This window comes from Haliotis cracherodii, unplaced genomic scaffold (assembly GCF_022045235.1).
Source record: "Haliotis cracherodii isolate W230 unplaced genomic scaffold, xgHalCrac1.p SCAF_16, whole genome shotgun sequence".
NCBI lineage: Eukaryota > Metazoa > Mollusca > Gastropoda > Lepetellida > Haliotidae > Haliotis > Haliotis cracherodii.
The window spans coordinates 24734926-24862144 of NW_027266271.1; the positions used below are offsets into that span (position 1 = coordinate 24734926).

The 127219-nt window shown below is 40.8% G+C and overlaps 5 protein-coding genes across 9 annotated transcripts; 3 read left to right on the forward strand and 2 right to left on the reverse strand.

The window, feature by feature from the left end:
• The first annotated feature begins 768 nt into the window (after positions 1-768).
• Positions 769-11944, forward strand: LOC139463994 (solute carrier family 49 member 4 homolog). The gene is made up of 11 exons (XM_071245477.1): positions 769-1252; positions 1930-2020; positions 3335-3498; positions 4002-4062; positions 4686-4753; positions 5085-5135; positions 6692-6821; positions 7833-8009; positions 8178-8296; positions 10469-10651; positions 11371-11944. The coding sequence occupies exons 1-11, from the start codon at positions 769-771 to the stop codon at positions 11505-11507; spliced, it is 1665 nt and encodes a 554-aa protein (XP_071101578.1). The 3' UTR covers positions 11508-11944.
• A 4830-nt stretch (positions 11945-16774) lies between these two features.
• Positions 16775-32192, reverse strand: LOC139463992 (serine/threonine-protein kinase Wnk-like). Its single transcript, XM_071245474.1, has 5 exons — positions 32096-32192; positions 27736-27999; positions 26269-26369; positions 20397-20498; positions 16775-18247 (listed from the first exon to the last, which is right to left on the reverse strand). The coding sequence occupies exons 1-5, from the start codon at positions 32190-32192 to the stop codon at positions 18119-18121; spliced, it is 693 nt and encodes a 230-aa protein (XP_071101575.1). The 3' UTR covers positions 16775-18118.
• A 2138-nt stretch (positions 32193-34330) lies between these two features.
• On the forward strand, positions 34331-60666 carry LOC139463984 (cullin-1-like). The gene is made up of 20 exons (XM_071245459.1): positions 34331-34458; positions 38755-39034; positions 42021-42198; positions 43649-43816; positions 45155-45296; positions 45538-45701; positions 46292-46454; positions 47917-48047; positions 49279-49386; positions 49678-49784; positions 50702-50750; positions 51522-51653; positions 52536-52653; positions 54011-54087; positions 55453-55584; positions 55775-55867; positions 56443-56558; positions 57153-57258; positions 58389-58502; positions 58804-60666. The coding sequence occupies exons 2-20, from the start codon at positions 38898-38900 to the stop codon at positions 58882-58884; spliced, it is 2316 nt and encodes a 771-aa protein (XP_071101560.1). The 5' UTR covers positions 34331-34458; positions 38755-38897; the 3' UTR covers positions 58885-60666.
• A 1778-nt stretch (positions 60667-62444) lies between these two features.
• On the reverse strand, positions 62445-86141 carry LOC139463990 (peptide methionine sulfoxide reductase MsrA 2-like). Of its 5 annotated transcripts, none has more exons than XM_071245472.1 (7): positions 86028-86141; positions 82390-82487; positions 76605-76738; positions 75134-75229; positions 72983-73047; positions 71571-71699; positions 62445-64389 (listed from the first exon to the last, which is right to left on the reverse strand). In XM_071245472.1, the coding sequence occupies exons 3-7, from the start codon at positions 76732-76734 to the stop codon at positions 64063-64065; spliced, it is 747 nt and encodes a 248-aa protein (XP_071101573.1). In that variant the 5' UTR covers positions 76735-76738; positions 82390-82487; positions 86028-86141; the 3' UTR covers positions 62445-64062. The 5 variants fall into 5 exon arrangements, with proteins under 5 accessions (XP_071101573.1, XP_071101572.1, XP_071101571.1 ...); XM_071245471.1 differs by having other exon boundaries at positions 85978-86046; XM_071245470.1 differs by lacking the exon at positions 82390-82487.
• A 48-nt stretch (positions 86142-86189) lies between these two features.
• On the forward strand, positions 86190-119678 carry LOC139463993 (vacuolar protein sorting-associated protein 16 homolog). Its single transcript, XM_071245475.1, has 23 exons — positions 86190-86245; positions 86829-86917; positions 88493-88593; positions 89311-89439; positions 89833-89977; positions 90482-90600; positions 91136-91255; positions 92510-92565; positions 92954-93028; positions 94783-94877; positions 96431-96507; positions 97162-97287; positions 98266-98393; positions 99537-99681; positions 109969-110103; positions 111102-111210; positions 111929-112029; positions 112812-112916; positions 113450-113527; positions 115907-116076; positions 116592-116688; positions 117443-117546; positions 118906-119678. The coding sequence occupies exons 1-23, from the start codon at positions 86202-86204 to the stop codon at positions 119045-119047; spliced, it is 2490 nt and encodes an 829-aa protein (XP_071101576.1). The 5' UTR covers positions 86190-86201; the 3' UTR covers positions 119048-119678.
• Positions 119679-127219: the final 7541 nt, after the last annotated feature.

A 127219-nucleotide genomic window follows, 5' to 3' on the forward strand; every position in this document is an offset into this window, starting at 1 on the left:
TCAATTGCTTTGATCGATGCCCAGACAACAAACAAACAAAACTTCGTACACGATAACTTGTCTCAGTAGCGGTTAAATTGCTCCATATGCATTCTGAGTGGTGTTCGGAAGACTTGAATCAATAAAAAAAAAAACTGTCAGTTTTGCCCGAGCCGAGTTTCCTCTTAAACTCATCCTAATCCTACTGCACATATACCATGCCATATACAAACCACTGAAGATATAGGTTTGTGATATCACCTGATCAGTGTAACGCAGACAGTAAAACGTCACTGACCTACGTCAAGACTATGTTATCATGACATACCGTATATCTTCGAATAAAGAAAGGATTTTCCCTGTCGTGGAAACCGGATTCTACCTTTATTCTATTCTGTGCAAGTCTTTATCATCTTATACAAAAACTCACAATGTGACTTTGGGGCGATAGTCCAAGTGTACTTGCCTAAACGGTTGTCACTTCTACCCTGGTTAGATTACCTCCATCAGGAGAGTTTCTAAAGATAAAAATGGTGGCACCGTCATATTTTACAGCTGGAATATTGCTAACTGCGTCGTGAAACAACAAACAAACAAACAAAACAAATAAATCATATGTGTTCACACAATCCTGTTGACAATGTCACCAAATGCCACCATGCCAGGCCACACTTAAACCCTGTAATGTAAGTATTATTTATAGCAAGGAAACAAAATTAATTAATAAAAACGTTTTTTGTTTAATACAGGATATTTAAATATTATTCTCCATCATAAATACAATACATCATGGACGAAAAAACAAGGCTTTTATCGGATACGACGGGCAGCCCATGTGACGGATCCGGCGAGAAAGAAGCTCCACCCGAGAGGGTGTATACCCCGCAATATTTATCCATAAACGCTGCAGACCCCAAACTCAGGGGTAGCGATGACTCCTGGGTAGACCTAGCGTCCGACAGTACAAGAATAGCTACCCCAACTTTCGAAGACAGTCTTCTAGCCCCAGTCAACAGCCACCCGAAGTCTCCACCAGTTGCCCAGGAGGTTGAGGTGAAGGTCAAATTATATAAACGACGGTGGTACATTTTGGTCATATTCTCGTTATTCGCGGCCACAGAGAATTTTGTATGGAACACCTTCGGGCCCATCTCTGCTGCCAGTGAAGATGCTTTCGGATGGGATGACGGAACCATAACTACGCTGACCAACTGGGGACCTATATCTTTCATGGTGGCAGCCGTGTTCTTCTCTTGGGTCATTGATGTGAAGGGTAAGGCTGTGTTGTTCTGTTAGATGTATTATCGTTTGAACTTACCCTGTTACCATGCCAACTTCATCAACTTAGGTATCAACATTGTCACCATCCGCATCATCTTCGTAAACAGTTTCCTCGGGTTTAATAATCTTCGATGTTATCCCTAAACCAGCTTCATCACCATTGACATCATCGTGAATGGTGTTGTCATATTGTCCTCGTCCTCGTTGTCACAACTATACTACGCAAAATATTAAGGACCACCCGATTAATACGGCTGTAGTTAATCTGTCATGACAGATAATTGAATGAGTATGGTTTTACGCCGCTTGTAGCAATATTACAGCAATATCACGGGGGAAACCATATATGGGTTTCACACATTGTAACCAAGTAACGCTTTAACCACTAGGCTACCCTACCACCCCTAGGTGGTCCTTAACGTCTTCTGAATAGTATATTACCAGCTCCGACACCGAAACATCCAAAGTGTAACGACAGGCACTATGCTTCTTACTTGTAGTTAAGCAATCTTACCTCAACAAAGCCCAACAGATCGAGAAATGCATGATCCGTCAAGTATACAGCACTGGTATGTAAGTAAACTCCGAATTCCAGGACATTGTTGTCTTTATGGCGAGACAAGGCATCCAAAGGTGACTACTTTTGTAACTGCATATTCGCATTTTCAGGGATGAGGCCTGCCGTTGTGACCAGTATGATGCTGATAACAGCGGGATGTGGCATACGGTGTATCTCTTCCACGCCACCTCTCGTAACATGGTGAGTACTGGAGACTCTCGTAACATGGTGAGTACTGGAGACTCTCGTAACATGGTGAGTACTGGAGACTCTCGTAATATGGTGAGCACTGGAGACTCTCGTAACATGGTGAGTACTGGAGACTCCCGTAACATGGTGAGTATTGGAGTCTCTCGTAACATGGTGAGTACTGGAGACTCTCGTAACATGGTGAGTACTGGAGTCTCGTAACATGGTGAGTACTGGAGACTCTCGTAACATGGTGAGTACTGGAGTCTCGTAACATGGTGAGTACTGGAGTCTCTCGTAACATGGTGAGTACTGGAGACTCTCGTAACATGGTGAGTACTGGAGTCTCTCGTAACATGGTGAGTACTGGAGTCTCTCGTAACATGGTGAGTACTGGAGACTCTCGTAACATGGTGAGTACTGGAGTCTCTCGTAACATGGTGAGTACTGGAGACTCTCGTAATACGGTGAGTACTGGAGTCTCTCGTAACATTGTGAGTACTGGAGACTCTCGTAACATGGTGAGTATTGGAGACTCTCGTAACATGGTGAGTACTGGAGTCTCTCGTAACATAGCCAAAAAAGTCCAGTTTCCTCCCTTGCCGAACTAGACTGGAATTATGGAGTTATATTTTTGCTGGACTAATAATACTCCAATCAAAATCGCGTAACGAAATCGCCATCCGGTTCGTTACCTGCCGTGTGGATTTCGGTCGATTGCAGGATTTGCAAAGCGTGTGTACAGCCAACTCGGCGTGAACAGATATTTCAAAAATCTTTTCATGTTTTTAATCAAGGTGCTCACCTGATTTGATGCACCTCGCGAAGCAAGGCCCGTTTTATCACAATATAGATTGATTATCAATCAATCGTCTTGACTGCGCGCCGCAATTTTGTTTAACGCAAAGGCAAGTGACATGAATGGTGGAATCTGATTGGTCAATAGAATGGACATAACTCTCAATTGCCACTGTTGGCGCTACGATCGAGCCAAGAAATTCCATCCTAGTTCAGCAAGGGTGGAAAGTGGACTTCCGTAGTCGGTCAACTCCCTTGCCTCGCGAAGATGCGTAACATGGTAAGAACAGGTAACTGGAGTGGAAGCGATCGCCTGTTTACTCAGATAATGAATGTTGTTTAATGCCGTGCAATATTTCAGCTACACGACATCCATGTGTAAATACTCAAGACTAGGCCCGACCAACAAGAGATTGACGTCAAGAGCAACGATGCCTTACGACATATGCAGACTCTAATTGCACATAAGTCACAAGAAGCTTTCGTATTGCCATGTTGATGAAGATGCCTACATTTGATTTTTCCAAGGATCAACCACATCGGGGGTGCCTTGAATGGGTTGGCCGGGCCAGTGGCCATGTTTGGTAATCCCGTTCTCTCCAGCATCTGGTTCGGCCCTCACGAGAGGACAACAAGCACGGCTCTCACCATCGTCATCACCAACCTAGGACTGGCCTTAAGTTTTGTCATAGGTAAGTCCAAGCCTGCATCTGTTAAAAACTAACGAATAATATCTGAGTGAGTGAGTGAGTGAGCGAGTGCGTGAGTGCCTGCCTGTCTGCCTGCCTGCCTGCTTGCGTGCGTGCCTGCGTGCTACCCTAACGACGCTCAGAAACTATGAGATGTAGGGGTACTGACTTGGAATGGTGTAGTTTCTCGTTATAGATACGTTTATATTGTGGGAAATGTAAATATGAGTAGCATTGCAAGACGGTACAATCTTCTAAGAAGTTCTGAACACATGGAGCTGGTTTACTGTGGTTGGTTGTAGGACGCCATCGAACTATACCCAAAGGTTAGGAGACGTAACGTATCACGTGACCTAACTATGTCGTAGTGGATCTCCGTCTGTGCACAATATACCACTGATATACATGTACGATCTACAGTTACATCAACGTAGAAAATAAATATAATGCGAGCTATACTTCGTTTGAGGCTTCCTTTAATGGGCCATGCACATGTTTTCTTCTAGGGCCAATGGTAGTCCCGGACCGTACCAACCCAAACTGCACCAATGTACGAGACAACCAAAGGTGAGTGTTTTCATATTTATGTGCAACTAATCTACTCCATGAAACGCTACAAGATTGCTGAAGCCTTAAGCAACAGTCATTCAAATAATGATTTTTATTTTTGATAATTTTAGATATTGAGGTTGTTAAACTTTTACGGGAGACCAAAGTCAACACAAAGCATCAGTGCATGAACAAAAAACGACAGGAACATCATCGATAGGTAACCAGCAATAAGGAAGTGGTGCAACACCGTCTTGAATAATATTTTGTGTTGTATGACGGCGTCTGAACTTAATACGAATCAGGCGATTATCACTTACGAGAAACCCACGATCACTTGACTGGTGCTGACCGATAGAGGGTTATAATTTGGAGCAAATATGGTATTCGAATCCACGATGAGTCCTGGCACGACTAAGGGACGCAACTCTGCAAAAAGACACGGCGCCTTACACCACAATGATGTTTATTGTAATATTGCAGGGTTGTTCGTCGTATTAAGCGTCTTACTCAAATATACACCCTAAGTTCAAATTCTAGACCAAACTCTTATTAATTCGAACATAACCGGAAATAGCATGTCAACAAATCCATTGTGAAGTCCCGTTGTCCTAATGATGACTATTCTTATACTTTGCCAGCGTCCACATCGAGGCATATACTTCCCAACTCCCAGACACCGACTGTACTCTGTACTTCAATACATCAGGTGAGTGTCTTCACGACATATACTTCCCAACTCCCAGACACCGACTGTACTCTTTACTTCAATACATCAAGTGAGTGTCTTCACGTCATATACTTCCCAACTCCCAGACACCGACTGTTATCTGTACTTCAATACATCAGGTGAGTGTCTTCACGACATTTTCTTCCCAACTTGTGGAGACTGAGTTTTAATCTGAACAATCTGAGTTTTAATACCTTACTTTCAATGAGTTTTTTTTTAGTTAAATATTAACCTAGGATTTAATTGACCAATGACTAAAACGACATTATTTATGAATATTTGTTTACATAATTGTATTCTCGCCCTTTAGGGACAAGGATAGCAGAAGAACGGAAGGACATTATGTTGTTGCAGTATAGTGGTAAGAATCATCATTTAGCAAACATGGTTTTGTTATTCTAGTCTTTGTTGGGTCATATGTTACTTGTGGATTTATGTTTAATAGTTTACTACTCAAAACATGCTATGGATAACCACTTGATCACTTACATCACTTTGTAATACGTCAAATTGTGTGCATCTGTTGACATAGCCAGAGACATATTGCCTGAAGACATGTTTAATGAAGCAATGTCCGTTGTCATGTGCCAAACACTGCCAATATGCAACATGCGACCAATAATCAGTCAGATCACCCGTCAAAATCAGCGTATTCTTCCTGCGGTTATGAGAAACCTGTCTTTCCCGCTAAGTGGTGGAGCGCTGTCGACCACCTGCTGATCCAAACGTCTGGTATCGATTCCATGCCCTGCTGATCATACTTTGGCTGACACCAAAAACGTTTGCAAAAAGAAGTTGCAGTTTCAAGCATGCGTATACATCTGCCTAATTCTTCGGTGGTCAAACGACGTCCCTGACGCTGATGGGGCATAACTATTTTCTGTTGTGGCAGTCCTCAGTAGCAAATATTGTGCTCTCTGATAATGATGTGTAATGATTCTATCACGATACATCCAAACACACATTTTCAAAAACCTATGCACATCGCTCCTATGACTGCATGCCTCTGTCCGTTCATCCTAACATTGAGATCCTGTAGGGGTTACGTTGTGTACCGGGATATTTCATTCTTTATTTGTTGGATGATTTTTTATACCACCAAAACGTGATCCTTAGCAAATACTGAGTAGCATATTTACATTTTTCAAGAGCAATGCTACTTTATATAATAAACATTTCTCAAACAGCCTTTAATTGTACTGATACTGCGTCACAATGTGTGACCTTGCTGTGTATCAACCACGTATGTATGGCCCATTGTATATTTTAAAGCCTGTGGCATAGCTAAAAAACATTTTTTTATGGACAACAACTTTTTTATAATAGTGTAATTGCGTTTCGTTCTAGCTCCTTACATCCTTGTCAAGCAAGGGTGTTATTCAGAATTGTTATTTGATCTACCTTGTCATCCATCAACTTCTAATAAAATGCCTGTCAAACAATTGTGGCGTAAATGTCATATTCCTGCATGGGACCTAAATTTACATTTACATACGCTTTCACTCTACTGGCGCCAAAAGGACCATCTGACAACGGCATGTACTACGCTTTCACTCTGTTGACGTCAATGAGGACCATCCGACAACGGCATGTACTACGCTTTCACTCTGTTGGCGCCAATATTACCATCCGACAACGGCAATTAGTGCATCTTCACTCAGTTGGCGCCGATAAGGACCATCCGACAACGGCAATTACTGCATCTTCACTCTGTTGGCGCCGATAAGGACCATCCGACAACGGCATGTACTACGCTTCCACTCTATTGGCGACGATAAGGGCCATCTGACAACGGCAATTAATTCATGTTCTTTCTATGGCGCCGATAAGGACCATCCGACAAAGGCAATTACTTCATGTTCACTCTATTGGCGCCGATAAGGACAACGTGACAAAGGCAATTACTACATGTTTCAGTTTGTGGGTGGTCCGTGTTCCTCTTCCTGGTCATCCTGTTGTACTTCCCCAGCAGACCTCCCCTGCCCCCTTGTGTCTCAGCATCACAGAAGAGGGAGAACTTCCTGGTGGGACTCAAAACTCTCTTCAGGTGACCTTTGTTCGTGTGAACGCACTGTAAAGCACATTACATTGTTACAATGAGAAAATCGGGGGCACAGGTGGCCCAGTCGTCTAAGGCGCCGCGATTCGCTGTGCGTCCCTCAGGCACGCCAGAAACCTATGATTGTGGGTTCGAATCCCGGTTCGCCCCGATTATGTTTCTAGGTTTGTCAGCCCCATACCCGTGCTCGTGGGTTTCACCCAAGTGGTAAACGTCTGAAACCTGCATCACTTCGCGATTTCCTCCCACATTAAGCTGACACGCCGAGATATGACTGGAATACTGTTAAAAGCGGCGTTAAACCCAACTCACTCACTCACAATCAGAAAATCCGATTGTATTTGTTCCAAGACAACCCTACCAAGAAATGCTATGCTTGAGCTATAAAATAACTGTTTTTCCTTAAGAATACAAATATTAATAATTAAAATATGTGGATATCGAACTTTGACTTCATAAACACTTTTGACAGAATGTATCGTTAAACCTCAGCGGTACTCTGTGGACGGGGATGGTCTACGTAACGGTAGGGCGATGGGGAAACAAATTGGTTAAAGTGTTCCCTCGCCACGCCGAAAGCAAGGGAACAATGGCTACACATAGCAGATGCTTCGTGGCGACATCCTGAAAGGAGAGGGGTCACGGGTGGCCCAGTCGTCTAAGGCGCCGCGATTCGCTGTGCAAAGTTGCGTCCCTTGGGCACGCCAGAAACCTATGATTGTGTGTTCGAATCCCGGTTCGCCCCGATTATGCTTCTAGGTTTGTCAGCACCATACCTGTGCTCGTGGGTTTCACCGAAGTGGTAAACGTCTGAGACCTGCATCATTTCGGGCTTTCCTCCCACATTAAGCTGACACGCCGTGATGTAACTGGAATAATCTTAAAAGCGGCGTTAAACCCAACTCACTCACTCACTCACTCACTCACTCACTCACACTGAAAGGAGACGACATTTTCCGATAGCTACCACAATGTAACCATGTACTATGTCTCTTTCAGGCGTGGTCAGTTCTGGCTCCTGACTCTCATATATGGCCTCACCCTGGGAGTGGCCGATTGCTGGACTGGACTGGTGGACGTCATCCTCAAGCCGTACGGAGTCTCTGAGAAGGAGGCCGGCTGGATGGGGTTCTACGGCAACGTGGGTCAGATGGGTTTGTCGTTAATAGTTGCAAGGTAAACATGATACGCAATTGTTAGAAAAAACACATTCTAATTGTTTCATAGGACATTTGATAATAAGTAATTTCATTGAAATGGAAGATTTCTACAGGGAGAGCTGGATAGTCGTATGAAGTGCCCCGAAAATACCTTTCCCCCCTGACATGGTTTTTAATATTTCAGATTTGCAGACAAATTTTCCCGCCATTTTAAGCTGTTGATATTCATCCTGTATCTACTGGGGGCTGGGAACGTGGCGTGTTTCGCCCTCGTCTGCGTGGGGGTTCTGCCCTCTTCTCTAGGTACTGGTGTAGTACGATTTGGTAAAAACACACATTGAATGAACACCGGGAAATCCACCTTCTTTACTGTTCAAAGATCGGTACGGTACGCTCATAAGGATATCCGTTTTCTTCTTGGCATTGAAAGTTGTTTAATATCTTTGAGACGGCGAATGCTTTTGATTCATGTTTTCGCGAACAGCTGTCATCATCACGGTTGGACGGTGATTCATAAACGCATGCTTAAAAATATCCAAATCGTACATCGTAAAAAATGTGGTTAGAATATAAAAAACATGCAGATCTAAACACGTTTAGAGTCGAAACAAATCATATGAACTATCGACTCAGAGCCTAAACACCACACAAACGTTGTTAAGAGTTTAGACACGTTAAGAATTTAAAGAGTGAGTGAGTGAGTTTGATTTTACGCCGCTTTTAGCAATATTCCAGCAATATCACGGCGGGGGACACCAGAAATGGGCTTCACACATTGTACCCATGTCGGGAATCGAACCCGGGTCTTCGGCGTGACGGGCGAACGCTTAAACCACTGGGCTACCCGACCGCCCAGAATTTAAAGATGTTTGATTGGTTGGTTGGTTGGTTGGTTGGTTTGTTGTTTAACGCCGCACTCAGCAATATTCCAGCTATATGACGGCGGTCTGTAAATAATCGAGCCTGGACCAGACAATCCAGTGATTGATATCATGAGCATCAATCCATGCATTTGGGATCGATGACATGCATCAACCAAGTCAGCGAGCCTGATCACCCGATCCCGTTAGTCGCCTTTTACGACAAACAAAGTTACCTTTTACGGCAAGCATGGGTTGCTGAAGACCTATTGTACCCCGGAATCTTCACGGGTCTAAAGATGTTTGAATAAAGAGCATATCAATGGGCATAAAGTCAAATATGGATAGGATGTATAATGTATGTTGAAATCAGATTCACGGGCACTTGCATAATACAGATGACACCAGAACTTACCACGAACAATATTTAAATAATAATGTGAAATAAACCAAGCTAAGATAATGGTGACTAGAAAAATTAACATTTGTGATGTCAACAATTTCCTTAGCACAGATGGTAGCGTGAAGTCCTGCTAATTAAGAGGTTGCAGATTCGTATCCCGCCGAGCTTTTAAAAGCGCTGTGTTCATAAATGTGAGTGAGTATGGTTTAACGCCGCTTTTAGCAATATTCCAGCAATATCACCGCGGGGGACACCAGATATGGGCTTCACACATTGTATCCATGTCGGGAATCGAACCCGGGTCTTCGGCGTGAAGAGCGATCGCTTTAACCACTAGGCTACCCGACCGCCCCTGTTCATAAATATGTTGCTGCTGTATGACTTATAGTATTTCTATCATACAGAAAACGGAAGCTGACAATGAAGGAATATCTCCATCCTTCTATAATCCCATTCAGCGCTGAACAAAACCCGATCTAATCATCATGCGAAAACTTGCAACCAACTCAGACTCGGGGTATAGGAAAGCAAGATTCTGGTTACAATATTACACGTACCACAGTTAGTAACGATTCCTCTTGGTCAGTTCGTAGTTTAGAGGGATGGTGGGATAGCCTAGTGGTTCAAGCGTTCACTCGTCTCGCCGTAGACTGTGTTCGATTCCCAACATAGATACAGTGTATGAAGCCCAGCATCGAAAGCTTGGAACTATTTCAAGAGAGTGTACACTACATATACAAACAGATACATTTTCGAATATCTTCAGTTATTATTTTCAGGCGTTCAGGGTTTATTTAAGAATTGACATCAATCAAAGACTTATATCCTTGCTTCAAAAACTTCCGTCTCGTGGATTTACGCAAAGTGTACACACCCATAATTACGTTTATAACTCCATAAACGTAAAAAATATATTTAAGTCAATTCTTATAAATAAATCAACAATAAAGTCACAGACAGCTTATTCAATCATTGATACACAAAAATGTTGACAACAATAAGAACTCAGTCACATGGTACAGCGCCATATTTATGCAACACAAGCTCCGCCCATTCTATTATCATCCAATCAGTAAGCAGTAGTCCGTTAGTGGGCGTGGCCTTTTTCGGTTTATGGAAACAGAAACGCAAAAACAATATGCTTCGTTAGCCATTCATATGCCATGGAATCTATTGCAATTTATTTATTTGTAAATGTTTCCGTTTTCGCAGTTGTCCTCTACGTCACTTTCATTTCGGCAACCACCATCCTGTTTTGTGCTGAGCCCCTTATTTATGAACTGACGTGTGAGCTGACGTTCCCTATCGGCGAGGGAACAACCAACTCCATTCTGACACTTGTCAACAATATATTCGGCTTCGTCTTTCTCCTAATTCCTACATTACCAAATATTGGTAGGTATTTCATTACTCCTCTTGTCTGTTCAAACGTTCTGAAAATGCTTTGGATTAAAACTATGACCTTTACATTCCATACATATCAATCTCATCAAAATCAGATCCAAATTCTCGCTATCGCTAAACAAAATTCTGAGGACATCCTATTACGGGTCACGTCAGAATGACCTTTCTACCGACCAATCAGACCGTCGCCTACCAGATCGGAAAGTGACAGTCGGAATGTGTTTTCTGATCATGCAACCTCTAACTGGTTTACACGGGGTAATCCGAACGACAGTGGCTGTGCGACTGAATCCGTCAAAGTCATCATCGGTCTCTCGTTTCAATGGGATAAACATTTGAACCGGAAGACAACTTTCCATAGCCCGTGTGAATTACTGTCATACAATCTCGGCCATCTATGAAACATTAAACAATTTTCTTTTGTACAGTTTTCAAATTTTGAATCAATATTTTTCAAAGCGTAGTCTGGAATGGAAATCGGCAGTTTGAACTAGTACCGTAAAGCTCGAGAAACTAGCTTTCCGATTGGCTAAATGTCGAATTCTTGTCATTTCATTGGTCGGTCAGTTTCTTGCGAAAGGTCGTTATGACGAGAACTAATATCTGATTTTGATGAGATTGCATTCCTATGAAATGTGACCCGAGCAGACTAGTATACAATCTGCTTGAAAAGATACAGACTGAATACTGGTTCACTGTTTAAATTACAGGGAGCCAGTCCTGGATGAACTGGGCCATGTTGGGATCTATAGTCGTGTCAATCCCTCCCATTGTGCTACTCAAGGACAAGTACTTGAGGCTTGAAGTTGATGAGCACGCCGAGACGAAGGTGACAAGGCAACAGTGATTGAACCATGGCCGGTGGCGTATCACCACATGAACAACCGTATTTTCTGTATGGATACTATCCTGGAAATGGATACCCGAGATGTATGCCATTCGTTGAGTTCAACACCTTTGCATGAACTGCAACTTCGTACCTAGGATTTGTTGTCCTTCACAACATTCCGCAAACGTACTCATCGTTGTATAGTCATAAAATTGGCGTTCCCTCTTAGATGATGTGTTAAAGAATGGTCAAATCGTCAGTGTGATAGCTACATATATGTCCGCATCTCTGACACACGAAAAAGAAGACAATCAAAACAATTACAGACAGACTGATAACACATCAAAGCATGAATGAGTGAGTGGGTACAGAAAAAGATAGGTGACTAGGAGACATTAATCAAAGATTTTGTACCCACGCGATCTCTTATTCTTAAACACATTTAATATAACCACTAAAATCACGGTCTATTGTCCTGGTTTGGGACTGGTGATTCATACAGTGACTTCAGTTCTGATTTTTTGACAAATCTGACATTAGTAACAACTTCACTCAAATTCAAGAGAATTGTCACTATTTAACATTAATTAATAGCTCAATGAACACCACATAAGGCATTGTATTAGGGAGATTTCTGAATGAAAACATCACATAAAAGGAAAAAAATGAGGCTGAGTCAATGGTTGCAGCGACACGTGAAGATCCGGATTAGGTCTTCAACCCATTCTTGTCGTTAAAGGAGACTATTGGGACCAGGTGGTCAGACTTGCTGGCTTAGTTGGTTGATACATGTCCTCGTATCCCAAATGCGTGGATCGATGCTCATGATGTCAATCACTGGATTGTGTGGTCCAGACTCGATTATTTACAGACCGCCGTCATATAACTGCAATATTGCTGAATGCGGCGTTAAACAACAAACAATGGTTGCAGAAAGTGCACCCCCTGTCCTCCTTAAACAACTGGATTATGAATGAAAATAAACAGCACGTATACATGGTCCATCTGAATCAGTTTGTAAAGTATATGGGGAGTGCTCAACGTGTAGTCGAATGTAGCAATGTCTTGGTGTCATCACGGATTGTCAGTGATCCATTCATCTAATTGTCACCGTTATTTTGCCTATCACGCCATTGTAATCTTCTTCGGGAGATAATCGAGACTGGTTCTTCTTTGGCTTTGACGTTATATATTTACTTTGTTATTTTATTAAATTGTAACTTTAACTTTTACCTTCCCGAAGAGAATGGAGTTTGGGGAGATTACTGTCATCATCAAACAAATCTCCTGTTAATCTTTTGGTTCAATCTACTTTGTGTACGTTGTGTGTAATGCAGAAACGGGTCATTTACGAACTGTTTAAACTAGGAAATTAAAGGTTGGGGTATGATTCCTATCCACATTGTGTATATATATATATATATCTTAAACATAACATAAAAACACCAAGGACATAGTATGTTCGTCTTCTACTGATGTAGTGTCAACTTCAACAGGCACCTGACAAGGCATGGGGCTGTCCATGTAGCTAAACAGGGTGTTCATATTTCAGAATGTGTATGTGCGAAGACTATTTCCGTTTGGAGCACTTCGGGCACATTCTTTCTTCCAGTTCGGGTTCTTCCCGTGAGGAACCAGGTTAGAATAGGTCAACAGCAATCCATGCGTCGTCTTTCTTGGCATGTTTAACTATTGCGAGTCTGTAGGAGTTGTCCCTCAGTACCAAGACAACAGGTCGCTGTGCAGACTTGCTTCCCTTGGACACGTCAGAAAGCTATGAACCTAATTTCGAATCACTGTTCGTCCCGATTATATGTATAGGAGAAACCATTACCAGCGATTGTAAACCCTGACATGAGGTGACATACCGAGGTGACATACCGAGGGTTCAACTTATAAACCGACTCATCGCATAGACAACGTTTTTAATTAAATAACTGTAATAAAAACTCTCAAATGTATAACCTGTATCGGAGATGAAATATCTCCTGCAGCCGTGAAATGAAACCGGTGACCTCAGCACATGGGTTTCGCAACGGTGCGAAATCTGCACGTGCGTCTCGCAATGGCACGAAATCTGCACGTGCGTCTCGTAGACTATTCGTAGTTTTTGTTCTATCAAGGGTTTACAATGATTGTAAGCCCTCCTGCGAGGTGTTACAATCGTTGTAATACCTCCTGCGAGGTGTTACAATGGTTGCAATTCCTCGTACGAGGTGTTACCACAATTTCAAAAACTCCATATCAGCCAGTAGGTTTATAATCTAGGTATTCCCGTGCTCGTGGGTTTAACCTAAATGGTAAACGCTTTAGACCTGCACCCCCTTGGGCTTTCCTCCCACATTAAGCTGACACACCGCGATATAACTGGAATACTCAACCAACCCTACTCACTCACTCACTCCTACTTGTGTATGTACAAATGAAGAGGGAGAATATGTGACTGTTTGTAAACAACATACCGGTATATTGACCGCTATACATGTTGATAGAATGAAATGTATGTTAGCTAACACGCGCCGTTTTTAATCACTGTTCAGTTGTGAGGTAGGTACAAGGTGGCACGGGAAATAGACGCGTACCAAATTTATGAAACCCACGAGCAATAACGTTGGTCATAATAGTTCAAGTGAGTGAATTGGTATGTTTCTGTGCCGCTTTTAGCATTATTAAAGCAATATTACCGCGGAGGACACCAGAAATCGGCTCCACACTTTGTACCCATATGGGGGAATCGAATCCGGGACTTCGATGTGACGAGCGAACGCTTTATCCACTAGGCTACCCCTCCTTCCCCGATAGTTCAAGTTACATCACTCAAGACTGAATGTGTTTGACATTTCAAAATTTGACGCTTCAGTGACAAAAAGTATCTCCGATGCAATTCCCAGTTTCGACTTCTCCCACATGTTCCCGTGTTTATTACGGGGAACAGTTGCCTTGTTCACCAGTGGGACAGGATACGCTCATCTTTTCGCGAACACCTGGTATCATCACTATTTGATAATGACTCAAAAACACATGCTCATGATATAGTCGGAATCGTACAATCGCCTCTGCTTTTGACAGAATTGGAAAAGGTTTTGTCGATCTTATTTGACACTTTCTTGAAAGGTCGATTTATCTCTATGGGCCATTATTTCTGTCAATCTTTATTGATTCTGCTTATCGTATAGTTGAGTTTTACTTAATTTCATTCATTATTTGTGTATAAACTAGCGACGTGTCGAACTGGGGTAATCGTCGCTGGTCACGTGAAAGGTTTTCAAATGAGTCCCTGTTCACTTTGCACTTCGTTGATAAGCGTGGTTGTCTCTGGAGACGTCGAAATGAACGTCAGTGTCAACTTTAGACCTCATGACAGATTTTGTGGTGGGTCGGTTATGGTGTGGGTTGGACTCACTATGACATGACCTACCCCTACTCCATATTGTGCAAAGAAGGGTCAATGGGCAGTACTGTCGGGACAACACACTGACACATTTGGTTGTCCCGTTTGTAAGGCGTGTGGGTCGACGTTTTGTCTCAGAGGACCGTAATGCCCGCGCTCACCGTCCACAAGTCGTCAATGCTCACCACCAGTAGTACAAAATCCATAGAATGCCATGGCCAGCAATGAGCCATGACCTTTTCCCCCACTGAGCACGTCTGGGACATGATAGAGAGTCGTGTGCTTCAACGTCATAGGCTGCCGACCACGTTTGCTGAACGTGGCCAGTCGCTGCAAGGGGAGTTGGAGACTCATACGGTGTGCGCGTCGTCGAGTGAATGAAAGTTGAGTGAGTATGGTTTTACGCCGCTGTTAGCGATATTCCAGCAAAATCAAGGCGGGGGACGAATGAATGTTGACAAATCGTGGCGGTATTACCCGCTACTGATAATAAACCCATTTCGTCCTTCAAGATCGATGGCGTCCATAACATCTATTATCCTACTTCACTACCCGCTGTAATGTATTTCCCCTTCGTTCATTATTATCGTTCAGCTATTACCAGAAACTAATCTCTTACAATTTTGGAAAAAGTAAATAATTTCCGAGTGTTACTACTTTTGTTTGAAGAGTATGTATAACACAAAGCCCAACGACAATTATCTTAGAATCTCAAGGTGTAAGCACTATTGGTGGCTGAGAGTGTGGGTGACATGTCCCTACTGTGACATTGTCTTGAGATTAGTCCCAAGAAAAACGCACACACAGGTTCTTATTTTAACTGTGTCAATGTTCACCAAGCTTAGAAGGCAGCTATGTTCGTTCACATTTCCCAAAGAATTGGATCCCATGATCCAGTCCAGGGTTCATACAGGTTAGCCTGACAAATTTTCTGGATATCATTCCAGTTTTGTATATCACATAAAAGAAGTCTTAAAAATCACAACAAAAATTAAATCAATTAATTCAAACTTTCTTTCACTTTGGTCAAAGCATTTATTTGCCAGTCACAGGTATATCAACAAAAATAATTACAGGTATAAACATTTTTCATGACATCACAATTTTCTATTTTACAAAACTATTCCAGGCCTGGGAACTCACATTCCTTGTATGAACCCTGCAGTCCTATGCGCCAATTGGAGAGGACTAAATAGTCAGGCTTGTTGACTTGGCTGAATTTGTGGATTTCTGCTCATGATTTCAAACACTGGTTAGTCTGGTCCAAACTTGATAACTTTGAAGGCTGCTGTGAAAAAGCTGGAATACTGCCGACTAGCATTAAACAACATTCACTCACTTCGGCTTAACCATGGTAAACATGTATACTCTAAATATTAGTTCCATTCATGCAGCTGAGAGTTGGTGCAGCCGTGAAAATTATCTCAGTGATGAAGGCCTAAGATTATTACCACTATGGGGTTTGAACTAGCAATGAACCGTGCATGCCCATTGGGCCCCCAGCTGTTTAGAATTGAATCATCAATAACCATAATAACTGCAAACTAGCTGCCTGCTTTTTTTCTGTGCCTAGGTCAACATTGATGTTTGGAGGTTAAAAGTTAGCTAAAAAAATCATATGTTCAGCATGTTGAACATCATCTTATGCCTCCATTTTTAATTCCAAAATGTGTATCTAAATAATTTGAGTCAAGTGAACTAACCCATTAACAATTATGACAAGACTGTCAGACTAGTACCATTATGAAACCATTTCTCACAATGGGCAAGGCTGATAACATGTTTCTCTAGTTTAGTACACAGTATTTTGAATACAGCACCTAGAACTTAGCAGTTTGTGGGTTGTATACTACATGGAAACATACCTAATATGATATGTACACGAGAAGTGAAACAGGTTTGAAATATATAGATTTATTTTCATTAAACATGTGAAATACAAAATCTTCGGACAAAAGTCCAGAAAAAAAAACAGCATATCACCCAATCATTGGAACCACCATCTTTATACAAATAATTTTGGCAGCTCACTACTAAAAATTGGCCGAAAAAGTACACTGAAATGCCTTTATGAATTTACAAATCTGAATCAGATCACCAAAGTACATTGCTTCCCTCTTCTCTATAAAGAGCATGTAAAAAATAACCTACATGTATTAACAAGAATTGTTTTTATTTCTGTTAATTTGAATCAATTTCCAAGACAATCAATGAAATAGTTGGGTTTTTTAAAAGTCAAGGAAAGCAATTTTTAGATGTTTCATATCAGCCACATTGCAGACCTGTATAATGTATAAGACCAACAGGTGAGAGCAATGCCATTTCAATCAAGATAATCAATCACACTTGGTGTACCTTACACAGAGAGCATTCTCATGCAGCCCAGATAAAGAGGTGGAGTTTCAGCGACTTAAGGATATGGACTCAAAAACACATATTACACAACCATGCACATTTACAGTAAATATTAAACAATGCCAACTTATTACAGTTATTTCTAGAAAATTTATACAACACCATAATTCAAAACACAATAATTCCTTAAATAATCATTCTCACTTTCAAATAGTACCGCAAACATTCTATTCAGTAAACCTAAGGATCTGTTTTCGACAGATGCATACTTTTTAGTGATTTCTATGTCATGATTCTTCATTTCTGTTTTCAGCTTGCAATATTAGCACTATTTTTGTAGAGGGAAGCAATGTTACTGAACTAAATTACTGAGTTTCTGCTTCATTAACTGAGCTCCAAATATGCTGCAAGCATCCTTCAAAGGCCAACAACAGAGGTAAATGGATAATGTATCCCATAAATCAACAAATAATGTTGTCCTCCAAGAACAATGAACAGGGAATATCTAGAATTTGTGTATACACCTGGGCTGCTGTAACGCAGTCATTTCATCTAATGTCTACAGTTTCCGTTAAATTATACAGAGGACTGGCACAAGATGCCATAAACACAAAGATAAAACCCTTCAAAGAAAAAGATTGACTGAAATATGAAAAGAAATTCTCGTCCCAACTTCGTGTTCTTTTATGCTCAAAATTCATTACAACTGATGCCAGTCCTATTTCATTGGTTGTCTTATAAACCTTTGTAATGACTATAATTTTGCAGATAGCTAGAACCAAACCCATCTTTATGTGTGAGTATCACAGACACCTTTTCTATGGGTTCATGTCTGTCATTCCTTTCCACTTGATTGGCAAGAAATTCAAGCCAATCCTTTTGTTCACCACAATGTAGCTCCTCCTCCGGAACCTCCTGTGAACCAATTAGAACTCTGTTGGGTACCCACAACGGACTGCCCCTGCATCTGAGCGATCTGCGCAGCATTAGGGGCCATACCAGGAGGAGGTGGCTGAAAAAGCAATATCTGTCGGTCAGACAAGAAAAAGGGATTTTCTGTGAAGTCATATAAGTGAGTTTGGTTTAAGCCACATTCAACAGCATTTCAGTTATATCACTGGGTGTCAGTTTGATGTGTGAGGAAAGCCCGAAGAAATGCCAGTCTCAGAAAATTAACACTTTGGTGAAATCCACAAGCATGGTAGTACATGAGAAATTGTGCTGACAAACCAAGTAACAAAAATTAATAGATTTCTGGCATACCTAAGGGACACAACTCTGCTCTTAAAATATAGCACATTAGATGACCAGGCCACCCATGGCCTGTAAAGTCATTCAGGGTTAGAATTTATTTTATTTAGGCACAAGCAAAGTTTTGCTTGTGGTTTTAAAAGTCACAAGCAAAATAAAAAATCAACAAGCTATTATTTTGTGACCTAAGTCAGCCAATCAAATTACATCTATGGTATGTTGAATTTCAGAATTTGACGAAAGACTTTTGTTAAATCGTGTTATTCTGAACGTTTTAAGCAGGAAATTGTAATCTATATTAAAAATATGGAACTTCATGGATGTATCGTGCCAGGTTACGAGCTGTGACAAAGATTTTTCATGCTTATATTTTTGCATTAAACATCGTGTTTCGAACCGAGGAAATTGGGACGATGAAAGCTGAGATGTCATTTGACTTACATTACGCACGATTGCACGAAAAGATGGAAATAATAACTTAAGTGTAAGTTTGACAACTTTAAGATATATTTTTTCATATTTTATCTATTACTTTGTATGATATATTTAAAGATTTGCTTGAAAAGTCTTTACACTGCTCTTTGACGTGTTCTATGTGGACCCGTTGTCGAAGAGTGTTTGAGATTTTATTTCAATAACATTGCGGGAAATAGTGAATATTTTTTTTAATTCATCGATAAGAAATGATAAATTGAAATGGAATACGTATTTCAGACATTGTGAAATGTGATAGATTTAATAAATGAATAATTGGCAGGTAGGTTAATAAAATGATATACTATTTTGACATGACATTTCAACGTCTCTCTTGTACATGGTGTATGTTCAACATGTTCAAACAACACACAATTCTTGAAGTTTCGTACCCAACCCAAAATTTCTCATGTTTCTTGATTTTTATGAACCAGAAAGACAGGATATTAAACAAGCACACAGCAAACTGTAATGTTATTAATTGTGGGTATGGTGATCCTTCCAATAGAACTATTGAATATAAAAGGCTGCAATGCACATGAAACACTGTATTGTGTTTGGACGGCATACTATTATCATAAATAGCTTAGTAACAACTTCTCCCTCTGCCTGATTTGATAACTTCCTTCCCTGACTGACTTTAATGTTTACAGACTGGAAATATTTTATGTATACTTAAAGATTTCATACAATGACTATTGACCACCCTCTACGAGGGCTCCAGATAATTGTATAAGCCATTGAGTATTTACTTACATGTTGTCATTTACATTGGGTATTTGATAGTATTCTTTGGGTATTCAATATGTTTTACTCCCTTGGATCCAGTCTAATGGGTATTTTCAAACAAATGATTAGACATTTTTAAAAATAGTTATGCTTAATAGGCTGTTTTAGGTAACCTCTAATTGTCTTCTGTTCATGTGCTGCCCCAAGTGTGTCCAGGGTCACATAAGCTCACTACAGAGATACATGTGTCACTTGCAGTAAGCAATACAATTATGCATTAATCACTGCAGTGGAGTTTATGTATAGCTGATGCCTGCATTTGATCAGTAAGTAAAGATAAATAAAGATATTGAGGTACACAAGCAGAAAAGTCTACATTGGGTAGTGACGCACCTTGTTATGCTGACGAGTTTTATAATTTTTACAAGCATATTTTGTCCAAAAGCAACAAAATTAATTGGGATGTGGTGATCTATTTTGCGCAGTTTACGCAAATAAACAGTTCATTTGGAGCTTAATACTCCACACAACTGAAAATAAGATACAACTCATACTGGTGCTGCGAGTACGGTTTTACGCCGCTTTTAGCAATATTCCAGCAATATCACGGCGGAGGACACCAGAAATGCATTTTGCAGGAAGGTACAGTGATATCGCAGTCTAGATTAATCTCTACACAATCTCTATGATTCCGACTGACTACTTACTGGGATTCGTGGCTGAGATATCCCATCAAATCTTGCTCCAGCATCAAAAGCTCCTCCAACAACAACTGTCCCTGGCTGCTGAACCATCATTTGTTGAGCCACCTACAAAACAAGCATCAGTGATAAGCACCTAGATAACCTAGATAACGCCACTAACAAGAATTATTTCTTTTGTAAGTGTGCTACAGGGAACTCATAAACATGTTCAGGTTTGCCCTTTTGAATGAAAATGTGTTAACTTTTGGATCCATCATCAAACTCAGGGAACTCCTTTGACCAACATGACCAAGGCTAGATAACTGCTTGAAAGTCTGTCACCTTTCCTTTTGGTGAAAATGATAATACCCTTTGTCTGATTACCCATATCTATCTTGTGATTTATACCATGTATTAAGACTGTTCATATGTTTGTTTCTGGTTTCATGTAATAAGCACTGTCCTGGGTATTGCTGCTACAAATATGATACCCTCAGACACAGGGAACATAATATATACCCGTTCCTTTGGCATCAAAACACAAGTAATTTCAAACCTTGAACCAGGATCAGCTTGAAAGTAATTTGGCATGTTCGATATACATTCAGTGCTCAGATACCAGGGTTCAAAATTTCTTGAATTAGAGTGCCAATGGCCATACTACTTTAAATACAGTAAGGTTTATATTTCTTGTCAAGAATTTGGTACAATGACCATTATTGTGCATCCCTCGAGATGCAAATATATTCTTTTCTGCGTCCATTCTAAACATTTGTGCGTACTGGACGCACATTTCTGCGTCTCATAAAACCCGGCATTATACATTTCTTCATTCTTATTCATTCCTATGTGGAAATGGGCTTGAACAACTTACAGGTGGGGTCAAGTCGTGTAGGTCGCTAAGCACAGGATTAAGTGCATGACCAATTTGTTTGGGTGGTGACCATTGTGATGCTGGGATGTGTTCGGAGTAATTTTGTTTAGAGACTGAAAACTCAGACTTTTACAATAAATTGTTTATTCAAACACTTATCCTTTCTCACACTGTGCATTTCTTATTCTTCTTTCGAACATGCCTGAACAAAAGTTTCCTGCTTCTAAAAAACTTCACCCAAACACACCTTTGCATCACCATGGTCACCTCCCAACAATCTGGGTCATGCATGCTTTTCATGCATATACCGTGTGAGATGGGATAAGTATATAAATATACAATTTATTGTAAATTTTTCAAATTTATTAACTTATCCTATCTCAAACTATGCATTTATTCCACAGTTGGATGGTGAGGTGCAAATCTCTAGCCTATAAAGGCAACAACCATAGCATATACATGAGGAAGCAGGAGCAAAACAGTGATACAGAACAATATAACACAGAAATACACTGTCTTCTGACATAAAATGAAAAAAATTTTGGACAGGGAAGAAACGCACCCAAAAAAGTGTTGTGACCCTGATAAGTGAAACAAATGAAATACCTGAGATCAGGAACAACCAGCAAAATGTGCTCATATGTAAAGAAGCAAATTGTAAAGCCACATGATACAATGTACGACTTATTCAGAGATGGACTCCAAATCAAAGAATAATGCCAAGGTTTATTGCATATAGAGAGATGTTGTACAAGGAACTGAATCGGGTACACGTCTCACTCTTATCTGCGTAGATATGTCCTGTAGAGTTACTGTGTGAGAACCAATGGGCCAAATTGATGCAGACCTTGGACGTCAATCAAAGAGATGTCTTGGAGGTAGTGGGATTGGAAAACCATGTTGGACTTCCAGAAACACCCTTCCATAATTGCAGCCAAAGTGCAATTATTGTGTGAAGCTATAGTGGAGGTGCAGGCAGGCCAGCAGAAGTATAAGCCTGGAGGACAACCGACAAAATCCCAAAACAAATTGTGGTACAGAAGACTTCATTACAGGTGCAGTAGAAAGCGGAATATAGAGCCTCTTGGAGGAATGTCGAGGCGGTTTCGTCACATCAAAGTAGAACAGAAGCACATGTACAGGACACAAGGATACATCTTCAAGATCCTCAGGGTTTAAGATGGACGTCTAAAGCTAGATAGTAAATAACTGACAGGTTGTCCAAGAAGTTGATTTTTGGTAATGAAGTCCCATCACAAGCCCAGAAAAACTTTCCCATGCGAAACAAACTCGGTTGACGTGAGGCATGAATCTCACTCACTCGAGCAGTCGCAAGAACCAAAAGAAAGACTGTTCTAAACATGATACATTCAAAGTCCTTCTTGGCAAGTGGCTCTTAAGTTAAATGGCAAAATATGACACTGAGATCCCAGGTCGGTGGTTGGAAACAAGATGACTGGTCCGCCAACTTGTAAGACTGAAAAAGGGATTGCAGTTGCACAAGAGTAGTGACCTTCACACCCGTTGTAGTAGCGACAACGGAACTGATCACAGCAAGATACGTAGATGAGGTAGAACCCTTAATCCTTTGTGACTACTGAAGATGGAGGTATTCGGCAATTTGTTGTGGTTGTCTGGATCATCAGACTGAAAGCATGAAAAAGTGTTGCCCAGTGTGACACTGCCAAGTTCACTGCTTTGAATAAGTTGTTGATGTGAAGATGGCTTTCGTCGGCAGATCACTGCCCTGCCTCCTGTAGCTTCTGACAAGGAGCTCCCCAACCCACAGTTGCTCTGTTGCCATTGACGCAGATAGCCAATGGAACAAGGTGTTGAATCTTCACCCAACAATCTTGGTGAACAAACATCTTGCCTAGACGTGTGTTGAACAGGGCCCACGATAAACTGAAAATGTTGAGTAGGAACCATCTCGAATATTTTTGGCATTGACCAGCCAGACGAGTTGATGAAGGTGATGCTGCGTGAAGTTGAGATGTAGTAGAAGGATGCCTGGGTCTTCACTGGCCTGAATGAAGTCGCCAATTCTGATTCTAAGATGATGCCTCGAACATGGAAGGAATTTGACGATGAGCTTGGTGAGATGGATAAATAGCCATTAGGACAAAAAAAGGGAGCACCTTCTATTGGCAGGGGCATAGTAATTGTACATAGTAACATGATTGACGTCATCCAGAAATGTGGAGGTATATCTAGGGATAACATGTTGAAAGTTGCCATGTTGAAAACGAGATGAGTTGATGGCTGTCTTTCTCTGGGACCATGAAGATTAGTAAGTAAAAACCCATTTGTGTTGTGGGATCTGTGCCCAGGCACTCTGCAAGTAGCGTACCTATGGTATCTGTGAGAACGGAAAGCTGCATGTCTGGATACAGGTGCTGAGGAGGCTTGTAAGTCGTAGGAGGAGTTGCCATGAGGGATAGATGATAGGTGGTAACACAAATGGGTCGTCCAGGATGGTCCAATTCTTCCAAATTCTTGCAAATAGACCAAATCTTCTGCCTACAGGCGATGTGACTACAGGAACAGCTGAGGGTGGAAGAGCCCAGTCGGTCTGAAAAGGAGTCAAGACACTTAGAGTTCGTATCCCCGTTCTCCTGGATTTGCTACTTATAATATCCCGGAGATCCGACTAAGTGCGAGTGAAGGCAGGTCATCTATAGTCTTTCCATTGTTGCTCTTCAAGCTGGTTACATTGTAAATGAAGCAGATCAACCATCACCTGGAGGGATGTGTCATGCTGGACACCTTGTGCAACGTCTTGAATGCATCCAGCAGAAAGTGAAGGAGTTGACCAAGTTGGTACAGGCGACTTTTGAAGGGGTCAAAGCTGAAGGACATCTAGCTGTCTTAAGGTAGTAATCGACACCGCGCGGTGAGCAAATAAGATCCAAAATGGCCGTAACCTTATCCTGAATAAGACCAGCAGCCTCTCGAATGCAAGTCTCCTTGGATAAGATGTATGATCCAAATGATGAGTAGATGACCAGATCCCTGATATCTGAATCCTAGAAGAATAATGCTCAGTGAGAGCACACCCAAGAACGTGACCCTGCATGAGTCTTGATCGACAGAGGGGATTGATGAGTTTGAGCAGCAATCCTGTGATAACCGATCCCCAGGAGGGAGATCTGTAGAACATCAAACAGGGGATCTCGAACGTTGGGAGGTAGACTGGGAGTGACAACCTGCCAGAACAGACAAAATTGTAGTAAAAGCGACTATGGAGGGTTCAGTTGAAGCTGCAGCATTAGATATGCCTTCAGGCGGCAAAAAATTATGTTGTTATCGGCGACAGTAAAAGAGGGTGATGAAGGAGAAAGACAGTCTACGACAGGCCTTGTGTTAGCAAGTCGGAGCACGACCGACTGAAAAGAAGAAAAGGGGGTTGTTGGATCCAATACCACTGAGAGAATTTCTGTCCATCCAAAGCAGAAGGTTGAATTGCCGTAGACGTCAACAGTAGAATCTCCAGAAGGGGCTGAACATTAGAGATGGTAACATCTTCCATGAGAAAGCTGTCACATGCGCCGTCGTCACTGACAGACAAGACAGAAAGCGAGATGGTTAACGATTTGCCAATCCCAGGAGTTGTAGGTAGCTTAGTCGCTTTCTTTTTCAAAGGGATTTTCATCACGTTGGGCGATTTTTAAGGTTCCTTGGATTGAGAAAGCCGGCCTTGTTCCCTACCTTGGCACTTGTGTAGATAAATGCTGAATGTCGCGTCAGATAGGTTGACACACTGTAAACAACGTTTAGCTGAACTGCTGCAATCCGAGAACCTACAATTCAAGCACGCAGGTCTGTGCATGTTGAAAACGACCAAAAAAAGGAAATCTTCAAGTCTTCATAGACGGATATAGGTAGAAGAGAGAGAGAAGAAATTTGATTTCTCTAGCGGAACACATCACCAAACTGTGGCGATTAGAAAGCCATGTGTTCTGTCTTGTAGGTCATTCGGCATGAAAAACTTGCATGACCCCAAATGTTGGGAGGTGACATTGTGATGCTAAGGTAACGTGTTCGGGTGAATTGTTTTTTAGTAGCTGGAACCCTTTGTTTAAGCATGTTTCCACTTAGGATCGACAGAAGAATGAGAAATGCATAGTCTGAGATAAGATAAACACAAAAATTTAAAAAATGTACCTTTCAAGAATGTTTCTTATATGAAGCCAGTGATAAATATACTTTCACAAAAAAAACCATCAAACTGGACAAATACCTGGCAACTGAGCATATGAACATGCGTAATGTACAGCATGATTCACACTACCACAGGATGCAGAAACTGAAAATGGTATTATCAATCTCAATGAGAAGGACAAGGGCAAACTTTCTTAATTACAACTGCTTTCATATTCCTAATAATGAAATGAGATACACTGATTTTGATGATGGACAAAATGGACTCTTCTTGTTGGCACTCTCATATAAGAAACTGGATCCAGAATACAACCCAAAACTAAGAACTTGCAGGCTCAGAGTATCAGTACATATTTAAGTCTGGAATTCATGATGGTCAAATGGGATGATGAATACATGAATAGATTCAACGAATGAATACATACGACTAAAGAGAGAAATTAATTGTTATTTTCACTGGTCCACCAATCAGCTACGAAGTTGCCACATATCTAATGGTAAAACGTAAAAGTCTCAAGTCCTTCCTTAATTCTACTAGTATCTGACTAACAAACTTCTGTCAGTTTCGAATCCTTAAAAGCAAGACTAAAATATTTGCAAAGTTCTTGAATTTACCTATCAGCAGTGACAAGTGCTTTGAATTAATTTGTCATCCTTAAAATTGCTAGCTATTTAGGATTCTACCTTAAAAACAAAGGACTAACAAAGTTGAAAACATCAATACCTGCAATATGTACTGTGCATAATTAACTGTTTCTAAGAAGTTGTACACAAGTCTCATTTTGATTGGAAAATAGAGGATGTAAGTCAGTCTGTGCAAGTATAAAAAGAGGTAGTGTAGCATGGCACTGTTTCCCTTACCGGAGAATAGGGGGGAGGAGGTCCGTGGGGAGAAACTCCCTGGGTCTGGTGGATCACTGGCATGTACTGCTGGCGGGGGTAGGCAGACGAGGAAGCAGGTACTGAAACACAATTCAAACGACAGACCAGTTAAACATGTTATAAGGTTTTACTGCTTGTTTGTTGTTAAAAGCCTCAGCAGCATATTCCTGCTAAATGACAGCAGCCTTTAAATAATCGAATCTAAAGTACTCACGGAAATGAAAAATAACTGTTTTTCTCAATTTAAAAATCGATACAAAGTGTTACATAGCTGTAAATACGAAATGCCAAAACAACTCGAAAAGCACTAGTCTGGATTTGCTAGTTTGATCTCAGTGAACAATACAAAATGTACTTTACAGGAGGTAATTTGTCGGCACTTTCAACATTCAAAAATAAAACTAAGTCCAAATTGACATAGCAGAAACAGACTATAGGCATTATGCACCTGTTCTCACCTGTCGTCAAGGTGTCATAGGTCACCTTGATCTACTTACACCTGGTTATGCCCTCATTCAAAATAGTCTGTTTTATTCACATTTATACACACTTTCACGTGTAAAAAGGCATAAAACATTTGATCCGCTGTATTTGTGCCACGGCCCAATTAGTACTAATTTAGTTGTTTGAATATTTACATATTTTGTATATTAACTGCATTTATTTAAGATCTGAGGTCGAAAAAACAGGGTTTTTTTCATTTCCGCGAGTACTTTAGTGGTCGATATTATGAGTAATGATCCATATTGTCAGGTACAAGGACACGCTATCGCCCAAGTCACAAAGTCTGACCACCCAATCCATTTGGTCACCTCCAGACAGCAACCCAGCATCTCATGGGACACATGGTTTATTACCATATAGTTTGCAGTTTAGTTGGTTTGTCATGTGAAGTGAAGAGCAAATTATCAAGATGTAACCATGACAGCCGATTATGAAATGAAGTTGATGTTAAAATGTGTTGTATCATATTCAATACTTGTTATGCTTGACAGTGACAAGATTGTCGGTGCTACAGAAGCAGCAGATTACACAATCTACGTCATTTATAGACTGTTCCAAACTGCAGACTCATTCAGATTGTGACAATATATAAAATATTCGGTCTCATAAACATAACTGCAACTGATGATTAATAACATTGAATAAGGATAACCAATACCGGTTTGCACATTTATTAACTGGTTACAAATTGTATTCAAATAGTAGCTGGTTATCCAAATAATTGTGACAGGCTGATGGTTTATCCAGCGATAGAAACTAACAGTATTAGCATGATAAGTCCACTAGTCCTTAAAAATATAAGAGCAAAATCCTTAAAAGGCTAATTTCTACGAGTTCTTATGCTACCTTACCTATTCGACAGTTTGGCCAGGACTATAGGACTAGTGCCAATTTCCAACGCTGTTATCCCCTCAACCAAAGTTATTATACATCAATACTCACCATACCCATGCTGCATGGGTTGCATTTGAGCGTATGCCTGCATGTACTGCTGTTGGACGTATTGAGATTGGGCTTGGTATGCCTGGGCCTGTGCCTGCATGGAGGCAAGGTAGGCAGAGTCATGCTGTGAGGCAGACGCAGGATAGGCAGCAGCGCTCGACTGGGCTGAAGCGCTGTACGGTGGGGGCTGAGATCCATACTGCTGCTGGAGAGGAGCACCGTAGGCATACTGTGGGGGAGGCATGCCTTGGGCTTTGCTGGGATCTGGAATTCAACAAAAGACATGATTCCTTTATTGTACAGTGTCATATCAGTATTTAACATTAGGCATCAACGTCAAGGGCCTGTGTGATAACTCCAATGTTAATTTGGGGGATACATAGATCCAAATACTATAGCAGACAGAAAAGGCTTCCATATAAGTATTATCCACTGATCTCTGACCAAGTTATGACCCAAGGGTTCACAGTTAGTTACAGCTATAGAAGACAACAACGTGCTCATGATATGAGCATGAAATACATCAACCAGGTGCAAACTATTCAGCACATGTAACTTAGTGCAAGATGAGTTACACAGTAAATGATGATTAATATGATGGTAGCAAAATCGATGTAAAAAGAGTGATCGACTTTGATAACAGTGCACAAAGAAGTTCATCCTATTCCACACCACTGGCACATTCAATTTTCATACAGTGCATATTGAAATTATGGAGGGGCCACAATGTGAAATCCATAGTACATAGATACATAGATAAGTATCTGTAAATCGTATTTTGGGAATATCCGTCTGCAGACGACAAATTTGATAATGCATTTCTTATACTTGTAATGAATATAAGAATTGAGTGTAATACCAGAGAAAATAGAAAATGTAATTTGAGTAACTGAAACGGTGCTGCATCATCGTGTGGCACGTTCTGTTTAGCCGATGGTCATAATTGGTATAGTTGGAAGATGGGAAACTTCTATTTCCACTGTTATGATTCCCTATCATTGGGTAATATCAGAATTCTACTGATTGTTTTTCCACTGACAGAAATAAGAGCATTTGCTCATAGTTTCACAAACAGTAGGCCAGGGTATTTTCATTCCTTTCAAAGAAATGAAAGGCAACTGAAGAACAAGATGAATCAGACAACGCTAAGGAAATGCCAGCTGATATTTTGCAAAAGTTGAAACTAAGTTGGTACCTCTAGTGCCTCGATGAAATTGGCTTGAACTTTACCTGTAGCTTAGATTGTCAGACAGATATTATTAGCAATGGCCATACGATTTTCTGATTGGCCCAGATTGTGGGGGTTTAGTGCTCATGGTGTCCACCTATTTCAGCTTGTTTGTTTGTTTTAACACAACACTCAGCAATATTCAAGCTACATGACAGCAGTCTGTAAATAATCAAGTGATTGTTATCATGAGCATCAATCCACGCAATTGGGACACGATGACATGCATCAACCATGTCAGCGGGCCTGACCACCCAAACTCATAAGTCGCCTCTAATGACAAGCATGGGTTGCTGAAGACCTATTCTAACCCGGATCTTCATGGGGCCCACCTTTTTTCAAGTCCACAAGAAACTTTGAAAGAAATATGAAAACTTCAAAATAGAGGGGATCGTTGAGGTCCCGTGGAGTTTGGACCACAGGAACCCCTAAATCATTAACTTCTAACACTAGGGTAATGACAAGGACCTCTTGACTTTCATGCCTCTGCCTGACAAACCAGTGGATGATATTATGAACAATGTTCAACATTGTCAGAGTACAACACACAATAAACCAGTCACCAGACTGACCACCTGATCCATTGCAGCATAGGTTGCCAGAGTCAAATTCTAACCTGGAATTCTAATGTGTGAATCTTTGGTGACATTATTCAAAAGAAATTAGTTCTGCACTCTATCCATGTGATTGGATATATCCTTCTGAATCATCAAAAGTGGATAGGTGAGTTTGTGACAGGAATCAGAAATCTGTAGTGTGAGTTGACATATCATAGTCCTGCTGCCTATTTGGGATGTGATGACATACCTATACATTTAACGCAAAGGCAAGATATCACATGTATCATGCAAATCAGGATACTTATTATGCACTGTTTTGGTGTGGAATTCTACAGGTTCCATGTTGCCAAGCTCACACAAATTGATTGCCTTCACCCAGTATGTGTTTCACTCACTGTTATGAGGTGAATTGAGACACTCCTCTGCCTTGTAATGTTAAATTATGATAATATGACATATATATTAGAATATACAGCAGTAGGGCTGTTGTCTCTCAACTCACTCAAAAAACTTGAATTCCTGTGGTCTGGGAACCCACATAATCTTAAGTCACCATTGTTACTGATGTGGTTGCTACATATACATTTCACACATCATACAAATCAGACCATAGTAATTTCTGCTTATAAAATCATCTCATTAATCATAAAATAACAATAATGATAATTGTATCACTGTTTGAAAAGAGTAAAATTTCAACCCAGGCCACAATGAAGTAATTATTAGATTCACATCCCACTCGCCTCACAAGGAAACAGACTACATCAGTAAACTTAATAATAATAGTGGACATTTAATTTTACCATGTTTACTGTACAATATCCACCCACAAGCGCCTACTCATAGCACTACAGAAAACAAGAAAGCATAGCTAGGGAGTAAGAACAGATGGGAAGTAGTGACACCTGAAGAGATGGGTTTTCAGGACAGATTGGAAGAGGCCAGGGAGGGGGAATGCTTGATGTCGCCAGAAAGAGAATTCTAAAGTGTAGCTGCTGCATAGGGAATGTTCCATGACCATAGGATTTGATTTCTTTCTTGCCAGCAGGTGGTGATGCTCTGACCAAGGGTATGTGGAAAGAATGAGCTCCATGACATAGTCGGAAGCAATTCCAGTCTGTCACAAAGTCACAGAATGTTGTATTCTATACTAGTCTTTACAGGTAACCAATGTAAGGCTTTCAGAACCGGAGTCATATGTTGATGTTTAGATGTTAAACATATAATATGGGCTCTATTGTTCTGAATTTTTTGCAGTCTGTGGACCTGTTCTTGGGTAAGACCAAACAAGAAACTTGAGAAAACAAGACTTTGAAAGAGTGTGGGGCTGCATCTAATTCTGTCTATGACGGATGTTACCAATTGAGGGGAGCATGAAATAGCAGTTTCTGGAAAGGTTATCAGTCTGTCATGTCTGGCTATAGATACACCCCAAAATTGTATTTGCCTCTTTTGTCACACGTCTGCTAAGAACTTGTCGACGATTTATGATAACAGCATTTGGAGTAGCTGAAAATGATGAAATATGACTTGTTCTGAATGCAACTTGTGAAAAGAACAACTGCAACAGATCGGCTGAAATGTCTGTCCGCATGTGTGTGGCTGTCAAAAGATCTTAACAAGTCTCTGTCTATTAAAATGTTGTTATCAGTTTTGTGTTCTGATGTAAGCTCTTCAAAAATCTGCTGCCTTCAAAATTGTTGATTGGCTGTTATATTCATGTAAAGATGGTGTACGGTAATTCATGAGACATAAGTGAATTTAGCTGCATGTTCGGTTCCAAATTCAATTTAGTTGGGTTAAATCTACAGGTAACCTACCTCTACATTGAAAACACAGTATGTTCATCTCCTAACTGTCACATGTGACAGTGAACATAACATTAAACAAAACCAGTTATTTCCAGATAGAACCTGATAATCACACGAGGGAAATGCACAGTAAAAATCTTTGGAATGGATAACCAACATTAGCAAACCAGTCTAATAGATAAGTCAAGTCATAACATGATGTAGTGTGACAGTCTGTGATAATCGTCACTGAACTTCTAAAATATACAGGCTACAGATATATCTAAAAATCATCTCCATAACTTGAATAATGTATTCATTTAGAGAATGTGAGAAGAAATTCAAGTTCTTTTTGCCATATCCATAGATTTACTGGAACAAAGTTGAAAAAACAAAATACAATATGGTGCATACACACAACCCACTACATGTATTTATCGCCTTTGTTGACCATCAGACCTATGTGTAGATCGAAAATAATGCGTTTTCACCACAAAGGTATATGACCATTAATCGACGTAAATCTACATGTGCTGGGATCTTCAGAGTAGAAAATATACGAACTGTACATTAAACTATATTTATAAGTGATATAGAGGTTAATTCGTTCTTGTTTTTCCCAATCACTGGAATTCCATGTTGGTGTTTTACTGTTGTAAAATTGTTCGCATTCTTTGAATGAACGATTCTTCCAAATAGCTATCTTTTTGTCCAACAGAAATGGATCACCGAGTGTTGAAGGATACGATACAACTATGTGCATATCTGTGCTTTTGATTTACCTTGTTTAGACATAGCGATGGCTGTTTCAATTTCGCAATCTGAATCTATTTTGTGTTCGATCGCTGTGTACTTTCTGTTTTCTGAAGGCCTAGTCATGTGACCAAAAGGAAGTACCAGTCGATAAAATTTTACCCCTCTTTATCCGTTGAGAAATGGAATATGTGCAACATTTTGGTTTCTACATATATGCTACAACCATTTTGATATACGAAGCAACTTCCGTTTACTTGTATACAACATTTTGTCTTTGTTTTAATCAGTTTTAAAGTTTCTCGGCTATTTTTAGTAACAGATGCACTTATAGTATTTGCTGACAACTAGTCAACAGTTAGTACCATGCATGCCCATATATGGCTTAAAGGCTCTCAAACGGTTGTCCGTGAAAATGCGTCATGGTGATAAAGTGTTTAGTTCATGTCATATTTCTATCAGTGATAACTGACGAATGCAAATGTCAGCCATAACATAATCAAGAATGTTCTGGTCAAATATACAATTCATTAATATTTTTGTAAGCTGATGTGCATATTCAAAGAAAGAAACATATCTCAGTATCTGTTTATAATGTCAATCATTCCTTGCATCGTGTACATCAACATTAATAAGTAACATATATAACTGTAAAATCAGGATAGTGTACCGTTATTTTGGTAGGGGAGTATTTTGCATAGTGTACTGTTAATTGTAAGGTTGGGGTGTGGGATATATTCTGTAAAATATCCTTTACACCTGGTACATAAAGTACGCCAAAAAATCTTCTGTTTATTTTATTCCACAGATCCTCGAGCATGGTTATCCCTGGCTCGCAGAGGTTATAATAGGAACCACGTCAACCACGTTACAACACGCATTCACTATCATCATTCCCTTTTTGGGGAATGTCAAAAGGTACGCCCCATCTGGTCAAAGGGAAATGAACATTCGCATTTCAAAAGAAAACGTTTTACTCGAGTATTACTTAAAAACAAAAACAACAACCACGTAAACACCATAATCTTGGCACTGGAAAAACTCATATTTGACACAAGAATTGAACACAAAATGCCAACTTTTCAGGATATCCAATGGGAGCTTACTCAGTACTACTCACTAATAAATTTATTGCAAATGTAAATTATTGTACGGGATATTTCAACAGATACTAGTCAAGCAGTCATTTACTCTTCTCTTACAGTTCAATTACTATTTGTGTAATATGCGTAACTGTAAAATGAAAATGAAACATAAATAAAAAGTTACAAAATAAATATATCCTCTATTATCCAGTATATTATTTGTCCATTCTGTGTCGATAGATATCTTGGACCCATTCGCCAGCATAGTTTCGTTTAGTGCCCGATTCGAATGGCACTTTAAAAAAAAAAAAAAAAGCTGTCCAATCCAAACACGGGCGCAAGATATTCTGAGCTAAGTTGGAAACTGGAGCTGTGCATATGACGTCACTTTCGATACGGAGCTATGTTGGTGAATGGGCCAGTAGTGTTTGTCGAAATAGAACAATGGGTAATCTAGGATGAACAATACTGATAGGGTTAAAATATGTCTATATGTGTTGAAGAAAGCAGGCAGAATAAGATATAACAACATGTCGGTTTACAAACAATACCCATATATTTGTTTCAATATATTTAATTTCCCACACTCTCGTTCTTAAACAAATGACCATGTGAGACGCTATCTGTAATTTGTACCAGAAGCACTGATAGTCATATTCAGTGGTGCTGGTATAAATTAAATATAAGGTCTCGCATGATCGTATTTTAGAACGGAGAGTGTAAACGGTTCAGGGGTTCTAATCATAAAGTTATATATGCATATAGAGGTTTCTGCACACATAAGGGCGGATCCAGCATCTTTTTAAAAAAAGGAGGAGTCCAAAATATGAAAAAAATCCTCTTTCAGATAGATTTACTACCTATATAACCAAAGGCGTATATATATACCATATATCTGATATTGATCTTTAAACTATATTACAGTTAAATAAAAAAATGTTTATCTCCTAATCTGACAATATCGCACTATACTAAAGATAAGTTGATACGATCGAGTTGCGTGGATGCATTTTTGTCAGTCATTCCACCCTTCTCGTAAGTACTGCAACAACTTTTGCTATAATATTTTAACCGCAAACCGCTCAATGTCACGACGAAGTTAGAACATTATTTTTTGAGATGCAGTTACAGATTTATCGATTAGTATTACATTGTTGCGCCCCCTAGTGAGCCAATGCGGGTCTCGAAGGGCAGATAATCGACAGATTTGTGATCATTTTTTCCGTGGATTGCGTGTCCAAATTATTTGGGACTTATTTTGTCGTTCTTTGCCGAACTATCCTGTCTAGTTTCGGCAGAATATTTTAGTAAGTATCCATGGACGTGTGTGTTGTAGAATCTTCCCTGTGCATAGCAGTTTTGCCAACTATAGACACGTTTTCCTGTAGTAGAAATTCGCATGACTTTGCATGACCGCCATATTGGTAAACAGAGTGAGCAAGAAATAAGAAAACAAACACAAAGAACTCATTAAGCTCCTTCGATGATTGATTATAACATGTTGAAATTATATGTTGAAAGGATAATTTAGTCTTAGGCATGATGTGGCACACTCCGAACATCGTTATTTGAAGTGAAAATGAATTGTCAAAATGTGAGGACCGTGCATTCCTTTATATGCTTTTGTGAAACTCGCTGATTCGAACGTGTTGTGTCATATTTTGCAATTGTAACACATTCACAAAGTTTGAACATCAACTGTCAATGTTATTAACCTATTTACTGTTTTTGATAATTTCTTTGGTAATCTCTGCACTTAACAACATGGTAAGTTAAGAGTAGGACATTAAATATCAGCGGTAGAAACTAACATTTTTATTCCACTACTCCTTAAGATGATAACATATCGCAAACCCCTTAACAATTTCTACTAGTCCTTATGATACCTTAGGTATTGGGCACTTTGGCAAGGACTACAGGACTGGTGCCAATTTATAATGTTGAATGTGATTTGCTGTTTTACTAATATTATGCGTGCCAAATGCCATATGTATGGCCATGGGAACAACACTTATACAGATATAGGCTGTCTTGTTATTTCAGTGTTGTCTAAATTAACAGTTGATTTGTTGTGTATCATTTACATGGGGTTCGAAGACCCATAGGGTGCTACTGAAGCAAACCTTGAGGACCCCCTTAATTTCGAACACTCTAACTGAATAACCTCTCTGTCGCGTCAGAAAATAAGCCTGAAGTGAATGCAAATTTAGTATGTTCACTATTTTTATGTAAGAGTTTGATTATTATCTTTAAGATAATGTTCATCTTTAGGATAATGTTGGTACCCGAATTATGACAACGATCCTTTGACTAACTTTAAACACTGAGTAGGGTTGTCACTGAATGCTATTGACTTTAGTCAATAGGTTGTCAAATGTGTCAGATCTATCACCTGCTTTGGTTTCTCTTGAACATGAAACATTTGGCCTGAATTAATTTCTTTTAAACCATTTGGTGACCACTTAAATTCTCAGGACAATGTCAACTTTTTTAATAATTTGTGTCACTATATATCCTGATCTATCACATGAATAGAAGGTTTCTGGACTTAAGGAACCTTTCTTCAGAATCAAAGCAATTTGTTTGTATATTAAAATGTGCTTGTTGACAAGAATGAAAACAACATTCAAAGTGATATCATTTATCATGTATGGAAGATTTGAATCATTGTGTGCCACTCATTTCAACAGCTTATCAAGAGACATAGAAACACCTGATCTGCCAAACAGTGTACAATTTGGATTGTTTTGTAAATCCCAAATTTGCAATTATTACAGAGAGAAGAACAGTGTTTGAAATTAAGCATAAAAGTCAAATGATATTTTCCCTTATGTAAATGTTGCAGATTTAGGAGACCCCTGGATGTTAATACTACTAGAGCTGCATACCTTAATATTGGAGCACAGGACCCTTCTATAATTCTAAGCACTGGTACAGAGCTATGTAGCCAACAACACTACTTTTGCTACAATTAAAGGAGCAGTCAAACTGCTCTTGCTACTACTAGCCAGATGACACTGCCTGCTTGGGCTCACTGAGACACATGTACACGTGTATATCACTGGTTGATTGATGCATAAATTCATCTATGAAGGTTTCAATTTACAAAGGATGCTTATTAATGAAATTCTTGAACATAAAGATAAAAAGAATGGTGGAGGCTTATCAGATGCCATTGTATGGAAATACCCCAGATAGTAATAGTTTTATTAACAAATATCCTACAGTGAGCATGGTGAGATCATGTTCGTATTTCTGATTGTGTGGATGATAACAGACTGATTTGGATCTATGATGTTATCTATCTTGACTTTCGACTCAAACTATTAAAATTTAACTTTCCATTTGACAGCTATGACACATGTATAAGGCCACAGCATGAAAACCCGGATTTCCACTGGGAGGTTATTATAAACTTCTATCTCTGTATCAGATTCAAACTGAATGAAAATCAACTGCCAAACTGTATACAGCAAATACGATACATATATTTGTTCCAGAAATGACCATTTCAGGCAACTACATTGTATATTCTGCAACAATCTCCACGTCCTCATTGTCATCCATGCTTTCATGGTGTAACCCTATACCTGTGTATTTGACGTCATTCACCTATGCTCAGTTTTGTGACTTTATTACAAGTAGAATTAGCGGTAGCACCACAGAGTCCCTTCGATTTCCTGACAGACAATGCACAATAAATATGTCATCTGTCTAGACATGCGACCGCCTCTGTGGTCTAGTGGTTGAGCATCCACCTGGAGAACGGAAGGTCCGGGGTTCGATCCCCAGTCGCGTCATACCAAAAGATGTTAAAAGATGGTACTTGTTGTTACCCTGTCTGACCAGGGGCTAAAACAAGCACTGGTCGGCTCGGAGTCAGTGTACTGTGTCTGAGTGGGGTATTCATGTTAAACTACGGCATGGTATCTCAGTGTGCTAGCACTGTAAATCGGCATCAGTCCAGACTAGTACAAGCAGGCACACACACACATACATGCACAACGCTATATTAGTGCAATAATCTTGGACGCAACGTTAAACCCCATTTCACCACACCTCTCCTCACCTCTGTCGAGACATTATAACAAGTGTTTATCCCTACCTCTGATGTCTGAGATTATTCAGATGATGGTGTCCAGGATATAGGAATCAGTGGTTTCCATTTAGTCTTGTCTGGATTAATTAATATTCCATGATATTTTTCCATCTACTAATCCAGGTCTGATGTACTTAATATATTACATATTAATATTATTTATGTACTATGCACATGGCAGCACAGTATGTGAGGAAAGATAAGCTGAGTTGCGAAAAAACGTAATCAGAAAGACCTACCAAAGACACATTGATTGATCATTGTTATCTTACTCAGTAGATTGGTCAAACGTATGCAGTTTTACTAGACCAGGGATACACACATCTCTTGGTGTGAAGTATCTTTGAAATTTGTTTAAACAGGGTTCAAAGGATTAGCTGATAGTACATTGATTCAACATGTTCAATGGATCGATGGATTTGTTGAACAGACATAGACATTATGAAAATAATTGCCACATGTGCTATCTCATTTGGCCAAACAGACTTGACACCTATCCACCAACAATTTATAGTTGAATTTTCTCTATGCCATACAGACACAACTAAGTCATTGTTTCCACACATCCTTTCATTTACAGACGTGCAACAGACGAGGTTATAAATAAAGTGAAGGTGACATCATTAGTTTGAGTTTCAAGTCAAAATAGTAAAAATGAAAATCACAGATTGCCTATCAACTTGCATATCCAAACTTCTTCAATATTACTGTTACGACCCCAAGAAGATGCCCACATTTGTCATGAATTCCATGACAAAGTTTATTTTATTATTTGTTCAGCAGTTATTCCCAAGTTATTTCGCCAATTCATTCTTCTTGCTCGCACCCCGCATTGCATGAAAACGCCAGTAGTGGTCATGCTATATCATGTTTATAACAGGTTGGATGCACACTGCTCAAAAATGATAAACCCAGTCAGTAAAATGCAATTCACATGATCCACTTCCAGCTGACATCACCATTAAAACTAAACAAATGAAAAAAAGCCAGTTTATCCTGAAAACGTAAGCCAAGTGATCTTTTAAATAACACAAAGTAATGTCTGAATAACAGTTTGTGTGTTGTGATAGTAACTTGTACTTCCAGAAGTGACAGCCTACATGCTCTATCCACTAGCAGTGTTTCCCAGGGATTTATCTACGATTCAAGGACAATTTTGAAAAAGTCAATTTGTTCAAAATTGTGTTTTTAAAAAAATGTTAAGAGGTATATGAACATTGAATTATGTCTCTCCCTTCTTCTCTCTCCCCCCTCCCCTTCCAACCCTAAGGGATTTTGAGGAGACACTGTTTTTGGCCTGGTTCTTGTTGGTGTTGGCATTGGCGTCATTAAACAACAAACCTGTTTCATCTGCTTCACACATGCAAGAAAATCAACCGATCCGAAACCCTGGTTTATCAACTGTTATCATCATTAGTACAGAAGAATCATTGCCTTAATTAGGAATGTATAATTGAGATTAAATTGTTGAGGTCCTTTAAGTTCTATACTTTTTCAATTTCAGATGCACTCAAAGGATGGAAAACAAAGGATGACAGAGAGATAACTTCATCAGTTAAACTTAGAACTACAGCCCTCTGCTGTAGCATTGTGATATCTACAAATAGCAAAACTTCAGCTTAACGCCGTAAACATTTTGCCAGTGCCATGGCAGGGAAGGGACAGAATCCTCATGGTCTCAAGCAGATTGAGTTGGATCAAATCTGGGATGATCTCAAGTCGGGGATCAAGTCTGTTTACAAACGACAGAGCATGTCCAAGCACAGATACATGGAACTCTATACGTATCCTTTTACATGTTCAATATGGGTAACACTGGTATCGACAGTGTCCGAAATTAAAATGAAATTTAAGGTGTCTTTGCCATACCCTGTTTCAAGCTGTCTACTGATCTGTTGATATTTTGCTACAAAAGTGCCTTAGGATGTCAACCTGTCTGTTGAGAGGATTTAACTTTTTGTGAGATAGGTATTTTTAAAATCTTTTCAATTTAACCAAACAGTCCAAATAAAGCATGGCCTTAGAGGGCATTTTATTGCACATGAAATCGTAACGTGCCACATTCACACATTGCTATAAGGAACACTCACTATATTATGTTTTACATGTTTGAGACAAGTAGGCGGTGCCCAGAATTTAGGCAAGCATGTTTGGGTTGTTACAGGTAGAGAGGGTGTACGTATGTTGTTCACATGTTGTCAAGACGATAAAAGTGACTACACTCCCGTGGACACACGTGTTGCTCATAACAAGTAGATACCAGAATTCTCTCAAAGTCGTTTGATAGAAGTTATTTACAAACAAATAAACATGTCAAAGCGAGGTAAGCATGGCCAAATCATACATGCTCAGGCTTGGGAATTGGCCTTTAATGTCATACATTACATGGAGAAAGAACGTAAAAATAACCTCAAGCATTGTCAAGAGAAAGCATTGCCACTGGTCTGTCTGCATCAGAGCAGAGGGTATCGCTCGTAACAGGACACGTACATATCCATCATACTACTTGTTGCGGACCACCTACTACTCCTTTCTTCACAGTGGTACACGCCAGCAGGCAGACCTCATACATAGTCATACAGGGTTAATAGTCAGGTCACATCTTAACTTATCCTGGCTTACCAGTAATATTATTTATCTTAATAAATTAGTTAAACATATCCATAAAATGTGCATCTGCAAGGAAAGATTATATTTTCTCCATGTTATTGTGCACAGTTTTAAGGAAATGGCATAACATCACAAGTACGTTTTTCAGCGAACATGCATCAACATTCCATTGATGGCATGATACTGTGCTAGCATGTCACATAACATGGTTATGATACAGTAACTTTTATTGTTTGAAGGATGTGTTTATGTGGGATTGAATCATTTTTTACATAATTGATGCATTTAGAAAATTGCATGGTTAATCATATGCAATAATCAAATTTTTTTTGTGCATAACAAACTCAGTTCAAATGTCATTTGCTTGCGATATTCCGATCAGATGTGAGGCAAACTTCAGGCAGAAAAGTAAACAGATGGAATTCAGAACAAGGCTTTCTAAAACTCTTTGTATGTACATGATAAAACAATCCCATTGGCTTGATGGTGTGTCCTAATGATCAATGTACACAGCTTCCTGCAGTTAAGTGGATCACAAAAATGTAGCAGGAAGTAATTCTGAGTTCCTTTTTCGATCACCATACAGTGGAAATCATTTTGATATGTAGATTTTGACGTTGTTGGATGGCATAGTTAGCTGCTGTTAGTGGTTACATTTACTTTGTAGAGTAATGTTAATAGTAGGAGCAGTAGGTAAGTTGAAGTCATTGGGTACCTCATTGTAGGTTGCAAGTAATAGAGTGGAGAGGAAATATTTGTGTGAGTTAAGTACTGATAGTTTTGACAGAAGATGATTGAATGTTTAAATAAATTTTGCCTTGCAACATTGTTCATGCCAAGCCCCATATTTCTCCAGGGCTGTGGGGGCGGTCAGGTAGCCTAGTGGGTAAAGCGCTCGATCGCCACGCCGAAGACCTGGGTTTGAATCCCGACATAGATACAATGTGTGAAGCCCATTTCTGGTGTGGCATGTCGTGATATTGCTGGAATATTGCTAAGAGCGGCGTAAAACCAAACTCACTCACTCACTCACTCACTCCAGGGCTGTGGTAGAGATCATGATTTTGTCATGTTTATGGGGATATTTTTGTTTAAGAATGAGCACACAATGTCATATTTCACATGTAAAGATTTTCATGATCGATAACCTTTTTTGGTTCAGGATGTAATTACAACATGTAAATGACGATTTGACTGTCTCAGCTTCATATTTGCGATAGACTGATGTCATTAAAGAACTCCCAATATTATTACAGAAGTTAGATTTTCCGAGTGAAAGCAAAACCAAACAAGCAGACGTCCTTGACATCAGGCTCCAGTTTCCAGCAGACATAGGGCTGTAATGATTCACTGAAGGTCATTCATGTCGTGTTTCAACCGACACCACGTTATGGCATTAGATCCTTCCCTTGGGGTAACGAATACTTATACCTGTGTTGATGCTGAGGTTTATTGATGGTTTTACAATAGTTTTGTTGGGGCAAGCTTGTCAAGTGTTATGAGTGTAATAAAATAGGTTTGGTGATAATTCTGAAATAATCTGAAATAAGTGTAACATCAGCAAGTTTAAGAACCTTGCCTATCATGATTATAACTAATGTAAGGAGGTTGCTAGGTGACATGGTCATGGGTTTCCAAGCTGTGTTCTCCTCCATAAGGTTCACTGTGTTGCTTAGTATATTTTTTTTTCTAATGAGAACCACTTGCCAAAATTCTTGGGCAGTACATATCCCCGGAACCGTATGATGATAAGAGCCAGCTAATATAGTCATTGTGGTTAAAAATTGTATGTTGTATAATAGAACTTTGGCATAAAACAACATTCAATCTTTGTTAAATACTATACCAATAACACATCAGATGCTGTCTGTTAGTTTAGTTCTGCATTCTACCTTTGGATAAGGATTATACAGTAAACTACGTTTATAATGAACACACTTGTAACAAACTGATTGATATTACAAACTTACTTTTTGGTCCCGGCAATTTGTGTATATATGTTGTATATATATGCTTACAACAAACTAAAATTACTGGTCCCATTGAGTTCGTTATAACCATAGATGACTGTATTTTTGGCTAAAATTCGCCATATTGCTTTAGCTAGAAAATTGGAGCTAGAAGCAAGGACTCCTCGTGAATTTCCTTAGCTATTTGAAGGCATGTTTATAACTACTGCACCAGTGTCCATGGCCAGGGGTCAGGCTCACAGACACAGTCACGGGGGCCTGGGGGCCGCAAGATTAAACAACCCACCAGTGGGGCACAGTTTGTCGGACATGAACTGTACAAGAGAATCAAGGAGTTCCTCAAGAACTATCTGGTCAACTTGTTGAAGGTAACCAACTGAACAGTTTATGCTTGTTGTAAATAACATCTAATGTGCCAATTACTTTTGACCGACCGAGACATTGGAGCTAGTGAAGAAACATTGCCCCTAGGCCTAGAGTTTCCGACTCTGAAATGATGCATCATTCAGGGACATTGTTGCATATGTCTCAAGTTAAACCCAGGTTGCATATATTTTATGGTACATGTAATATGGTTTCAGAACCATTGCATTGTTCTGTGGCATGCTTACACACATAAAGTTTGCATTAATTTACAACTATTCAATTTCAATGATGTGTTGAGCATGTTTACTGAGTGGTGCAGCAAATGCTGAAAGTTGCCAAGAATATATTTTGCCTGTTTGATAACAGTCATGTGAAAAAACATTACTAGACCAATAGTGCTACCACAGAAGCTGCTCCACATGTCTGACAGGCTATTTTTTGTTCTAGACTCATCCTTCAGGCTAATGTCGCAAACTGATCATGCCACTTCCTTTTCAGATTCTTTGATGTAATGATGACCAATAATTAGCATCCTTGTGAAACAAAATTGGGACTTTTTTAATAGGTTTTGGTTAAGATTAGTCATTAGTCAAGGTCAGCGTTCAAATTTTTGGGAAACTTGGTCGTATCATTGTCAGTTTCTGAGACATACTTAACTCTATTTACATTATAAGTTAGTAAAACAAATCCCACCACATTACATGCCTATTGCATTTGTTGAAGGTCAAGGTCACATCTTAACAAAGCGTGCAATGTTGTCATTCTTCGTCTTGACTAAGGAGCAAAGATTGTTGACAGTAAAGGATATCCTGCAATGGATGTATTTCACAGGGAATTCTTTTGTCACATGCCATGAGAAGGTCAAGGTCATGAGAGCATGAATGCATTGGTGAAAATTTACTTTCTCAAGTGTATTATTGCATTTAGCATTAAAGTTAGTACATACTTTCTTTAGAATGGGGCCCTGTTTCAGAATGATTTTGGTCAAAATAAGTTGGCAGTCAATGTCAGCATTCAGGTTTTTTAAAGCATGGTTATAGCATTGTTAGTTTTTGAGGCGTGACATTTTATGTTTCCATGTGTCTTTCCAAATGCTACCATATGAAATGATTGTGAACTGTCTATCATTCTTGAGGTTATGAAACATGGTTGCATGATTCGTTGGAAGTTACTATTCTGCTTTTACTTTTACAATTCTGGAAGTAATGTCTCGGACTGGGCATACAAGTCATAAGTTTTGAGGAATTGGTGGTGTTTTTGCAAGTAGTTACAAACAGCTCCAGTTTACCAAGAGGCATGAGCAAGCTGAGTTCCACTCAGTGAAATCTGTTTTGACCCATCTCTTTCTTTCAGTGATATACTTACACAAGGATTTTTCATGGATTCTTTGGATTGATGTGTGTGATGATTGTATGAGAACAGATGCAAATAAAATCATGCCTTTACTCACAGGATGGTCAAGACCTTCTAGACGAGCAGGTTCTGCAATTTTATACCAGACAGTGGGAAGATTACCAGTTCTCCAGCAAAGTGCTTGATGGCATCTGTGCCTATCTCAACCGACATTGGGTGCGGCGAGAATGTGATGAGGGAACCAAGGGCATTTATTACATTTATTCTGTATGTATTTATTTAATAAGCTTATACAGTCAAGTCCTGTTAATCTGACATGGTTGGTTGCGTATGATTATGTCGGATTAATGAGTTTGTTGGATTTACACAAATTGAGTAGTATCAACGTTTATGGTTGAAAAAAGGACAACTACATGATTGATAACGATACAAACACATTGTAATAAAACAAGGAAATAGGAAATATTCATTGTTACATTTATATTACATTGTCAGCGGATCATGTTTTCTAAGCATGCAACCTCTGTAGCTTAACACAAAACTACTGTTACATGCTGAATGACTAATTCAACATATTTTTAAAAGCGTAGTATGGAATGGAATTCGCCAGTTTGAAAATAATGCCGCAATGCTCAAGAAAGGTGCTTTCTTAGTGGCTAATGTTGACTTCCTGTTAGTCATTTCATTGGTCGGTCAAAGTTCGAGTAGGTCATTCTGACGCGACCTGTAATGGGGTATCCTCGGTGAAAGTGAGAATTTGTTTCTGATTTTAATGATATTGAAGTAATCTAAGCATGTCATCCTCTGTTTTGTATATTTAAAGCATTAATTGTTTATTGTTAAGCAAGTTTATCTCTGTGGCTGTTGTAATATGCAGCTATTCGCCGACTCGTCTCACATCAAAACAAGGCTGTGTACTAGTGGTCAGATGAAAACGGAGCACACTGATCACTGTCGGATTAACGAGACTGATTAATGAGTGATTTCAGTAATTTGTTGCAAATTAGGTGTGTTGGAGTCAGATTGCGAGACTGTCGGATTAACAGGTCTAAATAACACTGATTTAATCAGCATGATCAGTTCCCATCATTAGTGTCAGATAAAGCCGATTGTCGGAATAACGAGTGTCGGATAAACAAGACTTGACAGTATTTTATGTATTTTTTTGCTTATGTGGATTTTACCATCTTTGCATTCAGCCTAAGATTTAGTTTAAGTGACAGTCTTGGCAGTTGCAATTGTGATATTCCAGGAATATTGCTAAAAGCTATATGAAATCATACTCACTTGTAATCTATTGACCATTTTGCCTGATGTTGTGAAACACAATCCACAGTACTGGCTGCTTGAAAGTCTGTCCTTGTCAAAAGTTGCCAATCACAAGTTTTAGGGAATAAAGAGCATCTCTTTTTCTTTTTCTGTTATTTCAAACTTGAATTAGGGTTGTTTAGTTATGTATTACTAATGGGCAGAATTTATGTGAACATGCACTGGACAGGTAAACTTTGTATTGCACCTGTTCTTGGTGGAATTGACCTGTCACAGACAGTGGGACAGGCTATTATTTGAAAATGTTATTTTGATATGGACATCGTTATGTTTCAGCTTGCTTTGATCACATGGAGAGACAACCTCTTCAAGCCTCTGAACAAACAGGTGACCAATGCTGTCCTTAAGCTGATTGAGAAAGAGAGAAACGGGGAAACCATCAATACCAGACTTGTCAGTGGTGTCATAAACTGCTATGGTGAGATATTGATTTGTACAAGTTACTTAATACAAAACGTCCCCAGTAATTGATGCTTGTGCATGATGATGTCATTGTTCTCATGGTTTGTGATGTGATGTAATAAAGCCAGCATGGAGCAAAGGTACTAGATACTTTATGGATGTAAGAGAGTATTGAATTTATTTTCTGCTGAGATTGGCTTGAAGCAAAGGTCTTAGCTACTGTTATGGTTGTAAGAGAGTCCTGGATTTATTTTCAGTTGAGCTTGGTCTAAATGAGGACGAACCAAGTGCTAAAGGACCTACATTAACAGTGTACAAAGAGAACTTTGAGAACCCATTCCTGGAAGATACAGAGAGATTCTACACAAGAGAGAGCACAGAGTTCCTTCGACAAAACCCTGTCACAGAATACATGAAAAAGGTATGACATTCTTTTTAAATTCAGGGCAAGTGTACAGTGTTAATATGATGTGCATTGCACAGTTGCTGTGTTTATACTATGGTTAATCATCAGTACTGTTCCTGGTGAATCGTCTTGATTAACAGATATCAAGATTAATTATTTGTTATAACATGGTTGTTCTATGTTGTCTATCCCAACAGTGGGGGCTCATATGGCTGTAATTTACACTGCAGAGTTGGGCACACTAGAGTTCGATTCCCGGTTCGCCCTGATTATGTCTCTAACTTTGTGAGCACCACATCTGTGCTCATGGGTTTGTCCAAAGTGGTTAACGTCTAAGGCCTACACCCACATCAGGCTGACATGACTTGATACATGTATAACCGAAATACTGTCCAAAGCAGCCTATATTAAAATTCACATTGCCAATAGCATTCTGTGTTTGGACTAACAAGCTATCTCTGATTATCATGACCTATGAAGTCCTCATTATTCATTGTTCCTGAAACAGTACATGTTATATAGAGAGAAAGACATAGTGAAAAGTGAGAGTATTCGGTAGACCCAACATGTGAGACAGCTGTGAATGTCTGTTGTTTTTTTGGCAGGCTGAGACACGGTTGTTGGAGGAACAGAAGCGGGTGCAATTGTACCTCCATGAGAGTACACAGGACGTGTTAGCCAGGGTGTGTGAGAAGGTCCTCATTGAGAAACATCTGGAAATATTCCATTATGAGTTCCAGAATCTGTTGGATACCGATAAGAATGATGGTAAGTGAAGTCTTGCTTAACAATTTGAGATAAAATCTGTGCACACAACATGCTCACATCATGCACACAGCCATTGACTTCAGGGGAGAGGGACTGGACAAACTTTGAGATTTCTAGAATTTTGTGATAGAGACAAATCGTAACACAATTACAGCACACCTGAACACTTGATGAGTGATGACATTCAAACAGGACAACTGTGGACATATCTCTAATATGAAGACATTGCACAGCTTAAATCTTGACTCGTCCTTGACCAAACAGTTCTCCATCACTGGTTAGACCATACGTGGGTTCTTCACACTGTGTCACAGTTAACAAAGTTGTTGACAGGCTCTGAGACGTACCTCCTGAAGGTGGTTCGGTGATGTCTGCTCATATCGTCTTCGCAATACTGGAATTAATGCTGTTTACCTTGCCGCAAATGTGATAACCCTTGTAACACTACCGGCCTGATCTGAGGTGGTCATATGATGTTGTAGGTACCGTATTCGACGTAATAAGCGCCCTGCTCTAATAAGCGCCCACGGCGATATTTGCTAATATATTGGTTAATGAACAATCTCAGTTAGCATCCCTTCCAATTGATTAATGTACACAAGACTTATTTATTTGTGTATAATACGCACTCGTATGTCATATGCACCCTTAATTATGGGCAATTAAATCCTGGAAAAATATATCTGTCGTATATAAACATTTCAGGCTGTCAGCATAAACCACGAAATTTACGATCTTTCAACTCAAAATAATATCCTAATAAGAGCTCCCTATTTCTAATTTTGAGAGCGCCCTGGGCGCTTATTACGTCGAATACGGTACTTCTAGTCAACCGAAATCTAGAGATGGTGCCCAGAAACACCTTGAATAGTCTGGCTTCAAGCAACTGCGATTCTCCTGCTTCCAGTCGTCCTACAACATTGTTCCTCTGCACTTTCTGTTACCCAAAGCATGACTTGCAGCCGATCAGCTGCTGTCAGACAACATTTAGGCAATTGAGACGCAACCCCCGACCCCACCCCACCCCACCCCAACCCACCCCACACCACACCACACCACACCACACCACACCACACCACAAACCCCCCATACGCACACTGTTATAGGCCTACTCATGATGTTTCACTCAAAACAAACATGTGCATCGGTCCTGTAGTTCCACTTCTTGTATTGTTACGTTTGAGTTATGCATTTGGTTGTTGCTCTGCTTTGAGGGTTCCAACAATAACAACATGATGATGAATTTGGTACCATGCTTCATGCATCACATATTGGTTGTATGCTGATGTCTTCATATATATCAATATCACCACATTTTTTAGGAGTATGTGTTGGTCGACTTCCTACTTTCACTGTCCACTGACAGCTTTTCAGGTAGTTTTTGTATAATGGTTTGAGTAAAGATGGTAATCTGTATTCGATCAAAGACAACCTGGCTTCAAATTAGATTTTACTTTTTCAGATTTAGGTCGAATGTACACATTGGTATCACGTATACAAGATGGATTGGGTGAGCTGAAGTCCCTCCTCGAGACACATATCTACAACCAAGGACAGGCTGCTATAGAAAGATGTGGAGAGTCTGCATTAAACGTGAGTCAGTGTTAAAATGTAAAGAAGAGGGTATCCATGTGTTGTAGCAAGATCTCCACTTCTGCTCTTGAACCACATTGAGGAATCTAGGTCACCGGTTTCCCATGGTTAACAGCTGAAATAGTGATTTGTTTGTTAAAATGCCTACTGAATATAAGTAGTACTTCTAACACTAAGGGGCGGTCAGGTAGCCTAGTGGTTAAAGCGTTCGATTGTCACGCTGAAAACCCAGGTTCGATTCCCGACATGGGTACAAAGTGTGAAGCCCATTTCTGGTCTCCCCCGCCGTTATATTGCTGGAATATTGCTAAAAGCGGTGTTAAAACAAACTCACTCACTCACACACTCTTACATTAAGGATCAGTGATTTTGCTGTAGACAGATGGCAGTGGGACATTTTCATGATTTCATGATCTTTTGATGGGGCATACTTCTATGTCATTACCAAATTGAGAAAAATGTTTTAGGATATTTTGGATGACAATCAGTCAATGTCCTAGAAATTGATCCGATCTCAACGCCTGAAGGATGACCACCTCACTATTTCCCATGTTGGATTCCTTGTTAGAATAGGTCCCAAGCAAGCTGTGCTTGATGTTAGAGGCAACTTAGTTAATCAGGTGGTCATGCTTGGTGACTTTGTTGATGGCACACGAGAACAAGAACTGTGATAGCACAGATCCTTGCTCATATCATCAATCATTTTATTATCTGGTCCAGACTTGGTTATTTACCGGCCATCATCGTTTTGTTGGAGCTTTGCTGATGTGGTGTTGCACAACTAACACATGCATTGCACCAAAAAGTGTTTCTTTGAACCTGAAGACAGAAAGCATTTTTCATGCCATCGACCACTTGTTTGTATTACCCTGTCCCAGTCTTACAGGATGACATGATATAGTAGTGATTGCTAACACCACTTTATCACTGCAAATTGCTGGATGCATGTGGCTACACATCTTCTAGTCTCTATGATAATTAGGTGTTTCCTGTACCTGCCAGGCACCTCCATATGATCATTTCCCAACCCCATTATTTACACACACACTTTCATGTGTTTTCATGTAGCTCATGAATGAGAGCATATAATCCCATCTGAAATGACAGCGTGTCATTATGGCTGACTCCTGATGGAAACCATCAACTTAGGTAATTGTTGATCCCCTTCTCAAGTCAGGATGTGGCTGCTGCTACAACCCTCACTCACCCATTACATGTATGTATTTTGCAGGATCCCAAAACTTATGTACAGACAATACTTGATGTCCACAAGAAATATCATGCTCTGGTCATGACAGCTTTCCACAATGATGCTGGCTTTGTGGCAGCATTAGATAAGGTAGGTGTTGACCAGTAGCTTGAAGGAGAGTATGTCAATATAAGCGTGATCAGATAAATAGTTGTATTGCTTATGGTGTCTCATTTTGTTAATGATGGTAAGTAAATGGAAATTGACAATTGTGTAATTATGTTAATGTAGACATAGGTTATTAAATATGTTTCACTATACTTCTGTCGATCTCTCTGGAACTGTCAAATATGAAGTGTGCTCTTTAAGGAATATCAATGTAATGCTAAACTCTGAAGTATATGTCAAATTGAGGATGATGTTGTATACTTGATGCTACAGGCATGTGGGCGGTTTATCAACAACAACTCGGTGACAAAAATGGCAAGTTCTTCAAGCAAGTCTCCTGAATTACTGGCTCGATACTGTGATCTGCTCTTAAAGAAAAGGTACGATTATCTCAAATGTCCTTTCTTCAATTCTCTAACACAGAACCCAAACTTGTGTCTCCTCCAGGGGGTGTCTCCATCATGTCACGGGGGCGGTCGGGTAGCCTAGTGGTTAAAGCATTCGCTCGTCACGCTGAAGACCCGGGTTCGAATCCCGACATGGGTACAATGTGTGAAGCCCATTTCTGGTGTCCCCCGCCGTGATATTGCTGGAATATTGCTAAAAGCGGCGTTAAACCAAACTCACCCACCTCACCCACCATCATGTCACGGATATGCTTCCCTAAAGCTCTCACTTTTTCCTCAATCACAGGTGGCAACACATAGCCTTTAGCAGCAGGCTCAATGTTGGTTCTCCTGAATTACATTTGTGATTAACCTTTCAGTGGATGGCTGCTACATACATTAACGCTTTAGTATGTTTTTTTCTTTTCAATTTTTTGTAAATTTGAATAAATAATAGGCATGTGATTGACTGTGTTGAGGCATTCAATCTATGAGGCAAGCATATAATTTCAGTAATGTCAGTTTGTTTTAATATGTTAGCTCACAAAGCACCTAGAATAACAGATTTAGAACCTTCATTGAAAACTAAGTGTGATATGAAAGTTGATCATCCAGATACTATCTTGTCTTTAGTTACTGCAAGCAATATGTCCAGTTGTACAGAAGGTAGAAAGAAATAATATCTGACTGGAGTGTTTGTCCACAATTTCAGACTTGTTATAATGCTTTATTGACACCTTATCCAAGGCAATCTTCAGTATCTACTAGTATTTTGGTTTAATATCCGGTGATCTGCTTTCCTATCTATTGAATGACAAGTGACCTAACTTTTTGTAGTGTAATGTTTGTGAAATCAATAGAATGAAGAATATTGCGTGTTATTCATTATTTCATGAATTTCATTTTTACAGCTCAAAGAACCCAGAAGAAGCTGAACTAGAAGATACACTGAACCAAGTGGTAAGATATCTTCTCTATACATCATTCACCCTCGACTTTGTCTCAATTTGATCTAGGTCACCGCGCTATATATTTTCATCCTCCTTGCTTCTGCATGGTCAGTCAATGGTCATCAGTCGATAAGTCTAGACAAGTAGCGATAGTGAGTTTCTAGAAGATTTGAACATATATGCAGCAGTCATTGGAGAAGTTGATGAGAAATTTGCAGATTTTGGTCGATTGCGAGATTTGCAAAGTTTGAGTACCTTCAATTGGGCATCACAGATATTTTCCAAAGCTTTTCGTGTGTTTAATCAAGGTGCTCAATTGTTGTGTTCCAAACAACATGCACTGGAAGTCTGTGTGGCAGGGAATGTGAAACCTTTCCTTGATGAAGTTGATCAGATTGTCTTGACTAGGAGCCGCCATTTTGATTGAAGCAAATGCAAATGATATGAGATGTGGAATCTGATTGGTCAAAAGGAAGTATATAGAAGGGACATAACTTGTAATAGCCACTGGTGGTGCTTCGATTGAGCCACGAAATTCCAGCCCAGTTCAGCAAGGCTGGAAATTAGACTTTATAGTCAGTAAACTTCTTGCCGCAGGAAGATGTTAAGGCCCAGAAATCAGATTTTGCCTGTACCAAATGCTTTGGCTGCCCATACCAAGAATATAGACATCGCCGCGCTGATAGGCTGTTTTGAAAATTAGGTAAAGAGATTGTAGTTGATCTGAAGTATTACATGAGCTTTGAACAATGAGGGTAATGAATTTGTCGTTTGCTTTCAGATGGTTGTGTTCAAATACATTGAGGACAAAGATGTATTCCAAAAGTTTTACAGCAAGATGCTTGCCAAGAGATTGGTGCAGCACATGTCAGCCAGCGATGATGCAGAGGCCAGCATGATCTCCAAGCTGAAGGTTAGCTGGTGTAATACTGGGGATACATACAGAACAGAATGACACACACACTGATAGTATTTCTACTTTGCATATTACTTTTCCCAATAATAGATTCCTTGAAATGCAGCTATCTGTTAATGTATTTTACAGAGAAACTCCTGTGGTAAATCTTGAATGTGGAAAGGCTGTATAAGTAACTGAACAGTAGAGTTGGTTTAAAAAACTCTTCATTTAATATACCTGGGCCCACTTGCACAAGGCAATCTTAGCGCTAAGATGGTTGTAACTCCCATAATTTAACATAGGCTTACGATAGTCTTAGTACTAATATCCCTTTGTGCAAGTGGGCCCTGGACAGCAATAACTTACTCCATGGGACTTAGAATGTCTTTTGCCTTCAGCAGTTGTTTATGATTCATTCTCTGTATATGTTGATAAGCATTCATAATGTAAACTTCGAGTCATGGTGTATTATGCTCACTGTAACACAATACCAACAATGGTTTCCTTGTTCTGAGACCAAGGTACCATCTGATTTGTTTAGTTTATAACTTTTGCTCGTCCCGCCAAAGACCCATGTTTGACCTCAAACTCATTTGGTTATGGCAGAGCTGTATGTTTAGTTCATTTTCCAGCAGTCTTTTCAGAGGTGTATGTAAAAGATGAAGAAAGAGCATACATCAATGTGGGACAGTATTACTTGGTCATATTACGGTTGAAGATACGTCAGTCACATTGGGGCCACATGCACAAAGCAATGTTATTACTGACACTATCACAGGGCCAGTGTTCCTTTCTTGCATTGTCAGCATAAATTCCAATTCCAAGTAATAATATTTCAGCATTGACAGCATGTGTGGTATTCCCTTAGCAATACGCTGTTCCTCATTTTGCTTCCAGCAAGCCTGTGGTTTTGAATACACTTCAAAGTTACAAAGAATGTTCCAAGATATTGGTGTCAGCAAAGATCTCAATGAAACATTCAAGAGGTCCATTCAGTCAACGGATCCTCTGGATGGTAAGTCCAAACTGTTTTTTGTAGATCCCTTTTCTGTAGACCCTCTCTCTGTCTCCTCTTCAAGTTTTCTCCAGACATTTACAGAAAAATTACAAAACTACAAATGATTATTGAGTCATAACCATTGGTAATCTGATGCTGTATGTATTTGAACGAAAGTTGAAAAACTATTTATTTTTAGTTACATCATGTAGAGTTGCAGCTACTATTTTGTGTATTTAGCTCAGACATTTAGCAACAAGTGAAATTATTTATTTACCACTACCATTTGTTGAAACTCATTGTAATACAGTCGTGCCCCGCTTATACGGACTTCAGATATCCGGAAACCTCGGTTCCCGGACGATTTTCATTCAAAACGAAATAATGAAATAATATAAATTTACCCGTATATCCGGAAATTCAGTTTCCGGAACCGGACGGTCATTTTCATACACAAAACACTGAAATGCACACAAAATTGTCTCACTTATCCGGACAATACACTTCCGCTGGTGGTAATCCTTCCGCTGATGGTAATCCTTAGACTCGTGAGAAGTCAATTAACAAAGTGACACTGAGTTACGTTTGAGACGAGCTTGTTTATTGTACATTTAATCCCCAAGCACAAGTTCGTTGCTTGTATAGAGACCTTGATTACCTATTACGAGAACACAGGCGATCTGGACAATTTGGATTTATTGTTTAAAATTCAAACCTCAAAATGTGGTAAAGTTCAAACTTCCATGACAGACTTCCAGTAAGAAGCTGGTTTCAGTTATACGGAAATTCGTTTATACGGACGAATTGTGAAGTGACGCAAGTGTCCGTATAAACGAGGCACGACTGTATTGTTCTTTCTTCAGATTGTTTTGTTGATCTGTCGTATACTTTTGACTGATAACGTGAATAAGTATAAACAGGTGTTTGGGTAGTTTAGTAGTTTGTCTATTCTCCAGTTATGTGTTCAAGAATGGACACAGTGTTTTTCAGATTAGGCATTCACCTAGTGGGGATTCTGGGTAAGAATATAGGTCCCAGCAACCTATTCATTGCCTAAGACACACTAAATGGATTGGGTGATCAGGCTCTGTGACTTCGTTGATTTTATGTCATATCGCAATTGTTTGGATTGATTCTCATGATGTCAAGCAATGGATTGTGTGGTCACGTGATAATTTGGCAGGCTGCCATCATATAGCTGCAATATTGCTGACTGAGGCAACAAATTAAACAAGCCAATGATGTCTTCTTTTTGTCTCCCATTTAAATTTTTCTGCAGTCTTACAAACAGAAACATCAAAATCAGTGCTTTCCCCACTTTTGGGGGAGTTCTTGTCCCTCCATATTACAATGTGTTTACATGTTTGCTTTGCAGTTGACTTCAGTATCCAAGTGTTGAGTTCAGGGTCGTGGCCATTCCAGCAGTCGTGTAGCTTCAACCTTCCAGTGGAGGTAGGAGCGATTATTAGATAGAGATACTGGTCTGAAAAGATATAAGAAGGAGATCATCCTACATTGGGATAACTAGTAGTGGGACGTTACATCGGTGGATCACAATGTTTTAGTCGATCACAAGAGCAAGCGCACACTAAGCAAAAAAATATGATTCTTACCTTAAATGTTTTCTCTAATAAATGTTACTTCAAACACTAATTACCAGTGAAAATGAGCAGCGAAATTGTAAATATTTTCATCCATTGTGCACTACACTGCTAATTGTAAGTCGTTAGTGGGCCAGGTATTTGGCCATCCTGTCAATGAAAAAGATTGCTTACGCACCACAGATAAGCGCACATGCAAGTATGGTGATACGTATCGGATCGTGATACATATTGGATCACACAGTTGGTGTATCGTCTCAGCCCGAGGGATAACAGGACAGATTATGTCCTGTTACCCCAGTACCCCTTGCATGTCTTATAGGCTGACGTATGGTGATTGGGTGATTAAAATGGGGTTTGTGACCACTCTGTCTTTCATCACCCATGAATAGGATAAGATGACACTTTATTATCCCAGAAGGATATTTGAGTTACATCAGCACAAGGTCTCAGGTTATTTTTAAACACACATTCAAATAAATAAGAGCATCACAAACATAATTATTATTAAATATGGCACTAGCGATTAAGTGCTCAACAATTATTTATCACAAAACTGATTATGGAAGCCGGTACTAGCTGGTATGGATGAATACATAGGCCGCTTTTTGGTGTAATAGTGATGTGTGTCTTCTTTCAGTCAGATAATGAAAACAGGTGATCTCGAACTTGCTGATGTCATATGAACCCCACTCTGTGCATGAATTTTGTGCAAGCCCTACCTTAGCATAATATTGAAGTAATTTGTCAAGTAGGTGGTCGCAATGGTCATGATGGCCATGGCACATGTTGCACAAGAAATACTGTCGTTGCATTCCAAATGCTGATTGGTCTGATCACTCACTGATTTTCCGGTAAACTGGAACAAGCTTGGTTATTTGGTTAAAAATACTGAAGTGGTGAAGTGGTACACCCTGAAGTGGTGATAGAGGAATTCAGTGTATACAAACCTGTTAAAGTATTGGCAGTGATGCGAAATGGCAGATAGGGGGTGGTTGTATCTTGACAGTGTGGATCAGCACCCATGTCAACAACTGGTGTGACTTACCTTGACTCAGATATTTATAGGCCACTGTGATATAGCTTGAATTATTGCTTACATGGCAAAATACAAGATTCATTCACTTTTATGAAGTTATAAATTCAGGATGATAGAATTCAGTGTTAAATTTTCTCCTCTATGTTGGTATTGATTGAGATGCTTTTGATTTTGCAGTTGGAGCGAAGTTTCCAGAGATTCACATCATTTTATAGCAGTCAACACAGTGGGAGAAAGCTAAACTGGTTATACCACATGTCTAAGGGAGAAATTGTCACAAATTGCTTCAAAAACAGATACACACTGCAGGTGAGTATTTCAGATTAGCTGCATCTCAGTTTATCAGAAATCACGGATTGTGGAAGTCCTCAATATACATGCTTCTGAAACACCCTGGTCTGCAGTTTTCTGTGAGGAGAGGTGTGGTTGAAGCATTGACTCATTACACTAAAGACCCAGGTTCTGTTCCTTACAAGACATTTTTCTTTGCCCTTTTCAGGCATCTACGTTTCAAATGGCCGTCCTGTTACAATACAACACAGAAGTATCCTACAATGTACAGCAGCTGATGGAGATTACACAGATAAAGATGGTAAGAGGGCATGTGACATTAACTTGGTCTGTCGAGATGCTGATCATTATGATTTTGGAGGAATTACCGTATATCGCTATGTTTTGACATGTTTTTCTTACCTAGAATTAGGGGGGTTTCAAGGTAGGCATCCTGAACACAGTGTTGAAGAGTTTTGATGGTTTTTTTTCACCAAACACAAAGACATTACCGTGAGCATATAACACCGGAAATACCATATCAACAGTCCATACTGAAGTACTCAAAATAATCATGTAATTACACTGTCTGTTTATAAAAAGTGTTCATTATAATTGCTGAGATCATCTGGTTGAGGCTGTATTATTTCGAACCGCTGTCATAGCTGGAATATTACTGAGTGCGGTGTTAAACAACAAACATCTGGTTTACAATGTGATGTCATTTGACTTGAAGTTAAATCATTACATTGCCTTTAGGTTCCTCTTTATGTTAGCTAAAGGCAAGGTAGTTCAATCTGATATAAGGTTCTAGTAGGCATGTGCTTCACCCAACAGAAGGTAATGTTGAAAGGTAGCACAATTTTATCTGACCAATGTCCCTTTGATATTTTGCAGGACACCTTAGTGCAAGTGTTGCAGATCCTCCTGAAATCCAAACTCTTGGTTGCGGATGATGATGAGAACAACCTCCAAGCATCATCTCATCTAGCACTCTTCCTCGGATATAAAAAGTGAGCTCCTCTCATCAGTATTACTGATTTTAATTGTCCATAATTGATGTTTTCCACTTTCAGAGTATTATTTGTAGGATAACATCCAAATTAAAGTACATATTAGGTCATGTTATGGCTATGTTCATGGTAGGTAATAGTATGTTATGTGTTGAACAGGGTGGGGCAAGTAATAATATTTATACATGCAGACTTATTTTTCAGTACATGTAACTCCATCTTGCCTGTCCAAAACTAACTCTTTACCCTGTCACCAGTGGGGATTCGGTGTTAGACTTATATCTCAAGGAACCTGCCTGCTTGTAAGAGGCAACTGAATGTTTGTCAGACTTGGTTGTTTGCCCATTATGTTAATCACTGGTTTGTCTGGCGAAGAGGCCGACGTCATGTAGCTGGAATATGACTGAATGCTGCATTAAACAACAAACAAAAAAATATCTCCTTCCTGAATTTGAACTACATGTATTATGACTGCGCTGTTAATTGTACATGAACAATGAACTACGTGATTTCCCTGCTTATGCATTCCTCCACACCATATCATGTGTTGTATAGCTTGTATTATGATGCACGTGGTCTCCACTCTGTTTACAGTAAGAAACTTAGAGTGAACATCAATGTTCCCATGAAGACTGAAGTGAAGGCAGAGCAAGAATCGACACACAAACATATAGAGGAGGACAGGAAACTACTCATACAGGTACTCATTGGAAGTTTCAGGGATAGGCCTTGCCATTAGTCTGTTAGTGAAAGACAAGTGAAACAATAGAAGGACCTTTTGGTATTTCCCCAAAATCTAGTTGGTTGACAATAACCACTAGCGTGAAATGAGCAGCTGAGAGTTGGATATGACCCATGATGCCTAGCCCTGATATAAGTTATGCCCACGCGGGGATTTTGATTGATATTTGCCTCCAGCAACCTATGTTGCAAGAAGAGGCGACATAGTGGATCGGGTGGTCAGACTCAGTTATTGGTCTGTCATCGTACATTGATAGATGTGGTCACTGGATGTGTGGTCCAGACTTGATTATTTACAGGTCACCACCATATAGCTGGAATATTGCTGATTGTGTTGGTAAATTGACGAGAATTATTGTTCTACTCATGAACGGCAAAGACGATAACCATTATTTTTGTTGAGGAATCATTTCAGTATTTTTAACCAAATTCTGCCTATACGATTAAGTGATATATATCATAAATTTCATTGCAAATACATGACTGGTAATTTGAACAAATTATTATTTTGATGGTTCAATAACTACTCTTGCATACAGACAGACAGATTAGATAGAAATTCTCTCATCAAGTTGGACTATAAAGTTAGTCAGATATTTTGTTCTTTAGAATTTGTTGGGGCCAGGGGCATATGTCCTCTTCTGATGACTCTTGTTTTAAATATTACTTAGTTTCGATGCCAGTTAACTCATGTATTCCTAGTTGCCTCAACTTAGGGTTGTCATCCCTGAAAAAGTGTAGTTCAATAGCAGCGGGAGTTATGCTAGCCATATTTGTACTATCTTCGGTGAGCAATGCTTGAGCCATATAGATTTAGAAAGAATTAAATATGGAATTATGTGCCCTCTTAAGATATTATCTGTTGGAACTTGATGTTCGCATTGGTTTCTGGCAGAAACAAAGGGGAGAAGAAGGGCAGAAAGTCAAGTTTGTTTAAGAATGTGTTCAATATGGATACAAAGCTATTGTTAGCAGTTAGTATCGTAGTCTGTGGGTATTATAGATTCAATCCTTTGTATGTAAAGATTTCAGAAGAGCTGCTGTTTATGGATGTGTTCTAGTTATGTATCAAATTCCTCCTTCCTCTAGGCTGCCATAGTGAGAATCATGAAGATGCGGAAAGTCCTAAAACACCAACACCTACTAGCAGAGGTCCTCAATCAACTGTCCTCTCGCTTCAAGCCCAGAGTGCCTGTTATTAAGGTAAGCACTACCAGACACTAACAACTGGCAGTCTCCATAAGGACTTAATAATCTTATAAATTATCTCTGCTGTCGACCAAGGCAAACTATTTTACAATAAGTTTGCTCAAAATATATATACATTTTTGATACTGTCATCAAAAGCGTCATGCATAAGGTACTTTATTTAATTTTTAGACAAAAATAAATAAAGTTATGTACCAATATAGCTTTTAACCTTTTAGTATTTATATGAAAAATATATGTTAATAAAGTGAAAAAAAGTATCTTACCCTATATCCATTCTTTGTTTTTGTTTCAGAAATGTATTGACATTCTGATAGAAAAAGAGTACTTAGAACGAGTTGATGGACAAAAGGACACTTACAGTTACCTTGCTTAGAACCTGTGGGTGCACTTTGCCTTGCTAGCCATATCTGTACAAGCCTGCTAACTGCTCGGGGGAAGGGGACTAAGGCTGCAGTAGCATCACTTCATCACTCAGTAAGCCTTGGATAACACCATGGTTTGGCTCCATCAGGCTCTTCGACACTGTTTTTACCCCAGATTATTAGACTTGGCATTTTTAATGACATGGTTGGAGTCAGACCAGTTGCACTCTGCTTAGAAAGAACTTACATATGCCATTCTACCATGAACAACTGCATGGTTTCCATACAGAATGCTTTTAAAGGTGATTGTGTGAACCTACTGAGGCAAGGGTTTGGAGTTATAAACCACATACTTCCATGTTCTTCTTGGAATATTAATGCAGACAGTGGGTTAGGCCTGTGGTATAGAATCTTTAAGACTATAGGCTCACAGTTCCAATGAATTTCCAGCTATTGGATATAATTGAATTGAATGGATTGGACCATGAAGGAGACTTTGGGGCAAAACCTTTTTGGTATCTTTGTATATGCCGGTAAAGGTTATTGTAGAATATGATTCCATATTTAAGATGTTTCTTTTAGGAAAGTGCTTGACTAGATGTGAAGGGCAAAAAATCTTTTCTTAATCTGAACAAGATGGTAATGAGATGTTGTTTCTAACATTAAGGAGACCATTCCTGTATTGCTATTTGACTTACATTGTGTTATGCTCGTGTTTGTAGATTCTTGCAAGAAGTCACTTGTTGGATAATCAGGCAGGTGTTATCACTGTAAATAGTGTTCAAATAAGAATTTCTTTTGATAACTTTTCCACTTGCAGCATATGTAATGCATGTGCCTATTTTGTAAATATATTTATTTATTGAATTCTGTCGTTAGTGACTTGTGTACTGTAACCATGGTAACCATGGTAATGTTGGAACAAAGATGGAATTGTAAGCAGTAATTATTTCCAAGGACTGGAGTTGCGCAGCATGCATCCCCTCAGGGCTTAGATTACTATTATAAATAAGGAATGAAGGGGAATATGTAGCAAAAATAGCAATACAAGAAGAAACTTTTTAATGTCATTGACTTTACTGTGCAGAGAATCAGGACTTCAGCCAATCAACTGTCCATACCAATACCAGAATTCATTATTATTAAATTGATTGCAAGCTGTTTTCTCTCTAAAATTTTAAACAAATCGACACGTTTGCACTCCTTGCAAACTAGATTTTTCTATTGAGGTGCTTTATTCCAAATGTGATAATACAAAAGAAAAAAGAAGCTAGATTTTATTATTCTCTTGTACAGTGTAGATAACAGGCTCAACCTCATATCACAACCCACCAAAGGAGAGAATCGGTAAATTTTGAACAGCCACACAAGGTTTGTTCAGCGTGTAAATATATATTGTAAAATATTGATATCTACCTCCTTCCCTTAATCCAGATGGAACCCAGTGAACCTGCACATGTTTTGTTAGGACTTGTATTTTGGAATGAGGGAAGGAGGGTCGTAAGATTCTAGTTGGTTCTTATTTCATTTTAAGACAAGTGGGTATGGTCATGTGACTATACTTGCTGCCATGGTCATGACATCATCCACTGATCCCCACATTGTTTTTGTTCAATGTAATTTGTATGTATTGTTACGGAGGTACTGATGGGGACTTAAGTGTGTGATACTGCATTTTCCATCATAATTGTAAAATTGGTACAAGTGTAGTATAATTTTTCACAAATTGAATGCACAGATTTCTGTAAATGCTTGTGTATCTAATACTGCAATATGGCTATAAAAATGTCAACTTTTAACTGTGTTCTTGTCTTCTTCATCATGGATACCATTTCATTGATATTTATCTCTGGATGAAATTTAATAATGTCCGACAACCAACCTGAAGAGCACTGAGAAGTGATAATCGCCCAACTTGCTGCCGGGTACCCATAATGGATTGTGACCACTCCATATTGTTACAGTGAACTCACATGCTAGTATTGTGATAACACATTATTCATTGCTCATTTATCTTAATAGGTTTAGGTGGAGTAGGAACCCGTGAAGATTAATAGGTCTTCAGCAACCCATGCTTGTCGTAAGAGGTGACTAACAGAATTGGGTGGTCAGGCTTGCTGCCTTGGTTGATGCATGTCATTGTATCCCAATTGTGTGGATCGATGCTCATGATGTCAGTCACTGGACTGTCTGGTCCAGACTCGATTATTTACAGACCGCCTTCATACAGCTGGAATGTTGCTGAGTGAGGCTTCAAACAAACAAACAAACAAGCAAACTGTTTGGGACAGGTGAGGAAAATTCAAGACAATTTCTGGGCACTTAAACCATTTTTCAAGGGCATATCAAGTCTCTGCAAACCCTGGTTAATAAAGTCTTAGATAAGTGTCTGGTACAGCTGCAACAAGCATTATGAACAACAAACAAAAACAAACAAGATGGAGTATGAAGATCATAAGCCTTAAGGACCATCCAGATATATGGAAACCAATGAGATAAATCCTGAACAAAAATGAGGGATCTTGAATATTTCGGGGAATAGTTTTTGGTAGTGAAGACTCAGCACACAATTACGTCAAAAATACTCCAATAACATTCATGATCCTAAACTTCTTTTGCTCAGTACATGTATATATTATTATAAAAATTAATTGCAAAATTTATGTCTGATTTGAGCAACTACTGATTGCTGAGCATCAGTCATGGGAAGTATTGATGTGTGTCCGCAGCTAGATTTGCTAGATTATTTGTCACAGGTTTACTTGTTCCTGGCCCGGTCATGTCGAAAACAAAGCTGTAAAACCCTCCATTCATCAAATGAAAACCCCAAACACTCCATTCATCAAATGAAAACCCCAAACACTCCATTCATCAAATGAAAACCCCAAACACTCCATTCATCAAATGAATGTCATGGTCAAAGGAACACCAGTGAATGTCCAAACAGTTTCATTGAGCCTCCAGGTGATCAGTGGATTGACTGTTGGATCAGGATAATTATGTTCCAGAATGTGATCTTGTGTTTAGGCCTCCGTGTCTCCTTACAAAAACTCCAGTTCTTTGTGCTGGCAGTAGTAAGTACTACCACAGTATCGTTTGATGAACTGTACATTGATGTTTTGGGATTTATCTTTGTTTGTTTGTCTGTAGTTTAACGCCGCACTCAGCAATATTCCAGCTATATGACGGCGGTCAGTAAATAATCGAGTCGGGACCAGACAATCCAGTGATTGACATCATGAGCATCGATCCATGCAATTGGGATCGATGACATGTATCAACCAAGTCAGCAAGCCTGACCACCCAATCCTGTTAGTCGCCTTTTACATCAAGAATGGGTTGCCGAAGACCTATTCTACCCCGGAATCTTCACGGGTCTGGGATTTAACTACCGGTAGATATTTATAACTGGATATTTTATGTTAAAATCAGTAAAATCAGTTGGCCTGAGGATAGTATATTTTGCAACCCCATCCTGACTAGTCCCTAAATAATGTTCAAATTAAAAAAACAACACTTATTTCAAAGATTAGAATTGTTTCCCTGCCCCTCCTGTTGCAATAAAGTTTGGTGATCCCCTCTTTCACTGTCATATCTTCATGACCCCTCCCCTATAATAAATGAACAATCACACTGAAGCCAATGTTTCTCAGCCACAACTGACATTGTATCACGTGTGTTTTGGAAAAAATTGTGGACAGGCTTGTAAAAGGTAGATTTGCATTGATAAACACTGCAAAATCATAGTACACTAAACATTTTATTTACAAATTTATGAACAAACTGTTATACTAGGTGAGAGTAAAATTACATTAAGTATTCAACATGAAGGCAGTGTTAGTGGCAAACAATTCCAAAGAACATCAGATCTACATATATCACAGTTGTACTGTAAAACATCTCCACTTATCAACCTCCAGGTTATTTCTTACATGATAGTCAAAATAATTTACTATAGACTATCGCAAGCGTTGCTGCAGGGATAATCAGAAAAATGTCAAATATACTAAAGGAATTAAAAGAACACCTGTTGTTTTTAATATACTGGCATGGATGGTGCAGCAGTCTTCCAATTGTAGGTGTTTTTAACCTGTTTTTAGTAATCATATTAAATTGTAGGGTGAAACAATACAGTAAGGTCACGATACGTTACATATCATGGTACATAGGTCACGATACTATATGTATCGCGGTACGCATATTTACAGCAAATCGCATGGAAACTTTTTGACAATGTATATTACAGAGCAGGTTCAAAAGAAAAAGCTAGCTGTAGGCACATGTTCGTAAGGGCTATTATTAATAGTTTACTTGAAACGCTAATTACAACACATTTTGCTATATCGGACTGACAAAAACGCCAGCAATCATTATAGGAGTAGTAAGTAGTTTATTTCAGCAATTGTATCATCTTGTATCAATACAGAGAAGAACATATCGTGTATTGTATCGTCACATGAAAACTCACGGTGCGCCGATGTATCGTTTCACCCCTATTTAATTGGTACTACCTTTTGGACATACCACATTAACAGGTCTACCATGCTGGTCAACCATCCATGTATATATTCAGCAATGGCTGGCAGTGCAATCACTGGCTACGTACGTCATGGGATCATTAGTAAGACAACTATAACTTAAGGTAACATTTTCACCGCTCGAAAACAAATGTGTGTTTGTTGTGCATCACTGCATTCAGCAATATTCCATCTATAAAATGAGAGTCTGTGATATTTGAGTCGTCACCCTATCATCCAGTAATTGATGTTACAAGCCACAATCCACACCATCGGGGAACATTGATGCGGCAACAATCAAGCCAGACCTCCCGATGCATATAGTCGCCTCCAAGACCAGCAGAGGTTGCTATGACCAGTTCAAACAGGTGAAAAACAGGCTTGTTACTTAACTCTTTTCAGGATGGTATCAAAGTGCCACATGTGATGTAAGTATGTTTCTGTAGAAGGATTCTCCTGGTAGATTAAGATTGTATCTGTGAGATGTGTACACACCCTGTTCCCAAAATGATCATAACACAATGACTGAATCAACTTCAAAATCTGAACATGGCCAACACTTCTCCCTGAGGAACAGTCCTGACCTGTTTCAAACGAGGTGATAGGAATCCTGAAATTGTTGTCACACATAGTGCTAAGATAACTTTGTGGAAGGGAGCCCCAACCAAGGCCTTACAATTCATCTTTTTTCTTGTTTTTTCCAAAAACTCCAACAGGGCATGACACACCTACACCACCGACCCCGCAATATCCACCCGGGTTTTTATGCAGATATTGCTGGTGGTAATCCTCAGCGTAGTAGAACTCAGGAACCGGTATTATCTCGGTGGTAATCTGAGGGTAGCCTTTTTTCGTCAGCAGCTCTTGATATGCATCCCTGGACCTTTCTGCCAGTTGTTTTTGTTCTTCATCGTAGTAGTATATACCTGATCGGTACTGAGTGCCGGAGTCATTGCCCTGTCGCATGCCCTGCGTCGGATTGTGGTTCTCCCAAAATACCTGAAATATACATGGCACATCACTATCAAGATGGTCAGTGAGGGAAATCAGGTTGCTAGGCAAGCTTCATACCAGGATGTGACACCTTTGTTACCGATGTCGTATCATCAGTGTGCATACAGGCATTACAAAAATCTTGAATTTTAATCCCTCTAACCTCAAATGTAGTGACATTTATAGGTTTGTGTATGTTTTTGGAAATGTCATTCTGACTTTCTATTTCCCAGATGAATTTACATTTTCTTTGATTGGTCCAAAATTGCAGACTAACAGAAAAGCACCCAATTTCTCCCTTGCGTTCTCACTGAACGAATTACATGTTGGTTGAAATGAAATAGAAATTCAAATTGACAAACAAAACAATATAGCTTTGGAAAGAGTATTTGGCGTAAACATAACATTCAGTTGGGAGTTCAACTCCATGCATGGTTGCAGGTCACCTAGCACAGTGTGGAGCTGTGACTGATTGCATGGATAATGTACAACTCCATGCATGGTTGCAGGCTTCTAGCACAGTGTGAAGCTGTGACTGATGGCAGCGATAATATACAACTCCATGCATGGTTCCAGGTCACCTAGCACAGTGTGGAGCTGTGACTGATGGCAGCGATAATATACAACTCCATGCATGGTTACAGGTCACCTAGCACAGTGTGGAGCTGTGACTGATGGCAGCGATAATATACAACTCCATGCATGGTTGCAGGTCACCTAGCACAGTGTGGAGCTGTGACTAATGGCATGGATAATGTACAACTCCATGCATGGTTGCAGGTCACCTAGCACAGTGTGGAGCTGTGACTGATGGCAGCGATAATGTACAACTCCATGCATGGTTGCAGGTCACCTAGCACAGTGTGGAGCTGTGACTGATGGCAGCGATAATATACAACTCCATGCATGGTTGCAGGTCACCTAGCACAGTGTGGAGCTGTGACTGATGGCAGCGATAATGTACAACTCCATGCATGGTTGCAGGTCACCTAGCACAGTGTGGAGCTGTGACTGATGGCAGCGATAATATACAACTCCATGCATGGTTGCAGGTCACCTAGCACAGTGTGGAGCTGTGACTGATGGCAGCGATAATGTACAACTCCATGCATGGTTGCAGGTCACCTAGCACAGTGTGGAGCTGTGACTGATGGCATGGATAATGTACAACTCCATGCATGGTTGCAGGTCACCTAGCACAGTGTGGAGCTGTGACTGATGGCATGGATAATGTACAACTCCATGCATGGTTGCAGGTCACCTAGCACAGTGTGGAGCTGTGACTGATGGCAGCGATAATGTACAACTCCATGCATGGTTGCAGGTCACCTAGCACAGTGTGGAGCTGTGACTGATGGCAGCGATAATATACAACTCCATGCATGGTTGCAGGTCACCTAGCACAGTGTGGAGCTGTGACTGATGGCAGCGATAATGTACAACTCCATGCATGGTTGCAGGTCACCTAGCACAGTGTGGAGCTGTGACTGATGGCATGGATAATGTACAACTCCATGCATGGTTGCAGGTCACCTAGCACAGTGTGGAGCTGTGACTGATGGCATGGATAATATACAACTCCATGCATGGTTGCAGGTCACCTAGCACAGTGTGGAGCTGTGACTGATGGCATGGATAATATACAACTCCATGCATGGTTGCAGGTCACCTAGCACAGTGTGGAGCTGTGACTGATGGCATGGATAATGTACAACTCCATGCATGGTTGCAGGTCACCTAGCACAGTGTGGAGCTGTGACTGATGGCATGGATAATATACAACTCCATGCATGGTTGCAGGTCACCTAGCACAGTGTGGAGCTGTGACTGATGGCATGGATAATGTACAACTCCATGCATGGTTGCAGGTCACCTAGCACAGTGTGGAGCTGTGACTGATGGCAGCGATAATGTACAACTCCATGCATGGTTGCAGGTCACCTAGCACAGTGTGGAGCTGTGACTGATGGCAGCGATAATATACAACTCCATGCATGGTTGCAGGTCACCTAGCACAGTGTGGAGCTGTGACTGATGGCATGGATAATGTACAACTCCATGCATGGTTGCAGGTCACCTAGCACAGTGTGGAGCTGTGACTGATGGCAGCGATAATGTACAACTCCATGCATGGTTGCAGGTCACCTAGCACAGTGTGGAGCTGTGACTGATGGCAGCGATAATGTACAACTCCATGCATGGTTGCAGGTCACCTAGCACAGTGTGGAGCTGTGACTGATGGCAGCGATAATGTACAACTCCATGCATGGTTGCAGGTCACCTAGCACAGTGTGGAGCTGTGACTGATGGCATGGATAATGTACAACTCCATGCATGGTTGCAGGTCACCTAGCACAGTGTGGAGCTGTGACTGATGGCATGGATAATATACAACTCCATGCATGGTTGCAGGTCACCTAGCACAGTGTGGAGCTGTGACTGATGGCATGGATAATGTACAACTCCATGCATGGTTGCAGGTCACCTAGCACAGTGTGGAGCTGTGACTGATGGCAGCGATAATGTACAACTCCATGCATGGTTGCAGGTCACCTAGCACAGTGTGGAGCTGTGACTGATGGCAGCGATAATATACAACTCCATGCATGGTTGCAGGTCACCTAGCACAGTGTGGAGCTGTGACTGATGGCATGGATAATGTACAACTCCATGCATGGTTGCAGGTCACCTAGCACAGTGTGGAGCTGTGACTGATGGCAGCGATAATGTACAACTCCATGCATGGTTGCAGGTCACCTAGCACAGTGTGGAGCTGTGACTGATGGCAGCGATAATGTACAACTCCATGCATGGTTGCAGGTCACCTAGCACAGTGTGGAGCTGTGACTGATGGCAGCGATAATATACAACTCCATGCATGGTTGCAGGTCACCTAGCACAGTGTGGAGCTGTGACTGATGGCAGCGATAATGTACAACTCCATGCATGGTTGCAGGTCACCTAGCACAGTGTGGAGCTGTGACTGATGGCATGGATAATGTACAACTCCATGCATGGTTGCAGGTCACCTAGCACAGTGTGGAGCTGTGACTGATGGCATGGATAATGTACAACTCCATGCATGGTTGCAGGTCACCTAGCACAGTGTGGAGCTGTGACTGATGGCATGGATAATGTACAACTCCATGCATGGTTGCAGGTCACCTAGCACAGTGTGGAGCTGTGACTGATGGCAGCGATAATGTACAACTCCATGCATGGTTGCAGGTCACCTAGCACAGTGTGGAGCTGTGACTGATGGCAGTGATAATATACAACTCCATGCATGGTTGCAGGTCACCTAGCACAGTGTGGAGCTGTGACTGATGGCATGGATAATGTACAACTCCATGCATGGTTGCAGGTCACCTAGCACAGTGTGGAGCTGTGACTGATGGCAGCGATAATATACAACTCCATGCATGGTTGCAGGTCACCTAGCACAGTGTGGAGCTGTGACTGATGGCAGTGATAATATACAACTCCATGCATGGTTGCAGGTCACCTAGCACAGTGTGGAGCTTTGACTGATTGCATGGATAATATACAACTCCATGCATGGTTGCAGGTCACCTAGCACAGTGTGGAGCTGTGACTGATGGCAGCGATAATATACAACTCCATGCATGGTTGCAGGTCACCTAGCACAGTGTGGAGCTGTGACTGATGGCAGCGATAATATACAACTCCATGCATGGTTGCAGGTCACCTAGCACAGTGTGGAGCTGTGACTGATGGCATGGATAATGTACAACTCCATGCATGGTTGCAGGTCACCTAGCACAGTGTGGAGCTGTGACTGATGGCATGGATAATATACAACTCCATGCATGGTTGCAGGTCACCTAGCACAGTGTGGAGCTGTGACTGATGGCATGGATAATGTACAACTCCATGCATGGTTGCAGGTCACCTAGCACAGTGTGGAGCTGTGACTGATGGCAGCGATAATGTACAACTCCATGCATGGTTGCAGGTCACCTAGCACAGTGTGGAGCTGTGACTGATGGCAGCGATAATATACAACTCCATGCATGGTTGCAGGTCACCTAGCACAGTGTGGAGCTGTGACTGATGGCATGGATAATGTACAACTCCATGCATGGTTGCAGGTCACCTAGCACAGTGTGGAGCTGTGACTGATGGCAGCGATAATGTACAACTCCATGCATGGTTGCAGGTCACCTAGCACAGTGTGGAGCTGTGACTGATGGCAGCGATAATGTACAACTCCATGCATGGTTGCAGGTCACCTAGCACAGTGTGGAGCTGTGACTGATGGCAGCGATAATATACAACTCCATGCATGGTTGCAGGTCACCTAGCACAGTGTGGAGCTGTGACTGATGGCAGCGATAATGTACAACTCCATGCATGGTTGCAGGTCACCTAGCACAGTGTGGAGCTGTGACTGATGGCAGCGATAATGTACAACTCCATGCATGGTTGCAGGTCACCTAGCACAGTGTGGAGCTGTGACTGATGGCATGGATAATGTACAACTCCATGCATGGTTGCAGGTCACCTAGCACAGTGTGGAGCTGTGACTGATGGCAGCGATAATGTACAACTCCATGCATGGTTGCAGGTCACCTAGCACAGTGTGGAGCTGTGACTGATGGCAGCGATAATATACAACTCCATGCATGGTTGCAGGTCACCTAGCACAGTGTGGAGCTGTGACTGATGGCAGTGATAATATACAACTCCATGCATGGTTGCAGGTCACCTAGCACAGTGTGGAGCTGTGACTGATTGCATGGATAATGTACAACTCCATGCATGGTTGCAGGTCACCTAGCACAGTGTGGAGCTGTGACTGATGGCAGCGATAATGTACAACTCCATGCATGGTTGCAGGTCACCTAGCACAGTGTGGAGCTGTGACTGATGGCATGAATAATGTACAACTCCATGCATGGTTGCAGGTCACCTAGCACAGTGTGGAGCTGTGACTGATGGCAGCGATAATATACAACTCCATGCATGGTTGCAGGTCACCTAGCACAGTGTGGAGCTGTGACTGATGGCAGCGATAATGTACAACTCCATGCATGGTTGCAGGTCACCTAGCACAGTGTGGAGCTGTGACTGATGGCATGGATAATGTACAACTCCATGCATGGTTGCAGGTCACCTAGCACAGTGTGGAGCTGTGACTGATGGCATGGATAATGTACAACTCCATGCATGGTTGCAGGTCACCTAGCACAGTGTGGAGCTGTGACTGATGGCAGTGATAATATACAACTCCATGCATGGTTGCAGGTCACCTAGCACAGTGTGGAGCTGTGACTGATGGCAGTGATAATATACAACTCCATGCATGGTTGCAGGTCACCTAGCACAGTGTGGAGCTGTGACTGATGGCATGGATAATGTACAACTCCATGCATGGTTGCAGGTCACCTAGCACAGTGTGGAGCTGTGACTGATGGCATGGATAATGTACAACTCCATGCATGGTTGCAGGTCACCTAGCACAGTGTGGAGCTGTGACTGATGGCAGTGATAATATACAACTCCATGCATGGTTGCAGGTCACCTAGCACAGTGTGGAGCTGTGACTGATGGCATGGATAATGTACAACTCCATGCATGGTTGCAGGTCACCTAGCACAGTGTGGAGCTGTGACTGATGGCATGGATAATATACAACTCCATGCATGGTTGCAGGTCACCTAACACAGTGTGGAGCTGTGACTGATGGCAGTGATAATATACAACTCCATGCATGGTTGCAGGTCACCTAGCACAGTGTGGAGCTGTGACTGATGGCAGTGATAATATACAGAGCCCTGTGAAGGGTATATTGCTGTGAGGAGCTTGGTTAATGGGTAACAAAGTTCTATCAGTCATCTATATGACTTACTCCATGAGTTTGTATTATTTACTGCATTACAAGTACCGTATTAATGATGTATAAAGACATACCGTATCTGCCTTTGTTCAGATCTTGCATTACCATTTTCATGTTTCTTCACACCTGAAGCTGACATGCCGTGATATAACAGAAATACTGTTCAAAGTGGCGTCAACCAAAACTCCCTTATTTCTGTTTGAATTGTAAAAGAGTGAATAATTGAATCTGGTTTCAAGCTGCAGTCAGCAATTTTCCAGCTGTATCGTGGCAGTCTGAATTAATGGAGCCTGGGCCAGGCAAACCAGTGGTTGATAGCATGAGCAACATTCCAAACTGTCAAATACAATGACCCACAATCACCCAGATCACATCTTAACCTGATTTTCATTCTTGTCAATTCTTACAACAATGGGGTATGGGGGACCTTTCCTGAACAGGAATATTCACAAGGGTTGTGAAAAGTGTTGTCATATCCAAATACTCATATACAGGATGTTTGTTTTAGTTATTATCCTTAATAAACAACATTGGTCAAACATATGGGATGGTCCCAACAAAACAAAGTCGATAGTAAGGGCGGATCCTGCATTTTTAGAGGGAGGGGTCCAAAATATCAAAATCTTCTCTCAGATAATTTTACTGCCTGCAACATACTACTTTTGGTTTTCACTATAGGGGGGTGCGGGAACATGAAGCTGAACATGCAGAAAAGACGTTAAAAGAAGGTACTTGTTGTTATACTGTCTGGCGCTCGGCATTAAGGGGCTAAAACAAGGGACTGGTCGGCTCGGAGCCAGTGTACTGTGTCTGCGTGGTGTATTCATGTTAAACTGCGGCATGGTATCTCAGTGAGCAGGCACTTTAAATCGGCATCAGTCCAGACTAGTACCAGCAGACACACACACATGTGCATGCACATTGCCAAATAAGTGCGTTAACCCCATTTCACCTCACCTCATCACCTGAACATGCAGCCACTTCAAGTAATAAAGGGAGATCACTACTTCATGCTGGCAAGACATCTGGTACACAATGGCATTAAAATCAGATGTTGTACTCTGACGTGATACCTCTATGTGTCAAAATCTAATGACATCAACATAGGAGGTCGTGTCAGGTGAAAGCTGAGCAAACGTTGACCACCAACTCTAAGTGAAAGCTGTGTAGGTTCAGGAGCTATTCAGATTTCAGATGTCTAAAATGGCTGGCATATCTGAAAGATCGGATTTCAATGAGATTGCCTGGTACATCGAATTACATAGTTTCATATCGGTCATGACAAACAACATCATTAGCGGAAAGGAAGGTACATGATTCAAATTACCTGCAGAAGTCTTGTGAAGTTTGTTGTTTCTGGGTCAAACACAACCCTGACGACCTCGGAATGCCCCGTCTGTCCCGTACACACCTCCCTGTATGTCGGGTTCTTGGTGTAGCCTGCTGCATAGCCAACCTGTCAACAGGGCATGTGCTTCAGTATGTCACAAAACTCAACCCCTTTCCAACAATCCCTCCCCTAAATCCATCAAAATTAATCATTTTATAACACTTACCACCATTTGTTACATACGATGGCATTTTTTAAATTCAAACAGAAGCGGCCAAGAGGTGATCATTGAAGGGAGATAACTCTATAGACTCCAGATTAATACCTAAGCCAGTTTATGAATTGTTTAAGAAAGTTTTTAACATATCTAAACTGTTATTTTTCAAACTATAATAACACATACTTATTGTTACGTAATTTACTGTTGGGGTACTGTGAATATCTGGATTAGAATAGGTCTTCAGCAACCCATGCTTGTCATAAGAGTTGACCATGCTTGTCGTAAGAGGCGACTAACGGGATCGGGTGCTCAGGCTTTCTGACTTGGTTGATGCATTTCATCGTATCCCATTTGCATGGATCAGTGCTCATTGATATCAATCCCTGGATTGTCTGGTCCAGATTTTATTATTTTCAGATCGCCATCATATAGCCGGAATATTGCTGAGTACAGTGTTAAACAAACAAACAAACAAACTATTGGGGATTGGTGAGGAAAGTTCAAGGCCATTTCCAGGCACATCATCCATTTTCAAAGCCTGATCAAGTCTGTGCAAACCCTGGTCAATAAAGTCTGAGGTACGTGCATCTTCCCGAGGCAAGGGAGTTAACCGACTGTAAAAGTCCAGTTTCCACCCTTGCCGAATTAGGCTGGAATTCCTGGGCTCGATTGTAGCGCCACCAGTGGTTATTACGAGTTATGTCACTTCTAAGCCTCTCCTAAGGTCCAATCAGATTCCACCTCTCTATCACTTGCATTTGCTTCAAACAAAATGGTGGCGCCTAGTCAAGACGATCTGATCGATAATCAAGATCTGGATTGTGATAAAACCGTTCTTACATCGCGAAGTGTATCAAATCACATGAGCACCTTGATTAAAAACATGAAAAGATTTGGAAAATATTTGTTGGCAACGAGTTGGCGGTGCACATGCTTTGCAAATCTTGCAATCGACCAAAATCTGCACGAAAGTTGACGAACCTGATTTCGATTTCGCTGCGCAATTTTGATTGGACTATGCATAGACTCGTTAGTCCAGCCAAAATGTAACTCCATTATACCAGCCTACTTCGGCAAGGGTGGAAACTGGACATTTATCGTCAGTTAACTCTCTTGCCTCGGGAAGATGAGGTACGTGGTACCGCTGTACAGTCAACCAGCATTGTAACACATCAATGGCCAAGCCTACCTGAGTGGAGTAGACACCCTTCTCCTTCCAGTACTTCTTCTCCACTCCCCAGAAACATCCCATACCTGGTGATGGAAACCAAGATTACAACCTGTGGACACTGATTACCGTGATTACAACTGGCAGATGTTACTATCCGTGGACTACTGTGGCATTACAATAACTCCAACAGAATATATGTCCCATCATGATGTATACTACTCAAAAGAAGTTAAGAAACAACAAGTTCTTTCATATGACAGTTAATCTGTTGTGGTTGGTGGGTATTGCAACACACAGCCTTCCAATGGGGGTGTTATTTAACCTATTTGGAGTTATAGATATCCATAGTACCACAACTTCAAAACAAGTTTAAACATTTCACTAAACCTTTTGCTACAAAAGACAATTTTATCAGAGCTTAAGACAGATATAACAAATGTTATATTTGGGATAACACTTTCTTAGTAAAGTACAGATTCACATACTTTTTTGGGGCTGAGTTCTGTCCGGACTTCGACACACACCAGGCACCAAATCGCCAGCACACAAAGTCAGCGATCTAACACACTCAGCCACCGAGGTTACCACAAATATGGAAGTCTGACAACTGGTCGTCTAGATCACATACTTTGTGTACCCCTGTGACAAGTGTAAATTGGGTGGGTTCGAATCTGGGAGAATCTGTACTTTACTAAGAAAGTGTTATCCCAAATATAACATTTGTTACATTTGACAACTTTCTAAATGGCATTGTGTATTCAGCCAGATAGATCTCAATAAACCTTGGGGTGAGTGACGTGAAAAATGATCCCCCTGGTTTCAGACCTGGAGTTTTCAGGAATACAGTAAACTATGTTTATAACAAACACGCTTATAATGAACTGAAGGATATGACAAACTGTTTTGGGGTATTTCCTCGGCGAAACCTCATTATCGGTGGTTCGAGAAGGGAGCTAACTCTGTTTGCCTAATTGAAAGTTCGAGGTGGGCCCACATTCAAAACTAAACAGTGTTGAGAATATGTACTACCTAAACAAACCCTACCTTAGGGATAAGCTGGGTATCTAACAGCTGTACCAATAACAATGTACAGTGTGACTGATGCCATTTCTTGGATTACGAAAACAACGGAGATAGCTCCCATTTGAAATTAGAGTGACCTCCCTTTCCCAATATGAACCACTGATAATGCGGTTTCACCATTTGTTCTATCTTATCATATAAAATTGATGGATATAATGAACACACTTTTTATGAACTGAGAGATATAACAAACTGTGTTTGGGGTACCGGCCATTTGCTGTGTATCTTATATAAAACTGATGGCTATAACGAACACACTTATAACAAACTGACAGATATAACAAACTCATTTTGTGGTCCTGTGTGTACTCTGTGAATGACAGTGTGTATGTTTATGACAAACTGTCAATCTCTGAGCTGCTCATGTGTCCCCAATCTGCCTGTCAAAACATCTGCAGCCGTGTGCAGCTGTTCAAAGCAGCTATAAACAATTGAAGGCACGTGATTAAGTGAATTAGGTTCTGACACCTTGTCCTCATTTTACACCCTCAGTTAATTAACAACAGTAAACATTGCTACAACACTCGATCAGATCCTTCTTTCAACCAATGTTCAAAGCAAATTCACAGATTGCTTCACCGACGGCAAGTAACTCTTGTACAGTTTATGACAATGAAATTGTCCCAATAATAACAACTTGTATTTACTTTTGTCATGTATGAGATGAATAAACATAGTCCACAAGATTAAGAAGCAGTGCACACTTTTGTTATTTTTTGAGTCACATGACGTGGTCACATGACTTTATCCAAGATGTCTGACGGTCGAATTGTGCATAAAATTAGTAGTCCCTTTGTGTTTGTTATAACCATAGTTTCATTATCTATTTTTCGCATTTCTTTCTGACTGTGCACGCATTTCTTCTAGCTTATATGTTGGAGTAAAGATAAAGCTACAGTCAACTTCAGTGTATGGATTAGATTTTTTTGTAGATGCATCTAAAAATAATTCCTAATCGGACATTTTGTACCCAACACTTAAGTAAAGGGTCAGGGTAATAGGATAGGGTAGTAATAGGCTAGTAAATCTTGACTCGCCCCAGCCGTACAGAGTTGTTTATAGCCAATCAACCTTCACACGTCTTACCGATCATGGCCATCTTCATGTTGTCTGGGAATGGAGGCACTGTTGGGTTCCCGTTGACAGCATGTTTTGCCGACACTTTCAGGGTTTCACTCCGTCCTGAAGCAGGAGCACTCAATCAGCTAAATATCCTCTTTATTTCAGTGAACAAAATACTAAATGGTTCTCTGGCACAATTCACATTATTTCTTGTCTTCTCTAAATGCACAGCTGATTCAGCTACACATATAAGTGTCAACAGATAATATCACCTGGCACTATTCAAAGTAAAAATCAATTTTGAGAAGTCCCTAGATTGACAATGAGAAACTTACTAGTGGTGGCCGAAGTTTCACAATACTATGAGCCATGATAAGAGTATTGTATCATCAGGTGACGTATTGATACAAAATGATCCACAAAAATGTAAGAATGTTACCAAGTTAAAAGGTAAGAAAATAAATGGCAGATTACCATTTTACTGAACCTGTAGACAAAATTCCCTTTGTGTTTTAAGTCTAACTGTCAAATGCTTACCATTTCTGGTTTGGGTGGGTATCCGATATTCCCACCAGGACTGGCAACTCTAAAAATTACCAGTCCCCCCTAATTTTTGTCAGTCCCAACTTTCAACAAATGAAAAGATGTATGAAAATTACCTGGTTTTAATTCTTTCAACTCTATTTTTTTTAATATTTCGAGACTAAATTGCTGCAAATATATATTTACACTTGAAGCAAAGCGAAATGTTATTTGATAGCACTGAAAAGAGACAAGGGGAACCCAGATGGCAACTGACAAGCTGACTTTGTTAGAAAAATATACTTATATGAATATAGCCGATGTTTTGTTCAACAATAAAGAGACCGCCTTTGTGGTCTAGTGGTAGAGCGTCCACCCGGAGAGCTGAAGGTCCGGGGTTTGATCCCCAGCCGCGTCATACCAAAAGACATTAAAAGATGGTACTTGTTGTTACCCTGTCTGGCGCTCGGCATTAAGGGGCTAAAAGAAGGACTTGTCGGCTCGGAGTCAGTATACTGTGTCTGAGTAGGGTATTCATGTTAAACTGCGGCATGGTATCTCAGTGAGCTAGCACTATAAATCAGCATCAGCATCAGTTTTTCGGTCTGTCAGCACCATAGCCATGACCATGAGTTTCACTGTTGTTGTAAATTTCTAAGACCTGCATCACTTTGGGCTTTCCACCTACATTAAGGTGACACAGTACAGCATAACCAAACTACTACATAAACCAGTGTCAAACCTAAATGAAAATGGTCTGGAGTTTTTAAAATTACTTGCCGAAATGACAGCACTTCACCACTAAGTTCATGTGTTTCTTTTAGATTTCATGGAGAAATATCAAATGTGTTTTTAGTTCTCCTCTCAAAAACATATGACAGCCATGCAAATGATGGGGAAAGAAGCAAAAAGACCTCAGAAGAAATTTCTTTCTTTCTAACACTGCACATGCAAAGTAAATCAAGTTTCAAACCTGGCATAGCCTCTTCCTTGCTGACCATAGACATCTTGGAAGCCAAATCTCCCATAGCAAACCAGCTAACAGAAGGGAAGCTGTTCTTCACCAGACTCACGGCAAGCAGCAATCGAGCAGTCCGCTGCATCAACCTGAAACATACACCAGGTCCATCAACTGATGACGTGAGTGAGTTTGGTGTCACGCTGCTTTTAGCAATATTCTAGCAATATCATATCACTGAATAACAAAAGTCACACAAACATATTTCCATAATCATAAAAAATCTTTACCATAATTGTAAATTTTCTAATCAATTGTATATTTACATACTTATTCTATCTCACACTATGTCGAAACGTCCTAGAACAAAATTCCATGCGACACGACCCCTTGCGATCTGATAACCTGACATATCCAGTACCCTCATTCTCAATCTGGAGTGTACAGGTTGGTGTAACTGTGATGTGGGGATGGTTGGATGGGCATTTAGTGTGTGAGATAGGATAAGGATAAGTATATAAATATACAATTTATTAGAAAATTTACAATTTTTTTAAATTGTCCTATCTCACACTATGCATTTATCCCACAGTTGGACGGTGGGGCGCAGATACCTTGGCCTGTAAGGACCTCAACCGTCAGACATACATGAGGAAGCTGGAACTAATCACGAAAAATTCAAAGGATTTTACAAGGATTAGTGATAAGCTCGTGTAAAGGTTGGTTCAAAAACCCCATTTGTGCTACCAAGAGAGATACTGCATGACATCGATGAATCATGTATTCCATGGTTTTACACAGGAATGACCGCGTAACCTTGAGCCATGTGAAACCTACTCAGTCTGGACTTCAATCTCACCCCGGACAGAGGTGAGTGAGTGAGTGAGTTTGATTTTACACCGCTTTTAGCAATATTCCAGCAATATCACGGCGGGGGACACCAGAAATGGGCTTCACACATTGTACCCATGTCAGGAATCGAACCGGGGTCTTCGGCTTGACGAGCGAACGCTTTAACCACTAGGCTACCCGACCACCCCTGGACAGAGGTGAGCAAGTAGAGGTTCGGGACAGCATTTAAACAAATGGCCGCACCGGATGGTGGCTTCTATTACGCAGACCTGTTTGTCACACAGGCCTTCAACCAACTACTGAGACAACACATGCACAAGACAGAGGTGAGCAGGTAGAGGATTGGGACACCATTTAAACAATGGTGGCTTCTATTGATGAAGACCAAAGTCCCAACAGACAAGCATATATACCTTCCCTCTGGGACCTTGTCTTGGAAACCCAATTAAACATAAGCAATAAACAGATTTTTTGCAGTATACACAGGATACCAGTTGCAGGACTTGTAGCCCGCTGGGCATCCTCATCTGCTGTCAGCTGTTGGGCCAAGACAAGCCAAAGTGATGAAGACCTTGGACGTCGGTGACTGAGATTCCGAAAGGAGTGGGAGACAAAGACCATATATAGACCAGGTATAGGCCCTGAGGATGATAAAACGCAGCCTTTTGAGATGGTGGTTCAAGATACCTCAGAAGTTGCAGCCGTTGATAAGGGGATGAAAAGATGCTTGCGAGAGCGACAGGTGGTCTGATTTGGGTTTCAACGCAGAGGAATGACCATGCACGAAAACCATACACGAAAACCATACACAATGCCTTGAGCCGAACAGTCGCCTCCATCGAACACTTTCTAAAGTACATTGAGATCCGATTCTGACAAGGTAACACACTGTAGACATCGTGTATTTATACCACACATTCCACGACAATCACAACAAATGGGATGGCATCATGTGGAGAAAACAGGCGATATCAGTCTGTGAAAAGGAACGTTACGACTCCATAACATATCCCATCTTCGTGTTTTAGTACCACATACTCTTCGTGGTAATGGTAAACAGAAGTGAAGTCATGTAAAATAAAAAAAATAAAAAATACTTTGTTTGGGTATACGTCTGAACACCAGGCTATAGAATTGAGAACGAGGGTGCAGGATAGGTCTGGTGATCAGATCGCACTGGTGCGTGACCCATGATCACAGTGGTGACTAGGTGGTGTATCGGATGTGTTTAGGTGATTGGTTTTTTTTTTAGCTGGAAACTTTGTTCTAGAATGTTTCCACACCCGGATCGAAGAATAAGAAGAAAAGCATAGTGTGTGAGAGGATAAGTTAAAAAATTCCAAGTTTACTGTATGATTCAGGTCATGGGCATGAATGTGTTCATGAATCACCATGAAAGAGCAATGACACCAGGTGCCCACAAAAAGGCAAAAACAAAGGAACAAAAACTCTAACTTCCTTATCAAGTTTTCTCATTCTTTTACCCAATGTGGTGGGGATGGTATCAAATTTTGAAAAATCATGTTTACGAAGCTAAATATTGGTCAATGTTGACAGCAGGAAAACAAATATGACAATATTGTATTTGATATCATAATTATGTCCTATTCAGCCATCATAACACAGGGGTCAGTGCTACAACATAGCATTATGCAAAGGAAGTACGATCTTGTTATGCCAGATATACACAAAAATAACATTTTATAGACCTTAAATTACTTCCTGCTGATTTTAAATTGATATGGATACAAAAGTATTCTGGAGGATGGAAAAACAAAGAAAAGATCATTTTTGTCTTCACACATTTGAACTGTATTCCAGCTATATTACGGGTTGTCAGTTCGATGTGGGAGGAAAGCCTGAAGTGATGAAGTCTCTGATGTTGAAACTCGAAGGCATGGGTTATGGTGTTGACAAACCAAGAAACATAATCAGGATTCAAACCCACAATCATTAGTGTCTGGCGTGCTCACACACTTGACATTGTCATGATTGATGGAGACTTTAATTGAATTAACTTTATCCAACAAACATTTTATTACAGTTAACATGGTTGAGTTAACTCCACAGGCTGTGACGGCTGTGGGAGTTGTGGTATGAATTAAGTTGAATAACATGTAGATTTCTGTAGTCCATGATGATATTGCCAGGGTTCCACCATAAGTTACAAAAGTGGGGACCACCAATAATTAATTATAAAGGGTTTTTGCAGGCAATATGAGGGTCCTATGATGTAATGACATGGTGAAATGTACTGGACGTTTTGATAATTACTTGAGGGCCTGGAATGAATCAGTGATTATATGGACAGTGGTCATGGTTTTACGCCGCTTTTAGCAATATTCCAGCAACATCACAGCGGGGGACACCACAAACGGGCTTCACACATTGTACCCATGTCGGGAATCAAACCGGAATCTTTGGCGTGACGAGCGAACACTTTAACCACTAAGCAACCCGACCGCCCCCGATTGAAGGATAAAATAACAGACACCCACAACTGCTTTCAATACGCTGTAGGTACAATGAATATTATTGTGCGTCCCTCAGGACACAGTATATTTTTTTTCTGAGTCCATTCTTAACATTTGAGCGTACTGGACACACATTTGTGAATTGCGTAAAACTGTGTATGGCAAATTAAGGATTAGACTCAAATGGAACTCATATCAATACCTGCAGCTTGTGAATGTCTCCTGAGATGTTATACCATACAACAAGCCAGGCTTGTACTGTTACAGAACAGCAGCCATTACATTGCCCTGTTAATTACTTCAGCAACAGGTGACAGTGACACAGCATGTTAAAACAGTGTTGGTACAAGACATTAACCTAGTTGTATCATGATATGAATGAACTTTCAAACTGAACTGATATCATATCAGCAATTTAAATATTTGAATTACAGGGCGATAAATATGACATATAATTGTGATATCATTACACACATTACAAGCATCAACTATCAATGTATAAATTGCTGAATCACAAGTGATGACGACGATGATGATGATGGTGATGACTTATTCACATCTAATCCACTATCAAAACAATGTTAATTCTTATATCAATAATATATAATAATTAAAATAATAAAATAGTAATAAGTTTCATAATGTTACAAATATATCCATGATCAACCTGATCCAGTCATCAGGATTACAACACACACATGCTGGCACTGTGCACATAGTGTACCAGCTGTCACAGTCAGTGTCATGGATCACAAATGGTTTTTTTCAAATTACATGTTCATCCTGGCTTTCCGACTTCACACGCTATTTATCTCACCACATGATATTAGTTCCGGCTGCCATGGTAGATCCAGATGTTGTGTGCCAGACGTATATCCCTGTGCCACGTATCACACAAGCCACTATGTGATATGTGAACACTACACACTGAATAAACACCAGGTAAATCCCACACTCTTATCTGTGTGGCCAACACTAGATTACATCTACTGTACGGGGTGGAGTACACCGGTCTTGGTCAACCGTCTGCAGCATGGACAGTGCAGTTGTGGGTGTTTACACATGAACCACTTCATGTAGCATCTGTCCATAAACGTCAAAATTCTTAGGCTCTGTAGCTCACTTTTACAGATAAGCCCTTGGTGGAAAGATTTAATTTTAGTTATATCATGTGTACATCTCTAAATTAAAGTTCTTGAAACTTCATCAATTTGGTCAAATATGTGTACACTTTTAACACTTTTTATCAATGTTTTGCAATTATAAATCTGTTGATTATAGTGGGCCAATAATGGCCTTCACCTACTTATACCTTGCACTTTGCTTATTAATTGAGAATGTTCTTTATTTGAAATAATTACATGTTTGAACTTGTGGTTTATCATTATGTCATAGCGACCGATTTGTGACAACAATTGTCTGAATGAACATTTAATTCCAAAGGCTATATGCCTTGACACACTTCATTGCCATTATTCATAAGAGAGTAATCCAAATTGTTAATCCCCATTGTATTGTACATCGACTGTCTGCCATCCTGAACGAGATGTGCAAGTATGTCACAGATGAATTACTGTTGTTTATATTTATGACTTACTAAATGTCAGGTAATCTTGGCTATATAAGCCTTGGTCCAAAGATGAAAATCAGAGGGAGAAAGAGAGAGAAGAAAGGTCTTACCCTTAGCCTAGCTAGGGTTAGGCTGGGTGCTCCGGGGCACCTAGACAACAACCACTACCACTATGTGCTGACCTGGCACATAGTGTCTTTTGTATGTATATATCTACATGTATAAAGTAAAACTGTATATACAGCAAGTCATCGTCTCCAAGTTGTCACTTCCTACTGACCCCTTCAGGAAAATGTTTGTGGTTGATGGCCTTGAACCTTTTCAGTCTGAAGAGAATTTTCTTACATACCATACATTCAGTTCTCTACTTGAAGACTATTTTATTACTTATTGAAAAGTCTAACTCGCTACATACATGAGATTACTTGAAATGTGATATACCATATTTGACGTATTAAGCACCCTGCTTCTAATAAGTGGAACCCTGACCAAGGTCTAGACCAATCCGTAAATAATGCTTTTAAGGACCCCTACTAAAACTGAAAATTTAAATGCCAGTTCATATTTTTCTTGGTACATTGCAAATATGTTCTAAATAATTTTGTTCACTACTGCTTGATCACTGAAGACTTAACTCATTGTATATGGTTTAAATAAGGCCCCATTTTTTTATTTTACTGGTACACATGTGTTTATTATGACAAATACGGTACATGAAACATGACTCAGCAATTACAATACGATGAAGAAGCATGAAGATTTAACAATTGTAAATGTATATGCAAAACACCAATTACAATACAATGAACAATATACAAACATTTATTTATACAAATTGTAAATGTATGAATTGTTAGAATTACAAAATAACTAAGTTGCAGATAAGACAATATGGCACACTTACCTACAAGTGAGTTGTGTCACTCCCTGTGCTGCCACCTACTTGTATGATGTGCTCAGACACACTCCACTACATAACCTATCTCGTCACTGCACTGTGTCCTGAATAGGGATATCCTAGTTAGTCATGTCCACCACTTATTGCACGGGCCTCATGAATAGGAAATAAACTTATCAAACTGAATACTTAACCTGAAATGACGACACAATGGGTATCTAAATAACAATGGGTATCTCAATAACAATGGGTATCTCAATAACAATGGGTATCTCAATAACAAGTACTAAACAGTTTCCCTCACCTGTGTTCAATGTTACAGATTAGGATTGATAGGGACTGGTCTTTTATCAGAGGGGGTGGGTCAGAGGGAGCAGGGTGGGGGGGGTCACATACAACTATGACAGTCAATAGGAGAGTGTCCTTAAAAATAATACATACACTTGAAATGTACTAATACTTGTGAAGGGTCATCCAAAAATATGGCAAACATTAGGGAGGGCAATTATTCTCAGTACATTAGGACATCAAACACCTCGGAACTTCCCAACCACCCCTTGTAGTGAGTGAGTGAGTGAGTTGGGTTTAACGCCGCTTTTAACAGTATTCCAGTTATATCGTGGCGTGTCAGCTTAATGTGGGAGGAAATCCCGAAGTGATGCAGGTCTACGACGTTTACCACTTCGGTGAAACCCACGAGCACGGGTATGGTGCTGACAAACCTAGAAACATAATGCGGGCAAACCAGGATTCGAACCCACAATCATAGGTTTCTGGCGTGCCCAAGGGACGCAACTCTGGACAGCGAATCGCAGCGCCTTAGACGACTGGGCCACCCGTGCCCAATTTGTAATAAATGAACATCCCCTAATATTACTAAGTTGTTGGGTTTTGTTCTTTTTGTAATTTTTAATCATTATTAGATAACAGGTTGGTCTACATGGTCTATAGAGAAAAAAGAAATAAAAAAAAAGAAAAGAAGTTTTGAGAAAAGGGCAACCAAGATGCTAACATTTGATTCTAAAATGATTATCCATATGACCACATATTTGTAATAGGCAGTATTTATGAGATCTGTTCATGATTACTTGCCGTAATAATGCTGATTGGGGGTTAAAACAACAAACAAAAATAGAGCCACAAGGTCATGGCTGTCATGTTTCAGACTGGAATCGGAATTCTGTAAGAGACACCAGGGCTGGGATCACTTGACTTTCAGCCAAAACATTATAAAGGGTGGGCGGCTTATTAGACTGAATACTTTGTCTCCTCTTGCACAGGTTATCACCTGTTTTAGGTGAATCTGAGAAATAATTGTGCCTTTTTAAAGAAAAGTTTGTAATTCTCACCATCAAGATCACAGATGTACAAAGTATTTGTTTGTATTCAACGAAAAATACATTCTGGCATATAATAAGTTTCCACATAATGAGGGACTATGTTTCACAGAGCAGTACCCTAGGTGCGGAAATTGTTATGCAATGCGGCATATATGTCAAACAGAGACATTGTATGTCAGCCTATTAAACAAGAACCAACAAGATTAGGCCGTTTCAATGCAATCATCACACTATTTGAGGCTGACAGTAACACCCAATTTAAGTGAGCTTTCGAAAAGGTTCATTATGCCATTCTTTCCTCATGTAATTAGCAGAATGGTTCCGTTTGTACATCTAAACACAGTCACAAAACATTCAAGTTCATACATGAACTTCTGAACATCATTAACAACTTAGTTATGGATCTTATCGTGCATTATTGAAGGATTTTTGAAGCCTGTGCAAAATTAATGTGCGTAATTATAATTGCTTACTGCTATGGAGTGATGGTATCACGATACTGCCAACAATGTTGACAACTAGATCATTTGTAAAAATACAAGCAGATTATCAACTCATGATCAGGCATATCTTATGGAACTAAACATTTTCTTCCAAAACAGAAGGAAACGGAAACAACATATCTTATGAAAAGAAAACAACACACAAACTATTATTACAAACTCACTTTGACAATTTAGTCATCAAAATCAAATAAAGGGATCAACCGGCTGGAGAGCAACCAGTAATGACACTCATAGAGTGAGGGCCAAACTGTATGAACGTCAGAGCTTGCAACACACAATGTGAAAGTCAGTTCTCATCATTATCATATCAAAATGTAGGTCTAGATCTATACACAATTTTATTTAGTATGTGTGACTTCAAGTTAACACTGACAGCCAGACAACCACCAGCTGTACAGCGGAATACAATAGTTCCTCAAAACGAGAGGTGACGTGAGGGTAAGTATGCTCATCTTGCTCTACAGGAGCACCTGTTGTAGTTAGCTTACTACAAACGTATTTAAATAACATCATTGGATGAGAAAGGTCTGTGAAGAACGACCTCAGTAAATCAGTCAGAATGACAGCACATTGAAATGCATGTTCATCAAATGCAAGACATCAAAATGGACGACACGAAAAACATGACGGGAGAGATTTCCGAAGTTGTTAATGAACCTGTGTAGGTTACATGTGTCATCATTGATCAATTGGCCGATGATTCATAAACATGTGTCAAAAAGATGTCTTAGTTAAATTCATAGATTGTTGTAGACTGTCACAGTCAGTTTAGACATGGACTGAGTCAAAACAACAATTGTTTGGATATATATGTGCATTTCCTCGTTGCCATTACTTTTTTGGGTCGTAGTGAAGATATTCGTAAACAATCATGCAGTCTCGTACCTTTAAGAATGTACACTAAAATGCTGATTTCAAGATTAAAGGTTCTAAATGATCAGGAACAACGCTTCTGTATTTGTGCTAGGGAATTCCAAGGAATGTGAAAGTAGTCAGTCAGCGTTAACGTCATTTCAAGTAAACAGTCTCGTAAACTTAATTGTGTCGTTGATACACTTATGAACATCACTTTCGTGGTCATGTGACCAGCCTCTGTTCTAATGGAAATGCCGTACATTGTGTAAACTTCAAATTAACAAATTATTCTATAATGGTCTATGTTTTGTAGTGCATCTTTGGTGATTAGGACCAATTGTAGATATAGGAAAGTTCACTGATTACTTGATTATTGGTAAAGTTTTGACAATCAAAAATTATTTTTTTTAATTTGAATGATGCTTAACAGAAAAGTCATTCCACACATTAATCACTACCAAATATATATGTGTTTGTTGTTTTTTTGTTGAAAATATTTTATTACATGTATATAGGGCCTATGTATCCACATGACCTAATATTCCAAATTCGCTATACAATTGAACTGTGGACTATCCTATACACAGATGACCGAAAGCTATGAAATGCATGACATTGACAAACTCGCAATTACCAAATGAACAACGGCTATATCCATGATCTGATGTGAAAATATCAGACGAATTGTTTGTCACGGACCCGTTTACGCACTATCTTACTATGACAGAATGACTTTCTCTTTCGCGTTTCTGCATTATTTTCATGCAACACGAATTATCAATCAATTAAATATTTGTTTAAAGATACGTCAAAGTACATTTGACTTCAACGGTTTCTGACAACTCTTTTAAACTAATATAAGTTTCCAGTGTCACTGCATGATATATACTTACATGAATCGCTGTTGTTTACGTAAATGATGAAACTGCTTACTGATACTTACATAAACCACATTGGTGATCTCTACCGATTGGTCGCTCCCCACTGACAAACACTGGGATTCCGCTGCTATAAATAATATGGAAACCTCCCATACAGGTGCCCGGAACTCTCCAGTCTCAGACGAAAGAAGGCGTGTTCTTCGTCGGAAGGGAGGTAACTCTGATATCCAGGAAATATGGCTACTGCGGATTGGAGTCCTCTTGGTACTATATATTACAGGTTGGAAAATCTAACTTAATGTCATCGAACGTTATTCGTAATGTGACCTCATTTTCAAGCTTTGCTGCTCTAATTTTCATTTCACATATTATCACAGCAATTTCAAAGGAAATTATATCGTTCCAAGAAAGTGGGAGTGATCACTATTATTTTGGACCCTCGATAGCATGGATAGGCTACGAATATACGATGAGTACTACAAGCCCTGCTGATATTGCAGCGTTAGAAACTAGCACTTGTCCCGAAAGCCTTGCCAAAGTGCCCAGTAGTTAGGATATCACGAGGAATAGTAGAAATTTTCCATTTTTAAGTATTTTGCTATATGTCATCATTATAAGGACTAGTGGGCTAAACATGTTAGTTTCTGTATTGTGTACAATGTAATAATAAATTGGAATGTTTGCGCAAGCAAAATAAACTATTAAGCTTCTATCAGTACTGAAACATTATGGTGCATTTTCACAACATTTCTATTCTTTGTAATTTGCAATCTAACGTTGACAGTGTGTTAATAAAATAATGTTCAATGTTCATTGCTCATTGCTCCAAACATAACTAATGTAAATTTATTCTTTGCTTCAAGAAAATGCGAGTTATACACTATGGAATGGAGTGGTCTGGTGGACCTGTCAAAATGTACCGTGGCGGCAGCACCATACGGAGGACCCATAGGTAAAAATCTCACAGAAAAGTTTATGATAGAGACCTTTTCTAAAATCACAAGTGATGATTTAAATGTCCAAAATAAAACGTTTTTTGTCATGTCTCCAAATAGCTGCTAGTCACTGATGTGGTGATTATCCATATTGATCAAGAGTATCAATTGCCATGATTATATCTTCAATACAAATTGAAACCTTGTTTGTTCTATAGTTGGGAAGTGTTTGGGTAGTGTTAGATTAATAAAGGTTTCACATGGACATGATCAATCATTTCAGTTTCATTATAGAAGGAATATGTCAAATGTTTGCTGCTTGTACCCCATGTCCCAATTTACAATGAAAACTGAGCAAGACAAGTATTAGCAAAAGATTGGTCTTTATCATCACATCAGTCTCATTAACATCAGATATTTTACACTAATCACGCCTCTCTGCATTAAGATCTGAGAAACACCTCTAGAGAAATTACACCAGTCAAACCTCTCTGCATTAAGATCTAACAAACACCTCCATAGAGATTACACCAGTCAAACCTCTCTGCATTAAGATCTGACAAACACCTCCATAGAGATTACACCAGTCAAACCTCTCTGCATTAAGATCTGACAAACACCTCCATAGAGATTACACCAGTCCACAGAAACACCTCCACAGAAATTGTCATCGGGTGAACCCTGAGTGATCTTCAACTGCCCCGTCTAAAAGCAGGCTGCATGGGTGTTTCAGCCAATCAGCTGTCTTAAATGATAAAATGATAACCTTAATGTTATTTTCACCTTGATTCTGAAATTTTGATTTGCACAAATAACCAACGGGGAACAAAGATATCCATTTTATTGTGCTCTCTCATGGGTGTGGATGCCATGGCGCTCAGAAAAAAACAGGATGTGGTTGATCATGTTCATATATCCCGAACAATATAATGGTGCCGATATACATTCTACTTTCAGAATTTGTTATTTTAATTTGATTTCAAGATACAGAAATGATATATACTTGTTTGAATGCTTCATTCACTTGTACCTAGAATTTATAAGCCTTGATGCTCATTGGCTAATTAGAAAGTTTCCTCTGGAGGTGTCCTGAGATCTTCATGCAGACAGGCATGATATGATTTTATTGAGAATGTGTTTAACTTGAATGACAGACAGGGCGCTCTCAAAATTAGAAATAGGGGGCCCTTATTAGAATAAAAAATTTATGAAAAAAAGTTGAAAGATCATAAATTTTGTGGTTCATGCTGACAGCCTGAAATGATACAAAATAAAAGTCTGTGCGTATTATACACGACAGATATATTTGTCCACAATTTAATTGCCCATAATTAAGGGTGCATATAACACATGAGTGCGTATTATACATGAATGAATAAGTCTTGTGTGCATTGATCAATCGGAAGGGGTGGTAATTGGGATTGTTCAATAGCCAATATATCAGCAAATATCGCTGTGGGCGCTTATTAGAGCGGGCGCTTATCACATCGAATACGGTAACTGAAATACTTTGTAAGATAGAGTTAAGAGTTTGGCTTAACCCAGCCATGTCAATGAGTTTTTCAGCGCTGTGTTCTATGCTTTTTTTTCAGCTCTCATGAGAGATGAGAGCAAGTCTGGCAGGGTGACAACAAACGTCAAACCCATCATCAGTGTTTACAATACTGCAGGGAAACTTCTCAGTCAACTGAGGGTAGGTACACCATTGTACAAGGGAGGTTGATACCTCCAGATAGGAGCTCTAATCCAAGGTATAACAGTATCTACATTATTACATGTGGACAAACTCCTTACAGTCATGACAACCATGGCAACATTACAGTCTCAGGACATCACTACAACCATTGTTAAACTGTGACATGGTATCTCGGTGGGCTAGCACTATAGTACCAGCATTTGTCTGGACTACAAGCAGCCTCACATACACATGCTCGCACGCTCACACACGCATGCATGTTGATATATAATCTTAGACACGATCAGGCCTACCAATGAAAACTGACAGACCAACAGAAAACTGTCATATGCCTACAATACACAAGGAATCAGCAACAGAAAATGACAAGAATGTAATAATAAAAAAATATCAGAGCATGCTGCCGAAAACATGAAAAGGTCAACACCAAAATACAAAAACCGCAGCTTTCCAGACTAGGCCTGCGTGGAACAGGAAGGAAGTCGACAGTCATGTCATGAGTATCAACAAACAGCGAGTAAACGTACATCTTACAGCGCCAATATAGATTATTCTAGATGTGTATCGTTGTATTACAGCTGTTAGATGTAAATGTACAGTTTTCTGTTGTAGTCTGTCAGTTTGCATTGGCAGGCCTGACAATGTTAAACCTCATTTCACCTCACCGGACACATTGTCAAGCAGAGATTCTCATCAGTGTGTTTGTGTTGTCAGTGGAACAGTGGCCACGTGATACAGATAGGTTGGACAGTGACGGAGGAGCTGCTGTGTGTGCAGGACGATGGAGTTGTGTTGGTGTATGACATCTTCCTCAACTTCAAGAGGACATTTGGGATGGGCCAGGTGTGTACACGGCATGGCTTGTTTCCTTCATAATCGCGTTACCTGTTTTTTAAATAACCGTATTCTAAGTAAGGTGTCACTTTTAAATACTATCATGCTTACAGTGTACAGGAGTTGTAGACACAGATCATCTTAATCTGACCAACCCACCACCCCTATAACACAAGACCAGAGCCTTAGCCGAAACAAAATAAATTCCAAATAAATATTTTTTATGCTGGATCTGAACTGTACTTACAGTAACATGTATACTCTTCTGGCAGTAATTGGTATTAATAATTAATAACCATGATTACAGTTAATTTGTTGTGTTGCATTTTGTACATGTCCCCTATATATTTGGTGGTTGACATTAGAGAAGTTTCTCCAAAATTGTTTCATTTTTCCCTGTAGGAAGCAAAGGATGTGAAACTTTTAGACTGCAAAATATTCAACAGTTTCCAAGGCACTGGAATTGCTGTCATGACGACAGCATTTCGAATATTCCTTATCACCAATGCTGAAGATCCCCGTGTCAGGAAGCTGGCAGAAGTCCCAGGTATCACAACTTATGTGTCAGGGTCGGACCGTTTCATTTTCAGAGCTCAGAGTTTTTTGTTTGTGAAACAATGTTTTATCTTCATTCTTAAAGGCATACATTTTTGTCAATTTAACTTTTTATTATATTTTTTTTTCAATATATTTCTGGAACAAAATATTTTTATCAAGATATCGTCACACGGTTAAATTTGTGATGGCACAGTTAAAATAAGTTCCCTGTTCCTGCAGGGGGCACACTTTGATGTCTAACCTAGGATCATGTTCATGTAAATGGCACTGTGGGATTTTGTGACAGGTGTACAATATGTTCATGTTAAACTGTAGGTAAACTGTACATTGAAGGTGAGCTTCAGTACCTGCAGTCCATGGTGCTGGTTAGAATTTATAATGATCACAAAGTGAACCACAGTGGATGGAAGCCAAGACTTAAGACCTAGCCCAACATGGTGCTGTTAACTTCACTGTGGTCCAGGATTATAATGGATGGTTTGGTTGCTTCCAGGACTGAATTCTCTACCCAGTAGCTGGACCATTATCAACATAGAGAGGAAGTCTCTAGCCCTGGTTGCCAAGAACGACCAGCTCTTCCTTGTGGATCATGGGGGGCAGTATCAGGAGCAGGTAAATCAGGGGGACAATATCAGGAGGAGATAAATCAGGGGGACAGGATCAGGTAAATCTGGGGGGACAGAAGCAGGTAAATCGGGGGGACAGGAGCAGGTAAATCAGGGGGATAATATCAGGAGCAGGTAAATCAGGGGGGACAGGAGCAGGTAAATCAGGGGGGACAGGAGCAGGTAAATCACGGGGATAATATCAGGAGCAGGTAAATCAGGGGGGACAGGAGCAGGTAAATCATGGGGACAGGAGCAGGTAAATCAGGGGGGACAGGAGCAGGTAAATCAGGGGGGACAGGGGCAGGTAAATCAGGGGGGACAGGAGCAGGTAAATCAGGGGGGACAGGAGCAGGTAAATCATGGGTAAATACGACAGGATACTTTTTACATAGTCCAGTAGTTAAAAAAGACATACCAAATTAATATTTTTATTTTAATCATAATTTGATATGTGTTAGTATTTTATAAATTAGTATTTATGATCTCATATTGTAAAGATGTGTCTGACCTTTTTCAACGTGATACTGTGATGTTCACAGTCGCCGGAGGTGGAGTCCGAGGTTGAGGCGTACGTTGGCATGGCTCTGTCCTTCAACAACAAGTACCTGGCTCTCTTCACACAGACTGGGATGATATGGATCGGCTCCTCAGACTTACAGGTACAGGATGTTATCTGTTGAACACTGCATCATGGGGAATTTTGTGACAGAGTACATCATATGTTGGGGTATGATGACACACTATCTGTCACGGAATTTCAGAGCCTGACCACCCCATCCATTCAGCTGCCTCTTACAACAAGCATTGGTTGCTGGGAACCTGTTGTTAATCCCCTCAGGGACTTTGCTTGTCAATAGTGTTAACCCTTCTGAGGGTTAAATTGTTACAATTTATGGCCTGGCTGATTTTGTCCTAGTATCTGAACAGAATGGTTCATTACTCATTTTATCAAGCACTGGTTTGCCAGGCCCAAAATCAGTTACTTACAAACCAGTGTAATATAAGCTTTACTAAGAAAGTGTAACCCCAGATATAACATTTGTTACACTGTAGGTATATCTGTAGCATGGCTGACTGCTGCATAAACATGGAGATTCCATTACCATTTACATAAGTAATGATAAAAGTCATCACGGCAGAAGGAAGTCCCAGGGACACCATACTTATGGTGAATGTGCAGTCAAGTCTCGTTAATCCGACACTCGTTAATCCGACAATCGGCTTTATCTGACCCGAATGATGGGAACTGATTAAATCAGTGCTATTTATAACTGTTAATCCAACAGTCTCACACTCCGACTCTGACACACGTAATTTGCAACAAACAACAGAAATCACGCACAGTGATCTGTATAGTTATCTATCATGTAGTTGTTTGATCATGAATGTTGACACTCCCTAATTCTGTTTATCTAACATTTATTTTGTTTACCCGACATAATCATATGCAACCAACCATCTCGGATTAACAGAATTTGACTGTATTTGGTGTTTGGATGCTTACAATGTGTGTGATGTGTCCCATCACCTGACAAGCAATAGACAGCCCGGGCCTGGTTCTCAGTATACTCACAACTCAAGCTGCACTTGTAAAGTATAAGGTTGGAGTACATTATTGGGATATTATTGTACAACATGTGACCCAAATGAAGACTGCCCATTGGTCCAGATCCTTTAGGTGTGCTCTAACATGGAATGTTGTTCTTTCTATCGACCTCCTTTTTGTCATGTCCAGTCTCGATTATTTACAGGCCTCATTACATAGCTGGACTATTGCTGCTCTGTAGGGTAAAAAACATTCACTCATTCAAGAAGTCACTGCACAGTGTTGGTATTATTGTATCTGTAATTTCAGCTTATTATTATAATTTACACATTTTTTAGTTTAAGTACCTTTTCTTTTCTTGTTTCAGAAATGTTATTGTGAATTCAACACCAAATCCAAGTCCCCGCCAAATCAACTCGCATGGTATGTCATAATCTGATATGTTCTCGACAGATCACATGTAGTGACATGCTATGTGAATGTGTATTGAGTGACATTGTCTTGTCGACATGGTCTATCTAAAAACTTATGGATCACATTTAATTTTTCAAAGATAATTTTTATTTTAAATTGAAGGGTTCCTACTATATGAATCACCATGACATAGTCAGTATGCCTTTCCATTCCTTTTTCCAAAAAGTCTATGAGTACTGTCTTTTGAAAACTCTTCAAAAATAAGTTTGTCTGGTTTGGAGAAGAAAAATTTGTTTTACACAAGTAAGTTGTATACCTTATCAATTATAAAAAATGCATTGCCAGAGACTTGACATGATGGAAGAGCTATATTGTTCATTGTTCTGTCTGTATACAGGTGTGGCAACGGTGCTGTGGTAGCGATGTGGGACAGGCTGATGGTTGTGGTCGGACCAGATAAAGACTGGATCAAGTATCCTTTACATGTTCCCTTAGAGGGATGCTTGGGCACCAGGGTAGTCACTAAATATGAATAATCCAAAATTTATTGTTATTGGTTTTTCCCATAACAGTTTGACATTTCACTTGTCTCCATCTAGTGGGATATTCTGTGTCAGAATGGGTCCCCAAATACTTTAAGTCTGTCATAAGAGGCAATTACGATGTTACTAAGATGTGGGCGGTCAGGATCTGTGACTTTGCTCACTGCATATCTTCATACCCTGATGAAGTGTGTTGTTGCTCATGCTTTTAGCCATCAGTCACTCCTTCACTCCTTCACTCACTCACTCCTTCACTCACTCACTCACTCACTCCTTCACTCACCCCTTCACTCACTTTTTCACTCACTCACTCACTCCTTCACTCACTCAATCCTTCGCTCACTCAATCCTTCACTCCTCCACTCACTCAATCCTTCACTCCTTTACTCACTCCTTCACTCACTCCTTCACTCTTTCACTCATTCACTCCTTCACTCACTCACTCAATCCTTCACTCACTCACTCCTTCACTCCTCCACTCACTCAATCCTTCACTCCTTTACTCACTCCTTCACTCACTCCTTCACTTTTTCACTCACTCACTCCTTCACTCACTCACTCAATCCTTCACTCACTCACTCCTTCACTCCTCCACTCACTCACTCAATCCTTCACTCCTTTACTCACTCTTTTACTCACTCCTTCACTCTTTCACTCACTCACTACCTCACTCACTCACTCAATCCTTCACTCACTTTTCACTCACTCACTCCTTCACTCACTCACTGAATCCTTCACTCACTCAGTCCTTCACTCCTCCACTCACTCCTTCAATCCTTCACTCCTTTACTCACTCCTTCACTCACTTTTTCACTCACTCCTTCACTCACTCACTCAATCCTTCACTCACTCACTCCTTCACTCACTCACTCAATCCTTCACTCACTCAATCCTTCACTCACTCCTTCACTCACTCCTTCACTCACTCACTCAATCCTTCACTCACTCACTCCTTCACTCACTCACTCAATCCTTCACTCACTCAATCCTTCACTCACTCAATCCTTCACTCACTCACTCCTTCACTCACTCACTCAATCCTTCACTCACTCACTCCTTCACTCACTCCTTTAATCACTCCTTCACTCCTTCACTCACTCCTTCACTCTTTCACTCACTCACTCCTTCACTCACTCCTTCACTCTTTCACTCACTCACTCCTTCACTCACTCCTTCACTCTTTCACTCACTCACTCAATCCTTCACTCACTTTTTCACTCACTCACTCCTTCACTCACTCCTTCACTCACTCAATCCTTTACTCACTCACTCCTTCACTCCTCCACTCACTCCTTCACTCCTTCACTCAATCCTTCACTCTTTTACTCACTCCTTCACTCACTTTTTCACTCACTCCTTCACTCACTCACTCAATCCTTCACTCACTCACTCCTTCACTCACTCACTCAATCCTTCACTCACTCCTTCACTCAATCCTTCACTCACTCACTCCTTCACTCACTCACTCAATTCTTCACTCACTCTTTCACTCACTCACTCACTCGCTCACTCTTTCACTCACTCTTTCACTCACTCACTCCTTCACTCACTCACTCTTTCACTCACTCACTCCTTCACTCACTCACTCACTCACTCATCAACCAACCTACCCCTCACTCACTCACTCACTCACTCAATCCTTCACTCACTGTCCCAAAAAATATTGTTCCTTAATCCGGTTCAGATACAACTTTGACAGCCCAGTCTCTCTAGTACAGGAGGAAGATGGACTGAGGATATTCGGGGATGATATTCATGAGTTTCTCCAGAAAGTGCCAGGTATGTAAAACAGATATGTCATCAGGGCTCTGAAGGAGAACACAGACGGTGATGCCTTGTCATCAGGGCTCTGAAGGAGGTCACAGAGTGATGCCTTGTCATCAGGGCTCTGAAGGAGGTCACAGAGTGATGCCTTGTCATCAGGGCTCTGAAGGAGGTCACAGAGTGATGCCTTGTCATCAGGGCTCTGAAGGAGGGCACAGAGTGATGCCTTGTGACTTTGCCATCAGGGCTCTGAAGGAGGGCACATACAGAGTGATGCCTTGTTATCAAGGCTCTGAAGGAGGTCATGGAGTGATGCTTGGTCATCATGGGTCTGAAGGAGTGCACAGAGTGATGCCTTGTCGTGGGGGCTCTGAATGAGGGCACAGATTGATGCCTCTCATCAGGGCTCTGAAGGAGGTCACAGAGTGATGCTTCTCATCAGGGCTCTGAAGGAGGTCACAGAGTGATGCTTCTCATCAGGGCTCTGAAGGAGGGCACAGAGTGTTGCCTTGTCATCAGGGCTCTGAAGGAGGGCACAGAGTGATGCCTTGTCATCAGGGCTCTGAAGGAGGTCACAGAGTGATGCCTTGTCATCAGGGCTCTGAAGGAGGTCACAGAGTGATGCCTTGTCGTGGGGGCTCTGAAGGAGGAAACAGAGTGATGCCTCTCATCTGGGCTCTGAAGGAGGTAACAGAGTGATGCTTCTCATCAGGGCTCTGAAGGAGGTCACAGATGGTGATGCCTTGTCATCAGGGCTCTGAAGGAGGACACAGAGTGATGCCTTGTCATCAGGGCTCTGAAGGAGGTCACAGAGTGATGCTTCTCATCAGCGCTCTGAAGGAGGTCACAGAGTGATGCCTTGTCATCAGGGCTCTGTAGGGGGACACAGAGTGATGCCTCTCATCAGGGCTCTGAAGGACACAGAGTGATGCCAGGGCTCTGAAGGAGGGCTGTGATCTTGAGGACAGGGTTATTGTCCTATTGCTCTATTTCCAACTCTGATTAAGATCATCATCCCCACTTCAGTAGCCCTGTAGGATCTCAGATATGAACAGGTCCCAGCATATATTGTTGACTAAATCAGAACAGGTGGTCAGGTTCTATGACTTGGCTGATCATCACCTTGCTCTGATGCTGTGGATCATTGTATTCAGACACTGGTTTGCTTGATCCACACTTGATTTTTTACAGGCTGCTTTTATGTAGCTGGAATGTAGCTGACTGTGGCATTACTCAGCATTCAAGCACACATTTCACCACCAGTGCCCATGCTTATAGCTCAAAACCTTAGAGTTCAAATCCTACAGTGGGAATCCAAGTATTCTCTGCTGCATTCACATTATCATTAACTGTCATCTCAATTGGGGACATAATTTCCAATTCCATTGACAATAACAGGACACAGTGTTGAGTGGAGAAGAGACCAGTGTTTACTGATAATTGTAAAATGAACAGGTCTATGCTGTTACCTGATCAGTTGAAAAATGTTCTTAGATTGGATTGGAAGCTGGAAATCTTTGGATCATTTACTGTATAGATACTCCTGTATCTGTTTCTTCCATCCCTAGCCGTGACAGAACAAATCTTCAAGATCGGATCCATGGAGCCAGGGGCCATGTTGTTCGAGGCATCCAGGGAATTCCAGGTGTGTAACTTGCAAGCGGCCATAGACTCTAGCAAAAACTCACCTGTTAATTACAGGCCATCATTACATAACTGAAGAAAAGTAACAAATGTTATGTTTGTGATTACACTTTCCCAGTAAAGTACAAATTCTTGTCCTTTTTTGAGTTGAGTTTTGCCCGGGATTTGAACCCACACTGAAGAAAAGTAATTGTGCAATTATTATTGTGATGCCAGTAGGTAACAATTATTTCAAGAAAAGTGATCTGAAAAGGAGAAGCCACATGGTCATTTATAGTCTTTGAGTCTGGTGAACAGTTAGTCCATCAGTTTCATTTTGAGATGATTTTTCAGATAAGGCAGAGTTCAGTGTACATGATAGGGCACAAGTTGTAGTCCAGTGTTTGACATGTTTTAAATATATAGTAGCACTTAGAACACTCATTTGTAGATTGTATGAACTGACTTAATTGATGGAACCATTAAATCTGATTGTTATTGTGTCCTTTCTTTTTTGTTTTAAAAATTAATTACTTTGTATTCTTGTCTTATAAGCTGGAATATCATTATTTGAAATTTGATAGAATTCCTGTTATGCTCATAAATGTATGCCCATTATGTTCCACAATATGATATATGACCGGTAACTTATATTTTATTGATTTGATTTTTCCAGAAACGCAGCCAGAAAGCTGATGAATATGTGAGGATGATCAAGGACAAACTGGACATTGCAGTGGACCAGTGTATTGAGGCAGCGGGGAATGAGATTGAACCAAATAAACAGAGATTACTGCTGAGGGTAAGTGGTGGCACAGGATCCTGTGCACAGAACCATGGTCACAAATGAGGTGAAGTTAACGTTGGTCGTGGAGAGTAGTTGGATTGGTGACCATATTCGTCAGCTCAACTCCTTCGGTCCTGTCTACCCAGCAGTGAATGGGTACCCAGTAGGATGAGATGGTAATGTGACTGTTAACTTTCTAGCCTCACAGGCAGCTTGGGTTGTGTACTCCCCAGGAACTGTGAAAAATTTTTGAATGCACACTATTCTATTGACCTGGGTAATAATGGTATTAGCGCTTTGAGCAAAGTGAAGTGTAGCAAAGTTGGTCACAGAAAGTAGTAGGATCGGTGACCGCGTCTGGCAACTTGACTCCTGAGACTTCCTAGGTCTTCCGTCCTGTCCCCCACACTTTCAGCAAATGTTCAAAATGGGCCTCTATTAACCCAGCAGTAAATGGGTACCTGATACAATGAGACGGTGATATGACTTTTAACCTGTTAGCACCTCAGGCTAAATAGGTTATATATGCCCCAGGGAGCTGAAATTGAAAATTGAGCACACACTGATCCATGACCAGTGTAAATATGGAGATCTATCATGATCAAAGCGCAATTTAGCAATTATTATTTCATAAGTGCACTATGCAAATTCATAATTTAATCGGGGGCACGGGTGGCCCAGTCGTCTAAGCCGCCGCGATTCGCTGTGCAGAGTTGCATCCCTTGGGCACGCCAGAAACCTATGATTGTGGGTTCGAATCCCAGTTTGCCCCGATTATGTTTCTAGGTTTGTCAGCACCATACCCGTGCTCGTAGGTTTCACCGAAGTGGTAAACGTCTTAGACCTGCATCACTTAGGGCTTTCCTCCCACATTAAGCTGACACGCCGCGATATAACTGGAATACTGTTAAAAGTGGCGTTAAACCCAACTCACTCACTCATAATTTAATCTTTTTTACTCACTCACTCACTCACTCTGTGCTTGTGTTTCAGGCTGCTTCATTTGGTAAATGCTTCTTGACAGACTACCGACCGGAGGCGTTTGTCAACATGTGTCAGATGCTACGAGTGTTGAACCAAGTCAGACATCACTCTGTGGGTATTCCGCTCACATACGTACAGTATCCTTCTGGCAGAACTAGTGAATCCTTATTTAAAACCTGGGTGCTGTTTAGATTGAGTCTATTTTATTAATGAAAATAAAATAATGAAATTACCTAAGGCTCAGGAATCACAGTGAACAGTTGTGTAAGCCAAACTAACTGACTTATATGAAACAATTATACTACCTTAAAAATATTTGATAGGAATGGGAGTTTTAACCTTTGTGAACAGTTGTGAGCAGTCACTAAACAGAAAGACAACCCCTGCTGATGGGATATGATGTTACTGTTAGTGTCTACAGATCCTTCTGTCATGTACTGGGGACACTGATAGCCCAGTCATCCAAGTCACCGCAGTTCACTGTGCAGAGTTGCGTCCCTTTGGGCATGCAAGAAACCTGTGACAGTGGGTTCGAATCCTGGGTTACCCAGATTATGTTTGTCAACACCTCGTAATTTTCACTAATTCCTCCTAATTTCGTAATTTCCTCCCACATTAAGCTGACACGCTGGGATATAACTGGAATACTGTTCAAAGCAATGTTAAACCATCACTTCAGGCTTTCCTCCCACATTAAGCTGACACGCTGGGATATAACTGGAATACTGTTCAAAGCGATGTTAAACCCAACTCACTCACTCACTATTGACAGATTAAACAAGTTGAAGATAAAAAAAATATTTCATTGACACACTCGATAATTTCTCTGACTTATACCTTATCTGTTAAGCCTTGTCTTTACAAGTTCCCTGAGCCGCTGGCTAGAGTATAATTGTTGTTAACCCCTGCAAGTAACTGTGACCTGGTTGTGCTGGTTTTTCCCAAATATTTCATCTAACTACTCCTTCCATTTCAATCTAACCCCCATGGGTATTCCGGGTTAGAACTGGTCCCGAGCAACCTATGTTACCAGGCAACTTGATGGATTGGATGTCAGACCTAGAGACTTGGTTGGTTGTGTGTCATTGTGACCCAATTGTGGGGATCGTTCATCATAATGTCAATCACTTGTGTTACTGTTCCAGACTTGGTTGTTCAGTCTGCCAGTCTGTTCAGTCTGATAAGACTGCAATATTGCTGATTATGGCGTAAAACAACAAACAAGGAAACAAGATTTATGCATCATGTTGTGTACTTACATTTACCTTAACACCTTTAAGACTGGAGCACTTGTCAATGTCGGTGCTAATAGATCGACTGGTTCTCCGGAAGTTCTTCTGTCTGGCCATCAAGATCTGTCAGTATCTGAAGATCCCGGATGCAGAGGGTACCAGCAGAATACTGGCGCACTGGGCCTGCTATAAGGTAGGGCCGCTTTTCTCAATCCAAATATACCTGTAACTTTGGCCAGATGGCATTGTGTGAGTCCATGCTGATTAGACTGTCATGATTCTTAGCACTATGGTCACTATACAGATACATTAATGCATGTGACGACATGGTACGGCTCCTGGCTATTCTGGAGGAGTGGTAGTCCCCAGTAACCTGTGCTTGACCAAAGGATTGGGTGGTCAGGTGCTCATATATCCAATCACTGGTTTGTCTGGTCTAGATGTTATTATGTAAAGAATGACGTGATACTGCTGGAAGGAAGCTGTAAGGTTTAAAAAATGGAGAGAGTGCAACAGCAATGGCAGACTGGCCCCTTCATTGACATTGTGCTGGGACGTGTGATGTATTATGGTTGATTACTGTCTAACACTCATTTCAATCACACTGTTAGATTCTCTTTCTGATTAAATCCTCCTTGGGGCACTTATTGCATTTTCCTTGCTCAAGAAAATCTACATGACATAGTTGTAACCATTTTCCTTAATAAAAAATGTTACCACACAAAAAACTTCGTTTTTGTATGATATACGACCACCCTTACGGGGCCTCACCACCAACGGCGCCTCACGCCAGGGGGAGCAACTCTCACCCAAATCACTTTCCTTATGTCATCTGTAAGAGACAGACGTGTTGATTTTTCACACAAGACAAAATAAGAGAAATCTATCGTTCGACAAGAACCATGGCTGACCAAACTGTATGTATGGTACATTTCTTTCATTGCAAAGGCGTAATACCTCGCATTGTGAAGTTATAGAGTTGTAATTGACGCCACGTGCACGGCACCTTTGAATTCAAATGGCCGTAATGGCGTCCATATTGTAGTCCCACGGGCTGATACATGTAACACCAAGGCCATTAAGAAACGGCTTGGGGTTTTGTTATATCATACAGCATTGGACTACAATTTTTTCCTTTACAAAACCCAAGGTGGTGTGTTAATTTATAAACTACACTTACCTTTTTTACGGGTTTTTTCATCTTAGCGCGTAACACGCCCCTTTGGTGTTATAGTTAAACTACGACATTGGCTATTAGTATCGCGTTACAAATCGCATTCTACATTACGCCTTTGCTTCTAGTTTCACAATTTATGCACGTATTTTTCCGATCTTTATATCGCACTGATACACGTTAATACCCTTCCCGCCCACCTCAGAAATTACGGTCTTGTTTACAAAGACCTTCAAACTGTGTACGGGTTGTTCTAAGACAGGCACGAACGCTGCCTGATATGTCTGGCGGAGGACATTGCCTTTACCCCCCAAAAGAGACAAGTTGACTTGTTCCACTTTAAAGAGGTCTATAAAGGCGGGGGTAGATATCAGATCTACTAAGACATTTCCCCCCCCCCCCCCCCCCCCCCCCCCCCCCCCTCCCCATCTAAAAAGGGTAAAAAAGCTGCCGAGATTGTCTCCCCCGCTCCCTCTCCGGGGGCCGGGGGAGAAGGCTGGAGGGTCCCCGTAGTAAGCACTGCACCCTCTCCTGCACTGTCTTTGGCAGACTGTTCTGCGTTACTTAAGTCGCCGATGGCGTCGATGATGGAGGAGGTGAAGTCTCGGCTCCGGAGGAGCTACGGGCTGAGCCTTCCCCGTTGTCGGCGCCGGACGCGGCTTCGAGATCTGTGTTATGCCCGGCGTCGGCCGAGGCAGGCCACTTGATCTCGGGGACGATCCGAGACCGGGCTTCGGCTCCGGCTCGAGGTCGCTCCCCAGCGGAGGGGTGGCGGGCGCCGGCCCGTGCACTACCGACGCACAATTTTCCCTAGCGGAGCCAGACGCCTCTTCCGAGGCCGAGGCTTTCACTAGTGGATTCGTAGCCCGGAGCCAGGGGGGTTCCCTTTGTCTCGGGGACGATCCGAGACCGAGCTTCGGCTCCGGCTCGAGGTCGCTCCCAAGCGTAGTGGTGGCGGGCGCCGGCCCGTGCACCACCGACGCACAATTTTCCCTAGCGGAGCCAGACGCCTCTTCCGAGGCCGAGGCTTCCACTAGTGGATACCTGCCCCGGAGCAAGGTTGGTTCCCTTTGTCTCGGGGACGATCCGAGACCGAGCTTCGGCTCTGGCTCGCGGTCGATCCCCAGCGTAGTGGTGGCGGGCGCCGGCTCGGCCCGTGCACTACCGACGCACAACTTTCCCTAGCGGAGCCAGACGCCTCTTCCGAGGCCGAGGCTTCCACTAGTGGATACCTAGCCCGGTGCCAGGTGGGTTCCCTTGAACCTCCGGCACCTCGGCACCGGGACTCGGCACCGGGACTCGGCATCGGGCCGGGTGCAGAGGCACGTGCGGGACAGGATTGTCCAGGTACTGCCTCAGGTGGCTGCGCCCATGCCAGAGTCGGAGACACCCAACTTGACTAAGGTCAAGCAGGGCCGGCTGTTGCCCCCCCTTTCCCGCGTGCGGTGCGGAGTTGAAGGCTGCTTACATATGCTTCGAGGAGCAATATCATAATGCATGCCAACAGCTCCGTGTGTCCGTACACTCCGCGTATCTGTCGGCTGTACAGAGGGAGTTAGCGGGAGAGGGGCCGGTCGACTCTTCGGAGTTGGCCGCGCAACTAACGGAAGTTCAGTTATCTTACGCGGGACGCTATTCGTAGCTGTGCCTCGCAGATGATGTGCGCTGTTATGGGCATGCGCAGGCGGTGGATGTCGGTATCTAAATACTCGACTTACACATGCCAAGACTTACTTGCTTTGCCGTATAAGAGGGTGCCACCCTCTTCCCTGGGGCTCAGCAGGTGGTCCGAGAGGCCGCTCAATGGTATACTTCCATCAAAGACTCATGAGGCCATGTTGGAGGTACCAAGCGTTAAAACCGCGTAAGCGGGCCTCTCCAATTGTCCAACCCTACGCTAACGCACGGGTCAGACGTCCACACCTGCTTGGAAGCCGCCGCTTCCTTCAGGTATAAGGGCGCCGGGAGGAGCAGGAGAGGCACGGGCCGGGGCAAGGCAGCTGGTCGAGACCAACAGCTTATTCGCGGGGCTGGGAACGATGGGTTCCCATTAGCGCCCGAAGAGCCCCGGGTGAACCCACAGTCGCAAGTTATCGAACTGCCGACAGCCGGGGTTCACTGCCTCCAGCCGGATGTCCCCGTAGGCGGCCGACTGACTCTATTCCTGAAGGAATCGGAGACAGTTACATCACAATCCCCGGACCCCGTCCATTTTAAGGGATGGCCATTTGCCTCGGTGGAAACATCATCCGCCCCTCCCCTTCTCCGGGATAAAGCACACTCCGGTGCCTGCTACCCGAGAGAAGGCGGAATTCCTCCGTGCCGAGGTCGACGCACTTATGAAAGCTGCGATCGAACCGGGTCCCGAGGGACAGGAAAGCGAGGGCTTCTACTCGACTTGTTTCCTAGTCACCAAACAGTGATCTCACCTGTCGAGACAGGAGAATGGCTAACGTCAATAGACTTAAGTACGCCTATCTCCACATACCAATACACCCCGAGTTCAAGAAATAGGTTTTCTTTCGACGGGAGGTGTTATCAGTTCAGGGTTCTACCATTCGGGATCTTCACGGCCCCGAGGGTGTTCACCAAGCTGATGTTGAGTCCCGCCCAAGTGGCCAGGTCAAAAGGTCGGTTCTGCCATCCGTACCTCGACGACTGGTTACTAAGAGCTCTATCGCAATCCCTGAGTCAGATAGCTACACAACAAGTGATAGATATTCTGATCACGCTAGGGTGGATGGTCAGTCTCAAGAAGTCAGATCTGAGCCCCACTCAGAATCTAGTCTTCCTAGTGGCTAATTTCAACACGGTGAGAGGACGTGTATCTCTGTCACAAGATATCAAGTCCCTTAAGCGCAAGTCACGCTGCTCGTACATAGCTCCAGTTACTGGACAACATGGCGGCGACAGTGGATTTGGTCTGGCGGGGCGCTTGAGAATGAGTCCCATTCAACAAGCACTCTGTCGAATTTGGGCGAACTCGGAAGATCTCGAGACTGTGCTCGAGACTCCGTATTGGCTCATTACACACCTCCAGTGGTGGACCGAGGTCGGGAATCTGTCCCGGGGGCTCCCCCTCGACACTCCCGTTCCGTCTCTCACAGTTCAAACAGAAGCGTCACTCTCCGGCTGGGGAGGCGTTCTGAATGATCACACTGCCTCGGGACTATGGTCCCAGCAGGAGATCAAACTGCATATCAATGTGCTAGAACTGAGAGCGGTCAGGTTGGTGTTCCAACGCTTCCCGGGTCTGCTTCGTGGCCAAGTGGTTCGTCTAGAGATGGACAACCAAACGGCGATGACTTACATCCGGAAGCAGGGGGGAACGGCGTCTCCGTCGCTTCGACGAAAGACGTGGCAGTTCCTACTATAGTGCGACTCTCACGATATCAGGGTGCTACCTGTTTATCTCCCGGGGGTGGACAACGTCCGTACGGACGCTCTGTCTCGCCGGATCCTCGCTCCTCACGAGTGGAGGCTCGACCCGGGGATATTCGGGATTTTCTCCCTGTTATACAGGCCGTTACAGGTGGATCTGTTTGCGTCTGTGATGAATCACCAGACACCAACGTTCTGCTCCCGAGTCCACGACCCGAGGTCGGTGGCACCGGACGCCTTCCAGCTAGATTGGACGGACAGAATTCTGTGGGCATTCCCCCCAGTACCTCTGATTTCCAAGGTCCTGTCTCAGCTAAGCACTCAGCCTGCGCGACTAATTGTGCTCCTGGCACCTCTTTAGTCGGCGCAGAGTGGGTTTCATGTAATACTCAGGTTTCTGTCTCAGCCTCCTGTTATATTACCTTTATGACCGGACCTCCTATCCCAGAACGGGGCCCTCCACCCGAATCCCAGGATTCAATGGGTGGCTTAGCCACTGTCAGGAATCGCCTCCAGAAGAGCGGTATTCCTGCACGAGTTGCAGACACAATACTGGCTTCGCGGAGAGATTCGACAAACGTTCAGTACGATAGATAGGCCTGCTATGCGCCCTGGTGTGTCGATAGAGGGATTGCAGATCTTTTTTTTTTTTTTTCTGCAGATCTCGTATCCGTGATTGAGTTTCTCCAGTCGCGACTAGATGACGGCCTGGCCGCATCAACAGTCCGGGGTTACTCTACAGCTATTACAGCTTTTCGTCACTGTCGACGGGGCACTTCTGGGTGCACACCCATTAGTGCAGCGCTTTTTAGCAGGTGTGGACAGGATCCGACCGCCAGTCCGGCGGATCAGTTCCCCTTGGGACTTGTCAATCATTCTCGATTGGCTGTCCGGTCCTTCCTTTCGGGATCTGTGGTCTCTCTCTCTTCAGCTGTTGAGCTGGGAGACGGCGTTCCTTGTGGTGGTAACGTCCGGCAGACGGGTAGGCGACATTCGTGTTATGTCAGCCGATCCCGAAATAACTGTCTTCCATGCGGTCGATAAATATCACCGGGACAGAGTCAGTTTTCGACTACCGGACTCTTACTGTCAAAGGGTCGCACACGCTTCCACGTGAACGGCTCCTATTGAGCTACCTGCTCTTTCACAGCCTTCCGCGTCGGGGACCACTGCAAGACATGCTCATGTCTTGGATGTCCGCACGACTCTCATGGCCTATATCAGCAGAAATATTGGTGTCCGTAAGGATAACCAACTATTTTGCTGTTACGGCGGTAGGAAGGTTGGCTCACCTGCGAGTAAACAATCTATCTCGAGGTGGATAGTTTCAACCATTTGTACAGCGTATACGCTTACAGGCAGGGACCCCCCTACCAGGTTGAAGGCTCATTAGGTTAGAGCAGTGGCTGCGTCAAAAGCGTACGCCGCGGCTCTGCACATTGAGCAGATCTGCTCCGCGGCTATTTGGAGCCAGCCGAGCACGATTCATCAAACCTTACCAACTCGACAAACACTCAAGCGAGCGTACTCGGTTTGGTCAGTCAGTTCTCCGAACGGGGCAAAGTTCTAATCTCTAGCCGATTGAGCATTCGAGATTTTAGACAGTCCTCCGGTTATACTGCTCGGTAATGGTCCGGATTTTATCTTCTGCGGTCGATAAATATCAGTCCTTACTACTCGATAATACTCGTATTTTGCGCACGCGCTCCTTCGATCCTCGGGGACCCTCTGGCCTAAGCTGGGCCCCGTCTCCAATATCACAATATAGGAGCCGGTACAGGCCAATGAGACAATAGCTGTGAGCGCCTTCGAAATATTAACATACACTATGTTATGTAATTTTTCATTGGTCGCTATTTTAAGACGACGCGCTACCCTTCTACAAAAGCCTCCACTGAGAAACGTCACAAACTACTTTAAGTCATTTTGTTAGATGTGCCACCGTCGGATGCAGGAAAGACCTTCAAACTTTAAATTGTAATTAATTGTAGGAAATTAAATTTCCAAAATTATTTTCATCATATATTTTACGTACATGATATCGATATGTAAGAGAAATGATAGTAAACATAGTCTAGCGTATTTCTTTGCATGAACATTTCGCAGGTTTTCGAATACACCCCGAAATTGTGCTATGCGAGAAAAATATTTATCATACACTTGTCAGAAAACTTTGAGCGAATAAAATATTCTCAGGTATTTGAATGAGATACGCATGTAGGAAGTTTATATATGTCGACATATGTAGAGCCACCCATAAAGTATAAATGTCGCATTGAAAATATTCCTAACTTTGTCTTTCCATTCCATGACGTCGAAAAAGTTTATTTTAAGAGGGTTGGTGTTCCATTTTAAGGAATAAAGAATAACTCGTAATAAATATGAGTGACTCTTCTGACAAAATAGAAATGTGTTGTACGACTCGTATGTGGTTGCAATATATTTATTGGATGATTACGTTTAAAATGATAAAACCTCTGTTGAAAATATTGAAATTGGAATAGAATAGCAATTACCCATGGCCGATGTTGATAATTTCTAGCTATATATTTTTAAACAACATTCAAATGCAATACAATTATTAATACCAACGAAATAAGTCAATGTCCGTTACTCAACAAATGGGCAGAATCATAATGGATGGTTTCTATTCATTCACCCAGTCATCACTTCTAACTTTGTACAACGTTGTAGCTGAGTGACAGCAGTATGAAGGTGACATTCCGTTTCAAAGTGTTACAAATAATACTATAGTAGTAATGTAGTCTAAGATTGCACCTGGGTGCGTCCAGGTGTCGATTTTCTTTTAAACATGGATGGTATTTAGTAACTATTTACATAAACCTGTGTTAAGTGATTATGTTGATAATTTTCAAGATCGTTGTAAAGATGGTATGGGGTCTTATGGTATGCGTTCTTAGAAAACTGCTTTCCATATTACTGAACATGACAGACATGGGCATCATCCTCAAAAGGAGTTATCTCTGTCTGTGGCATCGAACCTTTTATTAATGCATTACAGCTATCCCCAAACAATCAGAGAGAAGAGGTTCTCTTACCTCGTCTCGGGCATTGTTGTCTTGCATATCTCAATATTTAGCATAATAAAAACATTTCTGCACAATGTACAGTTCATTATAACTGCATTGTCAAAAATATGTGACTCAACGTAAGGTAATGATGTAACACTGTCCAGATTAAAGAAATATCGTATACAACACTATATATATATAAACTTATCGATTTCTTGTCCAAACAAACAGGAGATTATCAAAGGTAGATACACGTTATGGCCTAGATCTACGTATAATATCATATCGAACATTGACAAATATCCAAAGTAGGCGAAAAAATGTATGAAAGATATGAAAAATCTACAAAATAATTATAACTGTAAACAGCAGGATACAATGATCGTGTGTGCTTTCATTCCAAGAAAGACCTTCACCTCCAAGAAATTACCTAATATGTTCAACAACGTTGGCGTATGACATCACGACCGGTGACCGACTTTTACAAAATGGCGTGTTCACTGTCAACAGTACGCGGGATTTTAAGATGGGACTTTCGTTAATTCAGGAATCGTGCATGCATAAATGTGACATGTAAGTAATCGGAAACATTCCGACAATTAGTGTACTGTTATTTGTTGTGATATTTTTCATTGAAACCAACGGAAATAGTCAGAAATTCCGATAAATACCGTTGTCGTTGTGCGTGATTTTGCGTCAGTCATGGCGTCACACAGGACGGAAATTTTGACAATTTCTGTTGAAAATATCAACCATTGCAATGTATCTATTTTAAGTTCCCTAATTCTTCATACGATTCTCTTCCCATGCATATTCTGAAATTGTTGTGCCAATGTATTCAATGAATAGACGAATGGATAGTTCAAAATAGGAGAAAATGCTACACTGTGTAAAATCTGAATTTTGCCCTGTTTACATTTTAAACAAGTGTAGTTTTTCGAGCACAGCGTTCGTTTTCACACCTAATTTATTTTGATTGATTTCATCTACACACTTTGTATTGGTGACAAGGACCATGTGTCATTTGCTTCTACTCTGTATGAGGAATTCAAGGATGTATGTATCGCAGCTGAGTATTAAATTAATGTGATGTTACAGGCATCTCATAACCGGTATATGTGAAACGTGATTTTGTAAACACTATCCAATATGACGGACTGTGACTGCTGCAGTTTGAATTTTATTCGACTTCACAGTGAGGGTTGAAGAGGAGGGACAAATATATCCCTCTATCATCCAAGGGGAAAGCCTGTGTCAGTTTCTCTACTTCATAACATTTTTAGGAATTTTGTAAGCCTTCATTCTGGACAAGGTGTAAATGGACCTCGTTGCCCGAAAATCTATAAAATCTTCGGCCAACCTTTAGAATTCAGTACCGTATTCTAAAGGTGCTCCAAAATATAGAAGTGAATTCTTGTAAATAAATATGTCAACAATGCAGCTCTTTTAACCATTTAGAGGGCAGGATCTAATTGTTTTAGGTTTATGTGAATATACAAACGCAAACAAAATCATCGAATTTCAGAAATACAATTTTTCAAATATTTTCTGTCTTCACTTAGAATTCAACCCATGAACCACTTTTATCTGCCTTAGCGCTCCAAAAAATTAGCGAGACTGTTGTCAGTTGATTTTGTTTGTCTATTTTCCACTCTATAAAATTGCCCGCCATCAGATTTTGGTTTAACCACAGCAAACGCAAGATGACACGCTTTTCACAGGTGTGTCCCTCCCTCCCCTGTATCGGTATATTAGCGTAGCCATTTTTGAAAATCACCGGATGTGACGTCAAATAAACACGCTGAGTGTTTTTTATTTTGGCCTGTACCGGCTCCTAGCTTGGCGCAAGTTGACGACGCGCATAGGGAGCCGGGAACCAGTTGACGACGCGCATAGGGAGCCGGGAACCAGCTTACCCTCTGGCCTAGCTCAGCGCTGGTTATGGTCTCTCGTGATCTATGCCCCTATATCACTTGTTCAAAAAAAGTGTGGGGGTGGGAGGTGTTTCGAATTCTCAACTTATGACAAGCCGCGAAAACAGGCTTTATCATAATATATGGTCGACCACGCCCTGTCTCTAGCCCCCGCCTTTCGACGGTGGTGCCTCACGATAAGGTTGGTTCCATTTATTGAACTCAATATTTTATTCTGTTGAATAATCAAATACGATGTATTTATTTACGCCTGTTGCTGACGGATGCCACTTCCTAGATTATCTTTGGGAGTCTGTCCTGATGCAATAAGTGCCCCAAGGAGGATTTAATCAGAAAGAGAATTTTACAAACCTGTAGAGGTTATGAATTCTCTGATGAAATCCTCCTTGGGGCACGGCCACCCACCTCCCCACATTCCGTCAGCATTTGACATATGGAAAGTGATTTGGGTGAGAGTTGCTCCCCCTGGCGTGAGGCGCCGTTGGTGGTGAGGCCCCGTAAGGGTGGTCGTATATCATACAAAAACGAAGTTTTTTGTGTGGTAACATTTTTTATTAAGGAAAATGGTTACAACTATGTCATGTAGATTTTCTTGAGCAAGGAAAATGCAATAAGTGCCCCAAGGAGGATTTCATCAGAGAATTCATAACCTCTACAGGTTTGTAAAAATTTCCTCCCGTATGGAATCCAGGTTAGAATAATTCCCAGGCAAATCTGTGTCATGAGAGGCAACAAAATGACTTGATCATCATTTGGACATTTCTCATAATATCAATCACTGGTTTGTCGGGTCAAGACTTGAATAAATGTAGGCTGCTGTCATACAGATGGAATATAGCTGAGCTTGGTGTTAAGGAGGAAACAAGCAAAACAATCAATCATTTTCTGTTATTATTGTTTCTATGGAATTACAGCGTTGAGTTTTCACCTGGCACTCTGCACTCCACTGTTGCCTACAGGTGCAGCAGAAGCATGAGGAGGAGGACACCCTGGCTAAAGCCATCTCCCAGAAGCTGCTGGATGTCCCGGGGGTCTCCTTCTCCGAGATTGCCAGCCAGGCTCTGGACCAGGGTAGGAAGCAGCTAGCCATCAAGGTAACACAGCCATTGTTGAACACAGCCAAATATATATTGCCTAGCTACACAGGCCCAGTGAGAAGAGCCATCTCTGAAAGTCTGACGATGAACAACAGTTACAGGAAAATGAGCTCTGTGCCATATTACTTTTCAACACTATTCGACATTCCCTCTAAAGAATTTTGAAATTGGGTAACTGGACCTACCAGTACTAGCAATCACTGAAAAGAAACTACATTGACCTGTTTGATGACGCTGATGAATATTCAAAAGTGGCCTATTCCCATTACAACCATTTGAAAATTAAGTTTTAGTTGAAATATGGCTCCAAGGTTTTGGCTCAAACTGTAAAGGCCAGAGGGCCTTTCCTGAAGCTCATGGTATTTTCCACCAAAGCCAGGGAGGAGTGTTTTGACTAACTTAGGAGGTAAGAATATAAAATAACCCACCCACCTTAGTGAAACAATACCTGGGAAAACAGCTGGTTACAAAACTAAACGCGATAAGGTTAAAAAAATAAATAGTCTTGGTTCTCAGGCACTTCCCACATCATCAAAAAGTTCATTGCATGTTTTGTTTTTTGTTTCCATTTTCAATTCTTTTTGTGCATTGTGTTTAAGTATTAGGATTTTTTAATTTTTTTTGAAAATGGAAATAAAAACAAAACATGCAGCAGACTTTATGATAGTTTTTTAGCCTAAGATTGCAGGTTTGGTTCACTTCATGAAATTTTTTGTGTGACTTTTAACCTGTCAAAAATTAACATTTGATGCATATAAAAAGGTTGTTTGTACAATTCAACTGTAAAATGTCGGTCTTACAATTCAATTGAACAACCTCTAAGCAGGTCTTGCAATTCAATTGAACAACCTCTAAGCAGGTTTTGCAATTCAATTTCTCATTCTCATTCTGACTTGTAGTGAAAATAATCAGCCATACGTGGAATATTAAGATGATATTGATTGAAACATATAGATTTTTCTGAGACAACAGTTGTCTCCCCTTGACTGTTTCAGCTGCTGGAGTATGAGCCAAAGGCATCGGAGCAAGTGCCCCTGCTGCTGAAGATGGATCAGGATCACACAGCTCTGGGCAAGGCCATTGACAGTGGAGACAGTGATTTAGGTACCCATGACAACCACTTGTTTAAACTCATTTACTCTTTTCTTTTTCTACTCTGCACCTATTGGTAAGTTTATGGAAGTAGTGTGTCCTTTGTATGTAGTTTTGTTTGTAAACTGTGCACTCAGGAATATTCCAGCTGTAGGATGAAGTGATGATGTCTGTATCACACAAACCAGTGATTGATATAATGAGCTACAATCCATGCTCTCAGCGTACACTGACATGCAATCAACCAAGTCCCAGAGCCTGACACTCGATCAGTTAAGTCAACTCACATGACAAGCACAAGCTGCTGGGGACTGATTCTAGCCCCTGGGGACTGATTCTAGCCTCTGGGGTCCTGCTATGTGCGAACCCAGCCAAGAACATACCATATATTTGTACCCAATTCCAAACCGCCATGATGACACACCCTGTGTTTGCTTCCATTATTTACAAAACTTTGCAGTTGTAGAGGTTGTAGAACCATAGCAGCTACAGTCTAATATCTTCATATATGACGTACAAATCTTCTTGCCTCATCTTACATTGTGTATTTAATACTAGATCGACTTTCAGTCTAAAAGATAGATAGCGCTCATAAAAGTTATTTGGCATGAGTGATAATTAATAGTACTGTTTACTACATTGAGACATTGACCTTCTGTTCTCGTTTTACTTTTAGCTGCATAAGGTTTATGTCATGAGATTAAAGTAAGAATAAGAGATTGTGTTTCAGTGTATACAGTGCTGTTACGACTCAAGGAGAAACTTCAGAGCAGTGGTGACTTCCTCATGACGATCCGAACCATGCCTATTGCCTACTCCCTCTATATACAGGTAGATAACTAGAGCCTACTCCCTCTATATACAGGTAGATAACTAGAGCCTACTCCCTCTATATACAGGTAGATAACTAGAGCGATGTGCTTATGCTGCAAACAATACAGCTGCTATGTTAACCTCCCCATCCTCTCTTGTCCTGTAAACTATACAGCTGATATCATACTCCCCCCATACCCCCACTCCCACCCTCCACCCCCACCCCCACCCTCTCTTGTGCTTTAAACAATACCGCTGCTATGATAACCTACCCATCCTCTCTTGTCCTGTAAACAATACGGCTGATATGACACACACCCCCCCCCCCCCGTCTCTTGTGCTGTAAACAATACAGCTGCCCTGTTAACCTCCCCTTCCTCTTGTGCTGTAAGCAATACAGCTGATATGTTAACCTCCCCTTCCTCTTGTGATGTAGTAAACAATACGGCTGATATGTTAACCTCCCCCTCCCTTATGCTGTAAACAATACAGCTGTTATGTTAACCTCCCCCTCTTTTATACTGTAAACAACACGGCTGATATGTTAACCTCCCCCTCTTTTATGCTGTAAACAATACAGCTGTTATGTTAACCTCCCCCTCCCTTATGCTTAAAAACAATATGGCAGATATGTTAACCTCCCCCTCTCTTATGCAGTAAACAATACAGCTGATATGTTAACCTCCCCCTCTCTTAGGCAGTAAACAATACAGCTGTTATGTTAACCTCCCCCTCTCTTAGGCAGTAAACAATACAGCTGTTATGTTAACCTATCTAACTATCCTTCCTCCCCTCCACAGTTCTGCAAGCAGCAGAACCCCAAGCTGGTGGAGGACCTGTACTACCAGGAGGACAACTTTCTGGACAATGGCAACTGCAAGGTCGTCAGGAGCTTCCAGGAGGAGGTAGGACCAACACAACTCATTACGTGTTACACATTGCATGCTACACGTTACATGTTACTCATTACACATTACTCTTTGCGCTTTGTAACTTGTACAGTACTGGACATAAACTGAATAATGAACCCGGTGCTGGCTTGGTTTTCGTTTTTCGATAAAATGAATATCAAATAACAAACCTGCATAGTTTCTAAATGGCATTGTGTGTTCATTGTTTCGGCCATTGGATCCGTGCCAATTAACATTCTTCAGAGGGGTACACAAAGTATGTTCCAGTTGTCGTACTTTCATTTTGTGGAAGCCGTGGTGGCTGAGTGGGCTGCATCGCTGACATAGCGTGCTAGTTATTAGGTGCCTCACTCTGGGGATGTGGGTACAAATCCTGGATGGGACTCAACCCAAAAAAGTACTAGAATCTGTACTTTACAAAGAAAGTGTTATCCCAAATATGACATTTGTTGTATGTGTAGTTGTGTTGTGGATACTGTTAGGTTCTTATTTGAAACTGTGTTCTAAGATCACCTGTGTCTCAACAGATGCTGGATGACAGACTGAAGCGACTGGAAGATGCTCAGAACTGCTACAGCAGGGCCAAGAATGACTTTGCTGCAAAGGTTTGTAGTCCTAGAATTTGTTTTTGGTCAGTATGTCAAACAGTCTTCATGCAGCATTTTACTCACTCAGTTGGGAATGAGGGGCAGCTGGGTAGCCTAGTGGTTAAAGCGTTCGCTTGTCACGCCGAAGACCTGGGTTTGATTTCCCACATGGGTACAATGTGTGAAGCCCATTTCTGGTGTCCCCTACCGTGATATTGCTGGAATATTGCTAAAAGAGGCGTAAAACCATACTTGCTCACTCAGTAGGGAATGAGGGTATTTTACAGACATGACAAACCTATGTATAAGAAAACAGTGGGGACATAGTCACTGGTCCTTACCATTTGATGATCGGGTGTTAAAAGTCTAGATTTATTGTTGTTGTAGTATTTGATTACATGTTACAGTGTACATTATTAACTGTTACACTGCATATTATATCTTGTGTCCCCAGCAAACAGAGGACCAGGTCTAGATGTTAACTGTTACACATTATATCTTGTGTCACCAGCAAACAGAGGACCAGATGTAGCTGTTAACTGTTACACATTATATCTTGTGTCCCCAGCAAACAGAGGACCAGGTCTAGATGTTAACTGTTACACATTGACTCTTGTGTCCCCAGCAAACAGAGGACCAGATGTAGCTGTTAACTGTTACACATTATATCTTGTGTCCCCAGCAAACAGAGGACCAGATGTAGCTGTTAACTGTTACACATTATATCTTGTGTCCCCAGCAAACAGAGGACCAGATGTAGCTGTTAACTGTTACACATTATATCTTGTGTCCCCAGCAAACAGAGGACCAGATGTAGCTGTTAACTGTTACACATTATATCTTGTGTCCCCAGCAAACAGAGGACCAGGTCTAGATGTTAACTGTTACACATTGACTCTTGTGTCCCCAGCAAACAGAGGACCAGATGTAGCTGTTAACTGTTACACATTATATCTTGTGTCCCCAGCAAACAGAGGACCAGATGTAGCTGTTAACTGTTACACATTATATCTTGTGTCCCCAGCAAACAGAGGACCAGATGTAGCTGTTAACTGTTACACATTATATCTTGTGTCCCCAGCAAACAGAGGACCAGATCTAGCTTTTAACTATTACACATTATATCTTGTAACCCCAGCAAACAGAGGACCAGATGTAGCTGTTAACTATTACACATTATATCTTGTGTCCCCAGCAAACAGAGGACCAGATCTAGCTTTTAACTATTACACATTATATCTTGTAACCCCAGCAAAGAGAGGACCAGATGTAGCTGTTAACTGTTACGCATTATATCTTGTGTCCCCAGCAAACAGAGGACCAGATGTAGCTGTTAACTGTTACACATTATATCTTGTGTCCCCAGCAAACAGAGGACCAGATGTAGCTGTTAACTGTTACACATTATATCTTGTGTCCCCAGCAAACAGAGGACCAGATGTAGCTGTTAACTGTTACACATTATATCTTGTAACCCCAGCAAACAGAGGACCAGATCTAGCTTTTAACTATTACACATTATATCTTGTGTCCCCAGCAAACAGAGGACCAGATCTAGCTTTTAACTATTACACATTATATCTTGTGTCCCCAGCAAACAGAGGACCAGATCTAGCTTTTAACTATTACACATTATATCTTGTGTCCCCAGCAAACAGAGGACCAGATGTAGCTGTTAACTGTTACACATTATATCTTGTAACCCCAGCAAACAGAGGACCAGATCTAGCTTTTAACTATTACACATTATATCTTGTGTCCCCAGCAAACAGAGGACCAGATCTAGCTTTTAACTATTACACATTATATCTTGTGTCCCCAGCAAACAGAGGACCAGATCTAGCTTTTAACTATTACACATTATATCTTGTGTCCCCAGCAAACAGAGGACCAGATCTAGCTTTTAACTATTACACATTATATCTTGTGTCCCCAGCAAACAGAGGACCAGATGTAGCTGTTAACTGTTACACATTATATCTTGTGTCCCCAGCAAACAGAGGACCAGATGTAGCTGTTAACTGTTACACATTATATCTTGTGTCCCCAGCAAACAGAGGACCAGATGTAGCTGTTAACTGTTACACATTATATCTTGTGTCCCCAGCAAACAGAGGACCAGATGTAGCTGTTAACTGTTACACATTATATCTTGTGTCCCCAGCAAACAGAGGACCAGATCTAGCTTTTAACTATTACACATTATATCTTGTGTCCCCAGCAAACAGAGGACCAGATGTAGCTGTTAACTGTTACACATTATATCTTGTGTCCCAAGCAAACAGAGGACCAGATCTAGATGTTAACTGTTACACTGCACATTATATCTTGTGTCCCCAGCAAACAGAGGACCAGATGTAGCTGTTAACTGTTACACATTATATCTTGTGTCCCCAGCAAACAGAGGACCAGATCAAGCTGCTCAAGTTCCAGCGGCGCCTCGAGGAGGAGCATAACAAGCCGTATGTGGACCTGTCCCTCCACCAGACCATCTACAAGCTGACAGTGGAGCAGATCAACAAGCCCGCGGAGCAGCTACGCAAGGAGTTCAAGGTTCCAGAGAAACGGTCAGCATCTTGTGACAGCAATGGTTTTAGCTTTTTGTGTGTTGATTATGATATGGCTTAGACATGGGTTTTGTAATATAGACATGTATGTATTGTTTTTGCCCACTTGGCTTCAGCCTTGTGTCAGAATGATCACCTCCACAAACAGTGATTGACTGAGTACAATTTCAATGTGTAAGCAATATCATGTATAGAATGATTGTTTCAGGCTCACCCTGATTAAGTTTCTAGGTTTGTCAGCACCATTCCCATGCTGAGATTCACCAGAGGGTAAACATCTTCATCCCTTCGGACCTTCCTCCACCATCAAGCTGACATGCCTGCTATAACTGCAATACTGTTCAACGTGGCATGAAACCAAACTTACTGCACACTCACATGTATAGACAGATCAAAATAAATAACCCACAAAACATAAATATTAATGTCATAAGAAGTCACAAGTACAAAAGTGTTTCTGGTATCTTACCACTGAGGATGTTTGTCAGTAAATGACCTGCTGCACCTCCCTGCAGGTACTGGCTGCTGCGTATCAATGCCCTGGCAGAGGCGGGAGACTGGGGCGAGCTGGAGAAGTTCTCACGGACCAAGAAGCCCCCTGTTGGTATGGAGGTGAGTGACATGCTTTATAACATATTCCCTACTTAATGATAATGTTCACCCTGCTTGACATGAGGGAGTTGGAGTACCCTGCTTGGCATAAAGGAGTTGGAGTACCCTGTTTGGTGGAGTACCCTGCTTGGCATAAGGGATGTCAGGTGTCATTGCAGGCCAAAATTGTGGGAATGATGGGTTAGAACTGGTCATCAGTAACCTATGCTGGTCGTAAGAGGTGACTAAATGGATCTGGTGGTCAGGTTCATTGACTGGGTTGATGGCATGTCAACGTACCCCAACAATGTGGATCATTGCTCATTACATCAATCACTGGATTGTCTAGTCCGAACAGGGGGCACGGATGGCCCAGTCGTCTAAGGCGCCGCCATTCGCTGTGCAGAGTTGCTTCCCTTGGTCACGCCAGAAACCTATGATTGTGGGTTCGAATCCAGGCTCACCCCGACTATGTTTCTAGGTTTGTCAGCACCATACCCGTGCTCATGGGTTTCACTGAAGTGGTAAACATTTGAGACCTGCATCACTTAGGGCTTTCCTCCCACATTAAGCTGACACGCCGCGATATAACTGGAATACTGTTAAAAGCGGCGTTAAACCCAACTTACTCACTCACTCACTAGTCCGAACATGATTATTTACAGGCCTCTGTCATATAGCTTGAATATTGCTGAGTGTGGTATTAAACAACAAACACACTCATCACACAGCCCTCCAGTGTCCCTGCCTCTGATTGTACTGTTTTGTATTCCAGGTATTTGTTGAAGCTTGTGTCAAACTACACAACAAGCAAGAAGCTCACAGATATATGAACCGGGTCACTCCAGACAAGAAGGTCAAGTGTCTCATCAAACTGGGGTCAGTACTTTTGCGATATTGAGAGGACGTGTTTCATCTGTTAATATTGCAACTTGTGGTTGATGATGAAAGATGTCAAATTTTACCGGTATACATGCATTTCATGAATATTAAAAGAAGTTTATTTATACTATTTATGTGAAATTTGCTCAACTGGTCATTGGCCAGAGGATGTCAGGTAAGATGTTGTCCATTGTCTGTCTATCTATCTATCCATCAAGTCTCGCTTTTGTCAAAAGGGATTTTTGTTAGGACATTGGAAGTGCTTTTGGATTGAATTTTGGCCATGTGACTGAGGAGAGGGAGGGACACCATTGGCTCATTTGTCCAGGGTGCCGCAGGTCGCACTGCAGAGTTGTGTACCTTAGGTGTGTCAGGAACCTAGGATCTTGGATTCAATCTTCTGATTATGTTTAACGTTTATCAGCACCATACCATACTCTTATAGTTTACCAAGTGGTAAATGTCTAAGACCTGTTTCACTGCAGGCTTTTATCCCACATCAAGCTGACATGCCGTGATATAACTGTGTTACTGTTGCAGAGAGGCATTAAACCCATACTCACTGACTTGTTGTCTCGGCAAAGAGGCCCTCAAAGGATGATGTCTATGAAATAGCGCCCCATCTGTAGAGCTAGTATAATTTGTTTAACAAGGATATATGTTTATACTGGGATTGAAGTTGGATGATGAGGCTTTGAAAAGATCCCTTTTTAGAGGGTCTCTTAAACAAAGGTGACGCCTCTAGAATTTTTTTTTTATGTATGTCCAGTAAGATTAGAGATTAGATTAACTAGAAATAGGGGTGTGCGATATAACTGGTATACTGGTATATTGCAATACGGCTGTCATCAATACATGTATCGCAATACAACCCATGTGTATTGATATTTTCCAATACAGTCACAGAAGAATTAATATATAATTATATGAATTATATTTACTATCTTGAGGCATTTGGAGTTCCTGTCTAAACCATGTAAACAGCACACGCTTCACACTGTTTACATTGACATTCAATACTGATGACGTAACAGGTAGTGTCATTTATCCATACTACCCTCGCAATCTGAAGTCTGGATTATTGAATAAAGAAGAACCATTTAAACTACAAACATATATATGATTTGGGCCCCAATATGTATTGCAATTTGTATCGCAATACAGCTCTCTGTATGGTGATATATTGCAGTACTATTTATGTGCCATACGCCCACCCTAACATAACATAATCTAGTTTGATCATGTGACTTGGTATCATACAGGTCATTGGTGGTTTTGTCTAAATCAACCAGACTCTGTGACGGCTGATGATATTGGGAGCTTCCAAAAAGTAGCATCATCATTTCTGTGTTGCAGGAACCTGAAGGCAGCTGCTGAAGCAGCATTTGAGAACCGAAACGAGGACGAGCTGAACTCAGTGCTGTCTCGTGTCAGCCTTGCGGACAAACAGTTGGCGGAGTCCATCCGCGCCATGAGGAACGAACTGGGCAAGAAGTAAAGACACTTCTCTACTCAACTCTTCTGGGAAACATCAAGCATAATGTACACTATACAGCATTGAACAAACAGTATGTTGATAATCAACCAGTGATTTGGTGAATACATGACACTTTTTATGGATAGCAGTTCTTTTAAAAGAAGTTGCTATCCATAAAAAGTTTCATGTATTCATGTTCTTCCAACTTCTAAATGCTTATCAAAGACCTCAGTGATTTGGTATCCTTCATCATTGGTTCTCACAGTCACAAGGTCTCCAATAGCAAGCTAGAGGCAATGATGCAGGACTTCAGTGTTCAATCTGTTAGTGTATGGGAGTGTACATAATTAAGCCCTGCCTACTTCATTGGCTTAAAAACAGAAATGTATCAAATTCATGCCCATGGGCTTAAGTTGAATTATTATTTTGAATGACCGCTATGAGTGAATGTTTAATAATGCATGGTGAACTTGAGCCGGTTGCACACCGAGTACTGATCGAGGCTTCCACAGTGACAAGACGTTACCCTCGTCACCTCATGAAGGTCATATACTGGAGACTTCTGACAATTTAAGCTAATGTCAGATTCTTTGTCATGTGACACATCCTTGTTTTTGAGTGAGTGAGTATGGTTTTACACTGCTTTTAGCAATATTCCAGCAATATCACAATGGGGGAAAAGAAATGGGCTTCACATATTGTACCTGAACCCCGTTATTCAGGTGACGAGCTGACGCTTTAAGTACTAGGCTACCCCACTGCCCGCCTTGTTTTTAAGGGGCGGTCGGGTAGCCCAGTGGTAAAGTGTTCGCTCGTCACGCCGAAGACCCGGGTTCCATTCCCGACATAGGTACAATGTGTGAAGCCCATTTCTGGAGCCCCAACCGTGATATTGCTGGAATATTGCTAAAAGCGGCGTAAAACCATACTCACTCACTCACCCCTTGTTTTTAAGCCTAGTGCGTTAATATGAGTGAATTATTATCAGCAAAGATGGGTAAAACTCATAAATAAGCCCAGGGCTTAAATCTGTATATTGCATGTATGGAGTGATCAATGATAGGATGATAGGAAGCACAGCGAAGACCCAGGTTCAGTTCCATCTTGGACACAATGTGAAGCTGATTCTTGTCTCCCACCTTACTAAAGCTGCAATTTACTAACCCAAAGTCAGATTGCTGAACCCTATGAGTGAGAAGAATGAGTGATTGAATATGTCATCACATATGCAGTGTTAAAGCTATTTTTGTATTGTCTCAAAGAAGAACTGTGTTAAAATCAAGGGGAGCATGGCACTACACTTACTGTGCAGAGTTGTGTCCCTTACCTGTTCCAGAATCATGGATTTGAATCCCAGATGCCTGTATATCCTGGTTAGAATAGGCCTTCAGCAACCCATACTTTCTGTAAAAGGCGACTATGCTTGTTGTAAGAGGCGACTAACGTGATTGGGTGGTCAGCCTTGCTGACTTAGTTGATCCCAATTACGTGGATCGATGCTCATGATATCAATCACTGGATTGTCTGGTCCAGATTGTTTACAGACCGCCGTCATACAGCTGGAATATTGCTGCGTGCGGCGTTAAACAACAAACCAACTACAACAACAAAGTGGTGTTAAACCCAAATTCCAGACATAGACTTAACATTGGTGTGAATCCTCAATGCTTCGGCTGAAAATTTCTCTTAAATGGTGCAGCCCATTTTCCCCTGTTACTCTTTCACCTCTATGCTAGATGTCAGCTTAAGAAAGTTTTTATGACATTGAAATGTTTTCATGTGTATGTTGACATTAAACCTGCCAAACAACCACCATTCCGGACTGTATGAATTTCAGTTGTGATTTGTTTAAATCAAAAACTGTAAAAGACACAGAGGCATTGTTTGAGTGCTGCTAAATCAAATATATTATGATTGAGAGGACATTGTTAAATATCTTGTGTAAAGTTAGTGCTGAGTATTTATTTGTGTTGCTTCAGCAGACAGTGTGTTTGTTAGACTTGTTATGATATGTCCGTGTAAATATACAACAGTGCAATATAAATAAAGATTCAGACGGATACAGTTTTGGTGTTTTTTGCTTTTGTTTTTTCATGAGAAAATTGATTTCAGCTCTGGATGTTATTTGAAATTTGTGATTTTAATGGAGGTTGACAGATATATTTTATATTTATTTACTAGAACCAGGTGAAAAGTATCTCTTCCTCAACTATATCTTCATGCGTTTGGCTTCTCTCAGTGTCTGGAATACAGTTATGTCAATACTTCAAATAATAGTTTGGAATTGTTTGTGTGGATGATGATGATGATGATGATGATGTGATGATGATGATGTATTCATGGGGAGGGTTCTGAAGATAAGGACAGTCATTTTAGGAATTTAGTGGTTCACGCACCTGATAAATGTTGAATAAAAATAAATTATCAGGATTCAAATTTTTTACCCGTCAACCTGTTAATATTTTTCACTAAAAACAATATTAATAGTTTTCTAAAATAGTCCATTTTTTTATAATATATATTCAAAAGAGAGTTTGTGCATAATTATTTCTATATTTATTTTGACCATTGAACCCAATCCAGACCCAGACCCAATATTTTTTACAAAATATTCTTTAAGCCAAGTAATAAAATAAAATTGTTCAAATATTTATGCAATTTAATAATAACAACCAACCTCGGAGTCACTGGGAGGGACATGGAGAGCATTTTGTGCAGGACATAGAATCTGTTGAGACCTAGGCCCAGTTTCATACAAAGTTGTCAGTGCTTTGTGTATGAATGTAAGAGTATGTAACTGACGACAAATGTAGACAGATACTGCTTCCTGAAACAGCCAGATAATGTGTCCAGACCACCCCTTTTTAATATTAACTGCCCAATCCTGTCTCTCCCCAACTGTATCTTACATGATGGTGGCAATCCTCTGTATTAAATCCCTTGTTGGGCTGTCCTGGTGGGACACAGCCAATGATTGCCATGACAGGTCTGAGGAATGCTTTGGATGTTATTCAACAAGGAGGGGCACCAGTGGCGCAGTCATCTAAGGCAGTACAATTCGCTGTGCAGAGTTGCATCCCTTGGGCATGCCAGAAACCTATGATTGTGGGTTCGAATCCTGATTCGCCCCGAATTATATTTCTAGGTTTGTCAGCACCATTCCCATGCTTGTGGATTTCACCAAAGTGGAAAATGTGACCTGCAACACACCATGATGTAACTGGAATACTGTTAAAAGGGGAGTTAAACCCAACTCAGTCGCTATTAAACAAGGTTGTCAGCAGTCAAGGGGAGACAACTCATACAATCGCTACTGTCGTAAAGTTATGATGGCCCATTGGTGTATGGTCGCTGGGCAGAGTTGTGTGCCTTAGACAGGCCAGGATCTGCTGGTAGTAACAGCACTCATAGGTTTCACCAGAATTTTATGACGCCTACAACATACATCCATCCAGATATGTACATACGTCGAAACAACTATTGTATGTCTGTGTTAAATAACTTAGTTGATTGTAGCATTAAGATTTCAAGCCTTAGCCCAGTTTTGATGTAGTTCCCATAAATTATACATAGAAACAGGTCGATATGTTAGAACACCAAGAGAAGAAAGCACTTGTGATGTATGTATCGATATGTAGGAAATGTGTATCACTTTTTGCTGTTTGTGAGGCTTATGCAGATCTGCATCAAATGTATCTTCACAAGGAATACTAAGTACATCCCACCTTAAAGAAAGCATACTAATGTCTGTGGATAACACTGACGTTGTTAAGCATGAGGCAGTGTTTGTACTTCATGCAATGCAATTCAGAAACAATAGTGTTAGTGTGCAATTCAGAAACAATAGTGTTAGTGTGCAATTCAAAGACTGCTAGCTGGTGGGCATTGTAGCTTCAGTTGTATGGACCAATGGCCTACATCCATGCTGGATAAAGATGATGAGGATGATGATTGTGATGATCATAATGATGATTTTGATGATGATGATGATGATGATGATTATGGTGATGATGATGATGATGATTGTGATGATGATGATGATTGTGATGAGGAGGAGGATGAGTCTTGATGAGTGAGGGAGGGAGTGACTGAGTGAACGAGCGTTATCACATCACAACACTGAGTTCAAAGAACGTATTTTGTTTGCAGAGTTGAAGTTCAATCATCATGAATCATTGCTCATGCTGTCGGCCACCGGCTAGACTGGTCTAGTTTCTATTATTTACACGTTGCCAGGATACAGCTGTAATATTTCTCACAACAGTACATGTGTCTACCAGTGCTGGCCATGCCTGTTCAACATCATGTCGCTCAATAGTAGCAAGGGAGATAACCGTAGGAGGCCCCCACAACACTATCTGCAGATCATATTTTGATAACAACTTCGTGCACTGAGTCCAGATCCTTGATAAGCAAGAAAATGAAGTTCTTTATTTCTATAGTACACTTTTTTCTGAATTTACATTTTGCATTTACATTTGTATTGAAAGAAAATGTCTGCTTGTTCTTGTCCAGATCTATTTATCTCAGGTTGTAGGCTACTGATCCAGAAAAGGTAGACTTTATATTGATCTTGTGTATTGCATTTTGTGGCCTTCTGTGTGAAGCTTGCGTTTATGTTGAACATACGCAGATCTGTGTGTTTTTCAACATAAAGCTCATTCCGGCTATTTGTAACAAAGACAGAAAGACATAATATAGTACCACAATATAAATGGAAGACGAGTTTCTTTAATCCTGACTGACATTACACTGACTTGAACAAATATATTTGATGTATCCTGTCTAAATAACAGTGTCTGTATATTTCAGTTTTGTTTCTTGAGACATTTTATTCATCCACTGATATCTTAAATGCAAAATGTATTTTGTTCAGAAGAGTAACATACCAGGTTGGGTGAGTTGAGTATTTCTGCCTCTGTTTGTGTACTTGTAAAGCATCTGAAATGTTATAGACTCTGTATCTTCCCTGCCCCAGTGAAAGTGCAAAATATCTCTTTTTCTTTAGTATGTTCGAAATTCATAAATACCTATACCAAAAAACAATGTAATGACCTTTAGGAACTATGACTCACATTTATGAATGTTGTTGCACTGTGTTGAAGGTTACTGTATTTGCATTATTTCCGCACTCAGAAATTGTCTTTGTTCAAATTATGATGAAACTAAAACTTTTTCTATAATCATTACGAGGTAATTATGGTGCCCTTCTACATTTCTGCACTGCTGCATTTTCTGGAATTTACACTATAATAAAAGAGACAAAACCCTCTCCAAGGAAATCTCTGCCCAAATCAGAATTGATAGTACGATTCCAACTATATCATGAGCATGTGCTGATGTATCACTATCAGATAGTGATGATATCAGGTGTTTGTGAAAAGGTGTGTATATCCTGCCCCACCAGTGGCACCCATCATAACACATACAAAGGCAAGTCAATTGTTCACCTGAAAAAACATAAAAATATGGAAATGCATTGGACATAAATTTTGTCACTGATGCATCAAACTTGGAAATGTTCTCAACATGTCCACCATAAAATGTTTTGAAATCTTTACTGAGCTGTTGAATGTTGTAACCCTGTACATCCAACTCCTGAGAAAGAATGCTCATGATATTAATCACTGGATTGTCTGGGCCAGACTAGATTATTTACAGACCGCCGTCATATAGCTGGAATACTGCTGAGTGCGGCGTTAAACAACAAACCAACCAACCTGAAAAAGAGTTGTATGACACTCTTTGAAATCTCGGTAGAGGGCATGCTCGATTGTACCCCAAGAGCAGTGCCATGTAGACACCAAACGCTGGGGCTGCTGGAATACTGCTCGACATAAAGGGAAACTTGACTGTTGGAAAGTTGAAGTCATCCATCTTGCCACACAGTCTTGTGAAGAGTGTTTCGTCACTCTTAATCTTTATGCATAGATCTAAATATTAAACAGATGAGCCCGTATCACTAGTCACCTTTATTTCCAGTTCAGGTGGGTAGATATGTGGAAGGGAATTGGCTATTTGATGGATATTGAACGATATCAGGTCTTCAATATACCTGAAACTTACGTCAAAAGTTAACAGTACTGATTTATGGTTTTGGCAGATTTCTTCCTGAGTTAACATACTGGCCTTACATGTGGCATTATTTGATCTATCATTTATACCAAGTTCTTTGATCAAACAATTCATGTGGAGATGCTTACATATAATGGTTTTGATATGTATGCCTTGTCAGTGGGGACAACTACAAACTTTAAACAGACAAACTGCTGGGTGGGACAAGAAAATAACTGTCTCCTTGGTCTAGTGCCTGCCCAGAAAACATAAAACATAATACTTGTTATCCTGCCTGCCCCAAAGGGGTTAAAACAAAGACTGGTTGGCTCGGAGTCAGTATGCTGTGTCTGAGTGGGGTATCCTTTGTAAACTGTCCATGGTATCTCAGTTGGCTAGTACTATACAGGGGCATAAGTGTGGACCATCAGACACACGCACTCTCATGCATGTGCACACACACAGACACACATGCAGGCATTTTGATATATAAGTGTAATAGTCTCTAAATGTGCGAAAAACTACATTTCACCTCACCCCACATGAAAATATGGACTATCATGTATTTTTCAGGCTTAACAAGGGGTTTTATTTTCTAGAAGTTGATTGGGGGCAAAGCCAGTATTTGAGGTGTTGTTACATTATTACATTATTATAATGCTATGGAGATGGCTAAGGCCTCCTCTGGCCCCTGATTGGCAACTTTTATAATGACCAGATGGTCAAACAGCCTGGGGGATCGAACAGACCACCCTAGTAATGGCCGAACTCTGGCCTCAAGGTCATCCTACTTGCCACAAGAGGTCTCTCAAAGAGGATCAGGTGGTCTTGTGACTAGTTCATGGATGGATCAACTCTCTGAAGACTGATTCTCAGCTGTGATCTGGCTAATGGTGTGGTCATTATACCTGGGGGCATTTGTCACCTGGCATTTATCAGTGCTCGCAATATCAATCACTGGCTTTGCTGCTCAGAACCGCCTCTTTGGACAGGTCTTATTCCAGGAGAGAAGGTCGGTGATAAAATGCATCTGACTTGGTGAATGGGGATAAAACTAGTCGGCAGTAGTATGTACTCGTAATATTCTCAATTATCCAGTGTAAGATGTATCCATTCTATCATGACGGGCTATATATTCGTGGACCTATTCACAACCATAGTTTCATTAGTACCATGACTCAGTGAAGAATGACACAATGCTGAAAAAGACATCCAATCCAATTACACTGTTTTTGTATGATTGAAACAAGTGGCGACATCAATACTTAGACTTTATTTTTTTGCCATGTCGAACACATCCAGAACATCTTGTAGCATAAAGACTACCTCCCCTTGTCTTAGTACTCAAGAGAGTGAGTGAGATTGGTTTAACGCTGCCTTTAACAATATTACAGTTATATCACAGCGTGTCAGCTTAATGTGGGAGGAAATCCAGAAGTGATGCAGGTCTTAGACATTTACCACTTTGGTGAAACCTACGAGCACGGGTATAGTGCTGACAAACCTAGAAACATAATCTGGGCAAATCGGAAATCGAACCCACAATCATAGGTTTCTGGCGTGCCAAAGGGACACAACTCTGCACAGTGAATCATGGCGCCTTAGTCGACTGGGCCACCTGTGACCCCCTAGTACTCACGAGAACATTCTTTCCAGGAAAAAATACATTCATAAACGTCTTATGATGAAATATATTGAGGTTTAATTTAGGCCAGTACACAATATCAATTGGCTGTGAATGATAAGCATCTACATTCACTCACTGCCCAACTAGGTTAGGAGACATCATGCAAATATCTAAAAAATACAAATAAGAGACAAAATTAAGAAATATGAAATTTATTCCTTCACAGTACATATTTGTGGCATGTGACAGATCAACAATATTCATGACTAGATAGTAACAGGATTTCACACATCACATTTTCAGAAATAAATAACCAGCTTATATATACACATCTCTGATGTAGACAAAGACAGTTGTGCCATGCCTACAGCAAGTTGTAGGGGTAATAGTATGTGTTTGCTTGGTTACTGAGATCATGATATCTATTTACACACTTAGAATACTTGCTCTTTCAGTGGCCTAATCTGTAGAATACTAAACAAAAATACTTTATGGTTATCTTATTTATATGA

Coding starts and splice junctions, on each gene's coding strand:
- LOC139463994 (XM_071245477.1), top strand. CDS start 769: ATGGACGAAAAAACAAGGCTTTTATCGGATACGACGGGCAGCCCATGT. Junction 3,499..4,001: donor GGCCTTAAGTTTTGTCATAG/GTAAGTCCAAGC, acceptor GTTTTCTTCTAG/GGCCAATGGTAGTCCCGGAC. Junction 4,063..4,685: donor AATGTACGAGACAACCAAAG/GTGAGTGTTTTC, acceptor ATACTTTGCCAG/CGTCCACATCGAGGCATATA.
- LOC139463992 (XM_071245474.1), bottom strand. CDS start 32,192: ATGACTAGGCCTTCAGAAAACAGAAAGTACACAGCGATCGAACACAAA. Junction 20,499..26,268: donor CTCCTCCCCCCTATTCTCCG/GTAAGGGAAACA, acceptor CTTGTTTTGTAG/GTGGCTCAACAAATGATGGT. Junction 18,248..20,396: donor TATCTCAGCCACGAATCCCA/GTAAGTAGTCAG, acceptor TTGCTTTTTCAG/CCACCTCCTCCTGGTATGGC.
- LOC139463984 (XM_071245459.1), top strand. CDS start 38,898: ATGGCAGGGAAGGGACAGAATCCTCATGGTCTCAAGCAGATTGAGTTG. Junction 49,785..50,701: donor GATCTGCTCTTAAAGAAAAG/GTACGATTATCT, acceptor TCATTTTTACAG/CTCAAAGAACCCAGAAGAAG. Junction 55,868..56,442: donor AGATTACACAGATAAAGATG/GTAAGAGGGCAT, acceptor GATATTTTGCAG/GACACCTTAGTGCAAGTGTT.
- LOC139463990 (XM_071245469.1), bottom strand. CDS start 80,758: ATGGCAGCCGGAACTAATATCATGTG. Junction 76,739..80,732: donor GCCGGAACTAATATCATGTG/GTGAGATAAATA, acceptor TGTATGTTTCAG/GTTGATGCAGCGGACTGCTC. Junction 71,700..72,982: donor AGGGTGTCTACTCCACTCAG/GTAGGCTTGGCC, acceptor CCCTGTTGACAG/GTTGGCTATGCAGCAGGCTA.
- LOC139463993 (XM_071245475.1), top strand. CDS start 86,202: ATGGCTACTGCGGATTGGAGTCCTCTTGGTACTATATATTACAG. Junction 91,256..92,509: donor TCGGCTCCTCAGACTTACAG/GTACAGGATGTT, acceptor TTCTTGTTTCAG/AAATGTTATTGTGAATTCAA. Junction 117,547..118,905: donor AAGTGTCTCATCAAACTGGG/GTCAGTACTTTT, acceptor TCTGTGTTGCAG/GAACCTGAAGGCAGCTGCTG.